At 39.5% G+C, this 144,179-nt stretch overlaps 1 protein-coding gene across 3 annotated transcripts; it reads right to left on the reverse strand.

The window, feature by feature from the left end:
* Positions 1–5,514: 5,514 nt before the first annotated feature.
* On the reverse strand, positions 5,515–98,698 carry LOC133107594 (ephrin type-A receptor 7-like). Of its 3 annotated transcripts, none has more exons than XM_061216597.1 (17): positions 98,596–98,698; positions 96,757–96,821; positions 94,781–95,450; positions 67,094–67,249; positions 59,746–60,081; positions 29,742–29,866; positions 26,855–27,023; positions 24,581–24,689; positions 22,060–22,115; positions 17,536–17,661; positions 16,037–16,222; positions 14,996–15,057; positions 14,051–14,260; positions 13,610–13,759; positions 9,196–9,389; positions 7,716–7,871; positions 5,515–6,850 (listed from the first exon to the last, which is right to left on the reverse strand). In XM_061216597.1, the coding sequence occupies exons 1-17, from the start codon at positions 98,687–98,689 to the stop codon at positions 6,736–6,738; spliced, it is 2,979 nt and encodes a 992-aa protein (XP_061072581.1). In that variant the 5' UTR covers positions 98,690–98,698; the 3' UTR covers positions 5,515–6,735. The 3 variants fall into 3 exon arrangements, with proteins under 3 accessions (XP_061072581.1, XP_061072574.1, XP_061072567.1); XM_061216590.1 differs by having other exon boundaries at positions 13,610–13,825; positions 24,554–24,689; XM_061216583.1 differs by having other exon boundaries at positions 13,610–13,825; positions 24,536–24,689.
* Positions 98,699–144,179: the final 45,481 nt, after the last annotated feature.

Here is a 144,179-nt window from a genome sequence, read left to right on the forward strand (position 1 = left end):
AAGTTCAAATTGCGTTATATTGCAAATAAATACATAAAAAGAGGTGTCATTTCTTTTAATCAAATGGAAGAATGGGTTCAATCAATAAGCTCCTATTTAGGTTCTATTTCATGAATAATTAACATCATACAGATTTGGCTTATAATTTTCTTTGTTCTTTTCATTATCTTTCTGATGGTTAGTTTTAGGTGTCCACACTTTGACCAATTAAGAACATATTGATTTACCTCAGTCTTTAGTTTGACCAGTTAATAATTTACTGATTTGTATTCAGTTTGCAATATAGTACAATAAGCACAATATCAACTGGGGAATTGTATTCTTAGTGTGCCTGTAAAACAGGGTAAAAAAGCCTACGTTTGCCAGATACAGAGATGCTGTGGTTAAATAAAATGGGAGCGCCTCAACAGCTACATTTGGAGCAAAAATATGATTTGTGTCACTGCTTAGTCACACAAATTTTGTTCAGTTGCTGGAAGATTGAACTTAATCCAATTTCTTTCTGCTGTGCTGGAATTGCTTAAACTGTTTTTTAATGACACTTTTCCACTCCTGTACAGCAGCTGAATACTTTAGAGGCTCGTGTGAACCCACACATTGAAAATACACACGCACACACAATCTGTGAAGTACACGTTCATTGTATGAACCTGAAAATGATTGCAATAATAATAATAATAATAATGTATTATTGGTTTAGTAGTAGTAGTAGTAGTAGTAGTAGTAGTAGTAGTAGTAGTAGTACTAAGTAGTAGTAGTAGTACTAATAGTACTAAGTAGTAGTAGTAGTACTAATAGTACGTAGTACTAATAGTAGTAGTAGTAGTAGTACTAATAGTACGTAGTACTAATAGTACTAAGTAGTAGTAGTAGTAGTAGTACTAATAGTACTAAGTAGTAGTAGTAGTAGTAGTACTAATAGTACTAAGTAGTAGTAGTAGTAGTAGTACTAATAGTACTAAGTAGTAGTAGTAGTAGTAGTACTAATAGTACTAAGTAGTAGTAGTAGTACTAATAGTACTAAGTAGTAGTAGTAGTACTAATAGTACTAAGTAGTAGTAGTAGTAGTACTAATAGTACTAAGTAGTAGTAGTAGTAGTACTAATAGTACTAAGTAGTAGTAGTAGTAGTACTAATAGTACTAAGTAGTAGTAGTAGTAGTAGTACTAATAGTACTAAGTAGTAGTAGTAGTAGTAGTACTAATGGTACTAAGTAGTAGTAGTAGTAGTAGTAGTACTAATGGTACTAAGTAGTAGTAGTAGTAGTAGTAGTACTAATGGTACTAAGTAGTAGTAGTAGTAGTAGTAGTAGTAGTACTAATGGTACTAAGTAGTAGTAGTAGTACTAATGGTACTAAGTAGTAGTAGTAGTACTAATGGTACTAAGTGGTAGTAGTAGTAGTAGTAGTAGTACTAATGGTACTAAGTAGTAGTAGTAGTACTAATGGTACTAAGTAGTAGTAGTAGTAGTAGTACTAATGGTACTAAGTAGTAGTAGTAGTAGTAGTACTAATGGTACTAAGTAGTAGTAGTAGTAGTAGTAGTAGTAGTAATGGTACTAAGTAGTAGTAGTAGTAGTAGTAGTAATGGTACTAAGTAGTAGTAGTAGTAGTAGTAGTACTAATGGTACTAAGTAGTAGTAGTAGTAGTAGTACTAATGGTACTAAGTAGTAGTAGTACTAATGGTACTAAGTAGTAGTAGTAGTAGTACTAATGGTACTAAGTAGTAGTAGTAGTAGTAGTACTAATGGTACTAAGTAGTAGTAGTAGTAGTACTAATGGTACTAAGTAGTAGTAGTAGTACTAATGGTACTTAGTAGTAGTAGTAGTAGTAGTAGTAGTAGTAGTAGTACTAATGGTACTAAGTAGTAGTAGTAGTAGTAGTAGTAGTAGTAGTAGTACTAATGGTACTAAGTAGTAGTAGTAGTAGTAGTAGTACTAATGGTACTAAGTAGTAGTAGTACTAAGTAGTAGTAGTAGTAGTAGTAGTAGTAGTAGTAATGGTACTAAGTAGTAGTAGTAGTACTAATGGTACTAAGTAGTAGTAGTATTAGTAGTACTAATGGTACTAAGTAGTAGTAGTACTAATGGTACTAAGTAGTAGTAGTAGTAGTAGTAGTACTAATGGTACTAAGTAGTAGTAGTAGTAGTAGTAGTAGTAGTACTAATGGTACTAAGTAGTAGTAGTAGTAGTAGTAGTACTAATGGTACTAAGTAGTAGTAGTAGTAGTACTAATAGTACTAAGTAGTAGTAGTAGTACTAATAGTACTAAGTAGTAGTAGTAGTACTAATAGCAGTATATGCATTTTTGGAAGACTAACAAAACTACCATTGGAACCTATGGTGAGCTTATGTGATTTAATATATCGTACTGTATGTATGCATCACAGAAACTCACTATTTCAATATGAGTGTTGAATGAGAATACCATTTCACAAACCTTTTGTCTATCTTTATGTTGATAGGATTCAATTGTAAAACCACTGTTTTGCAGAGAATGTATTATATTTCCAAAATATATATTTACAAGGTATTACAAAGGATACAGGGCAAATGGATATCTAAGGAACAAGAAATTATGTGGCTTAAGTTTTTACAGTGGAAGAAAAGACAAACACTACATGGTGTGATTATTGTACAGGAAAATAAATAACAGATACACATTACTGTACATTAAAAGTACAAAATATAATGAAAGCACCCTAATGACAATACTGACCCCAAATGACAAATAATAAAACAGCGGTTAACCGTGATGGAAATACTCTCCTAAAAGTGGGATAGAAAAATATAGTGCAATTTCAATGTATTACTCAGTACAAAGCAATGTGCTCATAAAAAAATGAAATCAAATAAAAAAGCAAATATAAATACAATTTACAATTTTTTTTACATTTGAGCATATGTATACAAACGTTCCTGCTTTGGATATTTCTTAAAAGAGCCGATGAAGCTTAACCCTTTAGATTTGTCTGCAAGAAGCTTGTTTCCACAATTTTCAACAGCCAGATCTAAACTAACAAACAGCAATGAGCTTGTTCCTTTTTAACGAAAGCAACCAAATGTAAATTTTTACCTGTTTTGTTCATCATTCATTTCAGCAATTTAATATATTATATCTAAAACCTTTGTCTATGAGTAGGTACAGTAGCAAATAACTTTGATAAACACTATTTTGATGTTCAGAAAGCTACTTGTGGCCTTTTTTGTTGTTCATTCAGACAGTGACATATAAATGGTCAGCTTATAGTTTCAATGTTACACCAAGGGCATACTAAAGAGGAAACACTCACATTCAGTATGCTCAGTAGATTAACAGCAGATGCCAAACCAATGTTCATGGTAATATTTTTCACCATAATGTTCCAATTTCCTGGAGCTATTTTTGTATCCATTGATTACAGGAACTTGCTTTCCGAACTTGCCCTCTCAGAAATTATTCTGTTTGTTGTTTTTTGTGTGTCTTGAAAAATAACTCATGTTCTACCAATTTTCAGGTTTTCCCACTGGGAACCAGCTTGCTGCCTCCGTGTCCTTGTTATGTTACTGATTCATACTGGCAGAGCCAAAAGACCGTGTCTGTTTACAGAACTGAATTAATGCAGTCGATGTTTGCCTTAACTTTGATTCACAGGTACATACAATTGTTCCTTATTTTATTTTCAAACAGTTTGGAAAGTAGATTTTTCCGATTACTTAACTTGAAGTCAAAAACGTCTCAATAGTATATGTATGTGCTCCATTCCACGCCCAAAAAGAGTGATCTACTACTGCCATAATACAGTTGATTCCAGGATTGACAAATCATAAGTGAACACATGAATCAATCTTCTTCATCCGTCAACACCCTGACATCTGGCCCCGTGCGAGGTGAGAACCAACAGCGAGGGAAGCGCCATCGGTACTGTGGGTGATCTCCTACTGTGCGCTCTGGCACGCGTTCTGCTAACTTAAGCATTCACCCGCACGGCTTGCCGCTGTGGATCCTTGCCTTTGGTCTGGAGGGCCCACTGTGAAGACTTAGAAGACAGCAGCCGAAGAGCTGGATGTTTCAGTGCTCGCTGATGTAGTTAAAAGGGGGTTTGATTAAAAAAAGATAGGGGTCTATTTCCATCATCTTGTCACAAAGTCTGTAGCGCAGCACGCAAGCCCGTTTAGGGCGTGGTCAAGTGGACTTTCGCTAGTTTGATGGTGGATAGTTCAAGTGCAAAGTAAGGTGTGACATTAGAAAGGGCTGGAATTAGTGCCTTACTTAATTAATAGGTGTTTCCAGGGCGTAACATATGATAAACCGATCAAAATGTCATTTTCAATTGCCTTTAAAGTCAACTGTGTTTTTTACCCCTTAGGGGACTGCGAATATAGGAAAAGGACCTGCTCCTGCTTGAGTCCATAAAAATAGTCTGAATTGTATAATGCACAACTTTCACTTACTGTTTCTTAGGCTCTAAAATGAGATGTTTCTCACAGATATTTCATATTTATGGACACAAGACTATTAATTGGGGAGACAATAAGAAGGCGACACACTACGTGTCAAAATATTTCTATTACAATATCTTTGTGTTTATTTCAACTGTTGGGCTCAATTTGACCCCAAATGAAAAACCGGTCATAAAATCTGAACATAATTGGAGGATTAATGCTATTTTTTCCACCTCTGACCACAAATATATGAAATACAGTATTATCAATAAACTGAGAAGTACTATGTCTCTATATTGAAAGTATTCATACACACAAAATAAACAGCTAGGAAATAGGTAATAAACTTTTAAATGGATTTGCATGATTTTGTTCAAAGTTATTTTCCAAACCATGCTTCTAATGTTCAGATTTAATTTCAAGTTTTCATCTTATTACATTTATATTTTTATATAATACAGTTTCATCACTTTCTGACCAAAGTTATATTAAAACAACCTTAAGGGAAATTTTATTACTGCTTTACTACCACCGGTAGTCTGTGGCATCCGAGATAAAATATTCAAATAACTGAACCTTGCCTTCCCCAATTCCCTTATGAAATTTCCCTTCTTTCTTTGTAAATAATGACTCACTCCCATGTTAAGAAATGAAACTGAATATTATCACTGAAAATGTGTTATGCTCATCTTGAATACTGATAATAAAAATAAAAATAATTAATTATTAAAAATTATTTTTAAATAATAAGAGTAAATCTGATCAAATTCAGTAACTGTAATCATCCAAATAAAAATGAAATATTTGGTCACATCCACTTACTTTCTGTGTGTTTACTGACAAAGCTCTGCATGGTAATATACATAATTCATAAGCATGTTGCAATGTACTCCTTTTTTAAAGTCAGTAATACACATAAACTGCTATGAAATACCATACAATTTGAAAATAATAATAACATTCACATTAATCTGACAGCAATAGCACCAGTGTATTGGCTTTAAGAACTGAAGCACTTACATAGAGTAGATTTTTTTTTCTTCATTATTTTACCCTGGTAGTAGGAAACATAGAAAAAGAATGAGTGGTTCTCTGCTGGAAATTCAGCCAAGCAATCACCTGGCTAGATTGAGCAGATACAAATAAATATGAGGCAATCTACCATTTGAAAATGCCATTGTGTTCTCTTTTAAACAGGAGTGACAGACATTTTCAAAAAATGAACTACCTAGCACTTTGACACTTTAGAAGAGAATCCATTCATTGTGAATTTAATATTGGTCAGTGGTGTCAATGCAACCTAATTTACATCTGTATTTCATTCATCATTGGATTGATTAATCACTTTTATTTATTCACGCAGCAATGAAAGAACTGAACTACTACAGACAAAAATATCCCATGAAGAATTCAATTTAGTTTTTCCATATGTGCACCTTTTTCAATTATATAATGTATATGTATAATATGTAATTTGGAAAGCTATTCATAAGGTCATTTGGCAAGAAGGGTTTTCATCCTTGTTGCTTATATGCACCTTTCCTGACTGCATACATCACACCTAATAATACTTACACTACCAGGAGAATTTTATTTCATTAACCTCTCTGTGCGTTGTCTCATCCATGCTTCATCAGTTTGGTCCATTAAAACAGACTGCTAAAACTTACTCTATCAGAACAGAACATAAGCACTGTTGCCTGTGTTTCCAATATTGACATTGATATTACCTCCCATTACCTAGATTTACCCTGTTGTTTGTGCACAATAATATATATATATTTTAAAACAGAATAATGAATATGGTTGTGTATAGCATACGACAGTATTGTAAAAAAAAAAACACTACAAAAAAGTGCTGAAATCACAACCCCAAGGAAATATGTTTTCTCCCACCAAGCAATCTGTTTAAGAGGAACCCAAATTTATGGGGACAAAAATCAAACCTTACAATATGAAAGGAACAAAGCAAAAACAATCTTGGAGCAATCGTTTCAGATGCCCCATCTTGTTTTTGAATCCCATTTAAGAGTTCCTCCGAGCTTCAGAAATCTCATACGGTGAGGTCTTTTTGTGTTTTTCTTCGGGCAGTCGCATAAAATAACTGCCCCCGTATTCACTCCGGTGAGGACGAACAAAGGAATTGGTTTGTTCTGTATACACGAGAGGGGCGTGTGTCGAAAACCAACACATTTGTTTCTTTCATTTGTTTGTACGCTCGTTTTATTTCAATGTTTATCTGCAGCCGCACCTCTGTTTTCCAGTGGGTTCTTCTGCTCTTCTCTGAGGAGGCTGGGCTCTGTCGACAGTCAGACCTGGATGCCGGCGTTGTGGAGATGCATCATCCGTGCCCTCATGCACTGTATGCTGCACACGATCTTCCTCTGATGGCCCACTAAGGTGATCCCCAAGCTCATAACATCCCTAGGAGAGACCACAATCTGGTCATTAATCACTGCGCCAGACCGCACAGAGCCAAAGTGTCATAGATTTATAGGCCCAGTTAAACCTACAGAATAATACTGCTCATTAATTAACCATCCACCCACTCCTATTAACAGTCCACATTTGTTTAGTTAAAGGAGGTTGCCAGATAATATTTAAATGCTTTGGCTTGAAACCTCGGGAATGTTGCCAAGCGAAAACCGTTCTGTAGCCTCTGGTTTCAGAATGCACTGCTGTGGCTCATTTCCTTAAAGCTAGGGTTTCAAGAGAGTATACTGGTATGAATACTTCTTTCTGGAATTATCCAGCTTAAATCACGCTGCAGCAATGCTCAAATTGTGTATGTTGTTTGAACATGAGAGATAAATAATACGTACATAAAACATGACTGAATTAAGTATGGATGTATGCACAGAAGATATTATCAGTTCATCCTGGGCAATGATTGGAGCTGACAATCCAGGAGTTAGTTAAAATAAAAAAGGGCAATGGCAGTTATGCATAATTTAGCAGTACGTTTGCAGTGCACTTATTTTGGTGTATTGGAATTTCATTAACTAACTCTAGTGGAGTGGAAGTGGACCCCAAAATGGATAGTACCACTATGTTGATAATTCATGAATTCTATGAACCAATCAAAGACTTAGAAACACACTGATTTGTTCATATCACAGTCACTCATGATAGCTTCATCCACTGTGTAGTCTTTTCGAAACTGGGTAGACACGAAAAGCAACAAAGCATGTCCACATAGATTGCTACTTCAGTAATTGTTAAAAGTGTTAAAAGCCAGCGAGTTCTGGGTATGTATCCACTTGGGTTAGATAACAGACAGATTTCTTACTCAGCAGTCATCCTTGCCACAGAGTCCAATGAGCTGTACCCCGCCACCGTGAAGTTCTCTTTGTATCTTTCCATTTTAATGGCTTCCAACCAATCTTCCACAGAATGGAACGTGGTGAAGTCTGGCGTGCTTGGATCTAAAAGGGGGCTAATCGGCCTGGGGGACAGAAAGACGGAAATGCAACTGTTTTCATACAATAAAAAGCAAAACCCAGAAAGGCCTGAATAAAGTTCACAAGAAGCAGAATAAGATTGTAGTGAAGGGGAATAAATAATTCACAAAATCTTAAGCCCCCATCATTCTGAACTGTTTCAGGTATACAGGTATAGATTTTTTCTCCGGTTGTAAAAACTCCTTGTATAGCACATACTTTTAAAACAGTTTATTTGTCCTTGTCTCACAACATTCCAAATTCCAGGTAGATACCAGAGTTAATATAGCATTCATTTGTAAAAACATAATACTATCTGGCTATTTGGATTATATGGCTACTTCAGAATATTAACGTAAGTCTGCACAAAACGTGTGCAGTCTTATTTTGGCTTTATTAATTAGGATTTATTTAAATCAATCATTTTAATATGATAGGATTTTATGTCTAAAAAAGCATTTAATAAAAGTAAAAGAAAAATGAAGGCATTCTTTTAATGAAAATGTAAAAAAAAAAAGGCTTTGTTTGGCTGCTACCAATGCATTTTGGCACAACTTGGCTTCAACGAGGTGTATGATGAAGCAAGGTAGCACTAAAATGCATTGATGATAAATAAGCCTTGTTTTCATAAAAGGAGCACTTGTTTAAATTTGTTTTATTTTTTTGGTCATTCTTTTGGATTGAACCTCGCCCAAAGAGCCTTTTAAATAAGTTTTACCACTCACAATAACATAAAAATGTTTTGCTGGAAGTCCCAAACCGGTTTTCTTTTTCTTACATTCTCAAAGGCAGTTAGACTTGTGCTCTAACAGAAAATAGGTTTTGTATATTCTTAAAAGCCACAGGAACATAAGTTGATTTAAAAATGCAGTTGACCATAAAGACATGGAGGAAGATTATGGCGATTGATCTTTCTTGGATTTATCACTCATCTCTGAACCCTGGAAGATAATCAACTGGACAGGCAGACAGGCTGGTCACCCTGCCAATGTAGTTATGAAATACAAAACATTATTATTACTGCGCCCAAAATAATGAACTCTTCACCCATCATCAATGAAATATCTTTGAATTGCAGTTAAATACTTCTAGCATCAGGAAACAGGAAAATCATTTATATTTGTGTCTTTCAATGCTAGGCTCAGGAGACATCCTCTTTTTCCCAGACATTTCTTCTTTCTGGGTCAGAAAATCTGTTCAATTTAAAAAATGGTTAGCTTTTGCTTGTTCTATAGACCATATAGACCACCTAGCCCAGTATTATATTTTAAAATATTGAGTGAAGGTTACAGATGAATGTTGATTAAATCCACATCAAAGTGCCCTCACCTCATGCATATCCCTACTGGAGTTTTCAAAGAATTGGGATTCCGGATCATTTTATCCAGGACATTAACTATCTGATCAAACTTTGGCCGTTCCGCCCTGTCTTTTTGCCAACAGTCCAGCATCAGTTGGTGTAGCCCAGGGGGACAGTCCATTGGTGCAGGGAGACGATAACCTTCCTCTATTGCCTTAATCACCTAATTGAGGCAAAAAAAAAACACAGTTAGGTTTGTTTGTAACAATACACACAGAATAGTAGGCTCTGGTTCATAAAGTGTTTACTTTTTTCCGATAATTAGCATGGGAAAAATAAGTAGGCTACCCAATCATGTCGCTTGTTTGCTAGCTTATTAAAAATAATCTCCAGTACAAGGTCAGGCCAACACACTCAAATTTGGGAAGCCAGCAGCGGGTAAATATCTTTGCATGAAGACGTAATTAGTCCAACGAACAAATGTCCTTGTCTATAGAAGCAGTGGAGCACTGGTGTAATTAATTAATCTTCCAGGATGGTTGCCCCCCAGATAGTGGCATGAGTGTTTATTTTATGTTACTTCTTTATCCCTTGTGATACAGCAGCACTGAGAAATATGGAAAATTGAAAAAAAGAAGAAAGAAAATCACAAGGATAATTATCTGTGCTATAACTGCAACAAACATCCCTCAACTGTCAAGCAAAAGCATTGTCAAGGATTTTATAAATAATATTTTATAACTCAGGGTTCTGCTGATGATTGCAATAAATGTCAAGCATACATTTTTTGCACATGGACTAATTACACCATGTTAGTGCCCATCAAAATAAATAAATGTTGTTACCTAATTTGGCATGCTTGAATGCCTTACGTTCTCTTCGTTTCTAAACGGCCTGTTCTCAAGATAGGCACTGCTGAAAATGGAGATCTGTAGTTTCCTGAATCCTGTGAATTTTTACATTCCAGTCACTTGCGCCTTTGAGAAAAGTACTTAACCTGAGTTGCTTCAGTAAAGAAGGCCAGTTGCTTAAAGGCATAATAAGTACAGTCTGAGCCATTCAAGTCAGAACAGATAAGGGCTCGCTCCTAAGATAGATAACGTGACAAAAAACACATCACACATTTAGTTACTGCACTCGTGAAACTTGGACAGGACCAAAAGTAGCAGAGTCACTTTCAAATGTCAGGATAATGGAGGTCATGGGAATGTTCGTCCGTCACAGTTCATCTTAAACTATTACAATAGAGCTGTCACTCCTGCCTCAGATTTTGCAAGCCACACTGAGCTTGTGAGATATCTCCACTGGATGTTAATTCAATTTACATGGTTAAGTTCTGGTCGCAAGGTCACATTTGAATCCCCACATCACATCACCCTGAGTCAATTCCCAACAATGGCTATTAACTTGTTGTAATTAATTTGTGGGTTTTAGGAGGATACAGAAGGACAACCACAGCAAGCAGAACTTGTAGTGGCTGTAAATTGTGTTCGGTTTTTCATTTTTATGTTGGTTAATAGTTTCAGCTGGATTCCAACTGCATGCTAATTTGAATATAATTGTCAGTTATATTAGTTCCCATTAAACATGACAGAACCTTACAGCCTCCTAGATACAGGCCCTTTCTCCCATTTAAATAAAAAACGGTCGTTTTCAAGATAGATTGGTCTTATTCCAACTCAGGTCTTAGTTACATTAGGGCCACCACTTTGTCTCTATAACATGAGACACAGAGATTTAAACTTGCATTTCAATTGCCATCCTCCAGGGGTCCCTGTAGGGACTTTAACAGCACGGTCAAGTGACTAATAACACAATTTAGTGGCTATCTGTGACATTTATAAAAGCAGTTAATTGACCTAATACTAGGAGAGAGAAACAAAAGAATGTGAACAGGGTTGGAATGTAAAATGCACACTCAAAGAAAAATAGAACTAAAAGAAAATAGTCTTTGAGTGAAATACTGCAGCAGTTTTTGCCTGGGACACTAAACACAGACAGATTAATTTTGCACAACTTTGCAGTTTAACAATAAATCACACAAAGACAATAACAGCAGACAGACATGTAAAAACAAACAGACATCAATTAATGTTTCAGATCAACACTGAGGGGGAATCATTTGTCAGCAGGGGAAAAGATGTCTGCGATGTCTGGCTGTTTGGATGTCATTCAAGATTGAACAGATGCATTCCTAAATGCAAATATTCCACTGGTGAAAGTTAGTAATCCCCATTTATGTGCATTTTCTTTCTTTTTTTGGGAAAAGGAATGCATGCTCTGCACCCTTTTGTATTATTTCAGTTTATTTCAGATGGGGGGAAAGGAGAGTGGGTTATGGATAGAGACAAGATGACAAGACAAAGTGTCTCAGCCAGGAATCAGACCCATGGCTGCAGGGGGGAGTCATACATGGTTTGAGAGTCAGCTGCCCCATGGGCTATACCATACATTCTTGCCCAATTACCTGCATTTTCAAAACAAGCAAGGGGAATTCTAACAACTAGACAGCTTTGACAGAATTACTGGGGGCAAACCACTGCTTTGCATAACATCAAACACACACCAAAGACAAAACAATGAACAACCAACGTGTGGAAATGTTCAATGACTATGCAGAGAAACGCACAATTTATTAAAACCCAAATATAAACCACGTTTCTTTTTTTTTGTTTCTCATTTTTCCTGTTTTCTCCCAATTTGGTAGCCAATTGTGCCCTATCTATTCCAATTGCCTGTGTGTTCGCTAGATACACTGCCAGCACCCTGTCCCTCGGTGGCCCGGATGGATCTAGCGTTACTGAGAACGATGTGGCTTGGAAAAGCCGTGCCCGTGACTGTTATTCCACGGCACCCGAGGTGCTGTTGTATGCAGCGATCTCACTAACCCCTCTTGTTGAGTCCCCCCCCCCACCCTCGGAGCGGCAAGCCACTCCATGTGAGCTGTCCAAACTCGGCTTGGGGAATCTAATCGAACCCCAGTTCTTGGTGTGCAACTGCAAGGGACTGATGCCTGCACCAAGGTTCGTTACTTTAGCTGTGTGCCACTGCAGCTCTATATAAACCATGTTTCTGTCAACCACCTCAAAGATTACTTTCTGGATTTTTGATCCCAAGCAAGTATGCAGACAGTAGGGGCAGCCTGGCTGACTTGAACCCTGAATGTTGGTTCAAGCCCCGGTGTAGCCACAATAAGATGTGCCGCTGTTGGGCCCCAGGCATTGCTCTAGGGGGGTCCCCTGCTTAGTCTAGTCAACTGTAAGTCACTTTGCATAAAAGCATCAGCTAAATAACTGTACTGTACTGTGCTCAACATAAATACTCCCCCACTAGACTCAGTTCCAATTTTGATGATCTGAGCTGGACATTTAAAAATTATTTTCAAGAAAGAAAGTCAATTTCACTGGGCATATTCCTACAGCTGAATATCTCCAAATGTTGCTCAAAAGGCTGAACAATATTTTGCTCTGCTGTAACCAACTCTGGCAATGCTGAAAGATATATATGTATCTTCAATTGGACAAGTTATCAACAAGTATTATCTATGGATGGACCATGATAAAATTCACAAATTCACCTTGATCCGGGTGAGCCATAGCATCTGCTGGCTTTGGTTTTCATCTTAAAATGAGTAACGAACTATGACCCAAGACCAGATGAGGTGATAAAATAGTGTCACCAGATTATTTAATTGATCAATTCAGTACTGGGCGGCACGGATGGTGCAGTCGGTAGCACTGCAGCCTCACAGCAAGGAGGTCGTGGGTTCGAATCCCCATCGGCCGGGGCCTCTCTGTGTGGAGTTTGCATGTTCTCCCCGTGCTTGCCTGGGTTTCCTCCAGGTACTCCGGTTTCCTCCCACAGTCCAAAGACATGCAGATTAGGCTGATTGGAGAGTCTAAATTGCCCGTAGGTATGAGTGTGTGAGTGAATGGTGTGTGTGCCCTGTGATGGACTGGCGACCTGTCCAGGGTGTATTCCTGCCTTTTGCCCAATGTATGCTGGGATAGGCTCCAGCCCCCCTGCGACCCTGTTCAGGATAAGCGGGTTAAGATAATGGATGGATGGATGGATTCAGTACTGACTAAACAGGGAATCCAAATCCCATTGCAGGGCTCTAGTGCAGGGGGCCAGTGCCCCAGCAGAGCTTTAAGTCTCACAACACCCGTGGGCCAGTGTGTTGTACAATGGAGCGATGGCAGCTTTGTATTCATATGTAAAGTTATTTCCAACAGTAATAGTAATTTGTAACATTATCAATGTCCTGGCTGTGTTTTTTGATAGATGTAATGCTGTCTTGGTGAATAAAAGTATCAATATATCAACACACACTTATGAGAAAATGTGCAGAGACAAAAAAAGACCAGGAGTGGATACCACAGAACCATTACAACTAACATGAAAATACATTCCAGCAGTATGTTTGATACTTTAGCAACTCACATCTTGATTGGCCATATCCCAGTAAGGTCTCTCCCCATAGGACATGACCTCCCACATGACAATGCCATAACTCCACGCGTCACTGGCAGATGTGAACTTTCGGTGCTGGATGGCTTCAGGTGCCGTCCATCTAACTGGTAATTTCCCACCCTGCTCGTTGAGATGGACATTATTCGTCTGAGTGAAGATCAGGCTCATTATGTCTTGAATCTTTCCCTGAAACATCAGTTTGGGAGAATAAAAAGCTTTGAACATAGTGTCAGCATATTCACAATAAGCCTGCAGCAAATTCACAATGACAGTCATGCTCTGAATATTAAGGACGTTTCTGAATATACTCTGCTTTATTCATGTTTTGCGCATTTGAATTCAAGTTCTATGTGTGTTCCCAGAATTCGTTTAGCACAGAAATGCCACTGATCAGAAGGCTGAGTCACTCACTGTTGTTGCATAGACAGCATCGGGACCGTCGTCCATTGGTCTAGACAGCTTGAAGTCAGACACTTTGCACACAAGGTTGCTGTTGACGAGGACATTGCACGCAGCCAAATCTCCATGGACGTAGCCCATGTCGGAGAGGTATTTCATCCCTGCCGCCACACCTCGGAGCATTCCCACCAACTGGATGACCGTAAACTGACTGTCATGTTTCTGCGGAAGGAGAGAGAGCAACCATGCACAACGACTTAACCACACTGGTCTAAATCCAGGAGTGGCTATGGATAACTTAGCTACTTGAATGCTACCCTTTCTGTGAAATTCTGTGAGATTTTCTTATCGCACCTGAAACTAAAAATGTAAACATTTTTGCTAGTGTGTACATGTACTACAATTACATACTGGTCCTTAAATAGCTTCACGCAGTATTATATAACTACATTTAAAATAATTTGCTTTTGTGTACTGACATGCACCAGAGACCCCAGTGGTGGTACTTCACAGGTCACTTCCTACCCTAGGGTGAGAGGGCTGAAGTTAGCTGGGATGCCTCTGTCTTATCACACACTGACTCCTCTGGCCAAATGGGCAGGAACTATTTGCAGTGGCCGCTCAGCTAATGGACAGCAGAGTGCAAAAGAGGAGCACTAGCAGTATGTATTCTGAAAGACAGCATGTGCTAGTCAGCACTCCCCCAAATAGTTGGAGGACACCACAGTGTTGACATATGCCTACGAATTCCAAATCCCCCCCCATATTTTTTTAAAAGAAATTCTGGGATAAGGGGCTTCAGTCTCCACATTTAAACTGGCATGGTTGATATCCAGCTATGTGGAAGTTTTAACAGGTTAGCTTTTCAGTCACCCTGGCTAGAGATGCATGGCATGTAAATAAATAATAAACATGTTGCAAAAATAGTTACTTCATTTCAGCGATGGCAGCACTCACCCTAAGAAATGAATCTAATGCTCCATTTTCCATATATTCCATCACAACCATAACTGGTTTACCTGAAAAAAAGAATAATTATATCTGATGATTAAAAATAACTTATAAACTGACCACCAGTACTACCCGTATCTGTGTACATGAATGCAATAACCATACATACACTACTATATAAACGTACAACATTCATATACACACATATAATACAGTGAACTGAAGTGAACATGACATACACTCATGAGCACTTTATTATGTATTTATAAGCCTTTTTTTACTTATTGGTCTTCTGCTGCTGTAGCCTATCCACTAAAAGGTTTGACGTAGTGTTCAAAGATGCTCTTCTGCATACCACTGTTGTAATATGAGGTCATTTGCGTTACTGTCACTTTTCTGTCAGCTTTGACCAATCCGGCCCTTTTGACAAATCTGGCCCTTCCCCTCTGACCTCTCTTATCAACAGCACATTTTTGCACACAGAACTGCCACTCACAGGATGTTTTTTGTATTATTCTCTGTAAACTCAAGAGATTGTTGTGTGTTGAAATCCCAGGAAATCAGCAGTTTCTGAGATACTCATACCACCCTGTCTGGTACCAACAATCACTTAGTCACTTAGATCACATTTTTCCACATTCTGATGGTTGAACATTAACTGAAGCTCCTGATCCGTAGCTACATGATTGTATGCATTGCACTGCTGCCACACTATTGGCTGATTAGATAATCGCATGAATAAGTAGGTGTAATAAAGTAAAGTCCTCATAAAGTGCTCGGTGAGTGTAAAACAAATAGATCAAAAAGTATTTGATAGTACTTGCCATTTAATCTGCCTATATTCAAATATTACTTTTCTAACATCTTTGGTTTCATCCACACTTTCATCTAGCCCTTGCATGATTAAAGTAACGAATATATGGCAAATTATATTACAACCAGAACAAGCAAGAAAAGATCAAGGGAATCATCTGAGGATAATCCTGTCTCACTATAGAGTAGACGGTGTGTTTTTGTTTTCCGGAAGTAGATGCACACCATCCTTACCCCGGGTTACGACTCCTTCCAGGTGGAGCACATTTGGATGGTCAAACTGTCCCATGATGCTTGCCTCGGACAGGAAGTCACGTCTCTGCTTCTCCGTGTGACCTACTTTCAAAGTCTTGATCGCCACAGGTGTGTCTCTCTTCCCTGGAAGTTTCAGGCAACCACTGCACACTTCCCCAAACTCCCCTGCCAGAGAGAGGATCAGGAATACTTTATTCATCCCTGAGTAAACTCAGTTCTTCAGCCAAAGTCTGCACAAACAAGGTTCAAACACATGGCGTTCTCTAAAGCTAACTCAGATATCATTTCGGCATTGCTCCAATGTTAAAAACATTGGAATCATGAATCTAAAGTAAGAAATGCATGACTAATCTACAGCTGTTTGAAAATAGTTTTGATGAATGATGCAGACTTAAAAAGTTAACGGCACTGAAATAAGACAAGCTTCATGTTTGACAAAAAATCAGTGCAACCAAACATTTCATTTTCACTTGTGTGGCTTGGATTCATTTTTTTTTTGTTTATGAAAAAGAGCAAACTGTGTTGTCAATTTAGTTATTTAGTTCAATATCTATTGACAATTGGAGCAAGAATGATTTTCATTTATCTCCATCAAATAAAGTGCTCATCCTGTTTAAGGACCATTTCAGGTTTCAATGCGTGGTCTAGCATAAAATTTGGATGGCAGTGGCAGTGCTGATCTAGGCCGGTGGCTGACTGACCAGAGGGGTTGTTGGTGCACGATGAGATGCAGTACTGGCTGACAGAACCCTCCCATTCAAGGGCAACGGTACAGCCAATAGTGCATCACCATCGAATGGGAGTGTTTCGGTTGGCCGGAATTACAACATTGCATAACGCAACAGTGGCCCTTCTGGTTGATTGTTGCCTGCAAGTCGACCAGTTAAACCGCAAGTAAAATGGCTTCATCCAACAGATGTCTGTGTGAGCCTGACCTGCGAACATTTCCAAATTATTCTTATCTATAAGAAATAGGGATATAAAAATATTATTTTTTAAAAATAATTTCCAGGGGATAAACCACCTATTACACACCAACACCATTTGAAGTTGATCAGGCAGCTTTTTACTTGAGAAAGCTAACTCAGAGAGGAGGTAACAGGAACACACAAGACAAAAGGAACATACTATGAACCATATTGAAGATGTCATGGATAGACTGTAGGCCAGACAGTAACAGGAACACATAATAAACAATGATGTGGATGTTACTCCAAAACTTGCTATCTCCAAAACCCGTGGGGCAGAGATTTATCAGTTGCATGTTTTCTCCTCCACATTTCAAAGATGCAGAGCACGTCCTAATATAATTGTGCGTATTGCAATTGTATTTTTCCCCTTTTCTTTGCATTCACTGTATCATTGAATAAGCCGGGAAAATGAGTTCCACTCGAGTGGGGTCATTTTGGCTGTCAGTGTGATGCATGGGTGTATATTATAACTTAAACAGGAGGAGATTAGAGAAACTGCAAGCTCACCTGTGCCAATTACTCGCTCAATCTTAATACAGGAAGCATCCAGCTCCCTGGCAAATTGATTGACAGCCGTGTTTGGATCCTCATAAGTTTCAGGGTCAATGTATGTTTTAGTGGCTGGAAATTTGACTGTAGAAAAAGGAAACAACATTACAGTTCAAATTATGTATGCACATAACACATTATTTTTTGACAGGCACTCATTTATACCAGGATGAGATTCAGAGGGAGTTACTAAATAGTCTTCAGGTGAATAGCTTTTGTGTCAAAAGTAGAGGTCGGCATCCTGACCCAAACCCTTCAGGCCCAAAGACATGTTGTGATTGGGCTGGGTCTCAGGCCTGCTTTTAGCTTTGTGTGGTCAGATCGGGTTCAGGCCTGCTGCCAACCCGGAAGTTTACAAATAGTAGCATAACATTTCTGTTAGATGTTAACAACTATTGACAACAACAGTACAAAGCTTCCAGTTTTTGTAGTGTACTGTTATGCTCAACTAGCAAATTAAAACAGCCGTATTTGACAGCATAGGAGTGATTAATTTATGACCATAATGTTTAACAGAAGGGAAAACACTAAAGCTAGCAGACCAGTCTGGTCTGACCAATATCAACAGTGACAACATATTTACACCACAATACCAGAAGGGAAAATGGCACTAAAGCTAGCTGGCTTTTTACGAACATTAAAATATAAATTACTACTCCATTCCACCACTTTATATACAAACACATGCTCAAAGAAGGACATTGCTCCTGTGCTGTTTGTTTCAGAGCGTACAGAGCGCAAATTGTGTGAAAGCTCAAATATGGCTGTTTTATTTTTCAAGCATAATGGTGCTGCAAAAACTAGAAGCTTTGCTTAACACCATTGATGTTAATTGTTGTTAACATCTGGCAGAAGTGCTGCTCCCCCCCTTCTGCATTCACAAGCACACCTTCACTAGCAGCTTTCGTGTGGAAAGCACTGGGTTATTTTCCATTGATCTTTATGGAGTTTTTGGATTGTTATTTCAGCAATCAGGCTCGACTGCGTTCAGGCTTGAACTATGGTTAGAGTTTTTCAGCAACATAATCTCTTCAAGTATTTTGATGTATTCAAATTGATCCATGATCCCTGGTATATGAACCCAACACCGTATTATGAAAAACATCCCCATACCATAATTTTGCGCCACCATGCTTCACTGTCTTCACAGTGTACTGAGGCTTCAATTCATAAAATAGCCAACATACTGTCGACGACCATTAGACCCGAAAAGAACAAATATACTTCGTCCACAGAATGTTACGCCATTTCTCTTTGGGCCAATCGATGAGTTCCCTGGCAAATTTTAACAGATTCTGCACATGCCCTTTTTTCAACAATGGTGCTTTATGGGGGCTTCTTGTTGATAGCTTCGATCAAACGTTTTCTGACTGTAATAGCACTTACAGGTAATTGTAGATCATCTTGTAGATCAGCTGATGAATGGCTGAATCTTTGGCATTCTGACTATTCTTTGATCCAATTTAACAGTAGTTGCTCATTTTCTTCTACTTGGTCAGGTTTTTGTTGCCATTTTAAAGCATTTGAGATCATTTTAGCTGAGCATCCTATAATTTGCTGCACTTCTTTATACGTTTTCCCCTCTCCAATCAACATTTTAATCAAATGACGTTGTTCCTCTCAAAGGGCCCATTTTACTTAGTAATTCAGAAGGAAATATATTTGATAACAATGTGTGAAGCATTTGCTTCCCTTCTTCCTCAATAAAGTACAATTAATGACACCTGTTTTTTCGCAGAATGAATTAATTCTGTAATTAAACTCCACACTGCTATTATTTTGAACATGCCCCTTTCAATGAATGAGTCACTTACTCAGAACAAGCAGCGTGCATGTCATGACAATTGGGTCTGTTGTTTTTCTATTACACTACTACATCTAGAATAAAGTATTTGCCACGCAGAAATATCACTACTACTAATAACAGTGGTTAATCAAGTAACTGATGTTGTACTGCTATTTTCTTGAACACAACTGTATATGGTCATTACATTTAATCCAGTACAGTGCAGTCTGTAAGTATCTCAACAGTGGTAGGATTTGAAATGAAACTATGAATATGAGATCAGAGTGCAGACTGTCACCTTTAAACTGATCCATGCAGGAATTCCATCCATTCTTATAGTTTCCCCATTTTAGGGAACCATAAGAAATTGGACAGTTTCCCTCTCAGCTGTTTCCGATTAGTCAAGTGTATTCAATCAAAAGGTACAATAAATATTTCAGTATATAATCTTGATTCTAGGCCTTTGGAGTCTGTTTGTCAAGAGGGCGAGAGTTGTGCCAATGAAAGTCAAGGAAGCCATTATGAGGCAGAGAAATAAGAAGAAAAAAAACTGTAAGACATACGCCAAACAATATGCTTAGGGAAATACATTTTAAACAGGCTTTTTGAAAGTTCAATCCATGCTTAGAACCTCAAGTGAACAAAAAGTGTCAAGTTGCTGCCTCTCTTTGATCTCATTTGCATGCAAATTCAGTTTCATCTAATTACAATGTTACCTGTCAACTTTAATAATATTCCAAGCTTAAGATGTTGTGCCATGTGACTAATGCACATTCGCCTAGGGCAGCCTGTAGCATAGTGGTTAAGGTACTACATGATTGGGACCAGCAAGGTCGGTAGTTTGATCCCTGGTGTAGCCACGATAAGATCCGCACAACTGTTGGGCCCCTGAGCAAGACCCTTAAGCCCACATTGCTCCAGGGGGATTGCCTCCTGCTTAGTCGAATCAACTGTAAGTCACTTTGTATAAAAGCCAAATAACATGTAAGGTAATGTACTCAATAAAAAAATAAATGCAGCAAATATGCATCCCAAATAAATAATGAATAAATAAGTAACAAATGACTTCACAGCTCCAGGTGGAATTCTAGCAGATGGAACACAAAATAATGTATTAGTAATTGGAAAGATTATTCAGCTTTAGATGGGAGTAATGTCAGCTAGCTTTCTCATCACTAGCACTGTAACTGCTTTCTCTGGCATGGACTGTCTAATCTCAGTCTCTTGAGCAGAATGTGAATTAAAGACCCAAGTATCTAATGGTCTATGCTACTTGTTCCGCTCCTCTAAAAAGTGGTTATTCATTTAATCATAGACTGGGATTCCTTTATCAGACCAGGCAAGGAAGTTTGGGGTTTTGCCTCAAACTTACTCTGTTAATTACTTAGTTGCAGCAGGACTACGTTGTGTGAAACTGCATTCTTAGCTACAGTATATAGCACATTGATCTGTGCAGGCAGCACAGATTATAACAGGCTTAGATGGGCAGCAATTTGCATCTGTTTCTTATGGTGGACAGTGTAAATCACATTAAGGAAAAACAGCAGGAGACAGAGCCAGGATGCCAACTGATCTGGGGACAGTTACGCTGCACATCAGGAAACCAGGGAACAGAATGAGCAGCGGAACCTGACCAAATTGGGAGCAGGTACACTGCACATTTTGAAACATCTTTCGAAAAGCTGCTGTTCTCTTATGTTTCTAATGTTTGCAAATTCTAAATTGTTCATATAAAATTTGATAATATAAGGAAGGTGCCTCCCTTTGTCCTTTTGTGCCTTTTCTGTATGCCCGTTATCTTTGCCTGCACCCTAGACCACTCATTTTCACTGGGCGCGTGTCGACAATGCTGCTGAGGTGTTAATTAACAAAACTGGGGAAGGGAAATCTAGTCTTATTCTTTCTCATTAATATTCATGAAAGGGAATATAAGAACACTGCATAAAATAAGACAAATGACAAACATCAATGAATTTCCTGGGTCAAAATTTAAACTGCCAGGAAATACTGCAGTTTATAAAATGCATTGGCTAGAATATGTTTACCTGAATGCGACGAGAGACTGAAAGCTCACAAAATATAGGTGTCAGGGCAGCCTGGGAAGATGCATGCTTTTAGGAACCTCTTCTATAAATCTGAATATATTTGAGCCAGAACACAGCCCTGAGTCATGGTGATTTTTTTATAGATGCAATTTTCATATAGATTTTTTCTGCCTTTCTCCCAATTCTGAATGGCCAATCGCACTCGCATACCCGTTCCCTTGAACGTTCTCTGTCAATTCCCTGAAGTGCATGCTGTTACCTGGGGTTTATTTTCACTCCACTGGCTGATTGCTTTGGAGGGGTACACTTAATGTGCAGCCGTTACAGACAGACTTCAGGCACCCCATCAACCGGAGGAGTCGGTCTTGTAATAAAGCAGGACAAACCTGCCAAATAAACCCTACCGCCCTAGCACACCCCCTCTCGGGAATGCTGCGGCCAATCACGCCCAGCCCTGTGGGACTGCCAGTCACTGTGTGCACTGGTGTGGGCAGGATTTGTTAGCGTCTGACCGTTTCACACTGAAAATCAGTTGGAGCTGTGTGTTGTTGGCCCACTACTAAGCCTTGATGAGCAGTTGTACTGTAGCACTGGAAAATCTGTATGTTAGTATAGCATGTTCGCAAGAAGCTGATGTGAAGTCACACTCACATTGGAAATAGAGTTCGTCATCCCCATCTTGATCAGCTTTGCTGTACCCACAGTGCCTTTAGAAGGAAACACAAGAACCAGGTCATGTGAATACTTTGTTATTGCCTTATTATAGGATACCATGTTATAGCTGTTGCCTGCAATACCTTCTTCCAAATACAGATTTATTGTATTATTATTATTATTATTATTATTATTATTATTATTACTATTTTCTGTTCTAATTTGCCATCTCCGATCCCACCAGAATCTGGAATGTGTAATTTGTGAACAATGTACTGTTCAAGCATGTGGCCTCAGGCTAGGGGCTTGAATGGGTGAAACATGTGCCTGTCACCAACTGCTTATTTTCGAACCCTAGTTGCAAGCCTCGTACGCACAGAACAAGGGTGGGGAAAACCCACTGAGAGAGCAACCCACGGGCGCCCGGAAGGCCAGCAGGAATCATTCCAACAATGATTATTCCCTACTGACTGGATGCCTCCCATATCCCCAAGCAGCGCGGAGCCAATTATGTGCAGCTCTTGTGGGGCCGCTAGCCACAGTCAGCACTAGCATGGGGTGGATTTGATCTGATCACTCGTGTTCATATATAGAATTACATTCATTAAATATAGATAAACATTTTTTCAATGAATGCATTAAAATGAATAAATATGTTAATTCTTGCCTGGCCAAACTCCTGATACCAGCAAAAAATATGGTAAAGGGTTAAAATTGAAAAGAAGCAGCAAGGAAACAAGACAATAAACAAAGCACTTCTTGGAAGAAATTAATTCAGCAAGAGAAGGAACATTAAACAAATGGTAAAACCCACTTAATATAGTGCAAACACACACACACGCACACACACACAAACAACCAGCTCCTGGTTGTCAAAGGTACACCTGAAATATGGGTCCTGAAGGTGTGAAAAATAGCACACTCACACAGGAGCTTTGATATCAGTAAGCTAGCGCCATGCCGTTAATGGCCTTGTATTGGTAGTCTCTGCTGGTTGAACAGTTAAGAACAGGCGACATGCGTTGCGCATGCGAAAATTTGCGAGGCTGACACTTGAAGGTCCTTTATTCGAGAGGAGGAACATTGTCGGGATTCCTGCAGGCGAAGGACTAAAGCTGTCTGAGTGGGGTGTTGCGTGTCGAAGGCCGCCGCTTTAGCTTCACAAGGTGTTGACCGTGACCAAGGAACAGCAACCTTGCTTGGCCCGAAAAACACTTTCATTCAAACATTTTTTAATGTGGGATCCGAAAAGACTGTGTTTGCTTGTCAGAGGAATACTATTGTTTGAAATGTAAAAAAATCATCCATAAAATATACATCCGGAGAAAACAAATATTATAATTTGAAGACTACTTTATTTGAGTAGATATTTTAACTGTTCTTATGTAGCACCCATGTTTTAACACAAGCCTGAAAAGTGACATACCCAAAATAAAATTTTCACTAGAATTATTCTAAACATTACTGAAACAAAGGAACAGAAGCTCAAACACAGTGGAATTTTTTTTTTCTCAACAAAAATGTTGTTTTGAGTGGATACAGATGCTTGTGGCTGTGCCAGGTCATCTTAAAAACACAATGGAGCCACAGCCAGAACGAATCGAGAAATCCTGGTTCAAATTTGATGACAATACCACCAAAATGAGTATTCTGTCTTGTCGAGGTGGGATTCCAAAAAGGCCATTAGTAGGATAGAAATGAAATGGCCTTCAAAAGAATACTTGGCAAACAAAAGATGTTATGGGTCTTTAGAGCTATATATTGCATACTATATGATCATGGAAGAAGTGTTTTTCCTTTTCCCCTTGCCTGTAACCCTCCCTCTCCTTCCTCTCCCCTTGCCACCTTGGCAGCAGCAAGCCTGAAGATAGCAGAAAGTAATTCAATTAGCTACTGTATCTAGTTTACTAATCCATTCATTGAGATCCTGAAGTTTTATTCAAATATGCCACCCCCATGCACATGGCAAACACAACCAACAATTTCACATTTCTTATTCAAATTCAGGCCTACTATCATTTTAGAGACTAATAATAATAAATATTTTGAGAATGTATTTAGATGCCCACCAATATGAAATGGGATCAAGTCGGAAGTGGAATCAGCAGGGGTGCAAAAATAGAGACTAATATCAGCCCCGGTTCCAGACTGCTTTGATTAAGGGGGAACCTTTTATTCAGAGCACAGTTATTCATTGTCTACATGAATACTTTAAATTGAAAAAAGGGTCTTTGAACAATCTTTCCCCCTTATTTCACTCAGCAATTTTGCCTTCTTCTTCATATTATTATTATTATTATTATTATTATTATTATTATTATTATTATTATTATTATATGTAATTCATATTATTATTATTAACAACAATAATAATTAATAATCAACAAAAATAATGGCTTATATTACAGTGAAGTAAATATTAGTGAAGTGGCAGTATATTTTCAGCATTCATTATTAACATGAAAAGGAAAGCAATAAGGGGAGAGCCAGCAGGAAGCATGAATCCCGCAAAACATACCTTCTCCCAATGATGAACCCAAACACCATGAACACCAGGATTATGGTTCCAGCCACAGCTACCACTGCGATGATGATGACAGGGTTCTGTTCGCCAGAGACCGCGGCAGCTGGGGAAAGGTGCACAAACCCGAGCAAAATTAGTTCCCTGCAAGCTGGCCACAAGTGAAGTGCGGCACTTATGGCTGAGAGAGAAAATACTTTGTTGTCATCTGCATTGTTTACTAAGCAGGACTGAAAGCTAATGCCTGATCTAGATGCTGCATGTCTCATTTTGCATAGCGAATATTTGTGAAATACCAAAAGAGTGTTTCCTGAATGGAACATTGATAACATCTCAACCAGACAATAAGCCATGACAGGCACAATGCAGTTCCTTTGAGGGAGAGAAACATAACCAGTATTGCCAGATGATATACATACATACATATACATCTCGGGGAAGTTGCACCAATGCTGACTCTTGATGTGTGTGTTTTCTAATTGCCTTTTATTAAATTAGATTGTCATTGAACTTTTTTTCTGTAGTTTAGTTGCTTTCCGGCAATCTTTGCCTGTGCATTGTACAGTAGCACCAGCAAGGTTTATCTTTTATGTAATCCCAGCACTCATTTTGGCTTCTAGATTTGTCACTCAGTGATGTCATTTCGCTGATAAACAAAAATGACCAAAATCAGTTTCCCTAGACACCACAAAACAGGATTTTACCCTGAGAGAGAGAGAGAGAGAGAGAGAGAGAGAGAGAGAGAGAGAGAGAGAGAGAGAGAGAGAGAGAGGCTCTGTGAGTGGTGGGTGGGACTAGCACATGTAGGGATGTTTGGCTTGTTGCCAACCAATAATCAGAGCTGGAAAGACAGTATGTGCCCAGAGAAAAAGAGGGCAGATGATATCCCATTGTGTTCTTTAATCAATGATGCCAGTGTTTATGTAAGAGATAATCCCTGGGGCTGGGCTGGGCTGGGCTTTGAAAATCCAACACAGAGGTATTAAATCGCTAGTAAATTGTAAAAAAAAAAAAAAGACGCTAAAATAATGACTTTAGCTAGTGTCTTCAGTCAATAGTGACATTGTGAAAAAACAAGCCCGAAGTTGAGTATTATAAGCACACAAAGGGGCTTGGTATGAAATGGTATGGTGGCAGCACACAAGATTCCAGAATCTACATCTTATCTTGGTAACAAAGTGAGGTCAAAGTGCAGTAATTAAGTTTATTTGCATAACATGTTAATGGGTGGGCTCAATTTAATTAATTGTTATAGACTACAATACATTGACTTGTGTAAATGAGAGAAAGAAAATTAGAAATTCACTGCAGCTTTGCTCAGCATTTTATACCATGACTGTTATTCTGGGCCAATTTAGGATAGGTCAATGCAGACCTGGGTCAAATACGTAATTGTTTTGGATTCAATCACTTTTCTGTGCTCTACTGATCTTGTCTGGTGTAACTTAGCCAACCAGGAGGACCAGAATGCACTTTATGAGAGTATTTCATACATCAGACAAGTAAAGCATCAGTAAAGCAGAGAAAAGCATTTAGATTCAAAACAATGACATATTTGACCCAGGTCCGGTTCATTGCTAACAATGTGAGATGACCTTACGTGCGACCACAAGTGATGGCCCAATGATGTGAGGCAGCAAAGATTTTTTTTCATGCCAGGAATAACCCTGCGGTAGTCTCCTTTTGTAAACAACTCAATACTTCGTAAAGCATTATCAAGTTCCATGCCTTCAGCAAAATACAGTACACACAGCAACCCTTACTGTGGTAAATCCACATAATGATTACAGACAACATGAATCCAATCTGTCAATACATTGATTTCAGGAATGGTGATACGGATGACTATTCCTTCAAATGAAAAGCAACAGAGTTTGATCTGCAGTCGAGGACCTGGACTTTACCAAAAGGCTGAACAATTCTACCCTTAAACTTAAATTGTTTCTTTTTTGGAATTTCATTGACAGGCCCTATGAAAATTCTATATCATTTTGGTGTCCAGGGGCCCCAAATTAAATGTATTTTGTAAATATCAAGTTGTGCATATGGGGTATATGCAAGAAGGGTTATTCATTTCAGTGCAAATAATCCTGATTGTCTCCTGCTTAGTTAACCCTACATTCCTCCAGGGGATTGTCCCCTACTTAGTCTAATCAACTGTTGCTTTGTTGCTTTGGATAAAACCATTAGCTAAAGAAGAAATGATTATTATTCAATAGTAATGGCTGGACAGGCTACAGAGAACACTTTGGGGTGAGGGGTAGGTGGTACCTGTGGCCTCATCCTGTGTGGTGACTTCTAGACTGGGGCCGTATGCGCCCAAACCCGCCAGCGTGACCGCGCGGATCTGAAACACATAAGCCGTGCTTGGCTTAAGGTCGTTCACTGTAGCCAAGGTTGATTCTGATTTCACAGTGGAAAATATGCCATCCTTTTGATCCTTTCCAAAAGAGAAGAGAGTTAGATGCAGTGACATTGTCACCACGCTCCTTAAAAAAAAATAATAAAAAAATAAAAACAAGCAACAAAAACAAGTTTTACAGCTTCACCAAAGACATGAATGTTATGTCTTCACAAAACAGTTCTCCACAAAGTAGAATGTTCCGGGTGTGGGGTGTATCATGGGATTCTCTGGCCTTTTATACTTTTATACTAACAAAATCTGTTATGACAGAGAGAGGAAGCAGCATTGTGTTACTCTGAAAAAGTGCTAATACATTTAATTGTGCAGATGTACTACGTCTGTAGTATAGATTTTTTTGTTGTTGTTGGTATTTTCCCATCCAAGCACAAATGGAATGCCAGAACTGGTTTACAATGATACTACACATGTTCCCATGTTAGGGCAGGACAGAGTACAGCTATGTACAACCCAAAGCCTGCTCCTGAGCAATGCTTCAAGGGGATCCAACAGTCGCATTTATCATCAGTGCGTGTGCAAAAATGTCATTATAAGCCATCAAAAAACACAGATTGCATTCTGAACTCTGCATACAAACAAATTCCTTTCTAAGCGGCGCAACAATGCGAAATGCGCAAATATCATTCCGAATCATGCACATATGCAAATTTGATTCAAAAACCATGCCTGCATGGCAATTTATAAATGTAGGATTGACATAATCATTCCTCCATTATGTACATGCACACATATCATTGCAAAGTTGATATGTGAAAATTGAATTCAAAATAATGTTTACGTGGCTATGGCTGTCTAAACATTTGAGCATTTAAAGCATTCAGGGGAAAATACACAGGTATCATACATGGAAAAATAATTTGTACATGAGTCAACTGAAAAGATCTCCTTGAGAAATAGTTGGGGGCATGAATTTGAAACCATCTGGCAATGCCATTTTTTCCATTCACTTGCCTCAGTTGAAAGCTTTTGTTTGCTTTGATTTTTGTTTTAAGCCAATTGCCTTTTGTGATTTAGTAATCCTGGAGTACTACTATTGCTGTTTCCCATTCAGTAGTGCCTGAACACTAGCCAGTCGTTAGACTGTGTGTGTTCCTAAATCCCACAGGATTCAATGAGCCTGATTTTATACATATATTCATTTAATTAAATTCAGATATTTCTGTTTCATCAATTTTTTAAATACTGAACCAAAGGGCTATTGAACAAAAAGCACACTTGCATTGAATTATGGCCTATGATTCTGTCATGGCCGTTTAGTCTGCTTTAACATCTCATATACCTCAAATCACATATGCTTTTTTTCAAATGTGATTACTGACCCTCTCTTACCAGAAATGCATACAAACCCATACATACAGTATATGCAGCAGGTTACTATATGCTGGCATTAAACCTTATGGTCTTACAATAACTCACTGTAGCAGTTCCATTCCTTCAGACCAAAGAATGGGCTCAGCTGGTTACAGCCACATCCCATCTTGAAAGTACATAAAGGTACACTGCTACAATGCGCTCCAATGTTCTTTAAAAATCATTAAACAAGCATAGATAAACATAGATAGATAGCAGATGCCACAGCACTGTCACTGCCACTTTCTGGGGTGACAGCTGATGGGAACATTTCTCCCACCATCCCTGTACATGCCAATTTTCACTTACAAAATCCATTACACGGCATCCTCAAATACATATACTGTATGTTTTTAATGGAAGGGGTTTTTTCACAAACAAGTAACAAGTAACCTCACCAAACTGTGCTTGTGAAGAAAACAAAAACTTGAATTCATTTTAAAGAAGTTGCTGATTTACTGTTGGATCCTCTTTTTTCTTTCACACTTGCTAAGGAAGAAAGGTTCTCCCATCTCATTTCCTTGAGTTTCCCAGCACTTTAGGATAAAATAAGAGCATGTGCAAGGTTGGTAAATGAGGTCTCTGGAGTACAGTACAGAGGATGGTGAAGAAGGCTCAAACAAATTGTTATTCTTGCCTGTATCTAATGGTAAAGTGTCTTGGTCTGTGTTTGTTAGCAAGTGTGATATTCTGTGGGCTGGTTAAATTAGACATAGTCCCATTCACTATTATAAATGTGGATAAAAAGAATCAGGTTCACAAAAAGAAAAACGGACATTTCGATCTTACTGTAGATAAAGTATGTTAAATTAAAAAAACAAAACGTCAAGTAGTTACTACATAAAGACAGAATACAAAATATAAAGGTTTTATGAGAAAGGGAAAGTGCTATGCTTGACATTTCAAACATCAGTGAATAAATATTGTGCAGGCTACTGAGATAGTATATGCTTGGTATGCCCTATTAAACACGTTATCTGTGGTTTATGCTTGGCTGTTGACTTTTATTCTGAAAAGCCAACTGTTAAGACAAGTGACCTCCAAAACACACACCCACACTGCACTGCACACTGGGAAACACATACTCATTAGCACATGCAGTCCCCAAAGCACAGGCTCTATCACACACAAACACACACACACACACACACACACAAACACACAGCTCGTATCATATGGACTTTATATTCGACAAGGCACTTGCACTCCATTACATACATGCCCTCAATTACATACACTCAGTAACACATGCACAAGCATACTGTATCACACACAAACACACACAGTTATACGCATACAACAGATAACACAGATAAAACAAATGTGCTTCACATGAACTTTTAACACACAAATTCTGAAACACTGCCTAATGTGTCTCACACTCACTTTCTCATAGTACTTGATCTCATATTCGGTGATGACACCATTTTGGTGTTCTGGCTCCTGCCAGGAGAGCTGGACACTGCGTTGCTGCACCCTCTCCTTGACCAACTCGCCAATCTGTGAGGGAGCTGTTCAAACAAAGACGCCAATTAGCATGGGGCCAGATGGTCAAATCACATGTCAGCACCGGGCAGGCCATCCAATCACAAATCAGAGCGGCAACCAGTCCATCCAAGCACACAGCAGGGCCATCCAACCACATGAGAGCTCTGGACCATACAATCACCAGATCCAGTCTCTGCCCCGTATGTTGTCTGTGACATTTTTCTCTCCAGTCACAAAAATACCAAATTTCCACTGATTAATGTATCCATGTCATGGTGCAACAGGAAACTATTCATCAAACAAAGGAAGATGACATGAACCTCTTTGAGTAAAGCTGCAGTTTTTAGTAATGATAAAAACATTTTGTTTGTAATGCTGCAGCATCAACAATAAAAAAGAAAATGGTGCTCTTTGTGAAATTAGGTTGTACAAAGATGAAAATCAAAGTAAAGTTCACCTGAAATAATAGCCACAAGAGCTGATTATATGATTCATGAATTTGCTCTATAGCATAAACATGGTCCAGGGGTGTTCTGCACTTCTCCTGACACCAAAATGGAGGTCAAGTATGCTTCAGGAATATTGCTCAAATGTAAGGCCTTCAACTTTTATACAGCAGTGCCTTGGATATTTTAGATATTTCACAATTTTCACGACCAAGCCACAATATTTATGGTCGACTTTGATTTTCATGACTGAAGTATTTGAATTATGAAAACAATTTCTAATTCTAATTCTAATTTCTAATTTCAGTTTCTTTCCAAGCCAAATTTAAAGACAAATATTAAATGTAAATCCAGGCATACATCAAAAACAGTACCGTAACAAATACACTAGCATCTGAATGTGTCGGTGATGTTTGCACAGTACAGCACACACACAATGGAAATATCTTTGACATTTCCTATGTTACATGACATCCAATTTGACCTTTAAGTAATATACACAATTTGTACATTGGAACAACAGCCACATTTGACCTTTAACCCAAAAATGCACCAAGGAATCAGGGGCAGGGGCAATCTGCTCCGAGACCATATTGAGTCATACAGATTGGTCTTCAGATATCCTGATATCCTTGGAGGTAGTAACCACAAAAAAAAAAAACTCTGACAATGAAAAAGGATCCAATTTTCCGGAATGTTCTGAACACGTCTGTCATGTACAGTATTACGCTGGCTGACTTTTATATGACCACAGGTGCAGGGGTTTTGCATATAAACCATAAATGAAAAAGCGTGAACTAAAACCTGATCTTAATAATAAAATGACTTTATTTCCCAATTACATTTTTAGATATTTTACCTGCATGGAAAATGCTATAAACAAAAAATAAATATTAAAGAATAGTAGTACTGCACAACCACTGATAACCACTACAGATGACAGAAAGCCCTTACAGGGGGCTGCCCTTCTCTTTGAAGAGTTTTAAAAAAAAACATTAAAAGTGTAGATATGCTGTAAGATAGGTAAAATAAGAGCCACATGTGAAAATAAACACATACTGTAGAAAATTGGTTATGTAATTCCGCTTAAAGCCAACCTCCACATGGAATGCCAAGGAAAATTTGGTCAGTTCCTGAGCATTCTCTCTTGCTGCGTTTATTATGAAAAACATATAACTGGAAATAAATAAAAACATGGTTAAGAAAAAAGTGAGTGATGACACAACAGTACTCAGTAATCAGAATCCCTCTAGTTTTCTCAAATGCAGCTGTCTCAAAGGCAGTAGGATATTATAAAGCTACGCAGAGATGCACTATGACATCTGCAGCAAGATTGCTATTTTCATCCCCGCTTTCTAGCGCTTGCACTGAGTGAGTAGAAAGGGGGTGGGTCAGTCATTTATAGGTGCAAATTTGGGTAAAAGCTTGGCGCAGTGAACGTTTAACACATTTAAGGGGTCTGAAAATTCACCACCACCAAGATAAAAAAACTCCTTGCTCTACAGTACTGTATACGACAAAGTCTAGTGCCCTGACAGTGTTCTCACCTGCAGGGAGTGAGTTTCTGACTGTCAAAGGCACCTTCAGTATGTCTTTCTCTGCACTGCAAGGATATGGAATTATTTCTCACCTGCCAAAGGAGCCAGTTGCCAATTATACCAGATGATTTCTGCCAGCCAGCTCATGCCAACATTCATGTCAGGAGATCATCACTTAACTACCACTGGATGTAATAAATCACTGGCGTGACACCGGTGTCTCTGTGTAACGTGTTGAAAATGATAATGATGATGGTAATGAAGTCCATTCCGGTAAAATCAGTTCCGTCTTCAGCATCCATAATCCTCCTCAATGTTAGAACATTGTACTGCTACAGATACTACAGCAACAACAGCAGCAATAACAACTACAACAATGATAATAATAATAATAACAATAATAATAATAATAATAATAACAATAATAACAATAATAACAATAATAATAATAATAATAATAATAATGATAATAATCATCATCATGATAATAATAATAATGTATACATAATGCAAAATGCTTTATTAGCTTTATTAGATTTATGGCATTATGAACCACTTAGTATGTACAGCTATGCTTATACTGCATGACTGCATTATATCTTATCATACATGTCTCTATACAGTACTGTGAAAATGTATTTCCAACGTTATTGATTTTTTTGAAAGGTCTGAAACCATACAGTCTGACAAATATGCAGTAACTTTCCAGACTGTATGGTTTCAGATCTTTAGATTAATAGTAATATTAAACAAAGAGAACTTGAGTAAACACAAAAATATTTCAAAAGTATTATTTCATTTATTTCACACCCACGTCACCACTGTGGGAAAATTAATTGCCCCTGAAACATAATAACTGGTTGCACAACCTTTAGCAGCAATAATTGGGATAACATTAATTGTGGGCCAAAGCGGGATAAAATCTTTCCAAAGTGAAGTGAAAGACTGTTATCAAATTATAGGAAGTGTTTGGTGGCAATTATTTCTGTGAAAGGTGGTACAACCAGTTATTAGGTTTAAGGGGCAATTACTTTTCACAGGGGGCTTATCAGTGTTTGAAAACTTTAATGAAATAAATGAACATTTTAAGAAATGTGTTTTGTATTTACTCATAGTATATATTTACTCCCTTTGTCTAATATTACATTTAGTCAAATATGCAATAATAGAGGAAATCAGGAAGGAGTACGGCACTGTACCTAAAATGCATTATATATTTGGGGTCAATTGTAGTGTGCATAACTGGAGTTTAAACTTCAGGTTTAAACCTCTATACCACAGAACTGCATTATAACTGGAACAGCTAATCCTTATGTCACAGTTTTGGATACCTGTTCCAGTTGTAATGCAGTTCTGTGGTCTCAAGGTTTAAACTCCAGCTAATGCAGTTGACCCATTATAATAATAGCAACAGACAGCTTTAGCAATCCTCAACCGCAATCAATATGTAGCTACCCACTTGAATAATGCCCAGCAGCCTGTTCACACCAAAACACGACACATCAACTGAGGCTTAGGGAGACAGCCTCCCTATTTATCAGAAGGGATACAAAACACTTTTATGGAAAAATAAAAAAGTTCAATATACCTGAAGGATTTACAGCAGAAAAGATCTGTGTAGTTTGCGCCCGATTTAAAAGTGTCTGTTTCATAACACGTTAGAAAAAAACAAACTGAGCCTCACCCCCTGCAGAATGAAATCAGTCTGGAAGCCTGTATCTGAATGCATTACAGACATACATTCTTGCACCTTGATTCACTTGGCTGGTTAGCAGCATGGCAAAAGTAGCAGTAGTATGACAGTTAATTACACAGGCTCATTTGTCTGCTTCTATGCTTGGGCTGCGGCGCACGCCAAGATGATTATCCTACAGCAAGCAGCACTGTAATCGCTCATTAGAGCCCTAGAGAGCTCATTTCCAATATCAAGGAACCTATTTCAATTCCACTTATAACATAGCACCTTTACATAAAGCACAAAAGACCAAAGAGACCATCCTTGAGTGAAATTAGAGATACAACCTCATTAAAACAAATGCACAACATGGGTGCATTAATGCAGGGGCAGGCAACAGAGATGTTTCTCGATTTGGAGCCATCTGAGCCAAATTGTGCAATTTGATTCATTATTATGAAGCATGCCAACAATCTGATTAATCAGTTAGCAAGTAAGACACAGCTTCTTCAGATTGTGTTAGGGACATTAAATGATAAATTCAATTTAGGGAAATATGTTTAAATCTCAAAGCAGTGGTGGTGGGAGAACTGAAAATTGGTAGGATGGAAAACTTTCCCTTATATTTATTGATTATCAATACAGTGATTATTTCATAAAATACTCAATCCCATCAGATATACTGAAGCCAGATCTCCTCAATGAGACCATTTAGCAAGCAGCCTAGGCCTAATACAATAGGCTATTTGTGGCCATATGTGCCAAGATTGTAAATAATCTTAAAGAGCAGGTTTTGTTATTGCTGGTTATGCTGAATTATGCTGAAAGCAAACGTGGTTGTTAACAGAGTGGTTGATTAAGTGTAAACCACTTTTTCTCAATTGAAATGATCATGTAATCCCCTTAACATATGAAGAAGCTGTGTATTACTTGCCAATTGATTAGTCAGACTGTTGGCATGCTTGTTGATCGAGGAAAATGAATGAAAACAGGTTGAGACCAATGATTAGTTTAACCCTTTCCACTTTGCCCCTCCTAGAGGGCAATTTCCACCTATTTTGTACCAGTCCTATAAAACTGTCAATATCTCAAGAACTATTTACTGCACACACATGCTTGAAAACTTCAGAAATTTGAGGTCGAACTAATTTATGTCAGAGCATGTACATACAGTGCAGACAAAACACAATAAAGTACAAACAGACACATGAATGATCAGAAAAGCTTATTTTTCTGATCATTATTATTTATTTGTTTTGCTACAAAAAGCTCTCAGAAAAGGATTACTGAACCTAATGCCTTCTAACAAATGAACATCACATTTAAAATGGAACTTTATTTCAAAATGAGGTTACCCAGAGTTCCATTTGCCCAGTTAGCCAGTGCAATTATAGGTTTACATATATAGCAAGTCCAAATCCTGTAATTAGGCAAGTCTGTATATTCATTCTGCTATGCGAACACAGCGATATTCCTAAACTGCCTGTTGCCTGAATATGACACATTATACCTTGTAGGAAACCCTGTACAAGAAACATGCCATGTTTTACGTACTGAAATTACCTAGCAATGCATTTACATAACAATAGCAAATAGTTCAAGACAGCATTTGCTTCCAAATAGTCCTGGCAAAAAACAGCTTCATAACCAGGTGGGATATTTGGTCTCATAAATATGTTTGTATCGAATAATTTGCAAAACAAACTTGTATTTTTACCACATCAGAAATATGTTGGCCGGACATGGAATAAAAGTGAGCTATTTATTTTTTCTTATATTGAAACATGTTTTTTGACGGAGAGAAATGGTATCAAGGATAGTTAGAATATGCCTTTTATTGTACGATTCTGTGACTAGGTCAGGGTTGTAAACCGTAAGTGTGGCATGGGGAAACCTGCTGTTTTATTGTCCTGCATTGCAAATAAGAGGCTGATAAGAATCTCAATTGCTGTTCTCGCTGCTGTTCTCACGAACAATCTGGCATCGCAGTTTTGTGGTTTTATTACGTCACAATTTTTCGTATGACATAAATATGAACGCAACAATAATTTGAGATGTTGACGACTCAACCACAAGGGGGCAGAGTGGATGGGGGTAAAGGAACGTTTTCAACTGACCAAGAACCACTGTTCAGAGATAATATAACGTGGCCATGATGCACCTGAAAGTCTTCTCATGAAAATAAAAGGAATAATTTTTTTTTTAGTTTTTAATGACATTATATTAAAATACAGGTTGCAATGAACCATACAGCTTGCTCTTGGAGATGAAAGCTCAAAGGACTTAGAAACAACAACTGTTGCTAAGGATGAGAGGACTTTGGCGGGCCGTGACTACAGGCATGGTTGAATTAAGCCTAATTATTAATGACATTGTGTATATTTTGGTGTTTGGCATAATAGCTGTAGGCATTGCTGGGTCCCCAGGAACAGGGATGTATAGGAACTCCTGAAGTAAAGGAAAGAAAAACACAAACCATTAAAGCAGAGAATTCTGGGAAGTGTAAAAGTTTCTTTGCCTTGAGCTCCTTCATCATCGCTCTGGGTTTCCCAACTCCGGTGGGCCGGAACGTTCCTCCACGACAATCACCTCCAGAGACAAGATGCGGAAAGGAAAAGCAAAGGAATGGAAGGAGAAGCAATTTGCTTTCTTTTCTGCTGCTATTTCCCGAGGACTCAGTGGTTCAGAAAATAAAACCATGGGTGACGGACGGCCCCTCAATGCTTTGATTGATGCTGGGCGTCGGCGGAACGGTAGTTTGATCGATGCTGGGGGCCGGTGTGGCGGGGGTCATCTGCATGTCGTGCAGCGTGGGGTGGCGAGGTGGTTAAGGAGATGGTAGCCAGAGGGGTCGCAGGTTTAATTCAAGCCCTCAACTGGGAAATAAACCAGGGTATAAGACCATGTGCAGCAACACTGTGTCAGTCTGGCTCCCCACTCCACCCCATTCCTACCATACTACTATTACTACTACTAATACTACTAATAATAATAATATGTATTATTTATATAGCATCTTTCATATATAAAATGTAGCTCAAATTGCTTTGCATTCAGCACTAAGGTGAAAACAATTACAAAGACATAGTAAATGAAAAGAATACAGGAATAAAATAATAAGAATAAAGGAAAGATGAAGCCACCAAGGTTCTAATCACATAAAGACGATAATGCGACAGAACACTGAACCCTCTAAAGACTAGGTTATCAGTGCAAGTGTCCACGACTCAGAACACCTCCTGAGTTAAATTAAATACCACCAGTCAGAACTCAGCCTAAGTTAAATTTACAAACCACTACCCAGAACACTGCCAGACAGAACCAAACACCACTAGCTACCCAAACATCTTGGATTCAATCAGCGAACATCCTTATCTCTGACTTAAGAATGCATTATTTTAAGCAGTACTTACATTTTTGGCACAAACAGCTTGGAGAGTTAACTCCACTGAACAAAATGTTGATTGAATTCAGACATTATCATATTGCCAGGGCGCAAGGTTTTTCTCTGGTACTTCTTAAATATTTATCAAACGCCAGTGTGGGCAATGGCGATCGCCTGCTTTGCATAACAGAACTTGTACTGCAAGCTGAGTGACATTCATTCTAACCTGTGGCTGCAACCATGCTGGGAGCCCTGTCAAACTCTCCAAATGGTGCTCTGTCGTGTAATGGAAATTACCAGTCAACACTGATGTGTAATTACCCCAGCTGCAGGGTCTTAGATTTGGCTGTTCCTGTGACCATAATTATGAACAAGGACCAACAGGCTGTTATCTGTGTCTTGAAAGAGGCGTATGATCCGTTGCTCTGTATGAATGGTAATTCAATGTGTCCTACTGCCAATGAGCCAGAACTTTGCATGCAGAGGAAAATCCTGTATCTAAGTTTATTAGTGTTAACATAGGGTTTTTTACACCCCAACAACAACAACAGTAACAATAATAATAATAATAATAATAATAATAATATTGGCAATAACTCCTTCAGTGTTTTTGTTTTAAACTCTTGCTAAAAGCAGGTCAAATCACAGCTCACTGTCAGATTTTGAATGAGAGTTGGAAAGGATGTGTCAGATGGTGACATATGTCTTTGACTTAAATGTACATGTTGGCAGATTTTGGCAAGTTAATTTTGGCAATTGCTAAACTTGGAAAAGCACTAGTGGAACGCCAGTGAGTTAAAAACACTTGAACTTGAACACTTTTTTTTGCACAATTTATGGATGGCAGGCACTAGTAAGAGAATGCCTGAAAGTAGAAAGAAGAAATATCCATAGCATAAGTGGTAAGTAGATTTTTCCTGGTGTAGCAGAGAGCACTGCTTCACTGCTTTCAGCTGCCATATGCCAGAATGAGAATTTCATCACAAATATTTTTGTGAGCAGAATCGTTTTACATCTCAGCAGTAAACGCACGGAACGAGGGTTTGTGTCTCATGGATCATGTTCCACAAACCGATGCATGCAGCATATCCTGTCTCTGTGAGCCACGTACAGGGTATCAGCTTAGCCTATAGTGCAAATGAAATCACTCGAGTGGGTGAGTCACACATCTGCAACAACGTGGACACGCTGTGGTAAAGCAAACTCCAGAAAAGAAAAGACAATAACACAGCTGGATCTACTCAGTCCATGCATGATTATAGTGTTTCGGGCCCAGCAAAAATAAAGAATGTGGGGAGAAAAAAAAGCTCGAGTGCTGACAAAAAGAAAAATGAAACAAAGGAAAACACAATTTCCTTTAGAAGAAGAAATGATAATAGAATGACGCCACAGCTCCCTTGGGTCCGCAGCGCTCTCGGGTTGATCGGCTCCGGTCGCCGCGGTTCACGTGTTTTGGAGAACGCTTGGCAGCACATCCCTAGCGGTCACAGCTTCAAGTGGATGAATTCCGTTCAATCAAACATTACACACAGAGTCAATACCCCCTCACAACAAATGTTCTATGACACTATGGGAAGGCACACTGTCCAATGCATGCCTTTTCCATTTTATCAATTTACAGAGCAGGGCATTTTGCTGAGGCAGTTGTAATAGCTTGTATATCTGGACTATGGGTTGTCATTAATTATGCTCCTCACTCCTACTGGCACTTTATCTCCTGTACTACCATGTGTCCTGTGTGGATAATAGACACTGGTTCATGGATGAGCACATTATAAAAAATGGACACTGGATCATATACTTCAGCTGCACTATAGCTGAGCGAGGTTCCATAGCCACCCATTAGGGCACCATACTATCTGTGACATATTTTAATGTTATGCAAATGAAAGAAGTCAGGTTTAGTACTTTGTTGCATATCCATTGCATACAATGACTGCTTGAAGTCTGTGACTCATAGATATCACTCGGTGCTGAGCATATTCTCTGGTGATGCTCTGCCAGGCCTGTGCTGAAGCTAATTTTCCATTCCTGCTTGTTTCTGGGCCTAGTTGCCTCTTGTTTTCTGTACAGCAAAGGGACGCATGTTCATTGAATTCAGTTTGGGGTAAATGATTTATGAATGAGTTGTGAACTTCCTAGGAGATCAAAATTCTCAGAGAATCTCAAACCACCCTGTCTGGCACCAACAATCATTCTACCGTCAAAGTCACTTTGATCACATTTCTTCCCCATTCTGATGTTTGGTCTGGACAGCAACAGATCCTCTTGTCTAGTCGTTGAGAGTATATACAGGAGTGAGCTCCCTATTTTTTTCTTGATATGGCTCAGTACACAACAATTTTAGATTTGTAATCAAACACAGTTACAGCAAAATACATATTTAGAGCAAAGCTGATCAGATGCAGCCACTTCACTAGTGAAATAAGCTTACAAAGCTTACAAACACAGCCATTGGACCCAGTGAACATGTCAATGAGGAACTTGATTGTTAACAATTGATTTCAGCAGACCAAAACCTGTCACATTGCATGCAACTATAATTAACCCTGCACAAAGACTGCTTAGTCAAAGCTTTTCACCCATCACCAGCATATTAGATTCTCATTCATTTGTTTTTGCGTTTAACTCCATTCATTCTCTGCACTATAATGTAATTACTTGGCACAGTTGCTGTCATCCAGGTTGGCTGAGGGTTAGAAAGCTAGAAAGCAAAATTCCTCTCATTTTAGGGGACACAAAGTAATTGGGCAGTTGGCTTTCACTATCTAGTCTTGATTCTAGGCTTTTGATTTCCTTTGGAGTCAAAGAATCAACGTTTGTCAATATGAGGACCAGAGTTTCAATGACAGTCAAGGAAGCCATTATGAGAAATAAGATGTCAGAGCAGAACTAAGTTTGAGTGGTAGATCATGAGTACACTAATTTTATGGAAAAACCCAATAGTTTGGCATTAGCAAATTTGAGAAATTTGTTTTGTCTAATAGCCAGACAGAGCCAGAGAGCAACAGGGCATCAGAACTGGAGTCGGATAAGCAAAATAATTCAAGCAGGTTAGTAAGTTCCATTTTGTGTGTTCAAGCATTGTGTTGTAGTTTTAGGTTGTCACCTACAAAGAAGCAAGCGAGTAATAATGAACCACAAAAAACGATATTATTTATTTTTACTTATTTACCGATAACAATGTTGAGCATTGACAGTGCAGTCCATAAGTATTTCAACTGTGGTACTATTTCCATTATTTTGGCTCTGTCCTGCAGCACACCGGATATGAAATGTAACAACGTATTTGAAGTCCTGACAGTCTCTGACTGTTTCTTTCTTATTTCTCAGCCTCATAATCGCTTTCTTGACTGTCAGTGGCACAACGCTGGTCCTCATGTTGACAGATGCCAATAACAAACTCCAAAGGCAATCAAAAGCCTAGAATCAAGGCTAGATACTGAAAGCTTTCACATACCTGCACAAGGAAGTGACTGAATACAAGCCAACTGTCCAATTAATTTTGGTCCCCTAAAATGGAGGGATATATGGTATGGATGACAATACCCTAAAATTAAAGGTGACATTCTGCACTTTTACCTCACATTCATTGTTTAATTTCAATTGCAATGTGCTGGAGTACAGAGCCAAAAGAACAGAAATTGTACCACAGTCCAAATACTTACAGACTGCACTGTCGGTGAAACATGAAACTTTTTATTTTCATTGGGGGTCCATTAAAAAGCAGTGCGTTTGCATACAACTGATCTTTTTTGTTACTTTACAGGATCTAGAGCAAAAAAAAATAGCCAACTGAAAGAAATGCCCCCTTGTTATGTAATGCCCTTCAATTTTTTAACACTTGCAAATAAACTGCAATATCTGGCTATGACTCCACTCTGCCATACTACTTTAGACAGGTGATGGCACCCCTGAGTCAGAGACATGTGCCAAACAATAGGCTTACTGAAACAAACTGTTTGGAACATCATAAAGAAGAGAGCACTGGTGTACAGCATGCTTGGGATCATTGCCTTGCTGTGGGATGAAAGACTGTCCAATGATAAGCTGATAAGATACTTCTGTACACTGCAGATATCAGTAGTTATGATATCAATGCAAGCAAGTTAGCCAGTTCCTGTGGCAGCCATACATGCCCAAAAAATAACACCCCCAACCCCATGTTTCAAAGACGAGTGGGGTGCTTTGGATCTTGGGTAGTTCCTTTTAGCCTCCGCCCTTTGCTATTGTACTCTCTGATACAAGTCAATCTTGGTCTTATCTGTCCACAAGACCTTAGCAAACTGTAACTTGGCCATCCGGTTGTGGTTTGCATCTTGCAGTGTAGCCTCTGTAGTTCTGACAGACAGTAGCCACTGACACATCCACAACTGCTGCCTGAAAAGTGTTTCCAATTGGGTAGTCAGGTGGTTTTGGGGGGCTTGCTTCATTATGGTGAATTTTCATCAATCAACTGGAGGTCTTTCTTGGCCTACCAGGTCCTTTGTGGTTACTGAGATCAGTACTCTCTTTCTTCTTAATGATGTTGCAAACAATTTATTTTGGAAAGCGTATTGTTTGCCGTATGTCTCAGACTGTTTTTTCTTTCTTCTTATTTCTCAGACAAACTCAGAAGGCAATTAGAAATAATTAATAGCCTAGAATCAAGACTAGATACTGAAAGGTTTCTTTTACCTGCCCTATGGAAGCGATTGAATACAAGTAATCAGACCTGACTACTCAGAAACAGCTGACAACTGTCTAATTAATTTTCGGCCCCTAAAATGAAGGGACTATGTATAAAGGGGATGTGCTGTAATTTCTACACGGATCGCCCAATATGCTTCATATTAATGGTGACAGTTTGCACTTTAACCTCATTGATTGTTTCATTTCAATTAAATATGCTGGAGTACAGAGCAAAGATAATATAACTTCTACCACTGTCCAAATAATTATGGACTGCACTGTATATGTACATTATATCTTAATCAATGAATCACAACCTGGCTTGTCAATCACTTGATGAAAACAAATTTACATTGGTAGGAACCTCTTGCTTCTGATATAGCATGGTGCCCGATAAATCTAAAGGGTTTGATCAACTACGCCTATGCCGATTATGCCCTAAACTAGCTATGTGCATTTGATTGGGGATGGTCTTATTGGCCTATGCGGCTTTGTATTCACCCAGACCACTCTGCTTTTTTCATTCCAGGATGCATTTAAGTAGACCTGCTTTGAGTAAACCCAGTGATGGCTCAAACTGCAAAGCAGACTAAAAATAGCACCCCCAGTCCAGCATGGAACTGAATCTTGCTCAAATCCAGGGCAAAGACCCCCTCAATCCCTTGCAGGATGGTGGTTACTATTTTCAGTCCTGTAGGGAACAGAAGCTTACTACTTACCTCATACGCAAAACCAGGGAAAAGACCACCCCACCCTCCTGGTTGCACTCAGCCACAAGATTTTCACTGCTCCACCAGTGTCAAAAAGCCCTGGTTCCCACAATCCCCTTTAAAGCTGTTTTATAAAATAGCTACTCTAATATAATACAGCTGCAAGCAGCAATATCCAGGAGCAAGGCTCACAAAGGGCTGCCAAGAGACAGCAGTGTAAAGAATAAAATGAGTTGCCCATATGCACTTAATTTTACAATAAATATTTGCTAAAATAACTGAGGTCAAATCTAATAATGCACTTTCAGTATGCGGTCAACAACTTAGTACGGTTATTTTGCACAAATACAGAACCGTATAAACAAGTTAAACAAGTTTTATAAAATTGTTCAACATTAAAATTAACATCCAGCCTTTCATAACCCTGCAAACAAGTCTACAATCGACTGTAAAAATTGATATAAAATCAGTAAACAAGAAAATGTGCAAATGTGAGTACAATTATAGAATGATCATACTAATTCAGAAGTGAATATTTTGATTCAGAATTAAATAAAACAGTGATTGAAAAAAAAAACATATTACTTTTAGTCCAAGACAACTCCATGAAATCTAAATGTAATCTTTTTTCTTACTTTTTTTCTTTTTTGTCCTAGCAGACCTGAGCTACCCGCCTTTTCTCTCAAGGGCATTAATTATTTGAGCCCATCATCATCGCTTGGCAGAGTGCTTTAGTCTTTTTATTAGAGCCACTTTGATAATAATGGCCACAGTGTTTTATCATGCGTTGGTTAAATGGCAACTGATGTATATCCGCTTGGGGTGCGCTGGGTATGCGCTGAATACCTGTGCTGCATGCAAATCTGCCCTGCTCTTCTGTAGGGAAGTTCATGGTTAAACACCAGTAAGCAATATGATCCCTTCTACAATCACCACAGGTTCACTGAGCTGTTATGCTGCATAAAACAAGTATCAGAATGTAACATTCTACAAAACAAACTCATACAGATCACATATACAGAAATTATTAAAATATTAGAGTGTGGGTCTGCTCGGTGGCTTCCTGTAATGTGAGTGTTGGGTATTGACTATTAAGTCTGGTACTGAATTTTGACCATCATACAATGAGCTGTAATGTTGCCCAAATAAATATTGTGGCAGATTTAGACAAGAAAAAAAAACTAGGGATACAAATATTTTAAACCGAAGACTAGCTTGATGGTCACCAGTTTCCAGTTTGCTTAATCAGTTAAATGGTCTTAAAGTTACAAAAGAACTGAATGCTGAGAAGCATTTATAAAATTCGGGAGCCATTTGGGACACGCAAAGAGTTGCCCAGAACCGGATGTACCTCTCCCTGCCCTGCCTGAAACTCCAAATACCACCTCCATTCCTCACAGGAGCGATGATCATCATGTTTTCTGCAGCAAACCCTCAAAGGTGGCAGGACCAGATGGTGGTCACATGGTCCTCGTACTTTAATTAAAAGGTATTTGCTCAAATCCGACGGGAGAGTAAGAAGGTGGGCTTGCTTCTGAAACAGGTGCAGTGGATGAGAGTGAGTTTAGACTGCAGGGCTGCAGGGCTTTAAAGTCTACCGGGGGATGCTCGCTGAAAGATCACCATCCGTTTACCCCGAGTGTACCACTCAACAGATCCCAATCCAGCTTGAACATAACCCTGAAATTTCTGAACATCATTGATACCATATGCTTACTTGCATTTTACAATGAATACATTGGTGTGGGCTGTACCACATTGAAGTCTAGGAAAAGGAATGCCTGTTTAGCCTGATGCACCTAGTACAAATCCACCTGGATTGCCAACCAGTAAAAGAGACTAGGTCTGTCACTAGTCTCTTTTTTTTATCAGCTAAGCGCTCTCAATGCAATTTTTCTCATTTGTCAGAATCGGAGAGAGACACTTTTTCACATCCCTACTAATAATTTTGTTACTGTAATTATTAAATATTAATGTACAACCAGCCATAGGTAACATAGCTTAGATTAGCCTGGCTACATCATACAGTAGTTGGCTTTTCAGCTAAATGTAGGTTTTCACCAGAACATCTAGATGGGGTATAACCCAATTTTCACCATAAAAATGTTCACTGAATGAACAGGTAAAATAATCCTTTCATTATCATGTAGACATGCACATAATAGCTACTGCAAATGTCAACGTTGCAGTCAATTTATTTATTAATTTCTTTATGTGGAACCCCAGAACTAAGCTGACCATAATCCTTCAAATTCTACAAAGGGACCCTTTCCACTTTGCCACTTTTTCCACCTATTTTGTACTCGTCTTATAAAAGTGTCAATATCTCAAAAACTATTTACTGCACACGTCGTTGATTGAAGGTGGGTGTGTACCATTCCGAAATTTACACAACATTTAAAAAACGCCTTGTGTTTTTATAGTTTAGCACTGAATATCTACATTTTAAAGTCAAGAACCAACCCAGAACTAATTAGTTAAAGATATCGACAGGCACTCAAATTCTAAGTTTTCCCAAACTGCTCCCAGATCCTCAAGTGTCCCCAAATCTCTCCAAATACCAAACATGCGCATATCTTTTTGTACAGACACATGAATGATAAGAATGATAAGAAAAAATATTTCTATTAAAACAGTTTTTTTATGCAAGATGTAAAGAAAATTAACAGTTTTATTCACATATATGAGAGTATGTTTTTATAAAGCATGCCCAAAGTGTCCGAAAAGCTCTCCAAAAAGGATTACTCACCCTAATGCTTTCTAACCGACCTGCATCACATTTAAAATGTAACTTTATTTCTTTATTCCTAAACTGCCGTCACCTGAATATGATTGTGCCATGTTTTACATTAGTTTGGTACTGAAATGACCATTTACGCAACAATAAGAAGTAGTTCAAGACAACATCCGCCTAGGTATAGTCCCAGCAAGTATATAGTTTTCTCAAAAATGGCTGAATGGATTACGAAATAAACTTCAACCTAAGTCAGAAAGTCATAGCTTCATAACCAGGTGGGATATTTGGTTCCATAAATATGTCTGTATAGAATAATTTGAAAAACAAACTTATAATTCCACCAAACTGGAAACGTGCCGGCCAAACGTCCAATAAAACTGAGCAAAGAAAAAAAAACTATGCGTTTCTTCATGCAACTTATGAATGATATTGTTTTGTTCACATTCTTTTACATAGAGTAATGGTGCTTTTTATTGTCTGAGTCTGTGGCCATGAACGTGGCGAGGATGAGGCTGGATTTCTATTGCCCTGCTTTGCAAATAAGAGGCTGATAAGTATATAAACTGCTGTTCTCATTAGTGGAAAGTCTTTCTATAAATACGAACGCAACAATACTTTGGGACATCGACGACTCAAACACAAGGGGGCAAAATGGATTAAAATGGGTTAAAGGCATTTTAATTCACGTGAACACATTATTTTGCTCATTGCCTGAGACACCGCACTGAGGAATCACTGAGTGGAATCCTGTCAATTCTTTGATTGTGCCTTTCCCAGTGTTTCTGCAGTTCACAATAGTGTTATTTTGAAAAAGTCTTTTTTTTCTAAGTCAAGCGATGGATTAGCTGACATTATTGCTGTCTGCTTTATTGCTGAACAGCATTAATTTTTTTCTTGCATGAATTTTTCCTTCATTTTCATTTCAGGCCAGACTTCATTTTAGACGTTATCCATTCCAGTATAACATTGCGTATAATTAGTAAAATACCAGCTCCTAGTCTCTTGCAAGCAGATATCAAACACTTTGAACATCTGACTGAATTTTCTCTGTTCTAGGAACTGACAGCTTTTTTTAACCCGACAGCTTGGCAAAATTGTTTCGGGTGCCAGAGTTATGAGAATCCCCTTGCACCTAAAGCGCGGCTTAAGAAATATTAGATAGGAGACCTTGAGTTCACAGCTGTGTACAGGAGTGGGGGAGAAATTGCTAAATTCCAGGGACTGCATCCAGACTGGGTGTTCAAAGCACCCATTAAGGAGGACCGCCATTAAGGTCAGCTATTTACTGCGTTGGTCTCCTTTATCTGGCCAACAGGAAATGAAACGTCACGTACCTTGACCCCCCTGGGTTGCACCCAACAGCACACGCCCATCTGAGTGAGCGGTGTTGCAGATTAAACACAGCGTGTGCGACTGGAACATTGGCGATCATGGAAAGGGCACCATACGTCACAGTAGCATGCCTTAATCTGAGCTGAAACACTACACTCACAAGGTGAATCTGCACAAACAAGGATAGGAGAGGGGACATGCATAGCAAACAACCGCAAAGGTTATTACAAAGAAAGAGCACGGCTATTCACCATTTGTGTTGATTTGTTTCATCCTGAGCACTTGAGATATCTGCTCTCGTTACATACCTTTTGGTACCTAAAGACAATAAAACACACACTCACAGTCCCTATCACAGCAAAGCTGCACTCTTTATGAAGCATTCTATTATTTGGACACAGTCATAACAGCTTGGCAAGCTCAACAAAGCACTTCTTCTTTATCATTAAAGCTTATACGTTTGCAAATTAGTTGTTAGTTCCGCTTCTTTCCTTCATAATATTTACAGATATCTTCAGGAAGAGGCTGGATTTCAGAGAAAGTTTCACTTTGTTGTGCCGCAGCAAAATCACTGAATGACCAGAATGTTAAAGAATAAAAAAAATCAGTTTCACAGAAATCTAAATAATTAAACACATCTCCCAAATTTCTTTTGAAAGTCAACATGGAGCACAAGATGAAACTGAATAATAATTGTTGTAAAATAATTTTAACTTGGATACATTGTTTGTGTTGTGTTTTGAAGCCATTTGAAGCCAGGTTCAATACTGCTCAGCAGGAAGTGATGTAGAAGTAACCTTTACAGACAAGCACTTCAGAGTCATTCCAGAAGTGGGGGTGCAAAACAAGGATAGATAGATCATATAGATGTCAAAAAAAAAGTACAGGAGACATCTCAATGAGGAAACACCCGTGTCTCTCCAACTCCAACTCACTCACAAAAAACATTACAGGTCTCTCTTACATTTCAGGATAGTGATACATTCTAACACTGAAGTAGCTAGCTAAGATAAGAGTTAGTCCATCCAAGTTACTTAGGAGCAGTGGGCAGCCCGGGGGCGAACTATGGTTCTGAGGCCAGCACCTTGGTCAAGGGAAATGGCAGGAGTATATCTGGAGGAAACCAGAGTACCCAGAGAAAACTCACGTGAACACGAGGAGGACATGCACACAGGGAGAATCCACAAACAGAACATCATTCTTGTGAGGCTACAGTTCTAACCACTGTGACATCGTGTCAGTGTTACTACCTATCATGATGATCTGTCAATGATCACCCGGATCAGCTATACTCAGTTGCAGCCTCCTACTGTCCAATCCTCCACATATATTTCTAATCCTACTGACCAATCCTACACCACTGATTGTTGTCAATCACATGATTTGCATCAGAATTATTTACAATTATTGTCATTATATAAACCGGACGAAATAAGGATGACAACGGATGCAATTTGCAATGCTTATTCAAAAATGTTTCAGAATTAGCCTGCCTGTGAGCTAAAGTAGTGCACTGTTAATAATTAATCCTTGTGTGATGGTATGATGTATGAATAAAAAAATGTCATACATCAAGGGGAGGTCCAGTAATCTGTTCATGTATTACACTCACGTAAGAGTCGGCACTTCGCCAGGCTGTCAATCTCCATTAAAAATGGATATTGAGATTTAAATGAGGCAGTTGGATAATCTGCCAGGCCACTTATGCAGGATGAGGTTATGCATTATGTTATTAGTGTAGATGGAATTTAAATTCATTATCTAATTACATACTGGCAAACAGAAAATGAGGGATGTAGGACCAATTGACATTACTAGCATTCTCAACATATTACGCTTTGAAAGACAGCAACGGGAATTAGTGTTTTATGCCCAATCAGGAAAAGATATTGATTATTTACTATGTGTCTGATCAATAGGTCAATGAAGCAACCCAACAGCCTAACAAATACCTGTTAAGTGCATGTAGCTGTATGTAACAATAAATGAACCAGGTTCATCTTAGCTAATATTAGCTTACAAGATAACTAACCATAGCCTCCTTCCAGAAAGTGAACGGTGAACTTAATAAAGCAAATTTCAATGCAACATTTTTGTTGCTACTGTAACTATACTGCCGAATAACTTCCGGGTACAGTGGTACCCATTGTTCTATGAGTTATTAGCGAGCTTTAAGCTCTATGGGAATTGGATTTTATCCAATCTCGAGACTGAAAACGATCTACGCAACGCCATCTTGATGGCCAATCAGGGCAAAGATGCGCTTTAGCGACCGAATTTACATACGGTGGCTATATAAGCGACATCGCAGGCCGTCATTCTTTCTTCGAGACAAATTTTCAGCGAAGGAAAGAGACAGGGCCTGTGAAGCTTAAAGCTCGCTAATAACTCATAGAACAATGGGTACCACTGTACCCGGAAGTTCTATTTCTTTATTAGCTTCACTTTAAGCTCTATGGGAACCCTATAGCCCACGCCCTGTCGTCAACATCAGCCCCCTGATGCAGAACAACAGGCGATGGCAGTGATAGCCAATCAAGAGGGGCTCCCCTCAATAGCCAGCCCTTTTTTATGCATGAAAAAAAGGGGGACTGTATAAACCGAGGAGCCACAACCATCCCCAGCGCTCGGTTCATGTAAACCAGCTACCGAATACCCAAGCCGGGAGATGGCCAATATAAACATGCACGCCTCTAGCTACCGCGTAGAGGCGTTGCACATAATGTGTTTGAGCAGCAGCTACGTCCGATTGGACGCTGAGCTCAGGACTGCATGCGCCACCGACGGTGTCGATGCATCCAGCAGATAGAAACGCACAAAGGCGCATGGCGAACTCCATGACGCCGCTGTACAAATGTCCTGCACACTGACCCCTTTAAAAAGTGCCCGAGAAGCTGCCATGCTTCGAGTAGAGTGGGCGCGAACCTCCGACAGAGGGGGCAAGCCCATACACTCATACGCCCAGTTGATTGCGTCAGTAAGCCAATGGGAAAATCTCTGTGCCGTAAAAGGTTTTCCCTTAGCAGCAGCACCATAACAGACAAACAGCTGATCTGCTTGTCGAATAGGCTGCGAACGTCGTACGTATATCGACAGAGCACGCACTGGGCAAAGTTTATGCAGCATAGCATCCTCCTCATCGTCATGAGGAGGGGGCTTGAAAGCCACCAGGTCCAATACCCGTGAGCGGAAGGACGTGGTGATTACCTTCGGGGTAAACGCAGGGTTCGGTCTCAGCACGACTCTGTCAGATCCTGAAAAGGAGAGACAGTCCGGGTGCACAGACAAGCCGCATAAATCGCTTACTCGCTTAGCAGAAACTAGCGCAGTAAGCAGCGCTACCTTAAGGGACAAAGCTCTCCACTCAACGCTCTCCAGCGGTTCGAAAGGAGGGCTGCACAAGGCTTTTAGTACCACCGTTAAGTCCCACTGCGGAACACGGGGTGGGGCCACGGGTTTCAGACGCCGGACGCCCTGGATAAAACGCTTTACCAGGGGGTGGGCAGCCACCGTAGAGCCACTATAGCCAGTATGGCACGCAGAAATTGCGAAGACATACCCCCTTAACGTGGACAAAGATAACCCCTTATCAAGTAGGCTCTGCACAAAGTTGAGCACTACGGATACAGGGCACACCAGGGGGTCCTGAGAGCGTTCAAGACACCAAGTCTCGAAGGCCTCCCATCTGCCTTTATAAGCCATTGTAGTTGAGAGCGCGAGCATGCTGTATAGTATTTACAGCTGCCTCGCTCAATCCCATGTTCACGAGCCTGCTCCTAACAGGGGCCAAGCCGTGAGGCGCAGCCTGCTTGGGTGGGGATGAAAAATGGTCCCCGCCCCCTGAGACAGGAGGTCCCGGCGCTGGGGAAGTCGCCACGGGACGTCGGTCAGCAGCAGGGCTACATCGGCCATCCACTGTTTGTGCGGCCAATCTGGCGCGATCAAAATCAGGGGTTTCCTCTCCTCTCTCGCTTTGGCTAGTACCTGCGGTACCAGACCAAAGGGAGGGAAGGCATAAAGGAGGCCCTTGGGCCAGCAATGGGCTAGCGCGTCCACTCCCAGTGGGGGCGAGCCGGTTGCTGTCATCGCAAACCATAATGGGCAATGCGCATTCTGTCGGGAGGCGAATAAATCCACTCTCGCTTTCCCAAAGCGTGACCACACCTCCGCTACCACGAGTGGGTGAAGACACCACTCTAGGGGGGAGGGACCGCCCCGAGACAAGAGGTCTGCGCCGCAGTTCAGCTGCCCCGGGACGTAGAGCGCCCGTAAGGAGCGAACTCGCGGGTATGCCCAAGTCCAGATCCTCACCGCCAGCCGGTGTAGATGTGGATATTTGGTGCCGCCCTGTCGGTTTACGTAAGCGACTGTCGCTTTGTTGTCGCTTCTGATTAGAACGTGTCTGCCCCGAAGAAGGGGTTCGAAACGTTGTAATGCAAGCCATACTGCTGTGATCTCCAGCACATTGATATGAGGCAGAGGAGGGTTCCACAACCCGCTCGCCATCATTCCATTGCAGACCGCCCCCCACCCCTTGGTGGAGGCGTCTGTGTATACAGGGACATGAGTGGAGATAGCGCCCATTGGCACACCAACACTCAGCATTCGCCCATCTCGCCAGTGCGAGAGTGCTCTCACAACCGACTGCGGAATGCGAAACAGCTTTGCGTGGTCTCTCATTGGATCGAAATGCATTCGCTTGAGCCAGAGTTGCACCGGTCTCATGCGTAGCAATCCCAACGGAACCACGGCGATTGCTGCCGCCATTAAACCCAACAGGCGCATAATCGTGATTCCACTGATGCAGCGACCTGGGAGAAATCGGCAAGCGTGGCCTCTCAGGGAAGCAATTCTCTCCTGAGAGAGACGCGCCGTCATTGACAATGAGTTCAGCCGGAGCCCTAGGTACTGAACACACTGGCTCGGGGTGAAAACACTCTTGTCGCGGTTGATGGTGAAACCCAATCCTACGATGTGGGTTATCAGCATCTCTGTGTGTTTCGCAGCCAACTCCCTGGAAGGGGCTAACACAAGCCAGTCGTCCAGATACGTTAAAACACGTATGCCCTGTTGTCGCAACGGGGCGATAGCAGCCCGCGCCACCATTTCGAAGGTGCGGGGTGCCAGGGACAGACCGAATGGGAGTTTGGTAAATTTGTACGCTCTTCCCAGAAAAGCGAAACGAAGGTACTGCCAATGGCGCTGTACAATGTTCACATGGAAGTAAGCGTCTTTTAAATCTACGAGCGTGAACCAGTCCCCTTGGCTGATTGAGCTCATTACGCGCTTGTGCGTTAGCATCTGAAAACGTCGTTTCACCAAATGACGGTTCAGAGCTCGCAGGTCCAGTATTGGTCTCACACCGCCGTCTTTCTTTGGAACGAGGAAATAAAGGGAATAAAACCCTCGGATTTCGTCGTGTTTGGGGACTAGGCGGATCGTGCTTTTTGCCAAGAGAGTCTCTATCTCTTGGGAAAGTGCGCTGTTTAGATGCAGGGGCATATTCGTTTCCCTTACTCCTACAAAAGGAGGAGGGGGGACAGCGAACTGTAACGCGTAGCCCGCTCTGATTACAGTACTGAGCCATGGCGTCAGCTTGCACTTCCGAGTCCAAGCACAAAGGTTGAACGCGGACCTGGTTGAAAGCAGTGCAGACTGTAACACGGGCTTCTGAATCTGCAGAAGCCCGGCTCTTAAGTGGGGGCGGGGTCGAATTCGAGCCAGCGACCTGGTGCTTATCTGTGATAGGCCGACGTAGAGTCCTGGCCGGCTTTGATTCTGAGCCGGCGAGGACTCCAATACTGCCTGAATGTCGGGGAAAAAGGCCCCTTTTGACTGAGAAATCACCAAGCGCTGATGCCAGCTTTGAGGCAGAGGGCAAGGGAAATGTTTGTGTAACAATAGGGGGAGTGTGCTTCGTGACTGTAAGGGCGAAACTCGCTCCCGAGTAGGCGCTAGTAAAGTCAGTGATACAGGAGGGGTGTCCGGTCCACTCGACCGGATCGCCTCTATGACACTCTCCCACGGAGATTCAGGAACGCTTCTGGGCTTTCGATTGAGGCGGGTGAGCCCTGGGTGCAGCAGGGTTGAACGGCTTCGTCCAAGCCTTGCCGCTAGCAATAGTGGTAGCGTCTCTACGGCCACCGGGCTGCTCCTCAATTGAGCGCCGGGCTGACGACACAGGAGTGCGGCGAGTCTTAGACCACGAACGGCGATCCTGGCGTCTTGCATCTGAAGCAAGAGGCAGGTGCTTCTGCAGTGGGTCTCTCCTCATCCAGTCGCTTAAACCTCGCTATCGCTTCGGTCACCGCTGGACCGAAGAGACCGTCGAGAGAGACTGGGGCATCGAGGAGGGGGACCTTGTCCGCTTCAGGGAGTGCCGAGTTCGCTAGCCATAAGTGCCGGAGAGAGGCTACACTCCAGCCCATAATCCGTCCAAAATCCTGTGCCAACCCCTGGGTGAGGTGCAGGATTGCGCCCGCGTTCTTCCTCAGCTCGGCAGAAACATCATCTGCGAGGGAGGAAGTAAGGGACTCGATCAAGTTCGTCTGTGCTATCGCTAGGATAGCAAGATTGTTCGTTGCATCGGCGCCTTGGGAACCGCAGATAAACGAATGTTCAGACAAGGCAGCTGATATCTGCCCAGACCGAGTGGGAAGGTTAGGCTTCCTTGCGCTCCACCTTGCTGTGGGGGCGAGGAGATGAGTAGCCAAGGAATCTTCGAGTCGCGGAACCCCCTCCGTCTGAAGCTTTTGTCGGCCTGACACCACCGTGAAAGGCGAAAAAGACACTACCGGGGCTTTCGTAGAGAAAGGCTTATCCCAGGTTAGCTGCACGTAGTGCTGCACAGACGGGCAGACGGGGGTCGGTTGCACACCGTGCCTCGGTGTGTCGCGCCTGTACACTGGAGCCACCAGCTGGTTTACAGGCGCTGCAGGAGGAGGGGGCCTGGGGAGCTCCGCTCTGGTCGCCGCCGCTTTCATCACGACCGGAAAGTCTTTCAACAGGGAGGGGTGGTGCTCCAACTCACCTGTCGCCGTTGGGATAGCGACAGAGCCGGAAGGCTCCAAACTGTCGTCTGGAAGCATCTCCTGGTCACTAGAGTGGAGAAGGAGGTCGTCGTCCTCGTCCCCAGAGCTGTTAGCGAGGGTCAGGAGCGCCTCTTCCAGATGGGCCGTGTCAGACGGAACCCTGCCATCGCGCAGGTTCGGTCTGTCCTCCTGAGAGTGCATGGCAAAAGGCTCCGGGAAGTCAGCCCAACTGGCGTCTTCGCGGTGCATGCTTGCCCGGCGCAGTAGCTCCTGCGCCCCGAGTGCAGCGCAGGCGGTGCAGGTCACCTTAGTTAAGGCCGCGAGAGCATGGGTCTCGCCGAGACACATAACGCAAGCAGTGTGAGGGTCCGTACCCTCCACGGCTGCGTCGCACCCTTGGCACCGCTTCATGGCGAATCTTCGAGCTCGACGTCGTCTAGCGAGGGCCTTTGAGTCAGGAAAAAAAGGTCCTTCCTCACAGCGGCGCGTTTCTGCTCGCAGACGAAGAACTTCGGCGTGGTAGAAACGTAAGTCTCCAGCTAGGTTGCTAACCTTGCGCTGAAAATTTGAGAAGAAAGAATGACGGCCTGCGATGTCGCTTATATAGCCACCGTATGTAAATTCGGTCGCTAAAGCGCATCTTTGCCCTGATTGGCCATCAAGATGGCGTTGCGTAGATCGTTTTCAGTCTCGAGATTGGATAAAATCCAATTCCCATAGAGCTTAAAGTGAAGCTAATAAAGAAATAGAACACTTTTCTCATAGCTCTCTATACTCTGTATTGTACATTTTGTCTGTGTGCATTATCAAATGTCTTTGAGTAGATGGCACTAAACTGAGACTTTTTTTAAAGTAAGGGTCAAAAGTGGGGGTTCAACTGATCCCCTGCCCCACCTGCTTCAAAAAATCGAATTCCGGGCTGTTATTCAATTTATCTTTTACCTCCCAATGACTCTTGTATGAATAATGAATAATTAAGTGCAGTTGTCTCAATAATTCATAAATGCCTTGCTCCAACAATGTAATTATACATTAAAGAAATGAAATTTGAGCAAAGCAATTCTGACATTGTTCTCATTTCATGTGGTCATATTGATCGATTGTGGAGGTAATCAAGGAACATGAGTGAAATACAGTCAGAAGGCTTGGCTGCAGAAACCCTGCTTGCAAATGCTTTAAAACATTCCAGAATTATCAGTTTTGGGGAGTGAAATGTGCGCATATATAGCAACAAGTAGGTCATTCCCCTTTTATTTGATATGTGTTGAAATGTTGAAATATCTGTATGACATATACAATTCTTATCACCTCAATATAAAATGAAATCGTGAAGTGCCTTCTTTGTTAACAAACTAGTGAATTATGTATATACATGACTGTATATGCCAGAACTGATTTTGCACATGGGAATACTGAATATAAAAGGGGCCATAATCATATAAACATAAAAATAAAAATAAAAATTTCAATCTTATGACTTCCAGGCTAAGGTGAAATAAAAACATTGGTAATGATGTGAACAGGCCATCACTGCATCAGGCTTACACACTCCTCAAAAAAGCAACAAAAAAAAGCAAAAAACCTGCCATCCGGATGCAGTTTCTGTTATGTCTATATCACAAAAAATAAAAGCAACACTACATTTAACACCAACTCATGGGGGGAGAAAAACTAAAACTTCCATCAATGACTCCTTCAACCAATAATGAGAAGAAATGCTTAAAGGCATACTATGCAGGATTTTCACCTTGAAAATATTATAAAGGAAACATGCTCAGTTATTACGATCATACACTCACAACCTGTGTCCATTTCTGCCCAATACCTTGCTTGTCTAGTTGTATTTGTTATTCTAAAAACTTCTTGGACCACTTTAGTTTTGTACTTTATTTGAAAATTGTGTCCAATCCACTGAACTCCATGATCCAATAGAAGGAGGGCAAGAGGAGACTTGTAGGGATTGACTACTTCAGTGGTGAGTCTGACCAAAAATAAAAGCGACAATGAATTAATGTGTTTGTGAGTATGCATGATTATGTTACATAATTGTGCTTCCTTCAAGGCAGGCTTGAGGCAGACTGAAATCCACCGGTGTTAGCAATGGCTAGTATCACCACTAACAATGTTTAGCTAAATACTAACATGAGTAACAAGAGGCAAACTTATATACTTATATTACATATTAGACCGTGATTTTCTCAGCTCATTGCTATCACACTGTAGTCTGCAGCCAGAATCATCTTGGAGGTGTCGACAGGCGTGGTTGACAATGGGGTGTAGACATTTTTGATTTGTAAACAAAGGGCCGCATAAAGCCCTAAGATTCTGCATAGTCTGCATTTAATGCCTTCACCATAATGCTCACGACACATTAACTGGAGAGGAGGAAATTATAGAGCCAACTAAACTAAAGCTACATCACACCGGAAATAAATGACCTTGCTGCCTTCTCAGGGAGCTCTGAACAAAATGTTCATTTTGCAGCAATGACAAGAGTGGTACATGTCCTTTTGAAAAATAATGCATGATGGAAAATACTGTATGTAAAATCATTATTGTAATGATTAAATTACTTTGAAAGAGCTGCTGAGTAAGGAGACAATTATTACAAAGACTGCATGATTATGGCTGAGCCCCCCCCCCCCCCCCCAACCCTAAACATAACCCCCCCAAACCATGTATTTTCTCATTTTTTTATTTTTTTTAGTAAATCTAGAGAGAGGATGGTTCTCTGCCGGAAAACGGTGGATTGCTCCCTCCGGGTTGGGAACGAGTCTTTGCCCCAAGTGAAGGAGTTCAAGTATCTCGGGGTCTTGTTCACGAGTGAGGGTAGAAGGGAGCGTGAGATCGACAGGCGGATCGGTGCAGCGTCAGCAGTAATGCGGGCGTTGCACCGGACCGTTGTGGTGAAGAAGGAGCTGAGCCGGAAGGCGAAGCTCTCGATTTACTGGTCGATCTACGTCCCAACCCTCACCTATGGTCACGAGCTTTGGGTAGTGACCGAAAGAACGAGATCGCGTATACAAGCGGCTGAAATGAGCTTCCTCCGTAGGGTGGCCGGGCTCAGCCTTAGAGATAGGGTGAGGAGCTCGGAAATCCGGAGGGAGCTCGGAGTAGAGCCGCTGCTCCTTCGCGTCGAAAGGAGCCAATTGAGGTGGTTCGGGCATCTGATCAGGATGCCTCCCGGGCGCCTCCCTTTGGAGGTTTTCCGGGCTCGTCCAACTGGGCGGAGACCCCGAGGGAGACCCAGAGCCCGCTGGAGAGATTATATATCTCTCCTGGCCAGGGAACGCCTCGGGATCCCCCAGGAGGAGCTAGAATGCGTTGCTGGGGAGAGGGACGCCTGGAATACCCGGCTTTGCCTACTGCCCCCGCGACCCGACTCCGGATAAGTGGGTGATGATGGATGGATGGATGGATAGAGAGAGGATGAGTCTCTTCCTGTCAAAGTGAATTTAATATTTTTCATTGTGACATTTTTTGTAAAAATAATTCAACAGGCTAAAACTGCCAGTCTGTGACTGGGGGAATGTGAAGACTGAGCTGCTAACTAAATAATTGCTGTAAAAATCTATCTAGTCTCTAGAACCAGTGGATTACTCTGCATTTTTTCCCTTATTGAAATTTGCTTGTCTTATACAAAACAGATATCAGCTATGCTTATGATTTCTCTGAAACTTTTTTTAGCAAACCATAAGCTAAGATAATTGACTAGAGACAAAATTATAAGAGTATGTGCATTAGCAACAACACAAACAGTGAATGTTACTGATACAACTAAATCCCAAACCTGTATACTGATGGTTCTTGTCTGACTTATCTTGCCATAATGAACTGCACACCGGAAAAGAGATATAAAAGGGGAAATATGTTTTCTATGGAATTATCTTGTAGGCAGGGCATGGTCACATTTCATTATACGTTTATATACATGCCTCAGGTTTTTCACATGGAACACTGCTGGAATAACATGTAAAAATTCAGACCGATAATAGTCACTGTAAAAGCTTTATATCAACTGCATTTCTTCTCCTTTCTCCTTTTGCTTCTTGTATCTGAACCAGCAGCCAATAGTTTTCCACATTTTTGCCTATGCCAATTTTCATGCCTATGGCAGAGGCCGCACAGCCAACCCCCGCAGCCTATTCCAATTCTGTGTTCTCCACAGTCAATTATCTGCCTCAAAGATATGTGTGCTCTCCCAAATAAATATTAATGACTGCTCTGGAACTTAATCCTAAACATTAGCATCTGGAAAGAGACACAGCCATGTTTACAAGAGTTCTGTAGGAGCTATGGGCTACGGAGCCCTCTCAGCCTGCCGGATGTGGAAGCTGCTTTGGCGTGAAAATTGATTGATATTCCCTTTGTGCAGCTTTTCATCTTAACTCTTCCGAAGCGCTGCAAGCTTTACAAAGGCAAATTTACATGTCCTACAGTGAATGGAAAATGAGAAGTATATGCAGAACAGGAGTTATTACTGCTCATTAAACTGCAGAACTGAGATAGCAATTACGTTACGGGGGAACAATAACCATCCGGTACCATGGAGGGAACCGATGAAGTTTTTTGTACTTTTTTCATGTCGCCCTTGCCAGCTACAGTTAGGATAATTTAGGATTCTGGGTGGTGGCATACGGATTTGCTGGATTGCTATCTGCACTGACTCCTGGTATTCCTGTCTTCTCTTCCCAGGATAATCAAAGAGCCTTTTAATCAAAGAGCCAAAGAGCATAGCAAAAAGTCAATTTTACCTTTCCAAAGAACAAGATTTGATCTTCTCCCAAGGTTAAGGAGTTCTGGACAAGCAGGTAAGGCTTGCAAATGATGTGGTTGTTCGAACCAGAATGCATGGGGGTCTTACGACAGGTCAATAGTGGAAACCGTACGACAAGAATTCATGAATCTGTTACTTGTTGAGAGATGAAAGATGATTTGGGGGTGGTGGATCACTGACTAGTGGAGAAAAATAGCTGAAGATAGAGAAAGGGAATGAGTGATTGAAGGATTTTGGAGGGATTAGAAGACAGGGCAGAGGCCACACACTCGTAGAGGACTCCCAAATAATGGCATTTATGTAGGTATAAAAAAGTATGAAACATGAAAGGATCTTTATCAGGATCACCTGTCATCATGTTGTAACAAGGAGGCCACAATCCGCACAACTCCCATGTATGGCAGTTTACCGCATACCCATTCATCATCTCAGATTAGACATTCTGATCTGAGTAAAAAGAAATCGATCAAGGTTACAGTAGGGGAAAAAAATATTATAGACCAAGCTACTCAAACAAGTGTCTGGATTGAAACTTAGCCCCGGTTCTCAGTACCTAACCCTGATTTTGGATGGATTTCAGTGTTTGCAGGGCTATTCAATGCTAGTATTGGATGGTGGGTAGATACCATACTGGTTCTGCAGGCTTTTGTTCCAGCATGCTTCCAACTGAGAACGGATCACTATTTTGATCAAGAAATCACCATTTCAATTGTGCCAATTAATCATCCCCACAGACACATACACAATTCTATGAGTGTGGGCATCTGAAATAAATTAGTATTTAGGGGTACAAGGGCACAAGGAAAGCACAATATTTCTCTGCTTTACCAAATTGCATGTGTTTCAAAAGAGGCTGGGTTGAATTCCATCATTTACCAATGTTTTGAGAACAAATTGTCAGATAACTAGTCTGAATATTGCTGTTGAGGCAGACTTGATATTATTTTAGGAAACCCTCTCAATGCTCATGTATTTAAGCTGACCCTGCTCTTAAACCATATTAGTGGAATGTTATCTGTTTGCCCACTCTCCTGCCCCCACTATTATTTTATGGCTACATTCCACATTATGAAAAGAACAAATACCTTTCAATTTGAAGTGAGGATCTAACTGAAATCATTTATTGAAAAGATTCCAGCTTCGAGTGGAAACCAAAATGTTTTTTTTTTTACATGAAACACATGTTTCTTGAAGGTGCAGGTTGCAACTGACTGTATTTAACTATGCAGGCCTTCCTTGACATGGATGGTTTTTTTCACACAGACACTTCCAGGGAGTCAAGATAGTGGACATGTGGGGGTTGATATGCTGCTGTTGGTGTACAAAAAACATTTTGACATGTTGGATAAGTGAAGGATTTTAACAGTTGATGTGCTTGTGTTCGGTATTCAGAGTTCGGAATTTGGAAATTGACCATATTTCACAACACTTCCCCGACAAAATAAACATATTCACTGCTATCTTCATAAACATTTAGCAAGTTGGTTTGGTGATCACTGAACCTGCCAAACTGGTTTGATGAAAGATTAATACACTAGTTAATAAAAATTTGAGAAATACTGGTTGAATCCAGAGACCTAACCACATCTCATGGCCTTACCTGCTTGTGTGGTGGCCACCCTAACTGCCGCAAAAAGCCGCTGAGTCCGGCTGAGGTCGGAAACGCCGTTGACTGCCTCCACCTCAAAGGTGTAGTTGGTGTTGGCCAGGAGGTCCAGCACTGTCACGCTGGTGTCCAGCAGCCCAGCTTGCTGTGGAACAAAGCTAATACCACCACCGCAGGGCAAGCAGTCCTCCTTGGTGCCGCCACATTGCCGGCAAACCACCCGGTACGTGACATCGCGCCGGCCTCCCATGTCCGCCGGGGGGCCCCACGCCAGGTTAACTATGGACTGGTTGACCATGTAGACCAGGTCCTGAGGTGCAGAGGGAGGTCCTGTTACAAATGAAATGGGGATTAATAATTAAAGTGAGAATTCCTTCAAGGATCTACTTGGCAAACAATGGCAGGCAGGAACTCATCTTTTTGAACACCTGCAAGATTTTTTCTTTGTGTTTTTGAACTTTGATGCATAAACAATTCTTATGCCAGGGAATGGGTTGGTCCATGGTGAGTTTGTATTGTCAGCAGGCTGAAATCAGCAAGCCAAGCACCAGAAAAGAGGTTGATATTAAGAGACAATAATGCAATTTTTACTTAGTAGTGGAAATTCAGTCTTAGGTCTCCTTATCCTGTAAGCTTAGTTGAAATCCCGTACTTGTATGGGCTCCCTATAACCTGTGTATCAGAAAAGTGAGGCGCTCTGTTGAATAATTTTCCTGTATAGCAGTCCTCTCCACTGTCTGTTACCTGAGATGATGCTATTCTCACCCAACCTTGCCTGCAGCTCAGGGAAGCCATTGATTCTGATCTTCTGCTGTCTGCACATTGATCCTGTAAGCTCTGGGGCGAGCTGTTCTCTCTGCCTCGCTAACATTTACACCCCCTTCTCCCTTCTTCTCTCTATCTCTTCCTGTCTGCCTCCCCAACTTCCTTACATGGATCCACATCTTGTCGCCCTCAGTAACGAGGTGTCTCCATGGCATGCAGGAGCCCAGCTATTTTTTTTATAATGCACGTTCTGCACACCAGTGTTGTTTTCATATAGGTAGCAAGGCCAGCTGTCATTCAGGAGTCTCCATACATTTGGGGCTTGCCTGCAGTTCTGTCAGGGAGAAGCAAATGTGTGAGTCTACTTCTGCAAACTTTCTGAAGGTTAAATTCTCATTACTACAAACAACTTGCTTGGTTCCAGATCTGAGATATTAGGCTGAAATATGAAGCTGATGTTGAACCTCTTTGTTTGGTTACAGACCTTCACTGGTGAAATTTGCACTAACATTGGTGAGCAAAAATTTGGGCAACCCTGGTCAAAAAGCCTTTTGCAATTAATATCTAAGTGAACAGAAGTGAACTGAAATGGTACAACCTTAAACATGACACATTTCTGCCAATTTTTAAGGAAGATTACTTTTTATTACATTTTTTCTAAATGCTAATATCACATCATTTCAGCTCTGTATTAGGCAGCACATTTCAGCCCATGAACTGGTCCAACACATACATTAGCAAGTCTAGCAGGCCAGATTGGGGGATTGTGTTAAAATAAATAGTTTATACAAATCCATTAGATATTATGGGGCTGAAGAGGCTTTGTAATGCATACTTCAGGGAATCCATTACATTACTGCATTACATTATTGGCATTTGGCAGACGCTCTTATCCAGAGCGACGTACAGTTGATTAGACTAAGCAGGAGACAATCCTCCCCTGGAGCAATGCAGGGTTAAGGGCCTTGCTCAAGGGCCCAACGGCTGTGCGGATCTTATTGTGGCTAGACTGGGATTAGAACCACCGACCTTGGGTATCCCAGTCATTTACCTTAACCACTACGCTATAGGCCGCCCTGCCATCTTATTTACATGTGGGATTTTTACATGTTTAATAATTAAGCGCTATTACACCTAGTTAATGTACAGTAATGGCACTTGTAGCCAAAAGGCTTTGGCAGTTATGAAACAGGGTGCGTTTTTCACAATCTCTGTGTACACGAGAGATTGTGGCGGTGGCCTCCAAACCTTGCCCCCCCCCCCCACGCATCCACCCAGTGCACTCTGGCTTTTCTGTGTCTTTTTCTTCACCTTGCTTGAGTTTCACATTGTAGAATAATAGCAGAAAGCCAGCCGAAAACAGCTTTCTTCACCACTTCAATCAATTTACCAGAAACCTGCCGATGATCTTGTGTTTCAAAAGTTGTGTTGCATTGGCAGGGATCATTGGTGAGGACCATAGATTTCTGAGACCTCATGCATGGAATTGGTGTGGATTTCATCCTATTTTTTATCGTACAACCAGTTACTAAATAATGCGTACACATGATAGTGGTCCACCCTATTTAATCAGTCCCCTCACTTTGAGATTTCTGCCTCACCACTGTTTCAGATTTTGTCGAACAGTGCAGCGATTCACACTTAGCTTTTTTGTCTGTTGCTTTAACATATTTTAATGTCTCAGCTCAGTGAATGCCTTTGTCTCAGGAGCTTCCTTTTAATTATAATAATACAAGTAATACAAACGACACTAAGCGCATGTAGGCTTTCTTGTTGGAATTTTGTCTATATTTTTCACATATTGCCGTCACTTTTAATAAACTCCCGGTCATGTAGAAGAAAAAATGCTGATTGGATTCTATAGAAGCATACATCTTCCAAAATATAAGTATTAATTTAGTCATGTAAATGTAATGCAAAGTGCATTGTGTCTAGGACCTACAGGATTAAGGAGTATTAGCTAAATGGTTCAGCCCTTGATCACAGTGCTAAAATCTCCATCTACCATTCACTCATTTAGAAACATTTAGACTGAATACATCTGAAAAATCCAGAACCAACCAGCACAAATTTGCATTAACCTTGGAATAGCATTTTGGCAGGGCTGGAGGGACACCCACAGGGAAATTAAATCACTAATCCAAACAGCTTTTCCACTTTTGGAAGCACAGTACTACAAAGGTAAAGAAACCACTGTCAAACTAAATAATGCTTTTCAATTTTATTATTGGCATAACATTTGTAGTCACAGGAAGGAAATGCAATTTCCAACATATCAAATTAACATTTTAATTTGCATTATGAATGGGTTGTACTTCAAAGACATCAAAGGAAAATAAACATTAAATGAATTATTGCATTTGCATTTAAATTTTGGCATATGTGAGGTGCACTTAAGCAATTGCTAATGCATTCTGAAATTATGTATTTTTGATCACATTTTGGCACAATACATATTTGTGCACATGGCAAGTAAGTATGTCATTACAATTACACTAGCCAATTAACATTAACCTTAATATAGGGTTTGTGTGTCCATAGAATGCAGCCCTCAATTTAGTATGCTGATTAAAAAAAAAACTGCCAGGTTCAGTTTAATCCACTTCACTTTCTGTACAAATTATGTGCGTGTACAAAAGGAAACATAATAGAAAGGCAACACCTCCCTTAACTATGGTACAGAAAAGGAATATATGGATATGTACTGTAATTCTTACAATTATCTGAACATTTTGTCAGTGAGAATAGATTTTGGAGTATTGAGGGGTGGTGGTCCTTCAATATAGTATCATGACTTCACATTGAAGAAGATTATTTCATCCAACGAGAACTTGGATTAAAGATTTGGGAAAAAGTTTTTTTAAATATATTCTCTCTATGCTTGTTCTGCTTGTAAAATATCCAATCCATTGCTCATAGATCTAATACACATCTGGAAACAAAGCAAACTATATTCTGTTTGGTGCAGGTGAACTTCAGTTATGAAGTTCATGAAGAGATCTTGTGTGTACGTGGACTTTAAGCATATTTGTAGCCCAGAAAAGTAGACTCGCAAATGTTTTACACAAGGGTGAACTTGCAGTCAGTGATACAATCTCTAAACCATCCCACCCACCACCCCCAAAATCCTCTGCAGTCCTCTTAATCCCTTCACCACCTCCGCCTGTCACACAACACACAATAGCAACACTGCCCAGGAAAACCGAAGACACAGAAAGCTCCCACGGCACTGTAATTGTGATCTCTCAGGCAGAAAACAGCAAATTTATCGGCTCGAGTGATCATGAGTTACTATCGATGGGGACTGGAAACCATAATCAGTAAAAGTGAAGAAACAGTAACAGGAAGAATCAAGGTTTTTAAACTGCTTTCTGGGAAATCACAGATCAAAAATCCGGTTTAAAAAGAAGCATATTATTTACAGGCCAGCAACTGAAAGCAAAAGAAATTGAATGACTAGGGTTAGTTCCACGAAAAAAACATACTGAGCATGGTTCATTCTACTTACAGTGGGCTCCAGAATTATTGACAAAATGGACAAAAGTGCTGTCAACTAGTGCACGCAGACACGGGGAGAACATGCAAACTCCGCACAGAGAGGCCCCAGCCGACGGGGATTCGAACCCAGGACCTCCTTGCTGTGAGGCGGCAGTGCTACCCACTGCACCATCCGTGCCGCCGCTAGACAAATCACCTTTCAAATTTTGAAGATCTCCTGTAATGAGAATTCTGCATAGTTTTTTCCAATCAATGTCTAGGCAAAAGGACATTTGGAGATTCCAAAAGGACACATGGAAACAAAATTATATTATGAGTATAATGATGATGATGATGTATAAAATACTGTATTTTGCTTGCAACCATTTTTATCCTGGAAAAAAGTGTTTGGGCATTTCGCCCAACCTGTCACCCTCCCCCATCTCTCCCTCTCCTTCCTCAGACAGCAACAGTTTGAGAATATGATAAAAAAAGTATAATAAATAAATAATCACAATAATAACATATTGTATAGTAATATATTGATTCTATCAACAAGTCAAACACATTCCACAATTTCACATGCTATTCATTATTCGAAAGCAGGCTTGTTCCTTATTTATAATCATAGTGAAGAATAATAAAATATTTTGAAATATATTTTAGATGCTCACTGATATAAAATGGGGTCAAGTCAATGAAAATGCCAAAAGTGTTTTCACAGGCTTCCTCAGAAATATTCACTCGAGAACTCGAGAGGCAAGAGAGATGAGGAAGTCCTCAAAGGAAGTCTCAGCAAGTGTATTGAGAAGGCAACAGTTTCGTTACGCAGGCAAAAAAAATGCTGTGTTGTATGCAAGCCTAACAAACTATACATCCTTGGAAATGTAATGTCATTAGCTAAAATGCTTCTCAATCATTATTTCAATACGATACCACTGTATTTCTTGCTCACGGATCGGGATCATGCCTTTACTGGGCAACTGGATTATCCATACTGGTCAATTAAGCTTATATGTAGGCTCATCCTGTTCAAGAGAGCCTAAATAAAATGTAAATAATCGCATTCCTACCTACAAGCACTTTTGTAGAAGTATGCAACTGCGATACGGACAACAATGATAATTCCTCCAGAGATATTCCAAGTAAACAACTCTATATACTTAAATACTTAATCTCCATACTTAAACTGCAATCCTTGGGTTACTTATGGCCTCCCTCCCCATCTTCCTTACTGTCCATGGGGATAATATTTGCGTGCATCCTCTTCCTGGCAAGTCTGCAACCATTCTATATGTTTTACAAATTTTTATCATTGCCCTTGGTCAGTGGTAGGTTTAACCATTTTTTGTACCCATTACCCAACTTGTGATGGTCAATTGCCATCTGAATTGACAGTTATTTTGCTTTTCCCATGCCAATGGTTGACAAAGGGATATTGCATGCTGTTATGCAATGTCCTCATTTTCTATACTCTAGTGAAACAGGAAATGAGGGAGTGAGACAGAACAGTTGCCATTCCATCACATTGCCAATTTCACTTTGTATATAATTTCTGTGTATAGTTTTCCCGTATGTTTATTCATAAAATATTGATCATTATCCAGGTACAATAATAGTGCAATAAGTTTCATCTTCTCTGCTGAGGATGTTTTAGTTTCAGTTGTCTGAGCACACCTATTACTTTCTAACATTCAAAAACAGGATTGGGTCTCAAAGTTGTCTCTGAATGTGCAAATAAGGTAAAAGGCTTGTTTTGCTAAATTTTTGTCTAGATTGAGCAAGCTCTGATACAGAACCATAGATTGGAAACTTGCCTGTCAGTTTATACTGGATTAGTTTTATTTTGTCACACAAATAATAGTGCAGGAATGATAAAGTCTTAAAAAGGACCCACTAAGTCCAGACAAGATCATTCATATTGCTAACAATTTGTCGAAATCAGGGCCTGGAGGGTATCACAATGAATTCTTTTCATTATTGAATAAATTAAATAATCAGAGTAGTATATCCAAAATACCTATACTTGCGGTTATTGGAGTTGTCCATATGTTTTTTTCTGTACAATAAAAGAGCCTAGCACAAGAAATTCCTCCTCTTTGTCATCTTTGACAAGATTCCATTCTACCCTAAATGGACAGGAAAGGTCAGATTGACAACTGTGATGTTTCCAGTGTTAACCAAAAGAGGGATACCCTTGTGCAGAAGATCCGCTCTCTTGCACTAAACCAATGTTCATGGCGTCTTCCTCTTGGCTCTGTGACAGCTGCCATGACCATTAACTAGTTGACATTGCATGACTTTTAATTAAACTGTGCAGCATGACATGTACCGCCAGGTTTCAGGTGGCCTCAAAAAATCAATGCTTATTGCAAGTGGTATCGCAAATTATTTCTGTGAAACAGAATGTCCTGTATTGAGCCAAATTTTGTCCTAAAATTAATGTAGAAAACATAATTCAAATATATGTGACCCACACAGTGCACTGTGTTGCTATTTCCCTGGTAGAGCAGTTGTGTACGCTTTCCACCCAATGTGGGTGATTTGTGAATTGTGTATTTGGTACCTATATGGGTGTCACCGGTGAAAATAACAAATCTCAGAGAATGTGCTTTATTTTCATACCATATGGCAAGCCAAGCATCCTATAATGACCAATTGCATATCTAGCACTTTTACACTAACATCCAATTGGATGCTTTACTATAACTATGAAAATGCAAACCACTATGAAGTGAACCCCAATTAAACGGTGTACTTACTTCATTTAATACATCAATACATGGAAGCACTGTCTATGACAATACGTCATATATTGTGGAACTACACCATACATGTTTTAAATGCAATATAAATACATACATTCCTGGTAATGTGTATGTAACAGTATCATATATGTTGTTGGCTTTTAAAATGTATGTAATTTTTGACATTTGAAAAAGTAAGCAAACTATTAATTAAAAGGGGAAATAATGTTTTTCATTTCCCCAAGATCTGCTCTGAGACTTTGACTTTTGACCCTGGCTTTGAAACCCCTGGAATAGTCCACAATTTCTAGTCCATAAACCTTCCTGGTTTTGGGTTGGTCAGCCGTACTTACTCGTGCAGGCCATGGACGGGGGGTCAGAGGAGGCCCGGTGGTAGCCATCCTCACAGGCACAGGTCCAGGAGCCTTCCCTGTCATTGGAGCTATGGGCAGGGCAGCGGGAGCACTGCAGGTCCTGGGAAGATGACTTGTAGAACCCCCTGGCACAGGCTGTTGAGATGAAGGAGACAGGATCACGCACTGCCCCCACTCAGGGAAAACTGCACTGATATACCTCCTCACAGCCTTCATTTCGTAACAGGAAATAAAAAACAAGAAAACAAGAATTATACTGCAATTTGTGAGTGAGTGAGTGAGTGAGAAAGCATTAGCGAGAGTGAATCAATAAATTATTCAGGAAATGATGAAGTCCATCAGTGATCGAGTCACAAATCAATTGGTCAGTTATTGAAAAAGTGAGCGAATGAGTAAGAGTTAGTCAGTAACTACTGTAGGTGAGTCTATTGGTTGAGCACTGGTGAGTGAGAGAATGAGTCATTCATGCAGTGCACCTCTAATAAAATAAAATCTAGCTTCATCAATGACTTTGTCAATGCCAATGCCATTTTAAATCATTTTATGTTTGTTTCAAGCCTAACACTGTGGCAGCTGTTCACTTTGGTCATTTACACATTTGAAAGTAAAATGTTTCAAAAACAGGACAGAAGCAGAGATCTTCGGAGAGGTGGCCGCAGGTTAAGAGGCAATGCTGAGGCTAAATAGGGTTACTGAAATCTAAACAGATTATTTTGCTGTCCACCTTCAAGGGAAAAGCACGGATTTACTCACCAGCTGAAGATCAAAGAATAAAAACCATCCATTAATGACCCATCTAATGACTCTACACATAAAATTCCAAACACGCACACACACACACACCCTCTTGGTGAATGTGTAATGACACCATGGTACCCTGTTAGATAGGTAGACAAGTGCACATGTGCACGTATACATACACACACACGCACACAAGCACACATGCACACACACACAATATAACCTATACTTTAGAATAACCAGTTATTTCACACTGAATAAGAACTTGCAATTATAATTTTCCATAAAAAGGTACTTGCAACCCAAGACAAGCAAAGCTTATAACACATATTTTTTAATAAAAAATATGTACATCTAATAAACATTTACCCTGGGCTTATTATCATTTCATAAAAATTGGTGCTCAAAATGACAGATTGTACTCTTGTCCATTTTTGCCCGAATCAGCTTATTTGTGCACACCATAATAGCCAGAAAGATTACATTTCAGATTATCTTGCATCAACACAGGTTTTCTCAAAGCAGCTTACAACACAGCTGCCTGTCTGGGAACTAAACCAGTAACCTTCTGGTTAGGAGCCCTCCACTAGCAGTAATAGCTGAGACAGTGAAAACAAAAGCATCCAAAAGAAAACAGCCTCAGACAGCTCACACACAGACACAGTTTATCCCATGCCTCAGCGACCAACCTTGTCTATTGATGTGTCTCTGCAGCCTTGGGAGCTCCCCGAGTGTTCATCTAACCCCCCGAGGTTAAACAAGAACACGCAGGTCCTCTAATCAAACTGTTTCTGAGCCTGGGGCACAAGGTTGTGGGGATGGTAAACACCTCAAAGCCAAGCTGCTTTCCTCCCCCCTAAATGCTCAGCTTTGAGTGTAAACACTTTCGACTGGCACACACATTCCCATCTCAGCACCTAGGCCTTGCTTTATTTTCATTTTCAGTTTGTTCCATATATTTCATGTTTGAATCAAGTAATTATCCAGTTCGTTCCATATCTGTGGTGGTAATATGTGACTGCAAGTACTGCTACAAATCGCATGAAGCCCACACTTTCGTAACAAATTCAGAAGCACCTTGTGAAATTTGTGTTGAATGTCGAATCGACATTAAATAGTAAATAGTCATTATCCTTCATTACCATTCCATAACTTTGGTACATGTGTGTGACTTTTGTTTTTCATTTCACATGACCTCAATATTTGAAAAAGATAAGCATGGTCATACTTTCAACTGTTGGTACTGGACCGCGTAGGAGACACATCCAGCTAAAGTATCCTAATTTCCAAAATCAAACCTGGCCTTGTGCAGTGCTGCTTGGGGGGTGGGGGGGTGGGGGTGGTAATAGGTCGCTTAATCTCGCAGCCATCTTGAAAGATGTCAAACACTGTAGAAATGGCATGTCATTTAATGTTGTGATCCTTGTATGAAGTACCACATACTTATGCTGAAAAGAATAAATCCAACATCAATAAATACGAAAACTAAGAAAAAAACTGTGGGACTTACTTACAGATGCTGTCTGTAGCATTAGCTAATGGATCAAACATTGTTAAAATTGGTGTGCACCTTGTGGCTACAGTATAATGGAATAGCATTCCAAATGTGTCTGTCAGTGGTCATGTTGTGCCTCGTCCCTAATAACTGCCAATTGCAACTATGCCGTATTATTGTCTTTATGACCATGACCAGAGGCTGAACCTTTTAACTCATACTCCTGAAAAGGTCTCATTATGAACTATGTGAGCCTGTTCGCAAAACAAAAAAGTATTATCTTGCAGACACAGACACACACAAAAGGCTGTTTGTTTTTGTTCTCCTTCTCAGAATCTTAGCATTCCTGATTGGTGTCCAAGTATGTGAAATGGTTTGTTGAGAAATGCTAAACTTTGCAAAAAAAGAGTGAGATTCAAAATCTCAGCTGACATTATAACATATGATTTTCTAAAGGTTACTCTTCCTGATAAAGATTATTAATGTCGTTCTCTAACACCACAGGGAAATAATTTTGCTTGGTCAATGCAGGATTCTATTACAGCCAGACTGTTTCACCATGGGTCTGAAGCCACAGATTTACCAGTCATAAGATATTACTACTTGTTTCCTCTGAGTCAGTTTAATGAGACGTCCAGCACTCCCCATTAATTCTCAGATTAGATAAAGGAAGTCACTGTTTTTCACCAAGTGCAAAGATCAGCCAGGATTAAAATCATATCATGTACCTTTCTTGACAGATATAATATTTCATATGTTCTATGGCTTGTCATGCAATGGCTCTTAAAAAACATACTTTCTATGGCATTATGGACTATGCCTCTTAAAAACACATACATGAAACATTGGGCGATGATTCATGCTTCTGCATGATTCATAATTATAGCATACTAATTAACTGCAGAAATACCAGTTTGATATATTGCTACAATTTTCCAAAATATTGGTATATAGGAATGTTTTTAGTTGTATCTCAGTTATTCATTAATTAATTATTACATATTCTATTGCCTGTCACATACAACATATGGATGAAAGTACTGAGGCTTCTTAAGAGTGATGAGGCTGGTCTTACAGACAGGCAGCTGTCAGGGCCTCCCATACCTCTGGTGAACGATAGCAACCCTGGTCAAACAGCCTGAAGGAAGCCATTTATTGTATCTTGCAGTATATCTAACACCGCACCCATTTGCTGCCCAGGCAATAATAGCCTTTCAGGGGATCTCAAGTGGCTCAGTCACTCACCATGAGTGGAGGCTGGACTTTCCCTTAGACCAGACTCAAAATAAGTACATTTCAATGTGTTTGAATGCATCTGTTACTATAATAATAATAATAATAATAATAATAATAATAATAAACATTGTTTACATTGAGCTTTCAAACCACATCAAGAACAAATTCATAAGAGCAGAATGGGAAGATGAATAATAATGAGATTAATCATTAATTGTAAACAATAGTTTAAGACCTCATTATGATGCCACATGAAAGGAGTGACATGGAAATCGATGAACAGACTGTACTTCCTAGGTTGGAGTCGTAGCTTAAGTTAACAGATGGCTTTCCGCTGCATCAGGGACCCCTGCTACCAGCCATGCAAAAAATAGTTTTCCTCAATACAAGCTCCCCCTCTCATCTGGACAGTACCAGCTTTCCTCTTGTACGTGGGCAGGGGGTGTATTATGGAAAATAGTCTGACACATTGACAAGTACAGAATGAGTACATGTGCTACATTATTTAAATGTATTAATAATTTTGCAGGTTTTAATAATTTCACACGATATTAATACTATGCTTAGATCTTAGATCTGCATGAATTGGGAAATTAAAGGCATTAGGGTGAAAATCTTAACGTGACCCAGAGGCAATTGAATCTGTTGCCTTCAAAAGGGAACAGTGACCATCCCAAAAACACTGCTGACAGTGAAATCAACTGGAATGCACAGTGTAACATGTGACATTGTTTCACGTGTCTGGTTTCTCCAAACCATCTTATTTAAAAACACCCACACTTGCACGTGGGTGGAACACCATCTGGAATAGGACGCAAAATGTCAGCCCAAGAGACTCTCAAAAGATGGAGAAAAATCAAACATGCTATGGCAAATGGAAACTCATTAAGCAGCAATTAGTATTGTTTTTTTACACTTTCTGTCTTTTCCCTCCCAAACTGAAATGCCCTGTTGTATTCACCGATGATGAGCACAGGTTTCACTCCCACTATGAATTCAGGAGAAGGCAAGGTATACACGCATGTGATATCAAGCAGCTGCTTCTTTTCACACTGCAGTTCAGAAGTCAGACATAAGCCAGTGGACTCTGGGCTCTGTTTGTGCAATCAACATGCAAGTGGCAAGATCTAGCGGTAGCACAAGGCCCTGGAGAATTAAGGTGTGTCCAATCCAATTTTGATAATTTTGTGACTGTAGGGCAGCTGCAGGGTAGTTGTAAAAGAGCCAAATTAATGCTAATCAGATTTGCTGCTTTCTATCTATTTGAAGATATATTTAATTTTGGTACAACACAAGTAATTTTGTGGAGCTTAACCCATTTCATAGGCATAGAGTGAATACTATACATCAGCTGTCCCTGCTGACCGGTTATCAGTGTCTCTGTATTTCCCATTTGTCTGCCACCATTCATTTTCGAGACCTTACAGAAATTAATACTTTCAAAGCGCACACTAACTAGGGAGGACAATAAATCAATATAAGAGATTAAAATGTTCTGGACTAAAATGTGCTTTTCAGAGACCTGTTAATGTTCGCAAGTAATTGTGACATTATATTTGGAAAGAGACATTCCTGTTCAGGTTTTCGAATGTACATTTTCAGTAGATTTTTTACCAGAAAAAAAGAGGTCCTTAGAGGTCCTACTGCATCAAAAAAAACATTTCAAGCTCGGTTTTGAAACAGCTGGTCGGCGAGTTTAGACCAGCTCCCAGCGACCAGCTCAAGCAATGGTTTGAAACAGAATAGCTACCAGCACTAGCTGATTGACCAGCTTTATGACCAGCTTGGCCATGCTGGTTGATCAGCTCATACCTAGCTAGACCAGCTAGCTGGGTATGTTTTCAAGCTCGTCAAGCTGAATTAAGTTTTTTTTGTGTGAACTGCCCCTTTAAGGCTGCAATTTAACTGCAGTTCCCCATGTCTGATGTACAGTGGGCTCCAGAATTATTGGCACCCTTGATAAATATGCACAGAAAATAAATAATACAGTTATTGACATGACCTTTATTTTCAACATGTGGAAAGCAGAGTGTCAATGGACTCTTCATTCATTCATTCATTCATTATCCTAACCCACTTATCCTGAACAGGGTCGCAGGGGGGCTGGAGCCTATCCCAGCATACATTGGGCGAAAGGCAAGAATACACCCTGTACAAGTCCGCAGTCCATCGCAGGGCACTCACACACTCATACCTATGGGCAATTTAGACTCTCCAATTAGCCTAACCTGCATGTCTTTGGACTGTGGGAGGAAACCCACGCAAACACAGGGAGAACATGCAAACCCGCACAGAGAGGCCCCGGCCGACGGGGATTTGAACCCAGGACCTCCTTGCTGTGAGGCGGCAGTGTTACCCACTGCACCATCCGTGCCGCCTCAATGGAGTCTTTTATTTTTCAAATAAAAAAATACCCCCCCCCCCAAAAAAAAAAAAAAAAAAAAAAAAAACAATTGTAAAAAATAAATAAAATAAATATTGGCACCCCTGGTTTAACAAAGATGACAGCCATGAGCCTTTTCCTAAATTTTCTGATAAAGTTAGAGAACACATTTGTAGGGATTTGACCATTCCTCCATGCAGAAGTTTTCAGATTCATTGATATCACTGGGACACCCCTGCTTCAGTTCAGACCACAGGTTTTCCTATGGGATTCAATTTGTAGACTGAGATAGCCATTGCAGAACATGATTGTTGTTTTCACCTAACTATTTCTGTTTGGATTTTGATGTATGGAGTTATTGTCCTGTTGGACAATCTACCTATGACCAAGTCTCAGCTTCCTAGCAGAGGAAGCCAGAGGGAGCCAAGATTTCCTGGTACTTTGCTGAATTCATTGTGCCATTGAAATAGTGTCCCTGGACCACTGGCAGCAAAACATCAATGACCCACCGCCATATTTGACAGTACGTATTAGGTGCTTCTCCTTGTATGCATTCCATTTTGACGCCTAACATGTTGATGACCTGTATGACACCAACATTTATTTTGGTACCCCAAGACACAACCAATCTCTGCAATTTTATGTTCCAATCTGTTTATTGTAGTAAGCCTATTGTTTGTCCTATGTCTCTGTGACTCCACGGCAATCAAACGCCTAGAATCAAGACTACCTACTGAAAGCTCATAGCTGCACTAAGGAATCAACTGAACACACCTGACTATTCCCAAACCAACCAACACACCAGCACTTGTCCCAAATATTATGGTGCCCTGAAATGGGGGACAATGTATATAAAGGGCTGTAATTCCTACACATATCAGCCGAAATGGATGTAAATACTCTCACATTAAAGCTGACAGTTCACACTGTTTGACATCATTTAATTACATCATTTCAAATCTAATGTGCTGGAGTGCAGAGACAAAACAACACAAACTGTGTCACTGTCTCAAAATACATACAGTATGCACTGTAGTAGAAGATGCAGAGAAGTCACATGCATATTGTACCTCAAAAATACCTCAGGCAAATTATGCTGTCAAGACTGTGAATTGGGAGGCATTTTCATCTTAGTTGTACATAAACCTGAAGTAGGCTATTGATTTTTATTTGTCATTTTTCCATCGCAGTGAACTGAACCTGTAAGAAACCCAGTGTAGCTTAGACAATTATGCCATATCAATCAAGCTCATGCAAAAAGTTGAGAACAGCATTTGTATGAATTGGAAGTACTATCAAAATTAGTCAAAGGACAATGCGTCACCACTATTTTCTAAATGATACAATTGGGAAAAAGAAGTGAGAAGTGCTTGATACAAAAAAGAGAATTGTCATGGAATACATAGTTATATTTATGAATGAAAAATATGTTACCGTTATCATTGGGATTTTTTTTTAGCAGTACCCACTTAGCATAGTTGCACTGTAGATGCACTCAAATATATGCAACAGATGAAAAAAAACACAGAATTGAATAGTAACTCAGATGCTTATCAAGAGATAAAACAGTTGAGGAAACATTTTTGACCATTTTTTGTCCGCAACTTGGGATTTGAGTCTAGGACAGGGGTCACCAACCCTGTTCCTGGAGTTCTACCGTCCTGAAGGTTTTCACTTCAAGCCTAATTTGGCACACCTGATTCTACTAATTAGCAGCTCAATGAGATCTGAAGCTGTTGAATGAGGTGCGCTTTTTTAGGGCTTCTGTGAAAACTTACAGGAAGGTAGATTTCCAGGAACAGGGTTGGTGACCACTGGTCTAAGAAAAAAATGATGCCTGTACTCTGTTTTAAGTATTATCTGGGTATTCTTTATCAGTTACATACATTAGAGCAAGTCACTCTTAGTGCACCTTTAACTGGGGGAAAAACAAATAGTTAGCAATGGAAACCAATGAGTACCAGGAACTTCGAAGAGTAAGTTAAGGAAAGCAACACATTTCCAACTACAGCTGGTTTGATTATGTGTTAATTTAAACTAAGGCCATTGACTACAAACTGAGAGTAGTCAATTTAAAAATACGGTAACAGTTAATGAAAGTAACAATTCAAATCAAGTCAAATTGCTTAAATTGTTGAAAGTGAATGCACAAACATTAGGGCAATGCCACAAACAATTAGCCACAGTTGTAAATGTCATCATTAAAATCCAAAACCAGACCATGGAGACCATCCACACACTGGAATTGTTCTTAAATGAAACACTCAGCAGCTCCTGGGCAAAGATTTTAAGAATGTATAGCACATTCTGCCAATATTAAAATATGTAGAGGTAGATATTCACTTCACTAAATTTAAACTCCCTTGAAGTGAGAAACTGATGTCAAGACAACAGTTATTTATAAATTCTTCTACAAATGCTGTGTATGGTGTGATATACTATTTTGGCTGAAGTTATTTGATGATTGCTCAATAATAAAGCTTGAAGAATTATTTATTTTTAAAAATATTTTTTAAGAAAAAAGGAAAACACAATCCGTGGAGCTCCACAACAAAGTCCACAACAAAGACTGGATCAATTTAAATAAATAAATTTTTTTCAGCTCCATACATACATACCTTTTTCAGTCATACAAGCATGCTATCAGCATACTGTTGGCAGACACAAAGCCCTGTCTCTCTTAATGCATTAAGCTCTGTACAGCAAAGAGCTGTCAACTGAAATTAAAGGGCAAGCGTACACAAAATCAATTGCTCAACTTTATCTCATCTGCATGGTTGGTCCAAGCCCCTATGGGCCATTCCATGCTCTAGAAAAAACGCACATCCACTTCAAATTGCCTGCCACCTGTCAGCATCGTGTTACTGCCAGCTCTCGAAAACAAATGAATGTCAAACATGTAAAATGTCTGCCTAATCACGTTAGAAACAGGGGGAATGAAGAAGCCACCTCTAAAAAAGGTAGTCAGTTCGCAGAGGATAGTGGGGAAAACAATAGTTAGTCTGACATCAAAATTAAAGGGTGGAAGGGTCTTCCAAGAAGCTGTGCCAACTGAGGCAAAGTAGTTGTGAAGATAAAACTTTCGCCAAGCAGTGGAAATGAATCAAATGTCTGGTATATTATTTTGGTTTCGGTCGGCCTGAATATTTCATCATTGTATTAGCTATTTTTCCTTCAACCTATATCCTACCTCAACATGCCTCTGGGCTTGCATACAGTAGGGGTTCAAAGCTGGTGCACTGTTTGCTTTCAACTGTGTGTGAGCTTCCATTTTAACATACAATAATTGTCCATGAGCAAGGGTTAATGTATTTGAGTGTGCATGCGCACAATTGAATGAAGGGAGTTGCATGTGATCACTGTGTTTTCAGTTTTAAAGTGAATTTCAAGAAAAGTGAAGTGAAGAAACTGACCCCTACACAATATAAGTGAATTGCCCCACATGGGAAAAGACAACCAAGAGCACACACCAAACTTGGCCTCTTCCCCTGACAAAGAGCTGCAATAATTGGCTCTTTCATCCATGTAGTCTTCAAGCCGCCGGAACTAACTGCCCATATATATGAATTAAGAGGCAGTGGATGCAAAACATAATCCACTTTATGGCTATGGACTACACAGAGCCTGTTCCACAGACCATTTTATACAGCACACCATTTAACCTTAATGGCCTCCCAGACAATGGCTGCATATTATGAGTCCGGTATTGGGTTTAAAAAACAGAGATAGTAATCAAATCAGTCTATCAAATAAAGTGTAAACCCAATATTTTCAAACATAAAAATGCCTGCATACAAACACATAAAGGGAAATATGATTATTAGAAATTACAGGTCATGCACTCAGCCACAGAGCTGTGCGCCAGCATACACTGTCCGGGCTTGAATACACTAAACATTTGCATTTAACTGTGCATAGAAATTAAGGACAAAAGTTCATTGAATTCAGGCCACCGGTTGTCCAGCATGCAAAGAAGGAAGAAGCGCTTTCTGCATTCCCACCATTTTCCCTTTACATTTTATAGGCGTGGCACCGTTCCCTGCCTAATTTTGCTTATTCAACTGGGACAATTAGCAGCATTAGGGCTCTGGATCTTTGCCACAGTATCTGCTGCACAGGCGAAAAAGGAGCAATTTGCCCACCCCTGTGAGATCAGCAGTGTCCCCCCTCTAATTTTCACCTGGCAAACAGGCCGGCACTCACCACTCGATGCGGGCTTACGAGGCCGGCGCAAAGTGAGTGGACATGATTGATGTCGTCGACCTGACACGGCCATTGCCGCATCCTCTCCAGCCCCCCCCCCCCCGTTTTTACATTTACATAAATTATTTGGGCGGAAGCGTTTCTGAAAGGCCACTTAAAAAGAACTCTCAGACAACAAACACTGAGCGTAAACAATAAGACAATGCAACCTCTCCGCGCGCAACTCCACAAACCGCATCACAATTCCCCCGGGCGTCTCAATTGCGGCTCAAATTAGCATGCTTCAGTGAGTCAGTGCGAGATAGCTACTGTTAGCCGTGTCCAGGCTTGATTAAAAGACTGAGGGGGGAGTCCGCAAAATTACTGCAATGCTTGTGTTAGCCTTCACAAGTATCAGAAAAAATCCATGCAATTTACAAGCAGACACAACTGCATTGTACTACCAGGGAAACATGATACGCTGTCTAGGTCATGTGCAGTCAGTGCCAAAAATAACACGGTTTTTATGCAAATGGTTTCAATATAGGACATGTCCACTCCAAAAACATGGTTGTAGATTATCACACACCCATGATTTTTTTAGACAGCTTGAAACCAGGCAGTAATGTGTGCCTGTCTATTTTAAAGCCACATAATGTGTAAACTTGTCAATAGCCATGCCAGCTGTCAGTTGCATAACAGAGACACCCCCATGTTAGACATGCAATAGAGTAGATCTTTCATAGCTTATTTGTCATTATAGACAAACTAGAGCTTTAGGATGGCAAGGGTGACATTGAACCCAACTGGTTTTGTGTTATAATTTAAGTAGGCAATTTCATTGTATGGGGAAATATTATGAGCAATATATGAGCAATATATGCAATAACCAAGCAATTCTAATCAAAATAATTAGTCTAAAATGGTCCAATTCTACTCTTGTGTATAAGAAATACTGAAGAGGTATGTTTGCTGGTCATAGAACCATCTTCAGTCATTAATACTCCTCTACAACTATGTCCATACTAAATAATTTAAATTAAAAATGTCCAATTTAAAAAGGTTTATTGGGTCAGTGTATGCTGAACTTGAGTTTGAGCAAAACCTACCTTTTAATCTGATAAATCTTCACACTAACACCAAGATTAGCAAAGATTATTAAACAAATGTACTCAGACAGCTAATATGAGGCACTGGATTAAATGTAAACTAATACATATGAGAAAATAACACTTGACATGACGTGACTATAGTTACCTAGTGGACTCTGCTCACTAACTATTTGGACATATAACTTTTGAGGCTGTTGTGTAACAAGAAGCAGGGCTCTATACCCCTGAGTAATGGCAATACTTTCGTTTTAGCAAAAAGACACAAATGAGATCCACAAAAATAGAAAAGAAAATTTGTTCTAAAACAGAAGATAGCCAAAATGCAATTGTCATGGTGAGGTTAGCAAAGCAAAAATGACATCTTGCTGTCACACTGTGTTTCCTTGACATTTAACAAGGATACGGTCAGGTGACTGGTGGGCTAGGGAGTGAACACCTTCCTGGGGCTGTCGAAGATGGCCATTTTGGCAGTGTTTCTGACTCCTCAGAGAGACTCTAAACGGGTGGCTCAACACATAAATCTCCTCTGCTGAAGAAATCGATAACCTATTACATAACCTCACACTCTTTTCCTCACAGCACCCCGAGCAATGAGAGGATTTACAGGATTTAAAGTGCTTCAAAGGGCTCGATGACATGGAATAACCTTGATTTCACATTTTTCACATTTTCCCTATCATGTTTTGCATATCAGTCTTAAATAAGCAACTGTTATACATATTGGGTATTTGTACCTGTGTGTCTCAACATGCAAATCTTGTGAGTTTAAGACAAACAACAAACAGCTAAACAAGTCCAGTATAGTGCAGTTTCAAGTGCAGTAATGTGGTTGTCAAGATTAGCTCACCATAAACTGTATTTTCACATTTTGGAGATTAAAAAAACCTCTGTACTGCTCCTGGTTACCATATGCAGAAAATTAAAGCATTCAAGGGAGACATAAAACAGTTCAAAGGACTCAAAAATATAACAACAATTGTCTGCATGGCTTGTGCGTTGTGACAGGGCATAAAGTAAAATCCCCAAGCCATGCTCCCTGCATTCAACAGTGACAGATAGTAGCCCAGTCCATAACTAAGCTATTACTAAGCTAAGCTAACTAACTATTTAAATTTTAAAACCATTCAAACTTATCTCAGTAACAATGCTGGTGACATCCTACTACCATATGTAGACTACACAAATAAGAGGAGTAACGCTAGCTTCATGCGAACACACACCTTTAACTAACAAGCAGGAGGTAAACAAACTCAAACCAAAGGAACGATACAGATACACATTGTACTAATAAGGCAGTGTAACCCTTCGGTGTAATTTCTTTGGGGCGGCAAGGCAAGATTTCTGGTTTGGTAATGAAAATCCTGTGCATGTTACTGAGCCAGATCATCTAACTCCTTTGGGTGGCCACAGCGAAGACCTTATCACACCTCCCCCAAGAGCCGTGGCATGCATAGCACAATATAACAATATATAATATTTGTTATTATATTTCATAACTAGCAATATCAGCACGCAAACACATACCTTAATGAGCACTAATTGTACATAAACACACACCAAATGAACACTAATGGGACACAAACACGCAGCACATTAACACTAATGGGACACAAGCACACGCTGTAATTAACACTAATGAGACACAACCTGCACCACAGCAACACTAACGGGACAGCGGCACACACTTACCATGTAGGCCATTGTGAGGACTATTTGAAATGTGAAGCATAGCTATTGACAGGTACGACAGTCTCCTGTCTTCACATCCTTTGTTGTCTGCGGTGAGCCTCGATCATTGCACGTAAGCCTCCAAGAAAATCAACCAACACTCTTGTCCGTACATTTCCAAATACACAAATAAATGAATGGAAAATGGATCAATAAATAAATAAACAAACAAATAAATAAATACATTTTTAATGTTCCCCTTTTATTTCCTTATTATTTTTTCATCATTTAAATTATCTATTGCCAAAAGCCTTCAGACATGTGTAACACCACAGTGTTTACACACCTACATTCATTTATATTGTTTATTTGCTGCAACAGCATTTGTCAACACTAATCTTTGTATTCTTGGCAACAAAAAATCAAATGCCCCTTCTGATCAGCATTCAAACGTGACAGGCTAAGACATCACTGCCAAGGGGACAAACATGGAGAAACTGCATGTTGCTTGGCTTGCTCGTCTAGTACCATTAACCATTTAAAAATGAAAAATAGAACACTGACATAGAATTTATAAGAAAATATACTACTCTTCAAAGGGTTAATATTCATTATTATACGTCTTGAAGGTAGTCCGGGTCAAGCCTTGTCACCGTTTTAAATTCAAACGCTGCCTGCAATTTGCTGCAACTTAAGGAGAAGCCCAAAGCCATCAGTGTGATACTATGTGACGTTCTGAAATGGTTGTTTGTAAACGGACAACTCTGAATTATCTATCATCACTAAAACACTAAAACACTTTGATTCATAAAATAACCGTGCAATGTCCATATGTTCAGAAGACTGTGTTAGCTCATGATGGTCCGAACACCTCGGCCGTATTGTACGGATGCACAGCGCACCAGCGGGTTAAAATACTAAAATATCATGAATGATAAAAAACATTTTTTTGTCTCAGACTAGGCTTAATCCATGTCTGGGAAACCAGCCCTACAATTTTGCATGTATTATGTGGGATTTTATTGACCCTCTGTAACTGTATAAAAAGAAGAAAATGTACAACCATTTTTATCTAAGATTTCTTTATGGATGATTCTGGTGGCACTTTTCCATACATGTGCTAAACTTACTGTACCTTAGGCTCAAAATTAGATGTTTATCTCAGATTTCTTTATATTTATGGATAAAGACTAGTAATTTGGGAGACAATAACACACAGTGTCAATTTATTTATATTGCAAAGATGTAGCATTTATTTAAACTGCATACTTGCCTTCAAAAAAGAAAATCGACATAGTTTTGCCTTAGTACAAGTACTTAATCAGTTCAAGTCTCGTACACAACATTCAATAATACTGTGTGCAACAACTGTCTATAATTTGCTACAGTTAGAATTTGAAAGTGCTTATCTCGATCTAATATGAGAGACACACTCAAACTCTGCCCCAAACCCATATCCAGCTATCCTTCCCATGCAACCCTTTAAGCCCCAAACTCTGTATTCCTTTAAAGTGCTGAGGTGTGCAATTTTGGAATTAAATTGACTTGTGCAGACATATTGTATCTCTGCTCTGGAATAGCCCCCTAAGAGCACAAGCCCCCAATCCAATGAATAATTGCTTAGTTGCAAAATGCACAAGTTCCAGGTTATCACCAAGCTAGCTAGCATTTGATATAGACCATACTGTAATTGTCAGACTCAAACCGTTTATACTTTCTAAAATCAAATCACTGTGACCTGTCTACTCAGGTATTTTATCTGTAGCGAGTAAGAATGCTAGCTAGCTCCCTTGTGTTTTTTCCACCTATAGTACTTGGTGGGGAGGCAGGAAAACATGTCACCCCCAGTATTTTCATACGGATTAATTGTTACACTAGCTAGAATGCTTAATGTTTGACTTGAAACCTACACCTACGCATTCTCTTGTACATACTATACATACTCCATACTATCAATGATTTACATACAGGTATATGTCTTTGTAAACTTGGCTAATGGCTACAGTTGGCAACGATTCAAAGCAAGACTTAGTGAGCTTTCCAAAGGATCGGGCGGGTATGATGGACTTTAGGATGATAATGATTACTTTCTCTTAAGCAGGAGTCTGCAATTTTGGTCCAGACATTAATTACAGAGTTGCTCATTGCTCAAGCTAGAGTCTCATTGCCACGCCTCATTGCTAGTATCTAAATTTGTTGCAGATTTTTTTGTAAAAAGATAATAATGCATCATTTTAAACATTTGTGCTACCGCCAATGAAAAAGATGACTCCCGAGAGATGATACACGCAGTGACATTTTAAATATTTGAAACAGTCAGTGATTTACCTTTATTTGTCTTCTGTTTTCTCTTCTGATAAGCTAAGAATATACTACTCAGGTAAGATAAGATAGGCCACTATTCATCCATCTTTTTAACACAACAACCCTACTTAATATTAAGCATAGCTTGTGTGTCTCTCTTATCAGTAGATAAGAGAGAGACAACAAATGTTTAGCTGTTTTTGGAACACTCTAACTTTCACTTATGCACCATTTGTTTAGATATCTTTCAATTATTAACCCTGTCACTACAGGATAATCATGTGGTGTTAAATTGTATTACACATTCCTAGCATACAGAGGATGTATGTTTATAAGTTTGCTGTTTCAGAAAGATCTTTAATAAAAAGATTTCAGTTTCTCTCATTTCCACATCATTGATGACAAATTAGCACACACTTAAACACACTTAAATTTGTTTAAGTTAAGGACATTACTTTTTTTTTTTAACTGTATGGCCCTTTCAATGACTAAATTGGCTACTCTAACTCTAATCATATTGAACGGATGTGATGCTTTAACAGCATCTCTGGAAATATGGGAATTGCACTCTGTGAAGAAGCTACATTTGTTTGTTGTCAAATGTTGTTATTTCAGCAGAAAGTCTCACCAGCCTATTCCCCCAAAGAATAAATGTCTGACATTAAGTACTGATTATGTCTCCAAAGAAATAGGTAGAAAAAAAATAACAACAAAAAAAAACATAGAAAGACACATAGCATTCATAGTGAGGTATATCTTGGTAAGCTCACGCTTGGTAAACTCTTTTCAAATAACATGAGACAGCCGATCTCACCGCACCCACTCCCCCAGCCCAGGCTCCGACCTACTTAACGTTCACATACGATATACACGCCACTTCACACCTGGGTTTTCGTTGTGCTCTGAAAAGTGGAAAATACAGCAGCTGTCAAAGAAATGTGTGTTGGGGGTGGGAGGGGTTGAAAGGTCAATTGCCCTTGGAGAGCACTAGAGACCGGCTGTATCATTATGCCCACACCAAAAGAACAGAAAATCATACCATACAGATGTATCTCTGTTTGGCTTTTCTGACAGCTTCCTTTCAACAATGACAACAAAAAGAAAACAGAAATCTTCTTAGAGTTTGCAAGCTTTCTTCCACATTACAGAGCATACAATTATACTTGTTTTTATGAGATAGTTACCTGTAGTTTAGACACTTTTTGACTAAGAATGACTAATTGTGGCTCATTAAGTACTTCTGTTTTAGGATGCAGAGAGCACCATTAGGGAAAGATTCAGATTGAGTAATTTCATATCTCTGAACTATACTGCATGACAACAGTCTTACACCAATAATTAGGCTCACAATTCTGTAGTAACTAATGCGGTAATGTCAGAAAATAAGTGAGCCCGGCCCCACCACTAGTATTGCATTCTTATCTCTCATTGACGTTCTTATTTCTGACTCACTGTAATTCAATAAAGAAGAGTTTTTTTAATCATTCAACCTTTGATAGATATTATCTGTAATTCCGCTTTTAAAATGCACTCAAAGTCATAAAATTGTTTGTGCAATTTGTACTGTAGCATATGGTGCTTGATGCTGGCAATTATCTGTCAGTGGGGCCGGCCCCACAACCCATAGCCCTGGCAGTATGGCAGGGAACCCCTTCTGTGCATGCCATAGAGGATTTTCTATGTCAGATTGTCTCGGCCCAACGACTGGAAATGGTCACATGAAGCTATGGATAAATCGGCTAGCTATCTCTAGATACTCTCGTCGTAGCTGTAGTAGTGGTCTGTTACTAGGAGACTTTCGTAGGAGCATATAATCAAGAACAAGGTTGAAAACCTCATCACTCACCCAATCAGGAAAGGATAAAAACAATCTGGTGAGGTTCCAGAGATCTCCTGTCAGGATGTGGTAGGCTAGACTTGGTCAAATAGTTTGAAACAACCGATTTTTTCATTTTAGCTAGATGAGCAACATGTGGTGCTTTTGTACATTTAACCACAGAAAGTAAGATTAAGAAAATTAGCTAACAAATTAAGATTGCCTGCACTGCCCTTTCTGCTCGACTCATTGAATAATTATGTGATATAGACTCAGTAAGCACTTTATTTGGTATTTATTATTTACTTATTTTTTAGACTTAAATATTCTGATGTGTTGTGTGTTCAGAGATGCTCTTCTCCATACCATGTTGTAAATGCATGGTTATGTGCATTACTGGCACCTTCTTGTCAGCATCGACCAGTCTGGCTCAGGAGATCAGAAGTTTATGAGATACTCAAACCACCCTGTCTGGCACCAACAATCATTCCAGGGTCAAAGTCACTTAGATCACATTTCTTCCCCATTCAGATATTTGGTCTGAACAATGACTGCATGCTGACCATGACTGCATGCTTTTATGCATTTAGTTGCTGCCATATGATTGGCTGATTAAATATTTGCATTAACAAGCTAGTGTACAGGTCTACCTAATAAAAGCTGTTAATACTGCTAATTTTGTCTAAGAGATGTTGTTTAATCACGTCTGGCTCCACGTTGCTGCTTGGTTGGAAGCCAGTAATTTTTTATATAAAATAAGTTTTGCTGACACTACTGCTTCTTGCTATTTTTTCTACCACTATTTTTTAAATGTTCGCCCCATGTGAAATATAGAACTACATTGTTACAAACATCAATTGCATTTCTAACTGCTGAGGGGACGCCCATTTGTAATTAAGCTATGTCCAAAACAATGCAAACAGCATAGCCTGCATCTTCCATAATTGCATTCCCAGTTTCTGGTCCTTGGCGAATATGCTCAAGCCCTGAACATCGCAAAATAGTGCCTGTTTGTTTTCCTTTTATCTGTCGGGGTCATTTTTGAGGGGCTGAAGTGTGCAGAAAGGGACGGGGTACTCGATAGAGACCTGCAAATTCAGCGAGTGAGTGCTTGGACAACTGCCAGAATAGCAAGGTTTACTGCGGATAGCAGAGTACAACCGGAGGACTCATTATCATTTAATCCCAGAGCCGGTATAAACCACAGTTATAAATGAAGAGGCTGCTAATTAACCAATTTAAAAAAAAATCCAATAGCCTAATGATATTCTGGATTTTTAATTTCGCCTCCTTGATTTGCCCTCCATTGGAAGCCCACTACAAAAACAGGAACAACAAATTGTGGTCGCAGGTTTTTAATCAAATGCAATCTTACAAAATGTAGGAGATTCAGTGGTGCCAGATGGGGATGGGGGACTAACTGAAATTAGTTCTGGAAGTGTATTGAAAATGGGGGTTTCCAGAAATATTTTACTGGATAAAATCAGACCCATATGTCAACACTGTCCAGGGATATTCAATTTCCCTGGTTTTGACATTCATGAGCTGTCTTTCGTAAAATGGCCGTTAAACTATGACCCCTGTATAAGCAGCAACAAATAAATCAATTTGTTGAAATCATTTGAAGTAAAAGACAGATCCCTAATTAAGAGGACTATGTTGCCATGATTGTCATTAATTTAAATATACGTAGCATTGCAAAAAATTTTAATGATCGGGTAATTTATATACAGTAGATACCTCATAAATGATGAACTGGAGTCAACATTTAAATGTGACTATTGTATTCCCCAAAAATAACAGAGATTTGATTATAGTTTAATATGTACTTCAAAATTTGCTGAATTATTAATGAGGATACTCCAGGCAATTCCTGTTATGTGAGTTATGCCCAGGAAAACCCATATTGACGTCCAGAGGTTGCACAAGTAATCCTTCTAAATGCAAAGTAGTCTCTGAATCCTACTCTTATTTCTAAAGTTTTTTAAGTTTATAATACATGTATATTAGTATTCTCTGCTGGGGAAAACATGATGAAAACATGGTGAAGAGGTTTAGTTATGTGAGGCTACAGTGATCACCAAAACTGAATATGCAGATGGGATTGCCATGGGATTGGTGGTGGTGGTCTAAAAATAGTTTCTTGGCAAACATTAGTCCACTCAATACCAATGGAGCATTATTTGAATGCCACAGCATATCTCAGCATTAGTGCTTACCATGGTGCATCACTTTATTGACCACGGTCTACTCTTTTTCGAAGGGATACTTCCAGCAGGAAAATGTGCCATGTCAAAAGCACGCATCATCTTAATCTGGTTCCATGAACACGACAGTGACTTCACTTCACTCCAATGGCCTGCACAGTCTTCAGATCTCAATCCAATCTAATTGTGGTGGAATGAAAGGTTTGCACTATGAACATGTGGCTGGAAAATAACCACAAACTACTTGATTCTATCGAGTCAGCATTGACCAAATTACCCAATGAATGTTTCCAGCATCTTGCTGATTCCATGCCGTGAACAATATAGGCTGTTCTGGAGGCAAACAGGGGACATACATGGCATTAGACAGGAGTACCTAATAATAAAGTGATCAAATTCATTGCTACAGGATTTGTGGACATCACATGTTACTGAATAAAAGAACCTTAAAAAGTATAAATAATTGTTTCCCTGTTTTGTTAGGTTCATCTTAAATCAGCTAGACAGAGCAGCTTAATGACTGATGAAAGTGGTTATTTCGCATGCAATTATGCATTTATGAATTAACAGTGCTACTAGCAAATTAACCCATTAAGTCACACTGCCTGTATTCGGGCCAGAGTGGGACTTTATGTATTCGCTTCTCTTTTCACTGTGCAATTTTAAATCAATATTTCGCAAAATATTTAACTAACCATGGAACGGCTGTCGCCGTCATTTATCCTTCCATTTAGTTTCATTTGAAATCTTCCAAAGCAACAGTCCCCCTATCATCGTCATTATTTCTCCTGGTTTGGACACTTATCAGCATCGTTAGACACTCATATGATGCCGGGAAAACTAATCAATATAATCCTGTTTAAAAATGAATTGGGTGTGTTTGGCCTACATCATAACTAATATCTGATTGAATAATTGCGTAATTCAATAGGTAATTTCCTATTTCCTAATGGTCAAGACAGGAATTTCAGTAACAAACACCCTCAAACCACAACACTGTTTATCCCTCCCCCTTGTCTGTGAGCGCACTGATGTTGAAATGCCATTGGCTGTGGCAATTAGAACCAATTTTCAACCAATGAGATTTAATTATTGTACAGCTGTACAATTTTGTCAGTGCCTCAACTGTGTATTTTGAAATCCAAATTGAAGGACTATAAACACAGGCAGAGGGTGAATCAACAGGTCAGTGAGCCTTTTTCAATGATAGGAATGGATTTACAATGGTCTTGTAACAATGGTTAACACAAGAATCTTACCAATTGTACCTTTAAAACAGTCTAGAAACAAGAAAGTAAACAATGTCTGTAGCTCCACCCATTACTTTTCATCTGCCCGTTAATGCTTTTGAGACCTGAAAGTGTAGTTTTCGGTGCAGTATGTTGGAGGCAGAGACTTGCAGTAGGAAGAACGTGATGCAATTATTACTAAGCACCTTGTGATAGTCTTTCATGAAGAGCACTGTACAAACAGAATTCCACCATATCAGCTAGTTGTCCACTAAGCACGCGAGATGCAGAGACCCACCAGTGACGCAAACTTTCCCAATTCGTCCACACGTCTACATTGTCAACAGATACATTTCCGGTGAGTGCACCTGTTTGTGGTATTCGGAGTTCATCAAATTTAGGGAATCGACTGAAAAGCTGCATTCCACTCAAGAGAATTTTGATATTATGTCATGTTTATCTAATCTAATTTGCAAAATAAATAAAATAAAAATTTTTGCTTCTAAGGCGAAAACCTATTCTATGGGGAAAAAGAAGGAATTTTCCTTCCTCCTTCAAGTGGATGCCTATCCAGTCACCTTTACTGACAGGAGATATTTTGTGGTAGATATCAGTCATGCCAGAAAATAATAATCCATACGAATTTGGAAATTGCAGTTCCTGTTCCTGCTTCAGGCTCTCCTTTGGTCAATTCGGGACCTCTGGGGGTGTCATGCATAGAATCTGCATGGTTTTTATCCTAAAATTTATCATACGACCCTATCAAACATTCAAGTGTTTTATTTATAAATGTAATGTCCCAAAGCATGCATACGTGAACAGCCTTACAACAATTATCCTTAGCCTCGGAGTCTTGGTACACCTTATTTTGTCACATTTAATTGCTTGGAATGGCAAGCTCTGCTAAGTATGCAATCGAAATCGGAGTAAGCATAAGGAACAAAATAGCGGAAAGCAAGTAAGACTAATCATCTGAACGCAAATTGAGCAGTTGATGGAGGTGAGGCAGAGCACAACTATTGTTCGGTTCCATACGGTACGGTATCCAGCAAACTGAATATGTTGCTTTATAGATTCATGAGACGGTCATCTTCACATGTCAGGCACTTGCCCAACTCGCTCATGGTGTGCTCTTTTCGCGTGGTCTACAACAGTGCAATCGTAGCCATCGTCCCGAATGTGGATTGCTCGTGCAAGTTTCCTTTAAACATACATTTGCATTGTCCTCTTTGTAGCCTACACTCTGGCACACTTCAGTAACACGTCAGTCAAGATCGAGGAACTCCTGCCTGATTTTCAGCTGAACAGCCGAGAAATAATAGTTTTGACGGGTTGGTCCGGTACTTACAGGCCTTTTCACTGCAATTTCAAGGTTTATAAATCTATGTTGCCATAGATTTCAATTTCAGTATTCACATAATTTTTTATCAATCTGCGAGTGTGATGTTCATGCACGAGGTCCAGGGCTTGCAAAAGGCCATTTTACTGTGCGACCAACACTCTGATTTTGCAAACCTGTGTGACCTCTAACCAAGCTGAGCACTCTCCCTGATCACTAAGGTAGGCTTACACTATCTATAGGTAAATCTAGAATAAGCCCAGTCGATCCAGAAATGCTATTGCCTTGTATTTCATCACTTTGTCTCAGAAGAGTGGGATATCGGCCTGGTTGTACAATGGGTGCTCCACTTTACACATAGCATTGTCGGGTCAAGCTCTGTTGGGTCAAGCGGTTTTGGGGGGCTTGTAGGCACTCCCTCTTGTTTCGGCTGGCTTACAACGGGGAGTGATGAGAGGCAGAGACTTGGCGTCAAAGTCTGCATTTACATAAAATCTCAATAAATATTGCTTAATTCATCATGTGTCGTCAGACTGAAATGATGCGAAGCCTGCAGAGCTAGTTCGGGCAGACAAATCAAAAAGCGCCACCCCCTCACATGATGCTTATGTCTAATGGGAGGGGCTATATAAAGCACCAACCATACCTGTTCAGGCTGTTGCTTTTTTTGTACTGTTAGCTGTTGCTGCATTGCTCAAATTTCCCTGCTCTGGAAATCATGCAAATGCCTGGGTCATTATGCATGCTAAAGCCATAGTGCTGCCTGGCTCTTTCTGTTGTATTGAATGTTTTGGCATGCTGTAGCTCCTATTCTGCCATTGCTCATATTGCATGCTATTGCTGCATTTGCTAGCTGCTTTGCTTGAATTTTCGAAATCATTTTGTTTGCGCTCCTGCCACCACCCCAGCTGTGAACTCTGCTTCTCAATGTCCCCATGAGGGGGAGTTTGTAGTCACTCCAAGTTGTTTTGGCTGGCTTACAACAGGGAGCGATGAGAGGCAAAGCCTTGACACCAAAGTTTTCATTTATATTAAACCTCAATAAATATTACTTAATTGTCTGACTGAACTACATTATTTTACCATTATGTTTTTATTTAATTATACATCATACAAAAAAATAAATTCATTATGTTCAAAAGGCTATTGGAGGTTCGCACAGCTCTTACTGGGAGGAGCAATAACTTTGCATATGATACATAGAAACATGCACTGAGAAGGCAACGAAGAGCATAAGTACCTTTGGCAAACGGCTTATGCAGAAGTAACCTAAATACACAAACCTCTCTGACATAGATCCCCAGACTATCAAGGGTGCCAAGACTCTCTCTAATAAGGATGTTACCTCCGACAGTGGTGCATTGAGACTTAGTGCTTATGCACAATTACAGAAATTAATGAAAACAATGAGCTTTGACAAAAAAAGAAACAAAAAGAAACACCTCGCTATACTAAAGGGAACAACATGCTACTGTAAACAAACACACAGCAGCACCAAGAATAATCTCCACAGTATGGATAGAGGGATTATTGAGTTATCCCTTACGCTTGCTCAAAGCTGTAGGGAGTCTGAGCCAGTCTTAATTACCACAGGGCCTCAGTACTCCTGGGTCCACATCAACTCAGCCTAAAGCTCTTTCCTTCCTAAAGGTAGCTTTTAAACAAGGCGAAATAAGGAAATAAACTATGTGGACGAACAGCCAATGAGAGCAAGCGTGCGGAAAAGGGTGCCGTAAACTCAAAACTATAACACTCGGCCTAGACAGAAGGAAGCTGCTAACGGGGTCTCAATTCCCAGAGAAATCCAACTGTGGTGTGTCTAACATTTGTGCACAAAATAAAATGTGAAGGTGAACGTGTGACAGACTGTCCTCACTATCCTAAGGTAACGAAGGGCGGCTGCGTGTTCAGCTCCTTTACCCTTTCACCACAACAGGTAAATCAGTATCATCAGTCTCATACCTCACATAATTCACAAACAATGGAAAAAAAAAACAACATCCAATGGGAATTGGAAAACAACACACAAGCCCAGAGTCAAGGAAATACAGGACTTAAATAGAAAGACACGCAGCTGACCTTCATCAGTAATCAGACCACACACAGCAGACAATTGGAATCAGTAGTCAGCACGAGGGTATTAATTGCCTGATAGCCAAAGTGAAACTAATCACCAAATTGGCAGAAATACGGCAAGCCCGCCCTCTAGCGGCGCAAAATGGTGGTTCTTGGAAATTCAATCTATTGTATTTAACACCACATACACAACCCATAATATCATTCAGTTTACAAGTGTCCTATTGGAGTTACTAAATGTGCTTTTAGGAAACCTGCCTAGATATAGCTTTGAAAAAGCAATGTAGAATGCTCATTTTTGGTGAAATTGTCATAAAATTGGAAATTTCATATTTTCTGTGGTTCCATTTTTTTTCTAAGCCCACCAGACACAGCCATGAGAATCTGTATCCACTACTTTCAGTTAGAAATAAAAGCCTCCACTGCGTTTGAGCATCTGTAACTTTATTTTAGTAATATTTAGAGTAATTCTGGCTATTATTCCCAAGGGTTACTCTTCAGAAGAGACCAGGATTGTGCCTGTAGTCAAAAGGGTTCAAGAGTAGTAACCATTTTATTTTCAAGCTTGTGTTAAGAAAATGGGTGATAGTTAAGGGGTTAAGTTTGGTTGTTACATAGTACAATTTTCCCATCCACAGACTGCTGCTCACCTTTCAATGCCCCATCGCAGAATACATAGCAAGTACCATACTGAACTTACTGTGAACTCAAAGTTCCACACAATGTGTTTCTTTAGTTACCTTGTAATTGGCAAAGATGTTTTATTGTTTATGATATTAGCCTCCAGTTTGCAGTGATTTTGTTTTAGAATTCAAGGAGAGTGGAATTTTTTCTTGGCAGTTGTCAACTATAGACACAATTATTATGCTGAATTTCATTACACTATGCTGCAACCTTCTTACAGCTTGTTTTATTATCAGTTATGATAATATGAATAGAAAGAGGTGACTTTTTTATCAATTTTTTATCATTTGCTTTGTCTATTTGATATTGAGCTTGTTGTGCTATATTGCACACAATTGCATAAAAAAGAGGTAATTATTTTTCACTGATCAAATTAAAGACTGTGGTGAATAAATAGGCTCCTAATTGGTGAAAGTGTAGAAGTCACAGTGGGGGGAACATTGGAACTGACTACCCAGGGCCCTAGGCTTACTCACTACCTAGGGAATGGGGCCAGGCCAACAGGGACTGCATTTGCCCAGGGCCCAGAGTTTTGTTCTGTACCCCTTCTTGCTGGATCCAGCTTCCCAATTGTCTGGGATTAAACACAAGTGGCTCAGGTACATGAATAGGACCTGGATGGTTGGAGGTTCAAGCCCCAGTGTAGCTGCAAGAACATATGCACAGCTGTTCGGCCCTCAACCCCACACTGGTCCATGGGGATTGTCCCCAGCTTTGTCTAATCAACTGTAAGTTGCTTTGGATAATCGTGTCAGCTAAATTCCAATAGTGTAGATTTTTTTGGACATATCCAAATGAGTCAAGACAATGGTCTGAATCAGTGCATTTGCCCTTCCCTGATTTCCTCTATTATTACATATTTGTCACACTGAATGGTTTCAGATCGTTAGACAAAATGTAATTTTAGACAAAGCGATTATTTTTTTATTATAATTTCTTTAATGAAAAAGATTTGAGTCATATCACCCATGTGAAAAAGTAATTCTCCCTGAAACTGAATGACTGTTTGCCACAGCTTTAGCAGCAAAAACTAACAATAATAGAGGGAAATCAGGAAGGGGCAAATACTATCGCACACTATAAGTTATAATGTAATTTTCTCTTTTCAGAATAAACTGATTTCCCTAGAGAACTACTGCTTATATGGCTATGTGTTTATTTATATTTCTAGATGCTTTAAAAACAAACTGTTGACCAAGCAACTTGGGGAAAAAAGTTAATATTGAGCCCTCACCTGGCCACTAAAACTAACCACCTAGAAAATAATGAATAATTCAAAGACAAAGCAAATTATAATGAGCTAAACCAGCTTTGTGTTAATAAGTTCAAGGAAAAAATTCTAAAAGAAATAAAGCACATGTGCTCCAAAATGTGCTGACAGCAAACCTAATTAGGAGCCTATTGATTAACTCAGCAAAAAAAATGTTACCTCTTCTTATTTAAGTTTTTTGCAGTATATAGCACAATAACCACAACCTGAACATGGGAATTGACTGATTTATACTTCTTTTTTTACTTATTGATCTTATGCTTCTGCTTTTTTAGACTTGTTTATTTTACTATTTTATTTCTTTAACTTCCCCATTCTCAAGTTTGGTCTGAACGACAACTGAATCTCTGGACCATGTCTGACCATGAGTTGATGCCACATGATTGGCTGTTTTGATATTTCCATTAATGAGCTGGTGTACAGGTCTACCTGATAAAAGAGGTCACTGAGTGTACAAGATGGCTTATCAATTAGGTAGGTCCATGCACTTTGTATAATACAGTTCTTCAAATAAAAATGATCTGCTACTATAACTAATGACTAATTATATGACCGTGTGAAATTTTGGTGGCTTTGAACATGCAGCAATTATAATATTAATGCAGAATCAACAAAAAAAACTGCCATTTTCTGTCATTTAAGCCCTTTCCGTGTCAGGGTTTCTATCCATAAAAATATTTTTTGCTGGCTGAGCAGATACAGGTGTCATCACTGAACACTGCTAACATGCACCGATATCACCACAGTTATTGATGCACCTTCCTATGTCTGCAAATGTAGGTGTTACATTGTACTTGCAAGACATTAAAAAGAGCACCACATAGAATCATGAAATAGGCCAACAATCACATGACTCCAGTGCAAAGTGCCCCGAGGCCTTTTAATCCCCTAATTCACAAATATGTGCTTATTTTTATCTGACTAAGCTTAAAAGGCAGCATGTATCAAGATGGAATACCCAGGCACTGGTACATGGACATCGAATTTCAGTCCTTGGAACATCTCAACCACCAGGGACTGATCAATAGGCTTCTGGCCTTCATTTACATTTGGGTCATAATGTAATTACTTCATGTTCATAACGTCATGTTCATGTATGCAGGGAACTTTTTGCACTCACTGGAGACTGCTTGATTCACTGATAAGGTGTTCTACAATTCTACTGCAACAACACTGTCTTTCTTTTCTGTGTAAAGGATTGGATGAGCACATTATCATTACTATTACCCTCATGCTGATTATTCGCATGAAGACATGAACAGATTGTGTTGAGAGCAATAATAGCATTATTAATAATATAATCAAATTATATTTTATTCCCACAACAATAATTTGATTTGAAATCAATCAATATTGAAATATTGTGGGGGGGAGATCAGCTTCCGTCTGTAGATACATGCTATTGCTGTGCATGATACACTGCCTGCAGAATTAAAACAATAACTAGTGGTCGTACTCTGTACACTATGTCATACATTACATTTTAGGAGGTGTTATGGGCGCATCCATTGCATTTTGTGGATTAAAATGATTGAAAGATTTTGTGTTGAAGAAATTATATAATCGTAATAAACTTGGAATATCCCTTATTTAGACGTTATATCCCAGGTGTTAATAAGCATCTGTTTAAGGAATTTCTCTGAAAGCACATTGTTTCCGACATTTATCAGATGCTTATACAGAGCAACTGACAGATGCCGTTTTGTGCATACAATCCATTTAGGCAGGCATTTTTTTACTGAAGAAATTCAGGTTGAGAAACTTGATCAAGAGTACAACAGCAGTGCCCTAACTCGAAATCAAACATACAATGTTTGAATTATCGATTATACTACACAGCTATCAGGGGAGGACAGTATTGATATAAACATGTTTAACATTAATAGACAGTTTCTGGAACAAACGTGGTCATGAATATACTTACGCTCACACGAGTCACCTTTCTGGTGAAATCCTGCTTTGCAGACACATTTTCCAATGGGCACAAGCCACTCCCCCTCAGTGCTGCAGTGCATCTTGGGAGACGTTTTGGCCTCCCCCTCTGCTCCACTAACGCACGTCCCTTCCACCTCCACCAGGGAAGAGAAATCCAATCCAGTGACGGTGTCGGGAAAAATAGCCAAATTCTCAATTATTGACCAGCACTTCTTGTAATACACCTTGACAGACACTAGGGCTATGCAGGCACCAACATCCTGAAAGGCCAGGTAAAATCCTCGCCGGGACATGGGGCCAATAACACGCAGCTCTGTGTTCAGCTTCATTTTCCTTTCTCCCAAGTCTCCCTGGGTGAAGCTCTCGTCAGCAGCAATAGTGTCAATCTTCACGTACTGGGTCTCACCTATTTCCCTGCCCACCTCAGACTCTGTTTCCCGGTAATACAGGTTGAAAGTCTCCTTGCATGTCCCCACAACACCAGGTAGGCTGTTGCAATCCCTTAAGGTGAATTTCAATTCCACAAATATCCTTTGGGCGGCTCCCTTTGCAATCCAGCTAGTCCGCAGCCAGTTGTTTTGATTGGGCTCCATAACTTGGCAAACCTGGTATGTCCGGATCGGGGTGTAGTTTTCATCCAAACCACTGATCTCCTCCCACTGAAAAGCAAATGTGATAGTTTTCGACAATACTAGTCAATTACATTTCAACCAATAGGGACCACCCAACACAAAGTCAAATTTGCCAGAAAAATGGTTATCTAGATGGTCTCTGGCCATTGTGATCCTCTTCCCCTTTCTATTATACATGCAGAAAAATTTTGTATACAGCTTTGAATTACTTTACCTTGGAGCTACTTCAACAGCATTTATTTAGAAAGAAGCACTACACAAGTGGTTTCGCTCTGACATGGAGTCAGGGAGTCCGCAGAACTTTGAAATTATGTCTGCTTATGTGGTCAGTCATTTCTTGACCTGTAAAAAATACCATGCCTGGGTCAAATTTATATTTGAAATTGACCCAGCTTGGTATTTTTACATTGATTTTTTTATGTAGTGAGTGCTTTAAGATAACTAAAATGTTTGCCCCTTAAGAAGCACCGGCCAGAATGGGATTCATTCCTTTTTCCACAGTGCAATTTCAAGTGGTCACAGCATATGCTGTTTGAAAGCATTAACTCACAGTTCTATCTGTATGAACTATTTTATAATGCCATTGCTTTAGCGACATCAGTTCCTTATTGTGTAACATATGGGGTGGAAAAACAAGCCTGGGGAATGCAGTGAAATTCAGAAGACACCAGGATTATGCCTGTAGTCAAAAGGGCTCAAGAAGAGTAACCATTTTATTTTGCTTAAGCTTGTATTAAGAAAGGGGGTGATACTTAAAGGTTAAAGCACTCCTGTAGACCCCTGAAACCTTTCGGCAAAATATGCACTTAACGAAAATGGGCAGCCATATGAAATCATAATTTTGCTCTTTGGTGAAAGATTTTTACAAAAAATAGTAATTGCCTGTACATTTAGGTTCAAGTATTTAATATAATTATTTTACTCAGGTATATTAAAATGTATGTACATCAAATGTGGTATTGACCATAATGAATTCTTAATAAGTTAATGCAAAGTATACACAGTAAAATAAGTTGACTGACATATCAAATATAAATATAGCTGACATCTGCTGCAAGTGTGCAATAAAAAGCTTGCCTGTCAGGCTGAAAAGAGGCAATTGGTGTGCTATAATACTTGTATCAAGAGTGGAAAATTAAAGAAAGAAGAAGCATAGCTTCCCTTTGGCAGGCTATAGACCATAGTGCTGTCATGTCACTGATTGGTCAGGGATTACACTCACCTGGTGCGTCAGGTCCCTGGTTAGAGGGGAGGAATGAAAACCAGCAGTATCCTACGACTGGCCCCAAGGGTCAGATCTGAGTATCCCTGCTATAGACATTAGAAAACTTACCCCACTTGGAGGAGATGAAATCCACTCCAGGTCTGTCTGTTGGGCTTTAGAATCCAAAAGGATTACTGTCATTAAAAAGAAGTGAACCGTTTATTAATATATAAACACGCACGCACACACACGCACAGTATGATTCAATCTCAGTCCATTCAATTTCAGTAATTTTGGCAATACAGTAGACATTAATAATAAGACACTATTGTGAATTCATGTAGCCTATGTTTTGCAATGTGTTGTTTAGCAAAATGAAAACTGCACAGTTGATATCGATAGGAAGACGGTAGCTTCTGTTGATATTATCTGTGTATTTTCTGTGTCGCAGTAATTCAGTATGTTGGAAAGCTGGATGTATGCATTTGTATATGCGCTGCTGTTTACCTTCAATATTATGCCCTGAGAAAATATAAACTATTCAGTGGCTCCTACGGTACATCAGAAGAAAGGTGGTTCATCTACAGAATGGTTCATTCTATGGATACTCAGTGCATCGACTCGGAGAAAAGGAAACCAGTGCCATTTTAGCACACATGCAACTTTTGTATTGAGGTATAGTGCCTGGTGGATATCATTACTCACTGCGGCTATTTTCCGTAAAAACAACAGGACAAGACAGACATCTATATTCGTTTTAATTACCGAGAGCCAAGAGTGCGCGTAGGATTTCAACATTGCAAAAGCCTATACGCCTCCTGTCTTCATTTATCGCCATTGCTCCCCTCCGAAAATCCGAAATCTGGAAAGCCTTCACATGCCTAAACTTGCTAAATTCGTTAGCTGTGTTGTGTAGCGATTATTTTTACGAAATAGATTAGTAGCTACTAGTCGGAGTGCGCGCAATCAGGCAAAAAGTACAACGTCATGAGTTAAATACAAAGGCAACTATTAGGCGACAGTTCGATGTGACTGTCTTTACCAGGCAAGTTGTTTCATATATACCACTGAGAACTACATTTTATTACATTTTTCCTGACTCATAACAAATGCAGCAAGCTCACTAAATAACTGAACCCAAAATGTGTTTCCCCTTAACTTGTACAACTTTTCCATTACAGCCAATTACGTCCTCAAGGAAAACGGGTTTTTATTTATTTTTTAATTGCTCTGAATGTTTAAAAGTCCAAATGTCTAATTCTCTTTAGAGTAATAGTGGATATTAAATATTTCAATTTCATAAAAAAAGATAATGAATTAAGACGTGGAAATTAATGCATATGACATTACAATAGCGAGCCTTTCACCGTATACGAACAAAATAACGGCAAGCGAATTTGACTTACAATAATTCATTGTTGATGTTGCTTAACTGTACAGTTGCCTATGTATCTATTCAAATGTTGATTACTTTATTAAATGTAACTCCGATGACACAGGAAAAATAGCATGTATAACAGCCTTGTAAACTTTGTTTGACATGATTTCCTTCCCATGCGGAAGATTTCGGCTGATGGGTAGTATGCTTTAGCAAGCGCTAAAGCTCGACGGGTCATGTAAAGTTAGAATGTAAAGAATTTTGCATATCCTATTTATTTCAACAGTGATTCTGCACAATCGTTCACCATTAAAAAAAAAGAAAAAATCACAGATCATGTATACCGGAAAGTCGGTCTACATGCTGTTTCCTTAGGAAATACTTGTCTCTATAAATAAATAAATCTTTGTCGCATAATAATAATAATAATAAAAATAATCATAATAATAATAGTCATTTAGATCGACGCCCCTAACAATACATAAAGTAGTAAAATTGTGTGGCTTTTGTGTCACTTTATCACACCGCAGGCAGATTTCTGCATGACCGTGGGAAAGGACGCGGGAGAAGGGAACAAGTTTATCCCTTACCTTCTTTCATGTTCTGTGCTATCCCCATGCTCGCCTGACGACATACATAAAGGCAAAATGCAATCCACAGATTGGGAATCGGTATCGAAACCATGGCGCAACTGTAAATTGGCTATACGTGCTTTTTCCACAGCGCTTCCTTGCCATTGACGGCGCTGTAGCAGGACTGAATTTGCGCGTCTCCTCCTCTCTCTCAAATAGCTTCGACAGCTGTGGGGCGGAGACTATAACATCGGCGATGTCAGTCAACAGAAATGATGAGTGGAAGGGCTTCCACGATCTCGGATTATCTTGGTGCGCTCAACGCAAAGCAGAGGTGGACCTCCGGTGTTATGAAGGTGAGAATGGATCTATTGGTTACCGCAAACATGCAGTGCCTTCACGTACTCACAGGGAAACAAAGAAATGAACCCACTTTAAGTAATCTGCAACATTAAAACTGATATGAATATCCAGGAAAAAGATGAAAAATTTCCAAGACACTGTCCGCTCATTGTTCTTGCGTAAAGAATTTACAGAATTGAATCACCATGGCAGAAATGACAAGGTAAGGTATATATAGGCCTATTTTAAATTTAATATGCAATTTAGTCTAATTGGTGCCATTCTAGGTTCCTCTGAGAAATGAATGAATTTTAATTCCGATATCCTACTCCATTGCATTATTTATTTATATTTTCCTAACGGGTTCATATTATGCAGGCGCTTCCAGACTGTAAAACATAACTGACCTGCCACTGACTATTCGTAGTATCATCTCTTACTGCACAAAATGTATGTTCAGATTCTGTATCTATCAAATATTATGCCAAATACTTCCAGGATCCATAGAATATTTGATTAAGAAATTCATTAAAATGTGTTTAAAGTTATCCCATGTATTTCAAACAGTTATAATGAACATGCTGAAAGATCAGATTCTCAGTGTTTTATGAGTTAATTTTGGCAATTGATTACCTTGCTAAACTGTTTGTTTGTGAAGCAATCGACAAGTTCATTAATTTAATTATATGCCAAAATGAAGCACAAGAATCCCATTCATAACTATATCAGTTTATTACCAAGGTGTCAAAGAGTTTGTTTATATATATATCATCATATACCTGTTTTTTTCTGGGCTATGACTGTAAAATGCAGTGTTGCAATCAATAGTGTCCCTCTACATCTGAAAACTCTGTCTCTGTCTTCCCTGAACTCAGTGACAAGCTCATTGCCTGTGTCTCTCTCCAACTTAGTCACTGTCTCACTGCCTGTGTTCTTTTCTAAATCATTGTTTTCTCATACTGTATGCTTCATTTGCTGGAGGCTAAGCCACAGTACATTTGTCATAACAGCTTTTTTTATCACTAGTTTGTTTTGATGCTAAACAAATTATTCTGAACCATGACAGAACTGTTTTGTATGGCATGTCACTAATGATATAATCTCAGAGTCAGCTGAGGCTCATAGTTTTTTATTTATTAATTTTTTTAGGTTTTTTTTTTATTGGGTTCAGGTCTAGTGTATATACTGTCTTTAGAGTGCAAATGTGCAAACTGCTAAGGTGAACCTCAGTGAATAACTCACTGTCTGTCTGCCTCTTTAGCTCAATGACTAACTGAGTGGGGCGGCCTGTAGCGTAGTGGTTAAGGTAAATGAATGGGACACACAAGGTCGGTGGTTCTAATCCCAGTGTAGCCATGATAAGATACGCACAGCCGTTGGGCCCCTGAGCAAGGCCCTCAACCCTGCATTGCTCCAGGGGAGGATTGTCTCCTGCTTAGTCTAATCAACTGTATGTCGCTCTGGATAAGAGCATCTGCCAAATACCAATATAATTTAAAAAATATATATATATATTTTTTCCAGAGTAACTGCATGTTGTTTGCACAATCACCACCAGGTGACAAATGTGAGCACTCTAATCCATAGTGGTCTGGAATACTTTTTCACCATGAGGAGCTAGCATTATCATTTGCTGAAACTTCTGTTTCCGGAAGTAAATACAGTACCAAAATACTCACCATATGGAAATTGATGAAGAGGGAACGAGCATTTAGCACATAACTTTCATACAGTTCTCAGAACAGGTATGTGGTAATCAAATTAACTGCATAGACATTTGAAGCATGGTTATGTTTTGTTTCTATTTATATACTACGCAGATAAACAGTTTTATTGATTACTTTGTTTCTTTTTCACAGAACATGGAATAAACAACATTTCTAATTATTTGCTGGTTTAAACATCCATACAGAATATTCTGATTTGAACCAAGTTTGGGGTTTTTTTCTCCTGGAAAATAATGCAGATATAAAAAATTCATGCAGTTATTTGTAGTTGTTGCAGTGAATGCAATGCAAGATGAATGGTAACATTTATTGACAAGAAGCACTCCACCAAAGACCAAACCTAGCAATGTACATCTTGTAGGCTAGTACACCAAAACAAACTTTGAAGAAGTTAAAATGGACATACAGTGACCATGTTTTTCAATAATGCACTTTGAGTGCGGTTACAACATTGCGAACAATGTGCTTTTTCTTTCCACAATGAACCAGGGGTATGTTCCCGATAACAGTGTCTCTTAACGCTTTACGGAGACTCTAAGGCACAGGTGTCAGACTCCAGTCCTGGAGGGCCGTAGTGTCTGCTGGTTTTTGGGGTGTTCTGGGTTCATTCAAGTCACTGATTGGTTAAAGTATCTACACGCCTTGTTCTCAAGGCCTTAATTGGCCTTAATTGACAGCAGATTGAAAGGAAACCGCAAAAACCCGCAGACACTGCGGCCCCCTGGGGATTCAGTTTGACACCCCTGCTCTAAGGTATACCTTACTAAAGTTGTTTTCTACGTGTGTTCCCCGAACTATCACTTAGGCTGTTGCTTAAGGGATAGCTTCTATGTGTGATGTTACTAGGCCCATCTCTAAGATTATGCACTCCATGCAGCGACTGTTTGACTGCGTTATGGGAGAAAGTAGTGTTATTTATGAATAAAACACTTCAGGAATGCTTAAAAATATTGCATTTATCACGACTGGTGGGAACGTATTAATAGAATTAAAAACTTATGAACTAAATTATCCAACTGTGTATATAATTTTCGCCAATTTATACATATAGGGATAGTGATATGTTTTGTGGCTACGCCATCTATCAATACGCCTTCTTTGGCATGTTATGTTTTATTTACATTATTTTAATATCTTTATCATAGTGCCCTAAATGACTTTGCAATCAGGGTTGATTCGGCAGAAGCACCATCACATTACTGGTGTAATTCACAATTTTCTCTGATTAGCTGACGTTTTCAATAAATGTGCACCAACAAGCAAAACGCACCAACATGAAAACATTTTTTATTTTGTATTTTTTACATAAGATACGGTGAAAAAAGAAGAAGAAATAAGCAGTCCCACAGCTTCACAGCAAACAAAATAGAGATATTGTTATTGACGTGGCGCTGAATAAAGAAACATTATTTTCCAATTTTAGGACTACAGTGTCCAAAAAAACCAAGAAAGAACTATGGTTAAACATCGCTCGAGCACCCAGAGAGAGTGGGAAATCGTCAGTTTATGAATATCATTTTAAAGGCAATTAAGCAACATGTTCAATAAAGTGCAACATGCATCCTTCGTAATTTACAATTCTGTTATTTGCATGAAAACAGTGCCATTAATGTGGTATTTTAGTAATATTATTAGCCAACTACAACTGTAGAGTTATTAGTGTACATAAAATGTACCAGGCTATGAAGAGGAGAGACAAATAAAAACACATTAGAGAATATGGGGAGTGATGACAATGGGGATGAATTACATGAATGAAGTTACATATAGTGGCACACAGAAAGTAACTGGGCACAGAATGACAGAATGAGTTCCTGTCATAAGTCCCATGAAGGAACAACATTACAGGGTTTTAATTGTGACTCAGAGCTATTTCATACAGCAAGGTGATTGTTCGGATGTGGAAATCCAGCTCTTTTAACAGATTGGTGATATGGAATGAAAGCACCCACAGGAGCTCTTCAGAGCTAAAAACTCAGTTTTTCTTCTTTTTCTGCTGCGGGGAAACTCCAGCTTCATTCGCAAAAGTTTCCAGCAGGTTTATTGATATAATCATGCACTCATGCACTTGGCTGCATCTGTCACAGCCAGATGGAGTTCGGGAGGCATGAAGCTTTGCTGTTAATAGAGCAATTCCCCCCAACCACCTCCCCCCCAACCCATTCCCTTGCTATGGCTGGGGGCGGAGGAGACAAACCATTCATATTCATGACTTGGGTCTTGGTTAATTTGGTTTAAAAATGTGGGTATGATGTACAGTATGATGTCATGAAGGTAATCATTCATAGGTGGTGCTCTGATCAGAAAGCTTTCTCAGCTTTCTGAAGCTTAATTAAAATACCTTGCTAATCTGACTTGGAAAGTATGCTGAATTGATTTAATAACTTTTACCTGTTGTGCTTATTGTGTTTACATATGATTATTAAGGATAAAAAAACATATTTTCTGAAAAAATGTCAAAAACACCTTTAAGAAACATGCTAGGCTGCTCAACGAAAAACAAAGCTATAATACAGGTCTTCCGTTTCAAGCTAAACAAAATATAGTGAAGTTGAAACACAGCTTCTCATTGACTTATTTGACGTGCAAGATTGTGTAGAAAATTGCATGACTATGGACTGAACAATATTTGGTCTACAAAAAACAGGAACGTTTGGCATTATGGAGTACACAGGACAGAGAGTTCAAAATACGTTTGGTGCTGTGGATATTTGGTGTTGAATGTTTTGCATTTTGACTGGCAATTGTGCTGTGCAGTTTTACGTGATGTATGTGGGGTAGAAAGAAATCACACCAGACTGAAATTACCTACGATACAGTGCTGTGAAAAAGTATTTTCCCCCTTCCTGATGTCCTCTATTATTGCATATTTGTCTACACACAATGGTTTCTGATCATCAGACATGTAAGACTATGTACACACTAGTGGTTTTAGTTTTTAAACATTTCTGAAACGTTATATTTGGGAGGTTTCTGCTACCTTGACCTGTCCGTACACATTACTAGAATGTATTCTGTGGTTTTCGAACCTAGAATGGCTCCAGGCAGCAGGTTTCCGTGACAGCAGATTTGACCTTTTGATTTCCATGGTAACTGTAACAACTTTTACAATGAAAAATAAAGTGGATCCATTTGGCACTTACCAAGTGTTTGTGACATGTCACGTTGTCCATCCAAGTTGAACTGCGATCGGCAGCCTTGGTATAGAGATTACATATGATTATTATAGTAAAATAAGTACAAATGTGATGTCTGAAATTTCATCAGAACTGGTGTGTACCACCAATGGCACTCTACGTCATTTATTTAAGACAGAAGGAGAATGATCCTGTGGGTATGTTTCTAAGACCTAGGTCCTGTACACACTGATAAACCAGTTAAGGCTTTTTAGAACATTCGATCCTACTTCTAACAGGTTTTAAGTGTAAATATTTTTGTAACCAACATTAGTGTTAATTAGACGGTTTTAAGGCTCCACTTCTGACTCCTTAGAACATTATCCTAAAAGGCTTGGGGATCATCCTGGTGTTTTTTTGCAAATATAAGTTGACCATTGATGGTTTCTTTTGATTAGCAGTGGGTCCAGCCTGACTACACTCCCATGAATCCCATCTTTGCACAGGGTGTTTATAATTGTGGAGTCATGAACACTAACCTTTGATGGGGCTATAGGGAAGACTGCAGTTCTTTGGTTGTTCTTCTGGGATCTTTTGTGACTTCCTGGATGAGTTGTCACTTCATCCTGAAGAAACACAGAGAAATCTTGGCGGGCCGGCCACTATTCCAAGTGTACTCCATTTGGAGATAATGAATGGAGTAGCGTTTTGGAGAAAAAGTCTTCATTTGAACCCAATGAATTAAAGCATTTCTGCAAAGGAAGAATTCCTCCACAACGATGTAAAAGACTGATATCAAATTATAGATTGTAAGATTAAAAGTGTTTGGTTGCAATTATTTCTACATCAGGTGGTGCAACCAGTTATAATCCCCTTCACACAAGCCCCCTAGTGGCCATGACATTGGAGCCATGAGACTGCTCAATGGGGGAGAGTGAGTACACAGGGAGTTCCCTACGTTCTAAATTAGTCAGCCACAGTTGAAAAGTAGCCTGCTGGGGGCTGGGGGACTCTACAAAATCTGTACAAAATGTCTATTTTGTGTTTCAGTTTGTCAAATTGCACATATACCCGGTCAGATATATAGTTCTCAAGTTATCAGCAAAAACATGTTTTCCAAGATGGCCGCCTTATCGGTTAAGGTCACAAAACTAATAGATGTTGCATAACTTCAGTAAATATACATCTCTGATGAACAATGACAAGTGCCACCCCATATGAGAGTAAAACGTCCATCAGTCCATGGAAATCATCCATCAGTTCATGGAAAATGTCTGTCAGTTAAGGGAAACATGCTTCATCTATGGAAAATGTCTGTCTACGTAAACATCCGTGGGTGTATGGAAAATAGCCCTTTAGTTTTTCTTCAGTTGAAGAAAAAAAACCATCCCTCAATCTATGGAAAAAGTCCCTCAGTCTATGGAAAAAGTCTCTCTGGTCTATGGAAAAAGTCTGTCAGTCTATGAAAAAAGTTCCTCAATCTATCAAAAAAGTGCATCAGTCTATGGAAAAAGTCCCTCAGCCAGCTCCCTGGACCATGTTTATCAGCACCACACTATGAAAAACCTCCTGGGATCTCAGATGTGTTTTGTTAGCTGTAGCATGCTAACTGTTGAAAATAATGAAAATCATTTAATTTAACCAGCCGGTGGCTGCAACAGTAGCTGCATTGGCAAGCTAGCTAGCTAGTGGTGGCTATTGTGTGCATGTTCAATAGGCTAGCTGCCGCTATTTCATGCCACCATTTTCTTTGTGGACACCGCCATGTTTTTTTACAATTCAAACACATTCTCTCAAGCATTACCCGGGAATCGGAAGTAACCAACTATTTGAGGTGGATAAGAGGTGGTCAACCAGCATGGCCAAGCTGGTCATAAAGCTGGTCTAGCTGGGTATGAGCTGGTCAACCAGATAGCGCTGGTAGCTTGTCTTAGCTGGTAGCTGGTCAACCAGCTGTTTCAAAACATAGTTTTAGCTTTACCATGTCAAGCTGGGAGCTGGTCTGAACTGGTCAACCATATAAACTACGTTGAGCTTGAAACTGGTCTGAACTGTTCAACCAGCTACCAGCTGTTTACAAACCTAGATTGAGCTGTTCTTTTCGTCTTTTACTTGCAATTGAATAAGAATGTTATGCTTTTTCACTACAACAACAGTTTGGCATGTTACTTTTCATGATTTCTGAACATGACAAACTGCTGGTGAAGATAAAAATGAACAGTTGAATTTAATTTTATTCAGTCTTATTTTGACTGAATCCCAGCCAAAGCCATTTAAATTAAATAAGGTGTGTAGCCTAAGGCCCTGTTTACACCAACATTAACATCTGATCTGTATCTCGATACACTATCCATAAGGAAAAACGCACATGTTAACACCTTGTGATTAAAATGTTGGTTAAATATAGGTTACAACCATGGACTGAACTGACGGACAAATTTCTATGAACTGATGGACGTTTTACTGAGATGTCTTCTGAGGTCCATTAACTGACGGACATTTTACTGAGATGTCTGAGTGTACCTGCCGCACATACATTGCTACATTAGCTGACCACTAGGAACTGCAGAGAAAAACTTTTCTGAACAGCAAAGCCTGGCAGTGGTAGCCTCCACGTCAACTCGACGCAGAAGTATAAATCAGGCTTAAGACAAACATTTGGAACCAGCAAAATGACCTCTCTGACCGGACAAGACGATCTCGGGTAAAGACCCCAGATTTGCACATATGCCCGCTGAAGACGACCACAATTCACGGCTCCACAAGTCCTGTTCAGCTGTTGCAAAAACAAAGAAAATGACCTTGCTGTTCCAACACTTTCGGAGGGAACTGTAGATAATAACATTCATATGTACACGTAGAAATATGCAACAGTCAAGAATGTTGTAATTCCACTTACATTCCTTTTAAATAGCTGAAAAATAAGATGCAAATTAGGTTGACAGTAAGGCCAAAAGGCCCCAAAATGCCAAAAACATGAAAAGAAAATAGGTCAGTACTTATGCAAGTCATGTGTGAAAGGCATAGGCCAAAACTGGCACAGCTTATATCTCAGCCTCATAATGGCTTCCTTGACTTCCATTGGTACAACTCTGGTCCGCATGTTGACAAAAGAATCAAGACTCGATACTAAAAGCTATACCTGCCCCAAGGAAGGAATTGCATACACCTGACTAATTAGAAACAGCTGATAAGCCAAATGTCTGATTACTTTTGGTCCCCTCCGTTGGAGGCATATGGATGGATGGATGGATGTACATTCACTGAGCACTTTATTAGGAACATTTTTCAATTTATTACTTATTCATGCGATTATCTAATCAGCTAATCGTGTGGCAGCAGTGCAATGCATACAGTCATATAGATACAGGTTGTGAGCTTCAGTTAATGTTCACATCAACCATCAGAATGGGGAAAAATGTGATCTAAGTGACTTTGACCGTGGAATGATTGTTGGTGGCAGACAATGTGGTTTGAGTATTTCGTAAACTGCTGATCTCCTGGGATTTTCACACACAGTAGTCTCCAGAGTTTGCAAAGAATGGTGCAAAGAAACTCCAGTGAGTAGCAGTTCTACAGAAATTCCTTGTTAATGAGAGACATCAGAGGAGAATGGCCAGACAGGTCAAAGCTGACATGAAGGTCACAGTAAAGCAAATAACCACACATTACAACAGTGGTATGCGGAAGAGCATCTCTGAACACACAACGCATCATAACCTGGATAGGCTACAGCAGTAGAAGTAAAAAAAAAAAAAAAAGAGTCTAATAAATACCTTATAAGTCCTCATAGGGTGAGTACACATTCCCCATTTTGTAAAGTTATAAGGAGTAAAAAACACATTACTTTCTTCTTCTTCATTTGTAATTATGCACTCCCACAAACACTCTTGAATTCAGTGTAACCACACTGACTCACCATTAGCTTTAATAGAAAATGTAAGCAACCATTCTTCATATAATTGTATTGGTCTTCCAGTTCAATTCAAAATCTGAAATCTAAAATAGTGTGCATAGATAGTCAGTCCCTAAGAACAGAATATGAAATATGTCCTAGTGATGCACACTCTGGATTTTTAAGTGCGGAATAAATGGTTTCCTGATAAAGCGATTATGACAATGATAAAGTGTCATAATAAAGTTATGAGGCATTCCCCAATGTCGTGAATTCTATCAATACCACTCACTCCAGGCTCAGCAGAGGCCTGTAACTCGTAGATAATTTAGTTTGGGAAGATCCTGCAATCGTTAAGCATCAACGTTAATTTCAAGTTATTTTTCTCTGTTCCCGCAATATGCCTCATGGAAACCTTGGCCCAGATTCAGTCTAAACCCCGCTAGGTTCATCTTTAACTCTTGAGTGGCAATTCTAAATAAATGTTTAATTTTTCAGTTCATATGTAACATTTTTTCATAAACAGCAGTGGCCACTGATGTCACGTTGTATAAACCTTAAAAAACAACAGATGCTTGAAAGGGTCATGGAAAGGTAAAAATGGTTCAGTATATTTTTCCTACACAATGGACTGGGTTTGATTTATAACTAGAAATGGTTTTGAAATACATTGGGAAATTCAATAACATACTCATAATATATGCATAAGGTCAAACTTCATGCACGGGGATGCCAAAAAAGAACAAATTCAATCCATTTTTCATCTGGATTTCCTGAATACATGGTGCTGTGTACTCCCTGGTATGCTTAGCAGTATGTACTATGCAGCCATGTGCACAAATGCATTGTAGGCATTAGTGTTTTTTTACTCAGGGTGTCCTTGGGACAGTATGTCCAATCAAACACTTTATCTGGTGTTAAACTTCAAATGTACTTGACTTTAGGGCAGGGGTGCAGAGCAAGGGCCGACCCACTTCAGGAATTTGTGCCAACATCTACTCGTAATTATTTAATTTGCTGAATAATGTCTTGATCAGACATTTGTATATGTATGAACTACAGCAGCAGACTGCTAATGTATCCTAAAGATTTTCTGAGCTGAAGTATAGGAGTGAACCAACATAAATTCTAGAGCTGTCAGAAAAAGAAATTATGGTAATTGATGGAACAAAAACCAGCTTCAGACTGGCCCTCCAGGTTGTGAACCCCTGCTTTAAGGTGTTTATTGCATATGTTATATCATACTTCATAGGTGTTGAACACATTCACACAACTTTTGATTCTCCCTACACAAGCACAATGTCAGAAAATGTACCTAGAGGGGTACAATGGCTTGTCACTGGGACAGTAACCTCAAATGTAGACCCATTGTGCCCTTTATCATGTTAGATGAGTATTCAAAGGTAAGAATTTGACACAGTGAGGGGATATTTTCGCTTATGAAACACAAATGGACCGTTACAATACCCCTTTATCTGACAAGGCATACATTTCCTGCAGTGCAATGTAAAGACTGACCAATGCTAAAATTGAAATAATCTAATCAATAAAAGTATGGAAATGTTTGTTATGTGCTTGTCTCTGATCGGTTATGTGGCTTTTGCCCTGAAATTCCATTCTGCAATTAACATTATCTCATGAATAAAATAATAGACATTATGCACTTTTGGCAGTTATAATATTTGTTATGCATTTGAACAAAGCAGAACTTTACATAATGAAAGACTGATTTAGCATAAATCCTGGCTAAATCAAGAGCTGTAAAGGTTGCATTTCCATATCACAGGAACAGAGGCTTTGCCCTCATGCAGTCCTGGCTCCCACCCTGGAAGGTAGTCCAGCTCTCTTTCAAGGTTGAATAATGCCTGTGGATTTTGTGAAAATATGAAGGGTAAGCTTGTGAAGTTGATATGTGAAGTCTTTGGCAATTCCCAAAATATGGGGTAAGCATGCAGACTAAAGATTAACTAAAGTTTACATAGATTAGCAAGGTGCTAATCTAATGAGAAGATGGTGGATGCACTGAATTGAGGGAAGCCTACCATTGCACCAGATTGAGATTGTTTGACTTGAGTTTGTCCTGACTTCAATGGGCTACACTCTCTTTTTAGTTGAATACAGTTTGTAATTGAGAGTAAGAATATAGATTACAGTGATTAAATGAAGTGTAATTACATGTCAAAGACGGATTCCGAATTTGAGACATCAGCAGGATCTGAAGCCTCCAAAAGTTTGGAATGTCTCGAGTGATACATTGACAAATGCTGTAGTTTGTGCGAAATCTCAGTTAACAGTTCTCAACATAATGGTAAAGAACCTGTCACCAAAAGTTTTAAAAAATCATCTACGGCAGGGGTGCACAACTCTGGTCCTCAAGGGCCAGTCTGGTTTTTGTTCCAACCAATTGCCTTGTTTTTAATTTGCTCACAGCTATAAATTACCCTGGTTCAAACCTGTACTTGAGTACAGTAAAAGCTTTAGGATACACTTACACATGTCAGATAAGAGATGATTTGAGTCAATAATTAAGACCAGATGTTGGCACAAAATCCTTAAACGGATCGGCCCTTGTTGTTCCCCCATGGTCTACAGACTTGACTCTCTTGACTTGGTGGATATATGGCCTTGGCCTCAAAAGTATCTCAAACAAGGATTCATATGTGCTTTCAGAGGGCATTCTATTAAGTGAGCATCAAGAAATAAACAAATTTTAAAAACTGAGAGAAAAGCAACTGACTGAGAAGATAGATGAACTGAACAAACAAATGGACAGCATGATAAATATTTCTGGTGAATTTTTAATATTGTTATGAGAGAGACAACAAAAATTAGAAGTGCTTCATACAGATAAAGTTTATGGTATAATTCAAAAGCAGTGTGGATGGACAAAGGAAAATGCACCAGCTTTTTTGTTAAATTGAATGAGAGGCATCAAAGTAAAACAAAATAAATACATTAAAATATTACCTTCAGAGGGCCTGCTCTTAACATCACCGAGTCAGATATTACAAGAAGAGGTCAAATATTTTAGTGAGTTTAGTGAGTTAGTTTAGTGAGTATATAAAAATTTTGATATTTGAAGTGCTTTGGACTATAAAGGCTTTTTCCCTGAGAAAAAGACAAAGATATTAAGGGGCAAAAACTATCAATGTGGAGGCTTGATCACAGAATGGGAGCTTCTGACAGGCATTAACACCTTTGAAAAAGGCAAATCTCCAGGTCTTGATTGTATACCTGTGGAAGTTAATAAGGTATTTTTTCCAGAGATTAAAGACCATCTGCTTTCCTGTTTCAATGTTTCATATGGACAAGGTTGATTATCACCAACCAAGAGAAAAATCCAGTTTACCTAAAAAACTGGAGCCCCATAACTTGGCTGTGATGCACGATTTCTTTAAAAATGTATAGCACTTGGGACAAAAAATGTCATTAGCTCATTAATATATAATGACCAGAATGGTTTTATAGAAGGTAGGTACACTGGCGACAACCTGCGATCCCTCTTTGAAACTCTGGAGCAGTATGAAAAGAAACAATGGCCTGGTTGTGTCTTTATTGCTGATTTTGAAACTATGATACATTTACTATTCTGAGAATAGGAGCATTAAGAAACACACTGTGACTCACCATTAGCTTTAACAGAGAATGTAAGCAACCATTTGTATTGCTGTTCCTGTTCAATTTAAAATCTAAAATCTTATTTCAATTAAAATAGTGTGCATAAATAGTCAGTCACTAAGAACAGAATATGAAATATTTTCTAGTGATGCACACTGGATTTTTAAGTGCGGAATAAATCTTAGATTTTGAAACTAAGATTTTCACATTTTTATGGAAAGGAAAGCCTGAAAGTATTAAGCCGAAACAACTTACACATAGTAATTGATGTTTCAATTAGCAGAATATGGAAGCTCTGAAACAAGTAATTAAAGCTTTATGGATTAAAAAAAATACAGTATATGAAAACCCAAATTGGAATACAAGCAAGTCCTTCAAAATACTCATCCCTTTTTCAGAACAAAGATATTTTTGTTTTTACAAGTTAATAGAAATCATGTATTTTGGCTTTGTAATGACTTTTTTGTGATATATCTCCCTTTTTAAAGATGCATTGTAAACATGGCTGCACTTCAATACTTTCCTCCTGAAAAATACTATGATGAACCAAGTCAAATCATTTGGTTGAACATTTGGTTGAATATTTTAATTGATGGAAAACCCCAAATTTGGTCCTCATTCTATGAGAAGGGTGTAATACCTATTCATGATTATCATACATGTACATGAAAATATTTTATTTTGCAATATATATGGGAATAGTTGTACACAGTTTCAATATAACCACCTAGTAGCTGCAATACAGTCCCCTCCAGAAGTATTGGAACAACAAGGCCAAATTGTTTTTGCAATATACTGAATATATTTTGGGTTGAGATAAAAAGATGACTAAGAGTTTAGAATTTCTGCTTTTATTTCCTGGTATTTACCACCTAGATGTGTTAAATAACTTAGAACATAGCACCTTTGGTATCAGACCACCCAACATTTACGTGAGCAAAAGGATTGGAATAAAGAGTATTTCATTAAATGAAAGAAAAAATAATAATATTTGGTAGCAAGTCCAAGTCCAAGAAGGCAAAACCCAAGGCTAAAACTAAGAGTAGACATTCAAAACTATTTATTGTTTAACCAATTAATCTAACAGGACACATCTGGGCAATGAGAAACACCTGTCAGTCACATTAAAATGGTTGGGGGGGGGGGGGGGGGGGGGTGGACGATGAATTGGTGGTAATGAATTGGGTAAACTGGTTAAATTGGGTATACTCAAAACACGGAAACGGAACACGGAACCTGTCTGTCAGTTCCAATACTTTTAATACTACAATGCACACAACTGTGCGTCCAAACCTTTGACTGGTACTGTATATGCATCTGTATCGATGTATGTATACATGTATGCAAGTATGGGTGTATGTAACATAAAATATAGAACATAATATATCCCAATGATAATGATGGTCTGAATTCAGATTCCCATCCTGATGCATCCTCTGTGACCCATTAGATGTGGGTTTATTCATGAGGGATGGAAAAAAGAGAGAAAAAAAAAGATGTGCAGGAATGCAGGAATAGCCACACTGATCTACACATTAAACTTCATACTCAATCACAATGGGCCATATTCAGACTTATATACAGCAGTTTTATATACTTATTTTTTGCTTAGTCAAAGTTTTAAATGCAGGTTTTCAGGCGTACCTTGTGATGTGCTTATCTTTGATATTGGGAGGTGTTTTCTTGTACGCCCTGGAAAATGTAAAAGGTTAAGCAGATGCGTATAGGTGAACAAAAATACTGGAACTGAAATTCCACTTGCAATGTTCTATATTTATGAAAAAAAAAAACATTATTTCAAAGCACTCCTGGAATTAAGATGTGGTTTCAGTGCATTTGTGATAAAACATTGCTGTACGTCATCGCCTTAAAGCGGAAAGATATTTGAAAAGAATAGAAGACTTTCTATTTCAACAAAGGTAAATACAATTCCTATGCATGAGTCTGTATGGCAGATTGTTTTCAGCAAGCCCACTTGAAATAGTAGCCTATTAAACAAGAAATGGCCCCTCACTGCGTTAAATACTCAGTTTATCAAATGAATTACAGCAGAGATTTTGTTTCTATTTGGCCAACCTGATGAGAGCGCATTCTGAGCTTGTGCTGAAAAAGGAATGAATTGCTCATTTAAATAATGAAACTGCAATTCACCTCAGAAATGGGGTTTTTCTCCTGCAAATTATATAGGTATGTGCTACTGAGCAACACAGACAGAGCCGTTTCACAAAGGCTACATGTCTAACTGGGTTAGCCAGGTTCGTTTTTTGATGTTTTGGGATAAACTCAATATTACTGTTTTAACAAAGCGAGTCCAGAATTTAAACTTTTAGAACTGCAGACAACATACTACTATCACATATTGTTGCAGCCTGTTACAGTTTAACAAACTAACGGCTTCCTGGATGGATGAAGACAACTGGCGGCACATTTTTGCTCATGTGTAGTCAACTCGTTGAACATAGAGTTTGACGCTGAACATGTGAAAGCAGCTTTACGGTAGCTGCTTCTGCTGCCTGCCTACCAACTCGCTTGCAGTTTTGACAGCCCTGCTTGGGTTCTTTCTGCATTTAGTGCCAATATTTTAAAACCATACAGTTTTTAGGCTTTCAACAACAAAACATAAACATAAATTGGCCTGGAATATCCTGAATTACTCTAATAGTCTTCAGTTACTTGATTAAAAACAACGGTGTGGTTGGTTTTCTGAAAAACCATGTGTGGCGTGGGTTTTGGGAAGGAAGCAGGGCAATCCGAGGACCACACCTACTTGTTAATTAGGCACACATCTGGACTATGTAGCGAATTAGTACAGACTTTTAAAATATGTGCTCTTCCTCACGTAGGAGGAATGGAGCTGAAAAGTTTGGATTTACTTTACCTTTATTATTTTTACCAGGATCCCGTGAGGGTGATGTGCAAAAATTTTTTGTTACTTTTTAGAGTCTCTCTCCCTTCCCCGCTCTGTGTTATATAATAACACGCCGGTGCAATCCGGACTCCATATCTCACTGTATCCAGCTTGTCTATCCTCCTTGGGATGAGTGACACCATGTTAGTGTGTGAAAAGCTCAGCTTGTCATCTACGCTCAGTAGGTATTTATTAGATTTCTGTTTTAGACTTATTAATTGTTCTGCTCCTGTAGCCTATCCACTTAGAAGTTTGACACGTTCTGTGTTTAGAGATGCTCTTTTGCATCCCACTGTTGTAATGTGTGGTCACCTTCCTGTCTACTTTGACCAGTCTGTACATTCTCATCGGACCTCTCTCTGTCATCTCTCTCAGGAGAACAGCAGTTTCTGAGATACTCAAACCACCCTGTCTGCCACCAGCAATCATTCCACAATCACTTAAATCATGTGTTAATGTGAACATTAACTGAAGCTCCTGACCCATGTCTACATGATTGTATGCATATCTACATGATTGTATGCATTGCACCCCTGCCACACAATTGGCTGATTAGATAATGACATGAATAATTAGGTGTAATAAAGTAAAAACCAGGCATCCTGTGGTGGCTGAACAAAGAGGTCTGGCAGGTGTGTAGCGTCTTATGATCTTTTGGAGGTAAGCTGGGTCAGACCTCTTAACTGCCTGGAAAGCTAGCACCAATGTTTTTGATTTGATACGAGCTATAAGAGGCAGCCAGTGGAGGGAAGTGAGCAGGGGGTCACGTGGGAGTATCTGGGAAGGTTGAAGACCAGAGGTGCTGCTGCATTCTGGATGAGTTTGCAGATGCCGGAAGGCCAGCCAAGAGAGAGTTGCAGTAGTCCATTTGGGACAGTATCATCGCTTGGACTAGGAGCTGGGTCGAGTAGGGGGTGAGAAAGGGCCAATTTCTCTGGATGTTGTATTGGAAGAATTTGCATGACCGGGTCACTGCTGCGATGTTCTCAGAGAGGGACAGTCTGTTGTCCATCAGCATTCTGAGGTTCCTTGCACAGGGCTTTTGCATCACTGGTGTGTCCCCTAGGGAAATGGAAAAAAGCAAAAAGGGGAGAGGTTAGAGCAGGAATTAACATAATTCCAATCTTGCCTGTGTTGAACTTTAGATGGTGGTTGTCCATCCAGCTCTGGATGTCACTCAGGCAATCAGAGATGCAGGCTGAAACCTGTGTGTCAGATGGTGAGAAGGAGAAAATCAGTTGGGTGTCATCAGCATTGCAGTGGTAGGACAAACCATATGCAGTAATAACAGGGCTAAGGGATTTAGTGTGAAGGGAGAAAAGAAGGTGGCCAAGGACTGAGCCCTGGGGAACTCCTGTGGACTAGGCAAACTGGAAGGAGTGACCAGAGAGGTAGGACTCAGTCCACTTCAGGGCTGTGCATATCCCCGTTGCTGACAGGGAGGACAGGAGGATGGAGTGATCCACAGTGTCGAAGGTAGCAGAGAGGTCTGGAAGAACCAGGACAGAGTAGAGGGTGGCTGCTCATGTGGCATGGTCTGAATCTAGACTGGTGGGGGTCTAACATGTGTTCTGCCAATTTTGGCACATCTTGGCCATTAGGTGGCGCTATAAGACGCAAATAAGTTTTAATGTTTATAACTCTTCAACCATTTGAGAAATATAGTTGAAATTTGGTATCTTCCATCTCTGTGCAAGCCTCCAACAGGATGTTCAAACATCAAAAGCTGGCAGCCATTTCACAGACATAGCAATGTCCAATCATGCTGTCATCAGCTTTATTTAAGCATATGCGTCTGGAGAACAAATGTGCCTGACCCACCATGTCCCCCATATTGGATTTCAGCAAATTTCCATTTCTTAAAAAATGCTTAATCTACTTCTTCTCCTTTCACTTTTTCTTCTGCCATTGACAAAACTCCATGCTAGCATGGTGGTCCAGTGGTTTGCCTTCCTGAAAGGTTCTGGCTTCAAATCCTGCCAGGGCTCTTTCTGTGTGGAGTTTCCATGTTCCCATTATTGCATTAAATGGACTTAACAAGGTCCAAACATCTTGAAATGTATGTACTATTGCTCTATCAAAGTCTCTGTGCTTGTCGACTGCTCCTATGCTGCATGGATCCTGTCAATTGCTGTTTGCAGCAATATTTATTATTATTATAACTGCATGTAATTGTTTTTTATTTTATTATTATTACTCAAAACATTTTCAGGTTAAAGTTGATGCCATGGTGGTGATACTTCACTGGAAATATACAAGACTATTTCATTATGAAATCTAAATTTGTTTGGAGGGCATTGTTCATTTTCTAACATTAAACATTCCCTAAAACTCTGCTCCACTCGCATATCTAGCTCCCCTATACGTGTGCACCCTTTAATCACCCATCTCTAGATTCAACTGCCTTGGTGGCCAATTTTAGAATTAGGTTACAAGCATATATATCTCAAGTTGGAATAGGCCCGAGTGAGTATTTGAATCAGGTGCCTAATTGCTTGGCTGGAAGAATTCCTGCAGGACTGCAGAACTTTAAATGTTGCAGCATTGTACAATCCTGCAGATATCTAAACTAAACTATACTGAGAATTGATCAAATGAAATAAATATCTGGCCAGTAGTACTACTACTAAATATATCCATATGATAAGGAGTGGGTAACACTGTTGCCTCACAGCAAAAAGGTCCTGGGAGTGGACCTTTCTGTGTGGAGTTTGCATGTTCTCCCTGTGTCCACATGGGTTTTGTCAGAATAAATAAATGGAACCACACGCAGACTCAGAACTGAGAAAATGGATCTTTATTAATCAGGTTGGACAGTCCAGGTTCAGTAGCCAGCAAACAGGAATAACATGTGATAAGCAGTTTGTACTAAAGGGACAGTTGAGGGTCGGAATCCGGGCAGGCAGGGCAATGGAGAGTAGATGAAGTGAAGTCGAACACATGTGAGGGTCAAAACCGGGAGATCAATATGAGAGGAAGGCAGGAATGGAGATGGGGTTCAGAGGAACAGGAACAGGCTGAAGGAGCGAGGAGTGGGCACAGGGAAGGTAGGTAAGCCATGAACACGAAGGCAAGGCACAAGACAATCTGGCTATGAACACAGAAAACAGGCAGGTCTAAGTACACGACTAACAAGGAGACAATGAGGATCAGGGGAGTGCATTGAAACATGAGGGAACACATATCAGGTTGGGGGGTGGACGTGGTAATGAATAGGCTAAACTCAAAACACGGAAACGGAACACGGAAGAAACCACATAGAAACAAGGAAATCAGGAAATAACTACGACAAGGAGGCACGGGACATGACAGGGTTTACTGTGGGTTTCAATCCAAAGACATAGTACATTGCTTTGGATAAAAGTGTCTGCTAAATACAATGTAATGTAATGCTAGTTAGGTTAATTGGAGTCTAAATTGCCCCTAGGTATGAGTGTATGAGTGAATAATGTTTGTACCTGGATAGGTAAACACCTTTTTGGGGTGTATTCCTGCCTCTCTCCTAACTGCTTGCTTGCCTGATATTTGAAAGATTTTCTCTTCATTCATTAGGAAATCTCATGTTACATTGTCCCTATACATTCATTAATTTCAATGTTTTTTGCACAATAAAGAACACATTTTAATGCATTTCTTGTTTACTTCTTTATACATAGATAAAACTGAGATTCTGTTCAAACAAATAGGGTGATTAATGCAAGTAACCATTGCTACTGTATGGTTACTTGCATAAATCACCATACTTGCATTAAACACTAAGATATTATAAATGATTATCCATTGTATATACAGTACTTAATTTTATTAGAATTTTCATGTTTATTCATTAATCATATTAATGAATAATAATTGCTAGCTGTAGCCTCACCAGATATTGCAGGTGCTGTTAACCATTGCTGCGTACATTTCTAACAGCTATTTATTGTTTGAAACGGAAAGGTTTGAAAGTGATGTTGTAATTCAAATTTTTTATTGCAATTCATTTATTGCATTTGGTTTGTATTTATTAAAAGCTGCTAGTAATGGACTCAGTCTGCTGTATCTGGTGTGGCTACAGCTGGCAATAGCATTATCCAGACTGAAATTATTATAAAATGTAGTTGCATATACTGGCTAATCATTTACAATATCTTCAGTTAGTGTTAGTTGTAAAACAAACCTTAACACTTTTATTATACTCAATTATAAAGTATTGTAACACCTGCCTCCAGTCAAGTCACTTTACACACACTTCCTAACCACACACCAACTCTGACTCTGACACTTTGGAGACGCTCCCTGCATTTCCTGCATATTGAAAGCACCTGGACTCTGTTTGTTAATTGCCATGAGTATTTAAACCCCTTGTTTTCTGTTCCTCATTGTGAGGTATTGACATTATCCTTCCTAACTGTGATACTGGTCTCGGTGTTATAGTTGATGGTCTCTGTTATAATAACATTGTTTGGTTGTATTGTGCATGTTTTTATTAGATTGCCCTTGCCTCAAGTTTTGGATTATTTACCTTGACCTGTTTTTTTTGGATAATCCTTTGTTCATTTGACTGATGAATTATGGACTGTGAATCTTACTTTAGATATTTCTCTAATACACTCTGTTTCTCTGCACTTGGATCCTCTGAGTCTCCTTATTACAATTATATATACATGTTAAACCAGTGTGGTGGTTTGTATTAAGCACAATTTCAATATCAATGCACATTAGCCTGAAAAACTGGCATTTTCTCTTGCTTCCTTATGTTACAGTTTATGGCACACCCACTTTCAGTTTTTCTATCTGATTTCCTATTCAGATACAGATAATTTTGTTGGCAGAACAGATGTCATCTCTGGCCACCCCTAGTGAATATGCCTGCATAAAGTGTCAAATTAAAGTTAATCTTCATAAATCATAACGGAATTTATGATGTGCAGTAGAGGTATTTCTTCCTCCGGTTTTCCTCTATGCTTCTACCATTAATGCATCTGATTTAGAGGGTTATTTATTTCTTGATTTGTTTGTTTATTTATTTATTTGCAGGCTTAGCTGCCTGTCTCTGACAACCCAATAGTGCTTGGTTCGGGTAGGCACCAGGGCATCTGAACAGCATCAGTTCTGTTGGTTGTTTGCGTGTCTATTTGGAGGATAGTCAACATAGCTGAAGAGAAAGGAATGGGGAAGAGCACGCCAAAAACGATCCAGACTCAGCCCTGTCCTGCAGACAATGGCTGGCATCCAAATCACTCTCTTAGTTCCTTCGTGTCCATTCACCTTCTATCCCCGACATACCTTCCTCCTCCTGGCTATTTCTCAAAGACAAGGCCAGAACTCCTGCATTTGATTTCCTGTTTGCGTTAGGCTGTTTCATTTTTTGCCTTAGTCTCACAATCTGGCCAAAGAATCATTGTTCCTTTCCACACAGTTGATGAGTTATGCAATCCCTTGCATTCTCCTACCCACCTAGTTTCCCCAGGTTTTTTCTTTTCTCAAAGAAAGTACTAGAGACTTGTGGTTTACCCTGGCTTTCACTGAGGGTAAATCACTTTGCTTTGCACTGGTTATGTCAGTTAGTCTCACTTCTCAAAGTTTGTTTTAATTACCTGGAAAGAGGTTCATAAGCAAGAGGTCTATTGGAGGAATTAGCCATGTTTAGTAGCATTGAACACAATAGCACATACAGTATTTAGCTGCCATTTGAACCAGCTTTGCATAATGATATTCCCATGGTATCACTCTTCTTCATTACTCCTGCATTAATGATCACTGGGTACTAACCAAAGTCTCAGTTAAGTGTGGAAGCCAAATGTCTGTTCCTGTTTTTTTTCTTTTCACTCTTAACCTGAAGTCTATGGAATTTAAATTCTCATTTGATTTATTTTTGTATAATGTTCTTTGTGTGTGTCAGTTAACAAAAAGAGCAGAAAATCAGATGGAAATCCATTTAATATGGAAAAAAGTACAATTGGGAAAAAAAGGGAGAGCAGATTTACCAATAGCAATGTCTGCTCTCTTCTGGGTAGGGCTGATGCTAAAGAGCTGGAACGGGGGAAAAAAGTAAAAGCAGCTTGCGGTTCATGAAATGTGCATTGCTGGCCACACCGCAAAAAAAAATGTGGATCATAAGAAAATTTTAAAAATGGAATGATAATGTTTTTTTTTTTGCTTTTGCATACGTTTGTACAGATGTATAGTTTTTCTAGTGAGAACCATATTCAACAATTTTTGACAATTAAACTGTAAACATGCTTGAACAATGACTGACTGATAGACTGCTTTGTTGAGTTGATTTTTAATTGGTGAATTGCCTGTGCCCATTGTCTCAACAGAAACAAAGCTTAAGAATAATCAGGCCTCTGATAATGTCTGAGGGTGTGATCAGGACCCAGGCTTTAACCTGCTACAAACTACGCAGGCCACCAGGGCATGATCTGGCCTGTACGGGTGTGGGATGAGTTATGCAACCACATTGGAGGGCTTACACTAATTATACTGGTCCAATCTGGGTTGAATCCAAAGAGTTTGCATATTCAAAAGGTCATATATGTTGATTAGTATGTTTTTGATAAATGAAACCTATAGAAAACATATTTATTTGTATATGATTAGGCCCCTTTTATACATATATACATTTGTAAAGAAAAACATAAAACTTTTTTTTTTTTTTAACAAGAAGCACATATAGAGTATGCAGAAAATATAAAATACATATCTGACATATGTCTTGTATAATTCTTACATAAATTCACTGGGTTTTTAACATGCAGGGCACTCCAATTTAATTTTATTGTTTTGAATTGTATATGTCATACACAATATTATATTCGCTTTCCTTTTGCACTTTATTAGGTATTTCTTAGGCCTTTTGCACATAGGTTTTTCTTTTAAAGGAGCAGTTGTACATGATAAATCTACATTCCTCTGTTGCAATAAAATGTTAATTTACACTCAAAGGCATCAGTGTGACCTCTGAGAAAACAATCTCTAAATAATGTCATGACACAAGTTGTTTTCTGCAGGTTTTAGGCTATCGTGCTTTGGCATGCCTTTTCCTGTTAAAGCAATGTTTTCCAAACTGTGGGGGTCATGGCCGACAGGCGGGAGGTGGGACGACCCTACACCCCTGCCCTACACCCCTGCCAGACCTCTTCGTTCAGCCTCCACAGGCCGCTTGGCACCTCCCCCTCTCCGAACCTCCACCTCACGCTCACGACTACTGTCTGTTCTGGCTCCACGGTGGTGGAACGAACTCCCCGTTGAGGTCAGAACTGTAGAATCTCTCCCCACCTTCAAGCGCAAGCTGAAGACATACCTCTTCAAGCAGCACCTCTCCCCATCCCTCCCTACCTCCCTGTGAACCTTAATTGTTGTCTCTGTGACTTGCTTTGTGTATCAGTATTTTTAGTTGGCTAGGTAAGCAGTGTTTGGATAGTTAACTTTGGTTACTTTTGCTCTGTTTGTTTGTTTCTTTGTTCAAAAAAAAAAAAATCCTTATCTTTGTTGTACAGGTAGCAGTTGAAATTGTACTTCCCTCTAGGGTCTTTCAGCGAACTTATCCCTGGTTATGGGTATGCACTTTGTCGTACGTCGCTCTGGATAAGAGCGTCTGCCAAATGGCAATAATGTAATGTAATGTAATGTAATGGAAGGGTAAAGGTGGGTCAAAAGGTGACTCATAAAAGAACAGCCCAATGATATTCTCACAAGTGAAAATAAACAATATTTGTACTACCCTAGTTACAGGGTGCATGCTGTTGTTTTGATGCATCTATTTTATTATAATTCAATATAAGGACACATATACAACTATCTTAGTCGGTGAGGGGTACTGTAGATAACAGAATACAAATTCTCTGAGCAAGTTGGTCCTAAGCTCAGAAAAAAACTTTTTTCTGGACTCAATTCAAAGTTGCTAGACACAAACTGATGATGTCAGTCAGACAGCAAGGAACACGTAAATATTCCAAAGATAAAAAAAATATCAATTGACTTTCAGAGGACAAAAGAAACCTCTCATCAAGTATCACCAATGCCAGGCTTTATAAGAAACTCGGCAGTCAATTAAGTTGTTGATACTTTAGTTCCAATGCATTATTTATGCACAGAGCAGAACGGCTTTATCTCGACCGACTGTCATACCTTGCATTTTAAATATCCAATTACACCGCTGGATACTTAGTGTACTGTAAAAGTGTATAATAGGAACAACGTACGCCATATTAATGGGTAAAGACCTTGCAGAAGGTTACAACAGTAAAAACAGGGGGCTGTTCGGAGGCTTATCCTGTTAAGGCACTGGGTTCTGGGACACAGTATTTCACACAGTATCTGCTATTGAGTGCAGACCATGCTAGTATCGACTGTGGTTGACTGTAGCATTAATGTGTTAACTGGCACATTTGGTTGTCGCATTGTCCACTGAGGGTGCGTATGGGTGGTTGATTTTCCTTGTCTCATTGTCCCCTCTTCCTTTCATTTGGTGCCCTGGAGCCAAACTGCAACAAATTAACTTGAACTGTGCTCTGTGGAAAGAAGCAGTGGCTGGTAACCTGCAATATGAAGGATCTATGAATACAAATTGATTGATATCTTCTGGTTTGGTGGTAATATGTAGGCAGACATGTAACAATGTGTTGAATCCCAGTTATTAGCATATCCGTGTTATTCACTATCTCAATTACTACCAACTTCTGAATCTGAACCTATGTATGCAGTGCATTAATAGTACTTGTATTTCATTATACCTTTCACATTTGTATAAGTGCATACTTCATTTAAGGCATCTTTGCAAAACCACTATGGTTCTCTACAGAAAATGGTGGCAATTTACCCTCTGCATTTACTTTTATCTTTTTTACAGTTCTATCTCGCCAAGTGGCATCTCATTGCTTTAAATCCCCTGATAAGTGCCTGCTGATTAACGACACTGAAATGTATGCAACTCAATTAGAGAAAGCTGTGACAGTTTAACATTTAAGGACCATGCTGTTTGGTGAATAAACGTTAAAGATTACACTGTTTGCAGAATGGATTTAAAGGCCCCCACAGGGCCATTCACTTAGATTTATCAACATTTTTATCTCACATTAACATTTAACATGCAAATATTACAGAATACTTAAACTTTCCCCACAGTAAATAAATAACTGAATACAAGAAGTACTGTGCAAAAGTCTTAGGAAGCATAGATTTTAAAAATAAATATAAAGTTGGTCTTTGATGTTTTAAATGTTAAATGTCGTAGATCATTTTTGGTATTTTGCTGAATAAAGTTTGAAGCATATTAAGTAATAGACCACTTGATCAAGGCTGTCTGTGATTAACTGGATAGCCAGAAGCAAGTGAGACAGCAAAAGTCTGCAGAAGAACTGTGGAAAGTTCTCCAATATGCTTGGAACATCCTACCAGCCAATTTTCTTAGAAAATTGCAGGACAGTTTACCTAAGAGAACTGTATGTGTATTTAGCAGTTTCTCACAGTATAGCACAATATTTGGCGCTGGCCATTGACGGGAACCTAGACTAGCTGTTTGAAAACCCAGGGAGAGTGTTTGGTTGGTTGCACTAGGCCATTGGCATGTGATTGCTTTGTTCAAATAAGACCTCCCAATGGTTTACATTTCCAATTGGCTGATTTTGGGACCTTCAAAGAGCTAGTGCAAAAGTTCTGTGAAGTGAATGTTGCTTTTTTACTTTGTGAAGCAACTAAGCATGCCATCACGGGTCAGTCCACACATCCTACATTCAAAAACCTCTACATTGTGCATTACATTTTGAGTGCCTGTCCTGAGTGTGGCTGTCGTCTGAGTTGCTCTTGATAAAGCAGAAGATTAGCCCTGCAGCGGTGGGTGGTAGACTGCTTGGCAGAGGATGAAAAGTTATTCTGCTCCCCCTGCAGAAAGGGCATAATTAAAATTCACGCTAGCTGAGCCTGTTTCTCGTCATAATTTATCAATAACTTCAGACACTAAATACGGTCACACTATGAAGGGCTTTAACTTTGAAATATTGATGGTGGATTAATTAACTGTGCATTCTTGTGTTCGGTTGCAAGCCCTGGGCACTGCTGTACACTTTGGCCAGATCGAATATATCTTTAAGTTTCTTTTGATGCTAAGGATATGTCATGACTCAAGTTATTATTTGTCAGTTTGGGTGGCTGTGTGTTCTAGTGTTGGACATAATAATAAAAATTTTATGAAAACATTATTGGTTAATATATAAAAAATGTGGATTTAGCTCCAGGAATGATGACTGCATCTGCCAGGGCATCCATATTTAATCTTATAAAATGTGCTTCTCCTTTTTTTAGGGTTGACATTATGAAAAGTGAATGTACAAAGTTAGTATAGGCATGAAAAATAACTTCTTATATTAACTATAGGTTAGACATTCTCCCATTCACAGCAGCTTTGTGACTCAAGTTTATACAGTTATAATAGTGGCATGTTATTTAATTATTTATGCTCCCACTGATTTATTGTAATTTAAATTATTACTCAGAGCACTGTGCCAAGTGTCTGTGCAATTAACACAGAATTTCACTGGGTTCAGCTGTGTTCTATCAGCTTTGCAGGTAGTATCGGCAGTATTACCGTTTTCTGTTTTTCTGCTTGTAATTGATTATCCGCACTTTCTTTGTTTGTCATAATAGCCTTGTAAAGCATCTGCAAAATTAAGAAATGTTATGAAATGTTAATACTTGACATATTTGGCTTCACTCATTAAAATTAATGCAAACAAAAATAGAAAATTATAATGAAAAGGCTTTATAATATTTATTAAATGTTCTTTGGACAGTACTTGTTAAAACTTCAAAGTAAATGAAAGACAAATATGTTATGCATGTTAATCATAGTTATTGCATAATAAAAACAAGAACAACAAAAAATAAAAATGAAGCGCCCTAATTACTGTACAAAGATACCCAACAAGCAGCATACATTCTTGATGAACCATTCATTTTATCAAGATGAGTGCAATGCATTTTCAGTATTTAACACATAAGTGCACTACAGACTGATGCCACCCCATTCTGAACCAAATATCAGTGACCTCTCTTCTCTTGAGTTTTGAAGTCACTCCAGTTACTACCACAACAATGGCAGCTAGATAAAGGCAAAGTCTCTTCTGTCACGCAGGGAGTGGTGACAGAAGTATTTGATTTCACCGCGATAAGACGCCTGCTGATATTTAACTTGATATGCCGGAGAAAACTTAGACCGAGGTGAAGGCCTGCAACAATAAGGGCAATTAAATTCCAAAAGGCAAGACCATTCCAACCTGGGCAACAATTCATCTCCGCCCTATTAAAAGTGACAGTTTACACGACAATATGTTTGGAATTATATTTCCTCCTTTTCTTTTTCTGGATATGCCAGTATCGGCTTACTGCTGCTCTTTTTTTATGATTTTTGAACTCTTCAGACCCATTTTCTACCAAAGAAAATCAAGTTATCAGTAAGCCACTTTATGAGTTTCAATTGTGTTTTTCTACACGTCACTTGCTAATATGACCAATGACAACAATCTCTTCAAAATTATTTAGCTGTCTGCTTTTGACGTGGTCATGTCCTTCAAATTAAATTTTTTCTCTCTAGATTGTTTTCCAGTACACACAGATCTTCCTGTTGCCCTCGGAACCCCCTGAACCAATCAACTTGGGAAGCAGCATTGGTTGTTCTATACAAGAGCTCACAGTTCATAGCTCTCAGCACATTTGTGCTTGTGTGTCATTCCATGGGCCTGCTGGAACACTGTGCTAGGTGTGGGAAAGTGTCATCATGCACAGCTGAGGAAGACTGATATCCAGACCCCGGCGCCGGCGTGTTTTGGTAACAAAGGTGATTGCCCATCAAGGGGCCATATGAGGGAACCTGTCAGGAAGAGGAAGCCTATAGTGCAGACAGATGGCGTCCTATGTAAGTATTAGGTGTTTGGTGTTGGAGCTGGGAAAGGTTTGGAGGGTGGAGCAGCAGATCGCTGGAATGGAACGGCACCAAGATGGTGTGTTGATGGCATGGCTAGGGGTGAAATGGACACAGGAAATGGACACAGTCAGTGTCTTGAATGAGTATGGGAGAGCTCGTAATGACATTTATTTCTATACATTTTGGGGTTGTAAAGAGTGAATGTTGCCTGTTGCCTGTATTTTCTCCTCACAGAAACTGAAGTTATCATCACATTAGGAACTTCTGGGGACTAATTCGGTCAACATCTAATAGGCAGCTACAGATTATGCATGTAGGATATAGGTAGGTCATATACTGTACTTCTATCCACAACCAATTGTCATAGCACTCTGGGAGATACAGTGCCCTCCAAAGGCATTTGGATTTTAGATCAAAAGATGAATATGCAAGAACACAGGGGGACTCAACACAGAGGGGAACATGAGACAATGCAGGAGGGACTCAACATACAAACAACTGCTTTTTGTAAAATGGATATGCACGCAAGTACCATGAAATGAAAGCTGATTATCTGTGCTTTTATCTGTGCTTATCATATTTTGATCTCAAATCCAAATGCCTGACATAAACCACAAAAATAACACAATTCACTCTGCTGTTGCCATTCGGAGGGGACTGTATTTGGAGGAAACATTCGGCCAACAAAACAATCAACAGAAACAAGTTCCCCAAGAGTAAGAGCACTGCTGATATATATCAACAAAAACAAAGGAGGTAGATATCATGTGCAGCAATGGATGACCAGTCTTTGGTTTGGAGCTTGAGGAATGTATCTCCACACTTGCCCATGAGAATGAAGGTGATGACCTTTCCTGAAGGTAACAGGACAGATAAGACCAGAGTGAAGTGGAGGAACACAGGAAATACCTGACACATGAGAGAGCAAGAATGTGGGTTTGTGTTTCCCTTTTACAATTTGGAACAACTGGTTTATCAAGTCTGACGTAACTGTGTAGGGATTGCACTCCACAATGCAAATATACTTAACAAATAGAGTTTTATAGTATACATATACAATACATACACTGTAAGTACATGCACAGGATGGATTATTGGGGTGTATCCTAATTGATCAAAAAAGCAGATAGTATATATATTGCGAACAAGAAAGACACAATAAAATAATGGAAGTGGCTAAGGTGCTTGACTGGGACGTGGAAGGTTGGTGGTTCAAGCCCCTGTCTAGCCACAATAAGATGAGTGGGTAAAACTGTTGGGCCCTTGAGCAAGGGCCTTAACCCAACATTGCTCCAGGGGGGATTGGCCCCAGCTTAGTCTAATCAACTGCAAAGATAGTATATAGGAATTAAGATTCAGTAGAATTAACCAAACTATCTTTCTTACATTCTGAATATACTTCCAAAACGAATGGGTCATAGTTCCAAAACAAACACAGATAGTCACAGTGCTATCTGGACATAATGTCTGAAAATCAAACAATTGTATCTACCATTGCTTAAAATACAAAAAATACTATTTGTAGTAAAGGTGGTCTATCATCGCTGTCATTCCTAGCTGTCAATTAAACAGTCACATAATTGTGCCATGTGTTTACTTTCTTGTCTACAGTGGGGTGCAAATTTGGGCACCCCTGGTTTAAATGTCCGTTACTGTAATGTTCATGATTTCTGCAGTTGCAGTTCGCTGCAGTAGCACACCGAGGACCGGGGTTCAATTCCTGACTTCATGGTTAGCGGATCGCCTTGCACAACAGCACCCCAGACGCCTCAGAATCACGGTCACGAGTATGAGACGAGGCGTGTTGAAGAAGGCGTGTTGTTCTCGGATCGCCAGATCTCTTCGGGCCGCCGAGGGACGGGGTATGGGCGGTGTATCCACCAGCTAACACTAATTGGATTAGATAGGGTACAATTGGCTACCAAATTGCAAGAAAAAGGGAAAAATCTTAAATATTTCTAAATTTCTAAATTTCTAAATAAAAGCCTACCTCTCAAAATAAACTATGAAGTATGGCCGCCTCAGTCCCCAGACTTGAATATTATTGAAAATCTGTTGAGATATTTCAAACATGCCGTACATGCAAGGAGGCCGAAGAATATTTCTGAGCTAGAAGTTTTCTGCCAGGAAGAATGTGGAAAAATTCCAAAAGAAATAATTTAAAGACACTACAAACAGAGGAGGAGTTACTAGGCACTAACTGACTTTGTGTTAGTCATTAAGAATATGTGCTAATACATAGATAAGTGCTGATTTACATTTTCTTCATTAAAATCTGCATATTACAGCTATCCTATTAGGATTTCCCAAACTTTTGCACAGGGTATTATTTTGAAACCGTAAGTAATGTAACATTTACACACCTTTGCACTCTACTGTACATACAGAAATGTGCCGTAGGAGGCCTGGTAGATTGATTTTGTGTAACCTTGAATTCACAGTAAAATTAATCTGCAATATTCCTATTAGGAAACATAAAGGAAAGCTGAGCTGGAAAAGCTCTAATTTGGTGGCATTTTCATTCCTTGATTTACCTTGATTAAGCACCCCCCACTCCAAACACTTGATTCATGATTCATATGGTTGGGTGTAATTGATAAGCAGATTCTCTTGCGTTGATGGTCTGTTTCACTCCATAATCAGGTGGCGCTGCATGATCTCTGCTCTTTTTTTATATTTTGCCAAACAGACTACCTGAATTGTTTGAAAGTGAATTGACATTGTTTTTTTCTTTCACAGGAAAAAAGGTCTATCTTAAGGAGTCTATTGTCTCCTCCATTTTTTCCAAAAACATTAATTCACAAATTTCATAAAGGAAGAAGACATTTAATAAAATAAAAAACGATGAGTACAGCAACTTCAGTTGTGCGCTCCATAAGCCAAAACCACTTTCCTTAATAAGAATCTATTACGATGTCATGAAAAGAGGAGTAATTGGTACAACACACCTCATATTTCAGTTCAGATGCTTCAATATGAATTTGCAGAAACATAAAAACAGCATATACTGTAAATGTAAATGTAGACAATGTGGGGACAACAGCAAGGATTGAGATTCAGATCAGTTTCTTATCCCTGTTTTGCTCTGCAGCGCTTTTTGTGGCAAGCCCAGGCTTAGTGGAGGGCTTATCTTGACCTTGAGGTTAGGAAACCCTGTACCATCTTAATAAGAAATGCATTTTATGGCTTTTTCCATTTGAGAGCTTCTGCAGGTAAATAAACGAATAAGGCATACAATAAATAAAGCCCCAGGATTCTATTAATTAATTAATTTGACTGTGATTACTTCTCTTAGTTTATTTTACAGAGCATGAATTACTAGACAGTAACAAGACACATAATTGGTACATTCTAAGTACATATAGCAACAAAAATACTTACCTAATTGATTTCTAAAAATTAATCAACTCCTGCATTCCTACAAAAATAATCTATTTGGTTGTTGATTCAAAGAGAATATTTGATTGAATCCTCAGCAGCCTGCCCAGTGGTAAATGTTGTTTGAAGTAGACCACCATAGTTACAGTACCCATAGCAGGTATTAATGCATTGTGTGTTGGAAGCCTTGTCAGTGCATAGGTCAAGATAATGTTCTCGGTGCTTCTGTGAATGTCTTTTTCGGCTCTTGCCAATCATTATTATTTTTTTGCCATTCTTCAAGGGTTCCAATTGTATCTGTATGGTCATGCTAGGTCTCGGAACCGTACTGTCCTCTAGGGTCCTCTTCATACTTGTCCCTGTGTTCATTCTGCACTTCATTGTACATCGCTCTGGATAAGAGCATCTGCTAAATGCCTTGTAATGTCATAATGTAATGTAATTATCTCTTCTTTAAAACATGGTTTTTGGGTTGATTTTTATTATAGAACACTTTATTTTATCTGGGTCTTTGTGTCTGAAGTTATGAAAACCTGATTAAGAGGAATTCTGAATGTCACTGTTATTCATAAAAGCAAGGTGTTTATTAGAAAATTAATGGTTAGTTGTGTTAGTGTTTTTTCTCAGAATGTTTCCAAAGGAAATTTCACTGATTGCTGGACTTGCTAACACTGGAATAACACATTAATTTAAGGTTCTGCAATAATGACTAATTGACCTTAATTGTTCTTCATTGAGAGTTAAGGACAAATGCTGATTGACCTCAGGCCAAAAGTCTTCTTGGCTGATTACTGATGTTCAACAAGATTCCCTGCTGCAATTTGTCATGACTGTTTTTTTTGCTGATTTCAAAACTGTAGCCAAGTTTACAGGCTAATTTCCTGCCATTGCAGCACTGCAGAACTGTATGACGTTCCTTTGTAGGAAATTTCTATCTTCCTCAACTTCTCCTGGTTCGCCCTGTTATGTGACCAGGTTATGATAAATCAAGCGTACCTGGTGCACAAGTCGTATCAAAGGCATAGTAGTCCATGATGCCGTCCAATGTTGCAAAACTTTACAGAAGTGTCCTGAGCAGACACTTTGTCAGGAATGTGATTTAATGGACCACAGTGCCACCACACTGCTTGCCACAAACTGCTTTCATACAAAACTACAAAAAATACACTTCATATGGAAAACATAATGTGTATTTTTGTGTTGTTCTGAGAAACTATTTTTGGCAATTTTTAAATAATAAAATGCAGACAGGGAATCCGATGGAAAACATTGCATATATAAAAATAATTTTGTACAGATACCATAGGCGATAGGTCTAATTATTGAACTTTCATGCCAATACAGGTTTCTATATAAGTTGGCTTATTTTTATGTAACAGTAAACTTTGCCAATGCATTTTATTTTATATGGTGCAGGGCAATCCTTGTGGTGACACGATTAATGTGGTCCATTTAAGGCAGTGAATTTTTGCTTTCAATATCTGATGACATAGTTTTTTAAATGTAGGTGAGCTAGCTCTGGCCAACATTAGATATTTAGAAGACAACACTTGAATAGTGATTGCAGTAACATAGACTCACGGTCTTCCAAACAGAACACAGGGAAGCACCAGCATTTAACATCCCTTCAATGGTAGTTTTCAATTACAGAGAAAATGACAAATAACTGCACAACTTCCATGTGTTTGGAAGATCATGTTAGCTCACGTGTTCCGAACACCTATTCACAATGTTCCAAACAGCACCTGAAGAACAACTGGAGGCTAATGTTAACAGATCAGTCCAGACATTGAAGTTGAAGAGAGGTTGGGTATTCCAGCAAGGCAATGATCCAAAGCATACTTCAAAATCAACCATGAAGTAACCTCAGGAAAGACAGACGAAGGTTTTGGAATGGCCACCACAGTCCCCGGACTTGAATATTATTGAAAATCCGTGGAGAGATCTGAAACATGCCGCACATGCCACAATATCTCTGAGCTAGAGGTGTCCTGCCAGGAAGAATGGGGAACATTCAAAAAGCAAGAATTGAAAAACTCTTAGCTGGCTACAGGAAGCACTTACAAGCAGTTATAGTTGCCCGAGGAGGAGTTACAAAGTACTTGCTGACAGGGTTCCCAAACATTTGCATGAGGTCCTTTTCCTTTTTTTATTATTTTGAATGAAATAAATCTTGCTTTAAGATTTTAAGAAATATGTCATGTTTAATGTTGTACCATTTAGGGGTCAGGTTCGCTTCTGTTCACTTATTGAAAAAAGTTTGTTGACAAGGGGCTCCCACATTTCTGCAACGACTGTAGCTGTTGTCCCCGTTTCCAGGAAATATGTATTTCATTTAATTTGTTTATTTAGGCAGGCATCTGTTGAGATTAGTGAGCTCATACGTACGTAAACATACGACATATCAAAGTACAATTTAAAAGCATATTATTTTATATTTACACTTCAGACTAAGTTATTGCAATATGTTTGACATTATAATGAAGTTGTGTAAGTTTGTTGTGAATAGTCGTAATTGTTTTCCAATTTTATTAATATTTTGTATTTTTAAAATGTTGGTAACAGGTCATGATCACATATAGTTCTTTACGGAAATGATATATTACTATCCAACATAAAATCAACATACATGAACATTTTGGATGATTGGATGCCTATTGGTTGCACTAAGCAGAAATTACATTAGATCTTTCTTATTAGTGCCATCTATTGGGACAGCAGAAACTATTGCTATTACTTTGAGGCAACTGCTTGTAAGGAAACATTTTCATGTGACCATTGTCTCAGGAGACATGTTAAGCAATTCTGAACTCTGTCTTTGTAATAGAAAAAATATATATTTGGAAAATGCATGCACACATACCCCAGAGCATTTGTATACTCTAACACTCACTGAGCACTTTATTAGGTATTTATTAGACTTATTTTTTACACTCATAAAGTCTCCTGGTGCTGTAGCCTATCCACTTAGTGTGGTCAGAGATGGTCTTCTGTACATTGTTATAATGCAAGTTCATTTGCGTTACTGTCTCCTTCCCGTCTGGCCCTTCTTCTCTGACCACACTCATTAACAATGTGTTTATGCCCACTGAACTGCTGCTCATTGGATGCTTTTTGTTTTTCACACCATTTCAGACATTTGATCTGAAAAACAGCTGAACTTCTTGACCACATCTGCATGCTCTTATGCTTTTATTTGCTGCCACATGATTGGCTGATTAAATATTTGCATTAACAATCTCGTGTACAGGTCTACCTAACAAAGTGCTCACTGAGTGTGTGGAACATCTTTACTTATTATACCTACTTATTAATGCGATTATATTAGTCAATTGTGTAGCAGCAGTGCAATGCATACAATCATGTAGATATGGGTCAGGAGCTTCAGTTAGTGTTCACATCAACCATCACAATGGGGAAAAAATGTGATCTAAGTGAATTTGACCATGGAATTATTGTTGGTGCCAGACAGGGTGATTTGAGTGTCTCATAAACTGCTGATCTCCTGGGATTTTCATGCACACTAGTCTTTTGCAAAGAATGGTGCAAAAACAAAAAAGTGAGCAGCAGTTCTTCAGACAGAACGCCTTGTTAATGAGCGACATCATAGGAGAATTTCCAGCCTGGTCAAAGCTGACAGGAAGGTGACAGTAACGCAAATATCCACACATTATAACAGTGGTATGCAGAAGGGCATCTCTGAACACACAACACGTCATAACTCCAAGTGGATAGGCTACAACAGTAAGCGTCTAAAAAATAAGTCTAGTAAATACCTAATGAAGTGCTGAGTGTATATATAAATGTAAATCAGCACTTATCAGTGTATTAGCACATATTCATAATGACAAACACACTCAGTGAGCACTTTATTAGGTATTTACTAGACTTATAATATATATTTAATATATATATATTATATATACACACATTTTATATTTTAAAGGATAAAAATTCTCAATTTTTAATAGGATAGCTGTAATATGCTGATTTTAATGAAGAAAATTATGTTCTAAACTTTGAATTATATGTAAATGTAAATCAGCACTTATCAGTGTATTAGCACATATTCATAATGACAAACACAAAAGATAAAACACATAAGAGGGGAAGCATTTTGTAATTATGACAAGGTGCAGACTGATGGAGAACAAATAATAGAAGAAGTCAGCACACTGCATTTTCCATGCTTTTTCAGCACACTGTGTCTCATTTTAGGCCTGAAAAAAATTACATTCCCTTTCAATCTGAATCATCAGTAATGCCTATGTTCACCGGAGGACAGAAGAAACATGTCAATCAGTCAGCTGCCTTACCCCAATCACTGTGATCCGGCAGTGTATTATCTTGTCTGGATCAACAGATTTATCGTCTGTGATATGGCACAAACGGTGGTTACCTCCATTGTCTCTGCACTCCACTTCATCCTTCTTTGAACCTGGCTTCTACACAGAGACAAAACTGTATTTCTTTCTCTTTTCTTCCTGCTGCGCTAGGCAACCTGTTTGAAATTTCTGCCCACACAAGCCCTCAAAGGAGTCTGCACGTGCTGGAGGAGCAGGGCGTCAAGTCAGCAGTCTTTCCCACGTCCTGTCCGGACCCCCTCCCTCTAGCACAGGTGGGCTAGTGCTCTGTATTTTAAAAAGCAGTGTGAAGGGGAAAATTGGGGAGTGTGGATGAGGCGGTTATTGCAAAATAAATAGCATTCAGCCACTCAGTGCCCCAGCACATCCATCCATCCATCCATTCATTATCTTAACCTGCTTATCCTGAACAGGGTCGCAGGGGGGCTGGAGCCTATCCCAGCATACATTGGGCGAAAGGCAGGAATACACCCTGGACAGGTCGCCAGTCCATCGCAGGGCACACACACCGTTCACTCACAAACTCATACCCATGGGCAATTTAGACTCTCCAATGAGCCTAACCTGCATGTCTTTGGACTGTGGGAGGAAACCGGAGTACCCGGAGGAAACCCACGTGAACACAGGGAGAACATGTAAACTCCACACAGAGAGGCCCTAGCCGACGGGGCTTCGAACCCAGGACCTCCTTGCTGTGAGGTGGCAGTGCTACCCACTGCACCATCCATGCCACCCTGTCCCTACAAAGATGGTGCAAATGGTTTTGAGGAGTTTATTTTGGAGGGTGGGGATGTTTGGAACTAAAAAGGACTGAGCTGTGTATGGTGTTATTTTACCTCCAATTGTCAAGAGCAGAGTAATTAACTGTGAGACCACTATTCCTTCAGCTCTCGAAAATTTCCTTCTCTCATGTCCTTAAATTTACCCTGCTCTCACACAAATATGCCCTCTATGAAATATACTTTTACACAAAGTTGCTATTCTCTCACTTGGAGGGCATGTGCATGCATTCAAATTCATCCCACACTCTCGTGAACATCCCTCTGTTCTCTCTCAAACTTCCCTCTGCTTGCCCTTGGACTTTCTGTGCAAAACATTGCCAAAAGTCCTAAACCAATGAGAGCAAACTGTGGGTTCGGCCAATGACATTTTTAGGTCTACTGCTCTCCTACATTCTCATTGGTTGGAGAAAAGCAGAGCAGGTTCAGGAAGTATTTTTCCTGCTTGACATTTCCATTGGAAATTGTATTTTTTTCATTTTATGAAACAGAATCTCAGGAGTCTCCTGGATAAGTAAAAAAAAATACTATATGGTTATTGTTATCTAATTTTATTCAAAGACGGAAATGTCTCTTGAATTCATAGCCTCTGTTAATACTTACCCCTGACATACTTAAATCCTTCCCTACCGCACACATGCAATACATTTTTGTATTTTTTTGGTCAATGTATTAATGTAACCTATTTATACCCCATTGATTTCAGTGATAACCGAGTTCTCCAAACTTCATTGAATCTAGTTCACAGGCATGCACAGTGAGAAAGGCAGGGAGACACATGTGTGCAACACACACAGCATAACTCTATTTTGAGGTTGTCAGACACATGCATTTAAGTCCTCAGTGTCGATAGACTCTAGCTTTGCCACAGCAGTAGAACTTCTGAGAGAACTGAAGTGGGGGGCAGAAAGGTTACACTTGAATTAAAATAGCTTTTTGTCCCCATTTCTGAGGAAGAATCTTTCTCATTTCCATTGTAAAATATTGAATTGCCTTTGCTCCACAAAAAAATCTGGACTGTCACATTCCAGTTCTGCACAATTGTTGGCCTTGATCAATGGAAATGGCAATAAAACTGTCAAAAAACAACCCCCTTAATTTTTCCCACATACATTTGAACTACCAAGGACAAGAATGAGATGGAGACAGTCAAACACTGTCTTGACTTTTGTGGCAGGAATGCTATGATGCCAGCCAAGTATTGTAACATGGGTCAAGACCACAAAAATCAGCCAAACTCTAAGCTTGGTCGTTTAAAACTAAATATGTTTGCTGATTGTTTTGTAATCTGTTAAATTAATGAATGTAATTGTATTTTTTGTTTAATTGGATAGGGACAGACACAAATGCAAATTAACCCACTTAAGGGAATTCACAAATGAGATGTGTTATATCTTGATGCTTTTCTAGGCTGTGCTAATTTAACACTCTTCCCTAGATGGGTTTTGAAGAAAATAAGGCAAGGAAAAAAAAAAGAAAGAAGACATTTAGAATTAAAAGCAGGACCGGGGGTGCTTCATGGTTACTAACTTAAAAATAATTATAATAGCCTCTGAACACATCAAATACGCGCCGAATGTAAGTTATTGCAAACATGATTCGTGAAATGATTTGTGGTAGGCCACTTTCTTTCTGACATGCAAAGATTGCCTGTGTATGTGGTTGTCCAATGTCAAGCATCTATTTTTAACAATATAATTATGCAGAATGATATAATTCTGAGTGACCACTAATGTAGCTTTAGGGATACAGTGGCTCCAGAATTATTGGCACCCCTGACTGGCAACGCAAAAAAAATACTTAAAAAAAAAAGAATATGATAATTGAGACAAACTCAAAATGCTGAACAAGTGTAAAATACTTTACTCCCAGGCCTGTTTTCAAAAGTCTTAAATAAAGCTATATCACTGTGTGGCAGCACATGGATGATGGCTGAAATTGAAAGGTACATGTGAACCATCAAGACTAAAGTAAGAAGCACATGTATGGTACACACATAATCTTCATAAAAAGCAAAAAAAAAATTTGACATGTTGTAATATATATTTAAATGAATAAATAAATAAATACATACATTTTAAATAATTGTTAAAATTCAAAATTACATTCTGCAAGAGCTTTTCCAAGACGAGGCAAAAGTGTCCTTTTGGTGCGCCAAAACCTCTCCAAGTGGTATATTTTGGATACTATATAAAGTTCTCCACACCCTAACCCTGCACCATTTCTTCACTCAAAATGACTTATAACCAGAAAATCAATTATAACATGTTTGTCGTGGCCTTGCCTTTGGCCTTAGAGCTAAAATTGCCATTCTGCCAAATTTGTGTGTTGCAATATTATCTCACTCTGACAACGCATCTAGAAATATTTTTTTACATGAATGATATAAAAATATTTAATCTTGAATCAAACTTCTGCAAACTTTATTGTAGCACATGGATAACATAACAGAACTGGGCCAAAATACATTTGCTATCTGAGAAATGTGTGTGTGCATTGTGTAACACCCAATCCAAACACAAAGTGACAAGCAAGCAAACAGCTGAACGACACAAAATAAATCAGTAGAACACATTTGTTTCAATTAAGTTGTCTAGTCTGACAATGAACAGGGTTAGAGTGTCATTCTTGGCCTAAATATTAGTTTATCTCTGCCTTTTTCAACAACATTTTGCTAGTGTGTTCGGCCTCTAAAATCCTCTAGTTTCCTGTTTTCATGCAGTCATGGATGAGTGATTGATACACAAGGTTGAAAAGTGTTGTTCAACATGTCGAACCCATTCTACAGAGACCTGAACAAGAAATAGAGTGCATGGCTAATATACTTTGTGCTGGTATTCAACGCTTGTTTTAAACCACAATACAGTTTCCAAGCTAGTACGCTAGCTAACAAAACGAACTCTATAGATGTCATTAACATGCCTTGTTAATAACCTAGCTCATTATTGATGGCCTTGCAAATTTACCATTTTATCCTTTGAATTGCCTTTCTCACCTGGTTGCATGTTGTTTTCTGTACTATTGCCTGTGCCTGGTGTGTAGTCATGGTAAGTTAATTTAACCCCTTCATGCAAGTCCCCTTGTGGCCATGGTGCTGAGACCATGCGACTGCTCAACTGAGACGTTCAGTGCTCCTGCAACCATGAATGGAAGCGACAAACTCTCTGTTCTGGTTTCATTGGTAAATTACACTATATAAATCATGTAGCAAGCTCTGCCCAGTCTCATCTGCAACTGGACAATAGCGTATATATCTGGGAGCATGAACTATAGGATACATACATATATTTCACCACCAGCAATTTGTATTCCATCATAACAACAAGATAAAGCCAAAAATAGCCTGAAGACATTCCAATACATAAACACAATACATTAATAAATTAAGCCATGTGTCAAGTCCATGTGATGCTCACCTCTGGAGTTACAGTATAAAGCCTCAAAGTAGAAAACAGCAAAACCTTTTAAACATTGTATTGCCAAAGAGACTGTGAATGGAGGACAGGCTAAACTTTCAGGAGGGAAAGCAAGAATTTTGTGAGGAAATGCAAAACCTTTTGTGAGGGAATGCAATGTTATCTGAAAAAAGTCTCCTTAAGTCACCTTTGGTGCTCCATAGTCTGTGTAGAATACAAACTGATGAAATTCAGAAAAAAACATATTATACAAAGAAACAACCAGGAGTTGTTAAGAATGAGTTGTTTAAGGCAGTATATTCACTTGTATATACTTATTCTGGCATTGCTGATTTTCCACACACCATTATAAATGTTCAATGATTCATAACTGGTTCCACAATGCAGAATAATTACTTTGACATTTGGGACACAAAGCACCAAAGGAATTGAAAAAAATTAGTTTTGACAGTTTCAAGAAGCAAGCCTGTGACTTCACCGTCAGTACTGCTCACAACTGTCTATGATTATTAATATCAATATTATAAGCAGAAAGACATTTAAAACATGAATATATTGCAGGTGATATAAACAGCACATCCCAAAATGCATCTTCAAAAGCAGGACTTGCCCAACTCTGTTCCTGAAGATCTAACATCATTTCATTTCAACCCTAATTTGGCATCTGATTTTAATATTAGCAGCCTAATTTGATATCTGCAGTCGCTGTATATATAGGAGGGTCTGACAAATATTTGTATCTGGTGGTCACTTAAATCACACTGAAATCAAAATCCACTTTTTCCCCAATTTAGTCAATTCTTTATAACCGTGAATACGTCTTAAAGTACATATTCCAAGAAATGTATAGAATTGTAATACTTCTGTATTTTCAAAGTCCATCCACTTCCTGTCAAATTGACTACCTGCCCTACAAAAATACCCCCGAAAGAGCAGTTTCTGTCGCATATACACTCACTGAGCACTTCATTAGGAACACTATACTAATACTGGGTAGGGCCTCCCTTTGCACTCCTCTCTAAACAGGCTCAATTATTTGTGGCATGGAAACAAGATGTTGAAAACATTCCTTTGAGATTCTGTTCCATGTCGATATGATTGCATCACACAATTTCTGCAGATTTGTCAGCTGCACATTCATTCTACCACATCCCAAAGGTGTTCTATTGGATTCAGATCTGGGGCCTCATTTATAACCGTTGCATACACACAAAAAAGGATTGAAATGTGCGTACGCCACTTTCTAAGCATAAATTGGGATTTATATTAAAAAAACATGAGGAAATGTGCATACATTTACAGAAACTTTGACCCATGCGTATGCACATTAAGGAGGCAGAGGGAAATAGCGATTCTGCAGGCAAAGTAGTGAACTAAAGAAAATATGTTCTACATTCCACAGGAAGTGACAAACCTGCTCACGCCCACTTACATGCGCGTACATACATACCACTTTAATGAATATTTGGTTCATCTTGATGCTAACCTCATCTCTTGTTACAGCCAAGTCTTTAGTGTTGTAGTTGTCTTTGTACTGTCTTGAACGTATGTCTTGTTATGTTTTGTGTCTCTCCCCATCACTTGTGTCCCCCTCCCTTCCCCTCTACTATGCCACTCCCCCCCCCCCCCCCCCCCCAGCCCCCCTCAATCTGCGGCGTGGGGGAGGAGAGCAATAACAGCTTACTCATGGAAGAAAACGAAGACGAAGACTCGCTACTCCACCCCCCCCATCATATCCCCATATGCCTAAATAAAGTATGAAATAAGCAACAGGGGGAACATCTGACACCTCTGGAAGAATACAAGGGTACCAATACTCCCCTGTTACAGATCAAACTGGCCCCAAAACACACGGCACCCAGATCAATCATACTGCTTGCCCAAGATACCGGGGACACAAAAAAATAATAATAATAAATAAATAAAAATAAAATATGTTATAATGACAATGTCACTCAATTATTTGGACTCCATATAAAATTTGGAAGCCTGCTAATATATCACTGTCAGCAGAAAATCCATGCCTGAGTAATTGTTTTGTTACCAATAAAGCACATAACCTAAAAGAAAAAATGAATCTCTTTTTTCAATTAATTTTCATAATGACATCAATTTGATGTGCAAAGGCTACTTTAGCACTGTAGGAGGCTTCGGATAGAGAGGGTGTTCTGGGCCCACAAGGATTTTCCGGCCCAAGATGATGACTGGCTTATGAGCTGATTTAGAGCAATTCTCTTGGAATTGTGTGTGGAATTGGGCCCAACATTAGAGCGACCAACCTACAGAAATGGCAGGTTATACAAGGTTTTATAAATCAATGTTTAAAATATTTTTTTGCCATATGTACATTTCCTCATTTGTACGCACGCAAACATTTAGTAAGGATTCTCCGCAGAGTTTTAGAAATGAGGCCACTGGAAGGCCACTGAAGAACATTGAACTCATTGTCATGTTCATGAAACCAGTTTGAGATGACTTTTGCTTTGTGACAGGGTGCATTATGGAAGTAATGCAGGAAGTAGCCATTGGGTGGGTGGGTACATTGTGCCCATGGTCAGCAACAATACTCAAATAGGCTGTGGCATTCAAGTGATGATTGATTGGTATTAACAGGTATTAAAGTGTGCCAAGAAAACATTCCAAACACCATTACACCACCGCCACCAGCCTGAACTGTTGGCAGGTTGGGTCCATGGATTCATGCTGTCTGTGCCAAATTCTGACCCTACCATCTGCATGTATCAGCAGAAATCGAGATACATCAGACCAGGCTATATTTTTTCTGTCTTCAACTGTCCAGTTTTGATGAGCCTGTGCCCACTGCAGCCTCAGCTTTCTGTTCTTGGATGACAGATATGGAATCTGATGTGGTCTTCTGCTGTTGTAGCCCATCCACCTCAAGGTTTGATGTGTTGTGCATTCTGAGATGCTTTTCTGCTCACAATTTTACAGAGTGGTTATCTGAGCTTTCTGTCAGCTCAAACCAGTCTGGCCATTCTCCAATGACCTCTTTCATCAACAAGATGTTTCCATCCTGGCACCAACAATCATGCCACAGTCGAAATCACATTTTTCTCTTCTGATGGTTGATGTGAACATTAACTGAAGCTCCTCACCCATATCTGCATGATTTTTTGCATTGCTCAGTGAGTGCACGTCATATAGCGAAAGCTAGTGCTGCTCTAACTTCCGTTTCAGCATGTCTTTAAAGGTAAAAAAAATATTATGTACAGTAATTTTTGAAGTAAACAATTCAATATCAATTTCACACCATTTATCTCTTCATTTGCAGAAAGGGCACAGCATTTGCATATGCTTGCAAGTAAATTCACACAATTTCACAATTATCACTTGCTTAAAAGAAGACAGAATGTGACAAAACCATTGAGTGTGTTATTTACAAACTGGGATTTTTTTACATGAGGCATACTGAGATGGGGCGGCACGGATGGCGCAGTGGGTAGCACTGCCGCCTCACAGCAAGGAGGTCCTGGGTTCGAATCCCCGTCGGCCGGGGCCTCTCTGTGTGGAGTTTGCATGTTTTCCCCGTGTCTGCGTGGGTTTCCTCCGGGTACTCCGGTTTCCTCCCACAGTCCAAAGACATGCAGGTTAGGCTGATTGGAGAGTCTAAATTGCCCGTAGGTATGAGTGTGTGAGTGAATGGTGTGTGTGCCCTGCGATGGACTGGCGACCTGTCCAGGGTGTATTCCTGCCTTTCGCCCAATGTATGATGGGATAGGCTCCAGCCCCCCTGCAACCCTGTTCAGGATAAGCAGGTTCAGATAATGGATAGATGGATACTGAGATGGGAATAATTACCCATTTAAAGCGACCTGGCACTGAACAGATCCTGCAATTACTTTTGGACATTTAAACTAGGGGAAGGTGTTGGGTGTTCCTCAGTCCACAGAGGATAGTCTTCAGAAATACTAAATACTCCACTAAAACTAATACAGTCTGTGAACATCCATTTTCACGGGTTTTTAATAGCATATGAATAGTTCTATGATGCCATATTCTGTAAAAAGGGTAAATATCGGCCATGTTCCTCATGTTCCATTTCGACATGCCTACATTGCTGTATATTGCTGACTTTGGGCAGCGTTTGTTGCCATAGTGATTAACTCACGGCACTAATCTAGTATAATAATTGTGATAGGTTTGAGCTATTAAGGTTATATTTATTATAACCCTCATTTTTTTATGAACAGCATTCACTCAGTATTAATTAAATGTTGCAGAACTATTGAACTCTTTGTGCAAAACTACACACAAATCCATAAAACAGAATGTGCTCATTTATGAAAATGCAGAGAAGAGGAAGCAATATCATCAGTTCCCATTGTGCTGCTGCGGTTCGTGTCTGCTTCACTGACCACCTGAGATTTTTGGTGTTATTTCTGCCTTTATATTCACCATTCCTCACCCCTATTGAGACATTTTCTCTGCATGGAGGAAGTATGTGCAGATGTGCAGTAGGATGTGTAGACCCTAGAGGAGGCCTGTGGAGATGTTGCAGTTGAATTAATCCAAGGGTGGATCCCATGCTGCCTTGCTAGAGCTAACATCATGTCTGATGTGGGTGACGTTTTGTAGCCTGACCCAGCCCGGAGTATGTGCAAACCAAATCGTATATTTGATTGATGTGTTGGGGGTAGTCACATTGAGCATATGTTTTTCAGAAGAGTTTGACATTGATGTTTGAGGCGGTTACTGATTAATGTGTAGTTTTGCGAGTATATTAATAGTTTTGAGAAAAATAATTGTTTTACAAAATGTGTCTTAGCAATATGAAAAAAACTAATGGTATTTTGGTTTTAGAACACAAGGTATGGTTTCAGATGTGAGATATGTTTGCAATGTTTTGGTTGTTTTGGTGCATTTTGGGCATGAAATGCCTTGCTGCATGTTGGTGTTTTGAAAATGTGAATTCAGTATTGAAAAAAAAAAAAAAACTTGACACACAATTCTCTCAGTGCAAAAAAATAATACAACACAAATCATAGCCTCAGAATAAGGACAATATGTGAGTTCATATGCTTTGGAACAATGGATCTAAACAATGCAGAAAGAGCTGAAGTAAGAGAAAGAGTAAAACTGAGAAGAGGTGGAAGAGAAAAAAGAAAGGCAAGGAGAACATTTCTATACAGGTATGTTTAGATATGTGCTGCTGTCGTTGACCATATCCTTTCTCATGGAACGACAATGATGGAAGCTGGGTGGGAGGAAGGAGGACAGCCCAGACAACAAATTTGAGATGCTTCACAGTCCAAACTACTGTCTAATTTACTATTATCAAGGCTACAGTAACTGTGCTGTTACTCTGCTCTCTTACCTGTTTGCTCTCCTGTAGTACTGTATGGAGCTGGATGAGGACATGCATTACATTACAAATTCATTTGGGAGTTTTATTCATATTTTTTGGATGAGGGTAGCCAAACAGCACTTGCTCTATTTCACCCAGTGTTTGATGCAACAGAATATGAATAAAACAAGCCAACCAAGTTGCTTTTGAAAGGAATTAAAAAATATTCAAAGGTGCATTCTTTGAATGTGCAATGCAGTCTTTTATAAAGTCAATTTTTTTGGGTTATGTATTTCAGGATTATATAGTGCAGGCTATATGAAGGCCTAGTTTTCCTAATGTGTTTTAGTGATTTGCTGCATCTCTGCAGTAATATACGTAAGCTTTCTGAAGATAAATTTGAGCTTGATACCAGGTAATCGATATTAGTTCATCGTCATTGAAGAGGTAGGATTTAACCTCGCCAAACAGAGGAGAAGAGGGTGCAACATCACTGGCCACCAGGCCAGAGTGAATACCCCAAGCCAATGTGGAGGCAATGTCACACTGTGCCAACATCAGCCACTCTGGGATCCTCCACCACCATGTCACCTTGGGCCAATATACTGCATCTGCTGGCTTTACTTACTGGTCTACAGGATAATATATTTTAAACATAAGCAGAGAGAGACAGGGTGGCCAGAGTAGTCATGCTACATTGTTACTTGGGACAGCATCAGTATCATGCATCAACTGGTTCACTGACAATCCCAGATTCTGTAATCTTTTTCTGGCACCCTATTCCCTGTTCCTAAACCATATAGAGGAGTTTTTCTTGGCATGGCAGTGGAAGGTATATTATATTTAGTG

This window comes from Conger conger, chromosome 1 (genome assembly GCF_963514075.1).
Source record: "Conger conger chromosome 1, fConCon1.1, whole genome shotgun sequence".
Lineage (NCBI taxonomy): Eukaryota > Metazoa > Chordata > Actinopteri > Anguilliformes > Congridae > Conger > Conger conger.

What these genes read in the sequence shown, in the direction of transcription:
- LOC133107594 (XM_061216583.1), bottom strand. Translation starts at nt 98,689, where the DNA reads ATGGTTTCGATACCGATTCCCAATCTGTGGATTGCATTTTGCCTTTAT. An exon ending in TGACGAACTCTATTTCCAAT is followed by an intron (nt 17,662 to 22,059) that starts GTGAGTGTGACT and finishes CTTTTTCTACAG; the next exon opens with TCAAATTTCCAGCCACTAAA. An exon ending in TGAGCGAGTAATTGGCACAG is followed by an intron (nt 16,223 to 17,535) that starts GTGAGCTTGCAG and finishes TCTCTCTGGCAG; the next exon opens with GGGAGTTTGGGGAAGTGTGC.